Raw genomic sequence first — 127,756 nt, forward strand, 5'->3', positions numbered from 1 at the left:
GGATAAGTGGTCGAAGCACACTACCTTGGGGTACGCCTGGAATAACAGCAACAGCATGTGATTCCATTCCATTGACAATGAATGATTGGGTGCGGTTTGTCAGGAAAGTTTCAACAAAGTTAAATAATTTTCCTTCGATTCCAAGTTTTTCAAGTTTAAGACAATGGTAAAATTCACTTTGTCGAGGGCTTTTGCAAAGTCAAGGTATACAATGCCACAATGTTGTTTTCCATTAACAAAGTCAATTCTATTATCAAAGTGGTGTAAGAGTTGGCTTAGACATGACCGGCCAGAATTTCTGACAACTTTTTCAAGAATTTTAATAATATGAGATGACCAGGCTACTGGGCGGTAATTGGAGAGATCATATTTCTTTCCCCCTTTAAAAGGAGGGGTGATTAGTGAGTGCTTTAAAATTTGGGGAATTTAACCACAGTCCATACATTTTTGCCATAACAGAAGAAGTGGTAGAGATAGCGATGTTTTACACTTTTTCAGAAAAATAGCTGGGAAGCCATCTGGGCCTGGTGCAGAGTTGTCAGAGAGTTCATTAATTGCATTGATGATGTCTTTTTGAGAGAACTGAAGTTCTGGAATTTCTGATGTGTGTTGGGGTAGGTTGATTGTTATGTCTTCTACATGTTTTGGCTCACTGAATACTCTTTGATATTGACAGGAAAGGATTTCAGCCATGTCTCTGCTTTGATGTGTTAATTTGTTGCTTTGATCCATAAGCAGTTCAATTTTTGTTTTTATTTTTGAAAACTTTTTTGCTTATGAATAAAAGTACTTAGGATTTTTTTTGATAGCTTCTAAAGCTATTTTTTCTTTTTGTAGATTTCCATTTAAATAAGATTTTTGTAAGTTTTTTTCAATTTCAAAGAGTTCCTTGACTAGTTTTTCCTTTTTTGCAGGTGAAGTGATATTGCTCAATATTTTGTGGATTCGTTTTCTCCTTTTTGCAACATTTCCGCAGTATCTTAAATGTTTGTTTGATCTGATTAAGTTTGATTGTTTTTGCAGATTTGCTTGGGAATATTGCTGAAGATATATCATAACATATAGCATAAAAAATAGATAGTATTTCATTCACATCTTTTTGTCAAAATTTGTTATGCCAATCATATTTGTGAAGATTGTTGTTTAGGTTGTTGGGGTTGATTGATTTGGTTAGTAGTTTAGTGGTTGATTCCGCCTTCAGAAGGCGGATTGCATCTAAAAAATCTGATGATGTTTTATTTACACTGTCTATTTTAGTATTTTGATGGTGATTGCTTTGTGATTGATTGATCGGTGATTTAGTATTTTGATTGTGGTTTGTATTTTTAGGATGCCGTATTTACAGATAAAAAAGCTCTAACTAATTCTAGGTCCCTAAGTTTAAATAAGAATAAAGTAAAGTAAATAAGTAAATAAGAAGCTGAAAGTAAATAAGAAGCTGCTGAGTATGAAATCAAGATGTCTGGAGATAAATGTGGCAAATGTAATAAATCTGTAAAAAATAAAGGACTCTGTTGTCACTATTGTGGAACTTGGTACCACCTGAAATGTGAAGTTATAACTAATGAAATGTATGCCTTGCTGCAATCCGATCAAATACGTTGGTATTGTAAGTTCAATCAATGTTATGTTAAAGCACCCGAGGTTATGAAAGTTTTGAAGGAATATGATTGGGTTAAACATGAAATCGAATAAAAGGTGACACTACTAGAAAGTAAAGTAGAGGCTATACAAGAACCTTTAAGATCCTAAAACCATAAACTAACAGAGTATTTTACCAACAAAATATCAGATGTGAAAAAAAGAGAAGAAAAAGAATGCAATGTTATTATTACTAATTTGAATGTAGTTGACAATGCTAATGTAAATGAGGATGATCAAAACAGATTTGGAACTTGTCGAGCACTTTGTTCACAATATTCTTGAGCAACAGGGCATTCAAATAGTGTAGGCGGCAAGACTGAAACAAAAACTGAATGATGTAAACCCCCCAAAATTGGCTGTTAAACTTGCAAACAAGCACTAAAAACAGAAACTGTTGCGTATTGGAAACCAAATTAGAGATTTCACTGACTGGAAAAATGTATGCATAAATAAAGATATGACACAAAAGGAACAAAAGAATGATTTTACTCTCAGAAAGGAACTTAAAGCACGTTTGGCAAAAGGAGAGAAAAACTTAAAGATTCGAAGGGGGGTAAAAAAGCACAAATCCCCCATCACCCGACCAGCAAGATTAATATAAATAAACAGAATACAAATGAGACTGCAGTACATAGTAATCCTGACCCACTCACATGCTTGCTACTAAATGCACGTAGTATTATCAATAAATATGAAGAATTGAAAGCATATGTACATGAAAAAACCCAGAAATTATATTAATCACTGAAACGTGGGTGAATGATAAAATAACTGACGCTAAAGGGTCTCTTTGAGAGACAAGAGAGGAGTTGAACTTCCTCCACCATATACTTTAGTTTAAAAGGGCGATTGTGGAAGTCCCATGAAATGCTACATAGTGATGGTGTCACTTCAAAAAACACCCAGTCTGGTCTGTGAACGGTTGGTGCTGGGAAGGGTATCCAGCTGTAAAACAATGCCAAAACTCTTTATTAATGGCCGTAAGAACAGTTGATCAGACAAACTGTGTAAACGGGACAGATGTCAGGTGTGAGCATCGTCAGACCGTTACCCAGCTATTACATCACAAGGTAGATAACACTAGAAGCAATCGTGGAGATGATTTCTTAGTATTCAAATATTATTTCTATACAGCTTAAATAAGATATAGTGTTATGGAAAACAAACAATAGTTAATGTGAAACACACTTGCAAATATTCACATCGCACTTGTAAATTTTGCTTACGAGTGCGATTTTTCGCACACCATAGCACTCATAATTTTTTTAGCGAGTCCTTTTTGTAGCTCTGGCATAGTTTTATTTAAGAAATGGCCTGGTAATAGTTATTATGAACACCCTGATCACAAACGGCACATTTGATGGTAGAGACTTTGTCAAATCTTCTGGTAAAAGGTTTTAAATTCTACAAATGATAAAATAAATGAGGTCTGGCTTAGTTATATGGCTACAGTCTGAAATATTGAGAAATATAACAGTTTCCAATAAAATGGGTTTGTTCGACTTTGAACATTCTCTACTTAGTTGCTGAAGGGATTTTCTGTATTGATAATTCCTCAAACAAAATTCTACTTCTTGAGGATTTGTGCAGAGACAAAGTTTAGCCACCAAATCCCCTATTTCATCTTGAGTTCTATTGGTTTCTGGAGTGTTCCAATCAGTTTCTATGTTTGCATTTTCCAACATTGTCAATAAAGGAGAAACAGTTTGGTGATAACTGATTATATCAAACACGCAGAAATTCCATGTACATGTTCGGCTGCACATAAAAATTATTCAAATTAGTATGTGCAGCCGGTCCTTGGTATCCAACTGATACTTTTTCCCTGATCAGTTCCAACAGTTCATTGATTTTTCCCACTTGCTTGTCCAACTTGCTTGTGGTACTCACTGGATCACTTGCACTGCAGCTTTGACGATGTTGTACATTCCACTGAAAGATAGAAGGCAGAGCTCCAGTGCTTCTCTAAGGCCACTAATGGGGAAATACCCTCGTAGAACATTTACTGAGGGACTGAATAGTATAGTTTGAGTAATTTTTTATTTTATTTATGCCTGCGTGTGTGCATTGTTTTATACCAAAATCAAAACAATACGTCAAGCTGCAGCTTATCTATATACTGGCCTGTGATTGGCTTAAAACAGTATCATGTGAAAACAAGTACCTGATAACAACAGCTTAAACACTTTAGAACTGCCTTTGGGATTATGCTGAAAAGCATTGACAGGGTATATCCCTTTCAATTAGTGCAGCTAACTATATAAAATATGAATTACTACTCTCTTCTATTTGCCTCAGAGGTGGTGACTTGGACAATCGATTCAGCAGCAAGAGTACAACAACTTTTGTATATTTAAAGATAAGTTTGTACATGTACAGTACAGTCTGAATGTAAACTACCGCGGACGTGAAACTCGCATGAGTAGTTACACAGAACAATAACATTGCGATAGCTTTTTTTTTTAAGAAAATAATTGCCTTGCTGATAAACAATGACCCCACGCGATCGATAGTTTAATCACAATAGGTTGCAAGATCAATTTTAGCGATCTATTTTGCGCGAACTGTTTTGAAATTTTTAATTGCAGTAATTAAGCGTTTTTTAAGATCGCATTTTAAAAGTTTATAAACAAAAAACCGGGATAGAAATGTTTTTTTAGATCACATTTTAAAAGTTTATAACGAAAATCGGCGTAGAAATGTTTTTTTAGATTGCATTTTAAAAGTTTAAAATCGAAAAACGGCGATAGAAATGTTTTTTAAGATCACATTTTAAAGTTTATAAACAAAAAGCGGCATTTAATAGTTGTGGACAACAATGCTTCTCGTATGTTTCTTACATTAAACGCGGTGGAATCTTTTTAAGTAATTAAATCAACAATACATTCTTGCGAAATGTATTATAAAACTTCGTGAAAGTTTTTTATCATTTAATTATTTCACGCTAATACTTAAGGGAATAACTTATCAATACACTTACACAATGCATCTCGCTATTATAAGAAATATAATTGCTCCGATATTTCTTCGCGAGCGCATTGTTTTTTAACACGCAAATTTAAACTCGCAAAACCCTTAAGGGAATAAATTATAACAAAAGACAAACGACTGCCGTCCTCCACGCAAAGGTGTGATACAGCATATATTTATCTATCTATCTGTCTGTCTGTCTGTCTGTCTGTCTGTCTGTCTGTCTGTCTGTCTGTCTGTCTGTCTGTCTGTCTGTCTGTCTGTCTGTCTGTCTGTCTGTCTGATTGTCTGTCTATCTACTGCATACCTTAACAACTGTGGCGCCATAGATTAGTGGTTATAGCTCTCGTACTCTGTGCAGGAGGGGTCCGAGTTCTCCTGATGGCAATTCAACATGGGGAGGGAATGTTACCATAGCCCCGGGTTAACCCAAGCTATGTGAGGAAAACTGGGGAGATGGCACACTGTGTGGGCCGTTGGATGTTGGCGGGAGTTGTCTAGTAGAGCGCGGGCCCTAAATTGGCTCTGCGTAGCTCAAAAAATGAGCATTAAATAGTCTAGGACTCTCCATCTAAGCCATGGCTCCTCCTGGAAATAATAGACAGGGTATATCCCTCGATATTTGTGAGGCTAGCCATGTAAAATATGCACACATTTATGGCGCCGTAGATTAGTGGTTATAGCTCTCGTACTCTGTGCGGGAGACCGGGGTTTGATTCCTCTTGACGGCGATTCAACATGGGCGAGTGAATGTTACCATAGCCCCGGGTTAACCCAAGCCATGTGAGGGAAATTGGGAAGATGGTACACTGTGTGTGCCGTTGGATGTTGCCGGGAGTTGTCTGGTAGAGCGCGGGCTCTAATTGGGTCTGCGTAGCTCAAAATGAGCATTAAATACTCTAGGACTCTCCATCTACGCCATGGCCCCTCCTGGAAATAATAGACAGGGTATATCCCTCGATATTTGTGAGGCTAGCCATGTAAAATATGCACATCTATCTATCTACATCCCTCTCTACTTCCTTATCCCATAAACATATCAAAACTAAAAGGCATTATATAGCTAGCTAGCTAGCTAGCTATGAGGATACTGTAAAAACTTAGGACAAATGTTCACTGCATAGCTAGCTAGCGATTATGATATATTACCATATCGAACTTTCTATCAAGAGCATAAAACAACATAAAACATGATGGCAAGCATCGCTTCACTTTCGATTTTGCTCCCAAGCGAAATTCACGTGATCTACGACGGAAAAAAACTGGGTTATCGGAGCAGAATGACGCGTGTACCGGCCTATTTATTAAAAAAACTTCCCCTAGGGTTAAATTGGGAATGGGAAAACAAAAGAGACCATTATACAACAGAATTTAAGTTTGCATTTCACGAAGCAATATTTACATTTTTTTCATCCTCGAGGTTATCATGCTTACTGCGAAGTAATGATAACTTGCCACATTCTCGTCCCCAGTCAGAGAGCTCTTTGAGATTAAAACCTCATCTCAAAGAGCTCTGGGGTTGAGAATGAACTAGCTCGTCTCCAGGGTTTTTTGTTTTAAACCCTGGAGTAGTAGTAGGGAGTGATTATAATCAGGTTTTCGCTCCTTCCACACCTTTACCCCCAAAAACCCCGCTTTCACCATTTCCGCCACCACCTCCATCCCAAAACAAGTAAAAACTAAATCATATGCTGATATCAACAAAAATAATATATACTACTAATAACCAACACAAAATAATATTAAATGTAAGATACATGACGTCATCAAAGCATACGTGAAATCATAATAATACAGAATATAAGCTATAAATAAGGGAAATTCCCTAAATGCCAATAACCAGAGTTCTATCAAATAAATGACTGTATTGCAACGAATGCGGAATTGATCTTGGTCAATATGACAGATGCGATAAGTGTGGACGGAGGTTCCTCGTATGTGAAAAAATGTTATGTTGGCAACATTACATGATGTACATCACCTACAACGGTGGGTGGTGTATTTGTAAAAATTCTTAGTTGGGCCCTGGTTATTATAATAAAGGATGTTCAATTTCTATAACAACTCCGTAGAGACAAGGAATTTTTACAGCGAGGCAACAGTACTTTATATTAACGATGTTCAAATTGAGAACATAGTACTTAGTGATCCCATTAAAGCCAACAAAGGTAAGGATGAGCGATTTGTCATTGGTTATAAACATAACAACAAGATATCATCACTATTGATCATAACACCGAGAGGCGTATATAGCAATGGTGCATCCAGATACATTGATGGCTCGTCACTCACAATGTCATTTGATATGTATCATCATTCTGAGAGGATTGAAAAATATCAGAGTATTCTGGCTAGGATTGAGAAACTATATGGTAGCAAATGCACGACCTCAACTATTAAAAATGGTAGATATATTAGTACCAAGGTCAAGGAATGGGATAGCAAAGTAACCACTGATTTTTATGATGCTATAGTACCTGAAAAGCAGCCGTGTAAATGTACGGCTATCATCAAGCTATCCAGCATTTATCGACAGGGATCTAAAAATTATATGCAGGTCCTTTTGGAGGAGTGTAAATATAAGCCTGTTCAACAACCCTTAAGGACACGACATACGTTGTGGTGTAATAAACATGAACGATTTGAAAAGAGAGGCAAAGTCGTTGGGTATTAAGGTATTCAACCCTCAGAAGAGCTGATCTTCTTGCTGCGATTTATAAGGTAAAATATAAAGATATTGCAACACAAACCCTTGGGCCTCATTGCAAGCCATGTCTAGAAATCACAGCTATGAAAATACTCGATGAGTACATCAGAGGCTTGGAAACAAAACAGAAACGAACCATTATATATGAAGGTGACCTAATGATTAATGCCAGTACCGGTGAAGTTGTGGGTACCATCTAATGTATTGTTAATATACATTAGATTATGAATATTCTGGCGGTTTGTCTAGGTAGCGCTTGCATATTGCGCAGATTGCAAGTTTTTTAACAACTCAGCCCTCGCCTCGTCGCGACCTTTTGCTAGTAATTGCTGCCTTTCTTGTTCATTAATCGTCTCAACGATTTTCTTAGTGCGTTGTCGGATCTGTTCCTTTAATAGGAGATATTTTTGCTTCTCTTGCATTATTAGACTGAATTCATAATCACTTATCACTCCATTCTCAATCGCCCGTGATATCAAATCAACTATTGAATTCAGCTTAGTCTCTGCAAGGAGTCTTATTGAGTCGTGTTTTTTACGTTTATAGTTCAATTTCTTCCCACCTTGTTTTAAAGCTGTTTGTCCTAATACCATCTAATACCGGCTATGGAGATACCACCCATCGCTACCGCTAATGGGACTCCAATACCACTCAACATGCTTGCAATACCAACACTGCTAGTGATCACACTTATTGCGAGTAATCCATGATCCATGTAGTGTATCCAGGTTCCATGCATTCCAAATTTTTTAGCGAGTTTTTCACGTTGCTTAACTTCGCTTCGCAGAAACTGTTCTATTTCCTCTATTTTCTTTAATCGATACACATGCTCCTCATTTTCTTGATCCGGTGCACTTGGCGGTAAACTAAGATATAGTTCCATAACATCTGCCATTTATTCTATCAACAAGTGTATATTAATTCCAACGAACGAAACATTCTTATCGTGGTGATACTCGCCTGTCAACATGAGATCTAGGTGTTCCGTCTAGCCCTTCAAACGGAGGTATACGGGGTTATCAAAAGTCAAAGTTAATATGTCTCCCCATGTGTTCTCTTTGGTGGGAAGCATGGCCAATATCCTGGATTTTTTACCATCCAGCAAGCAATCATCCTCGTCTAGCTGAGGGCAAACAAGTCTCAGTCGCTGGTATACATCAGTTTTGTAGAATGAAGCGTAATCACCCTTCATATAATATTTTTTACTAGGATCGTAGGGTAGACCCAAGAGCTCTTGCAGTTGTCGATGAATCACCACCGTGTACCTGTCATTGACCCGGAGCCTGCATAGTCCATTTTTAAGCACAAAAAGCTGCACTTTGCCCTGTGCCTGGGTATTGACGATGGCCGCAATATCTTCAATCTTATACAGACCGTTCATGATTTCAATTCTAGTAACTGTCTGATTAGGTCCTACCTTACGGATAGTAAGCTCGTTATTGCTGTAGAGGTTCAACCATGTAGGTCGAGTGCTGATGGATTTCAGGGCTATCCTCGTAAAAAAAATCGTAGGCTTTTCGATATTAGTAATATACAGTTGTCGCATCTTTCTTTCTTTTAAAAATGGAAATGTGCAAGTTTTTAACAACAAGATCCTGATCAGTCAGGACCATTTCAAGATTGGTATCAATCCCAATATTAACGCTCTGCATGCTGTTGCCATACCAAGGAAGCAGGTACATGACATACCCCTCCCTCCACCATTCTCCGAGGAAGCTGTTGTTCACGAGGAAACTAAGGTTACCATTATCACTGTGGGGATATTGCTAATTATCACCTATATATGGATGAAACATTAAGATCTGGTAAGTTAGGTGGTTTACCAGAATAATCTACGATCTCTTCCCACTCCTTCTGTTACTTGCATACACAACAACAATACCTACAGCTCCCGCAATGGCCAAATACAGATGTCTCGTCATATATTCCACGACTTTAGCGGCTACCCGGAAGAAGAATGATACGATGGTGCCAATAATGCCCAGCAAAGCACCACCTGCCTTCCCTGCTAGATATTTAAGGAATTTTGGTTTTCAGTCTTTCCAATTGTTTTTGCACGAAACCTTTGGTACCACCACTTCCTCCTGCATCTGCTGCTTCCCCACTACCTCCCCTGAGTGCTAGGACCAAGGTGGATGTAAGTAGACCAACAGCTGATACGATACTAGCAATAGTGATCCCCTGCTCTTTAAAGAGAATGCTTAGCTTCTTACGTAGGGATATATCATCTCCAGCTATCTTCATAAGGGTCTCCTTAATCGCCTTCAGCTGACTATGGATCTTTCAGAGACCATATTCTTCTATTATCGCCTTTCGTTCATCCTTTAGCTTTTCATGATCTTCCTTGGCCTTATCGAGGTCCTTATCCCAATTTTTTTGTTGCTCCTCTGATACGTCGAACCCAGCCTTCTTCGCCCCAAGCCTCCTGATCTTGTCATTTGCATTGGAAAGCTCGCCATCGTAGTAGATCATCTTACTTTTCACATTATTTAAGTCGCCCTTGAGTCTTCTAACATAGAAATGAAGCCTCCGTCTTTCGCGTTCGTCTAATGATTCTGTAAAGGAAGTATCTTTCATAAGGCTCCTCGTGTCATCGAGCACGTTTTCGAGTAGCGGCAACATTTCGATGTCACCCGTGTTATTCGCGACGGTATCACTATTATCCATGAGATTTTGGGCTGCTGCTATACTGCCCTTGTTGGGTGTAACATAATTGGCAAAACCTAAGGCACGAATGCGATTCATCCCCAACCTTCTCCGTATCTGAACAATGCTCCTGAGCTCTCCTTTTTGTGAGCTCTACACCATCATATGTAAGCTGATTACCTTCTATTGTAAAGTCATCATAATGTCTCGCGAGTGGTTGACCGAGCTCCTCACTTAGGAGATCATAAAGATCGTCTATTTTCGATTTGACCAACTCTCCCCTTGCGTAAGCTGTGATATCTCCGCTAGACGATTGACCCTGCTCTTCTGGTGTTGGGGTGGACCCAGGAATATTCTCGGGTCGAAGGATCTCACTCTCGCTACGAAACTTCTCAGGTTCGTATGGAATGTCTTCCTCTAGCGTAAAGTCCCGGATTATTTGGCATTTTATTTCAACCCATGCATATTTCCAAAAACAGACATCTTTATTTATAGCGATAAATAAAGATGTCTGTTTTTGGAAATAAGCTAAATCCCAATAAGGAGGTAAAAACGATGTATGGCATGAAAGGAAAAAAACAAAGGGTGAAAGTATCGCATATAGCAAGCACCATAGGTCCAAATGAAGATCTCTATGTAGAGATACCCAACCTTGGTCAAAACGACGTGATTTACCCCGGCTCAATCAAGTTGCTGTTCGACCTAGAGCTGAATGGAACTAATGGCAAACGAACCATTGTCAGCAATATAGGCAAAGCTCTGGTACGGGGCTTACGGATTACGCTGAATGCTAACAAAATACAAAACATACAAAATTTTAACATACTGGCGACGTATAGGGATTTGTGGCTGCCAAAGTTTGAGCGCGACAACACACTGATCCTGGAGGGGATAAATCCTAAAGATGGGACTATCAGAGCTCTGCAAGTCAAAGCCACCGACCATGTAGGAAATGACGAAGAAAAAGCGATAGTAGCAGCGTATGGTAATACTTTCGCCATTCCCTTTGGGAGGCTTTTTGAATTGACGAGGAAGCTCCCCTTTTACCAGGCGGCATTTCATGATCGCCCACAGTTTGTCATCCATTTTGCACCGTACGGTGACGTGATAAAGGACTCTGGTACCCCGGCATCTGGAAGCACAGCGGCAAAGGCCGCGGATTCCTCCTACAAGATCAGCAATATCTGCTTAGAGTTTGATAAAGTGACAAACGAAGAATTGGCAGGTGCCATGATGTCCAGATACTCGATATACTTCAGTTTTTCACTGAAGGTACGCTTTGTTCATTGACTTTCGTAGCAGTCCTGATCACACTCTGCATGGAAGTGGGCGCCCCCTAGAAAGGCTCAGTGACAGCATAACCCTCCACATCACGAAAAAAGCCGACGGTACAGGTGATACTAGATACTATGTGCATCTCTTGATGGACGCGCAATTGAATATCCTCGACGGTCGTTTTCATTCAGTAGAATATTAAGAGCATTAAAAATTGTTTTTGTAGGCCTTGGGTCAAAATAAATAAATAAATGGCAAGCATTATGGTACTCGCTGGTGGAGCAATAATCAAAGCTCTCGCGTTCTCAGGAAGCAATTACCTATTTTTAAAATTAAGTAGCCACGGTGAAGCAAAAAGGAAGCGGCATGATTTAGCGGTGGAGAAATTACAAGCCGCTCAGGCGCAGTGGGTGCGGGATCGTCAAGCAAAAATGGACTGGTATAACCGACGTCGGGAGGAACAGCGGGAGGTAGGGCAAAGTCTCAAAGAGCTCGACGAAAATATGAGACAGTACTATATCGCAACGATCGAGAAAGCTCCAAAGCTCTCTGATTTTTACATACCCAGCAAACAGCAACAAGACGGTGAGTTGACGCTTATAATTAGCTCATTAGCCCTTTTGGGGTTCGTAGCATACAAATATATGTAATCGTTTTTGATATCTAATAAATGTCAAAGCATATCATTACTCCAGAAGAAACGGAAAAACTAAGCCATATATATTACCAACCAGAAAATCTATGGACTGGACGAAAAGCCATCAAATTGCTCGTTGAAAAATACCTCTTCGAAAAAGAAAATTATACATTGGCTTTGTCGTCAGTTGCTCTGGTTAAGGCATATCAAAGGGCCTAAGCGCATTGATTACCCGCATTTCACAGTTACAACACCTAATGAGATCCACAAGTTTGACTTGCTCTACATGCCACATGGTAAAGTATATGGCAACACCTATAAACATATACTCACGGGTATTGACGTAGCCTCACGATACAAGGTAGCGAGGCCCCTGAGAACGAAAAAGGTCCGCGAGGTAGCGGACATGCTCAAAGATATATACAAAGCCGGACCTTTGCGTTATCCGAGTATATTCCAATGTGACAACGGTAGTGAGTTTAAATCGGACGTGACAAAGTTGCTAGAATCCAAAGGTGTCGAGATCAAGCGGGCAGCCACGATGTATCACCATACGTTCACAGCGTTCGTGGAGTCGTATAATAAAGTGCTAGCGGAAAGGCTCTTGAAGCCTCAAACGCGCAAGAATTGGTCAGTGACGAAACCAGTAGTACATTAATAGGTTAAGCACCTATACAATATCGTGAAAAGACGGCTATGATAGATATAAAGCCCTCGAAAGCGATCAAGCTTAATGACGTACCCCTCGTTAAAAGCGAGGAATATCCCGATGAGAAATATCTGCCGGACGACGGGCTCTATTTGTACTTGCTGCAGCCTGGGGAAGAACATGGGGATGTAAGACGACGCGCAACGGATGCCATTTGGAGCAAAAAGATGTATAGAATCGATCATATAGTGAAAGGTACGAGGTTATTATACTACTTGGCAGATGGGCCTGATCGAAGCTTTGTGGCGGAAGAATTAATGCTAATACCAGAGGATGTAGAACTACCTCCCGAGCATGTGAGAATGGTAAATTTCTCGATTTTTGTGCCTCACAAGAGCTATAAAAACCATATTATGTCATGCTGATATCATTGGATGTCTCTCGATCATATTGGGATATATATCCCACAATGTACGGAGCTGATCGTTTAGAAATCTGCGCTGACAACGAATAATATAGTGGGGATGTAGGCCCTTTTTACCACATTCATTAGGATAGTTCTTGTCAATAATACATATCACATTACCGTATGGATAACCATTGGGAACGTACCGATCACGAAGCTCCGCATTTTCCAAGGTTCGGAGATCAAGCTGGTGTTCTCTCTCATGAAGATCCTCCTCAAGGTTTGCGATAGTTACGTCCCTATCCTTCAGGTCATCGCTGAGTATTTCCAGGGCAATATCTCTCTCTTCGACGGCTTGACGGTTTAGTTGCTCACAGATTGTTGGGAACATTGGATTGCAACAATATTTTCAGAAGCTTTTCGCTTTAGGCTGTTGGCTTCCAAATACCAACTCGTACATACCCTCCTCGTGGATGTAAATGTCGTCTTTTCTCGAGTTCGAGGGCCATTTTCTCAAGTCCCCCGTAGCGGGGGACTTGCTCAATTGATGTCCTCGATACTCGTTTTCAAGCAGGCCCAGAACTCTTTGAGTTTTACCGCACGAGGTAGGCCCTGTAAATATTGTTGTGCATGGATCTCTAACGATATCTAGCATTTATTCTTCATGTATACCTGGGGTATACATGAAACTTGTGGGGTGCTTACTTAGGTGGCATCATTGAACGCTTGTACCAGCCTTGCTTTATCGCATAGTCATCGAACAAGATCGCACCAGTCATATATCCAGCGAGCTTTAATCCATCCTCCATGTCCATTTTTGCACCTGGTCTAGAAACACCCAGCGCCTTTTTGGCACCTAATGCCAATACGATGGTATATGATACCAGTCTAACAGACTCCCATAAAGAATCTATAACCTTTTTCTGATATTCTTTACTCCTCATGCTTTATTATATGATTATCGCATATGAAAAACATCAAGGTCGGGCTTTGAAGGTTTTTGCTGAACCGCTGGTGGAAGCTGGGTACCTGCGGGTCTCTTACGGAAAAAATAGTAGGCACCTACCACGAAAATTATTATAGTGGCCAGGCTTCCACCAATGTATACTTTACTGCCCAGGGACTTGGAAGTACTTGTCTGAGGTTCCTGACCCTCCTGCAAAGTACCTTTACCCATGTTCTTTTTCAAGTCGGCCTTGTTCTTGCGATTCCATTCCGCAAGTCTCTTACCAGCAGCAACACGTCCTTCGTTTTTCTTGGTGATTACTTGGGTAGTTTTATCTTCACTCATTTATTATAGGCCGTAAGACCTGTAACAAATCACTTCTTTTTTACATTAAGAACGAGGGATAGACCCTGTTCCTCTAGGATCTCCATGGTCTCTATTATCCCCGTTAGTATGGCTTCAGGAGTGTTTAAATCTCTCTTAAAGTATCGCAGGAACTCTCTAAACGTCATGGATTCTTTCTTGGGTGGAGCTATTCCGAGCTTCCTCTCCCTCATCAGTGCAGCTAGTCTGTGACCTTGTGCAACCCTTCCCGGGTGCTTTTTGTGCACTTCAACAATTTTTTCGACGGTCTCTGTTTGTTGTTGGTTGATAATAATACTACACGCGCTGCTCATCTTTTTGTTGCTCCTCATCAATCTCTCTCTTCTCTTCAATGGACTTTGAGAGCTGGGTATGATTTATCGTGTGCGCTGCAACTGAAAAAGGCGCTAAAAATTTCCCGAATGCCGTATAGACGAGGATTCCAAGATCAGCCATGGATTCTTTTATAATAGGGTCCCCCTCTAGATCCTGGCGTATGGCCTCGGGATCATCTAAAGATACAATATTGCCGATGGCTTTAGTATACATACTTATTGCATGGGTACTGAGAGCTAAGGCAGTCTCCTGCCCTTTTTCCACCAACTTGCGTTCTGTACAGTCATTGTATATTTTCTCGATGACCTCGGGTGATGCTTTGTCCAGGAATGCCTCAGTATATTTTTTAAGCAGTAAATGTGGCTAGGTCTTTCGTATATCTTTCAATGTTTGACGTTTGTCTATTTTTTGTTCAACGGTCTCTGCTGGTGTATCTACAACATCAAAAATATCAGCTAATTCAGACATCTTTATTAATACTCGCCTATATTTCAAATAACCGAGGATGATAAAGACATAAGGTAGTAGCACTGCGATTAATAGCAATACCTCCATTTTTATTTCCAGCTTTGTGTAAAGGTAGTGTCTCACAACACCCTTAGATAAAGGTCGAACTAATTTTTAATGGCGCGGCAACCCTTCTGCGGCTGCATGTTCGTATAATGTAACCGCGCGAGTTGAGTCTCTATACTAGGTGGAACACCATTTTCTTGATATTTAACCGGCACCTTATGATCGAACTCCCATTAAACTCGGTTTCCCCAGCACATCCCATCTCTAAATTGAGCTTGGATATGCCCAATAAATGTGCAGATACCGCACCCTAGGTACTCTGTGGATTCTATCTCAGTGTCATTGTTTAGAGCAGCGCGAATCCTATTTAGAATAAGGTTATGCTGATACCCAGGAAAATCACATTCCTTGCAGTGTGATCTCTCTTTTTTATGCGGGCATTTGGTACGTTGCTTTGATGCATTATGACTATCGAAGCATTTGATACATTGTTTTGTCCGTTGTCCGTCCTCCTTAATCTTAAAATTATCAAAAGATTAAGGTTTTTTACAGTTTGAACAGCATTTAGTATCCTCCATTTTTTTTGTTGTATATACTATCAGTATATACAAACTTTGGGACAAGAGTCATCACTTATAATTCTAACGGCTTTGTATGAACACCATCCTCATGTACAACACTCTTATCATAGAACGCCGATAGACCCAGCTTATTTTGCTGATACGTCACCATCCCCTGATTATATACGCGGAAGCCCACATTTTTAGCGGTATCCAGCTCTCCCTTCAGTGCTCCCATATATCTCAACCATGTCACTTCATTCTGCCTTTTGGACATACCTTTACACGAAAACTTGGTGCCATCTTTACCTTCAACGAAATAACACTTGGCTGTTAGCGCTATCATCTTGGATCCGATGAATTCTTCTTTAAATAACCCTCCTGTTCTGCTTGAATGCTTGTCGGTAACGAGCCAATGAGCCACATCCTTATCGTACTGCTCGATTAATTCGGGATGAATAACATCACGTAGATTATCGCCAGAGATTGCAAAATAAGGACAATCGGTATCCATATACACATATTCAAAGTCTCGTCGATCTACGTATTTGTCGAGAAAATTATAGTAAAATTCTAGCATCCGCAGCTTGGCCAATTGATATACATATATACCGCATTGGTACGCCCTATTAATGGAAACGCCTTGTTTAAGCCGCCTTACTTCGTATGCCTCTCCAATCTCTTCAAGATCCTCCAAGTAAGGGCTTCTCATAGCGGCATCTACTACCTTTTCATCCTTTGTAAAAGTGGTATTGTTATGTCTCGCCAAATCCTATATCATCTTCCCGTAGAACGAGTTCCCTTTCAATTTTGCTGTATCGCCCGCAATACGTTTATCAGGGTTCTTATCAGCTTGACGACGCGCATCCGCGTTTTCTTCCGGGAACCACGCGAATGGTTTACCCCTTGAGTATTTAAGTATTGGATAGCAAGCCGTAATCTTCAACCCATGATTAAGATACCACTTGATTAGGTCTGTACACAGCAGGGTCTTCTCCGCTTTCATCACCCCTAGGAGCTTCCTAGTACCCGGAATACGTTTTCGCCTTGTCTTGTTTAAATACTCGTGCATATGCTGAGGGATTTGATTGTCAGGGATCTCCCTGACTACAAATAACGGGGACATCTCGCTGAATTTGTCGTACAGCTCGGTAGGTACTTCAATATCAACTTGGGCAAACCCGAATAGCGATCCATCAAGAATGTCTCCCACCAGATCATCTATTTTTTCAGCAGGGTCTGCCATTTTTATCAGCTTTTCTTTCCCACAAGGGAAGTCCTGCATCAAAGTACTTGGGTAGAGCATGTTCGCATCATAGCCCAGTATGGTTTTGCACTTGTTTAGCGCAGTATAAATATGTGAGCGAATACCCGTCACATCCCTCTCGTGGTACCTGCAAAATACGATCGCTGGACCACCTACCATCCCTGTTTGCAGGAGCTCATACGCCTCGTTCTTTGTACAATATTTACAATCTTTTTGAACCTCCTTGCATGCTTTGCATAAGGCTTTGGTACAACGAGCCTCACATTTATGCTTACAGGGATCACCCGGAGCATAAAGCTTTATATCCGGGTTCAACCGCAATGATTTGTTGAGTACATACCGCATCGAAACACCCGGGATGCTAACAGCATCTTTCAAAATGTCAATTTCATCCTCATAATAAGTGTTGCGGGTCTTGTCGACGGCCTCGATAAATGAGACAACGTCAGCCATATTGTATTCGGCTAACTAATCCAGCATCGTGACGCATTCTCTTTTAAAAAACTCATTTCTGAACGTCTGGTAATCTTCGGGTGATAGTGTATTTTTACCACTGAGTGTGCTATAAAACGCCTCATGATCGACTGGGCCAACATGGTTTAACTTTTCGTAGCAGGACAACCACTCGTACGGGAACACGAGCTTCTCGAGATTGCAATCCGGCGATTTGCACCATTTTTCATAACTCAAGCCTGGTGCGAGGAAATTCTTAATATCGATAAATTTGAATCTCGAGGTGGTTAGAAACATGTAATCGTTGTATTTTTTCGCCACTTTGATATTATCATCATCCGCAATTCGTTCGACAAAATACCGCTTTATCATGTTGATATCGTACTTGCCACTATTGAAACCTATCACCGTCACTTGATTTACCCATTCATGCCAAGCATTTTGAGTTTGTTCCGGGAGCATATCGAAATCATCCGGCTTGGGATATATTAGTTCGACTTCTTGGACAATCCTTATTTGTCTCTGCTCCAGTTTCTCAACAAATATTTGCACAAGCACCTTTGGATCTTCATTCATGATGAAGGTAGGATGTTCTTGTAGGCTATCGTGTATTGCTATGCTGACGGGTATATGCTTGGAGATATATGTTAAATCAGGCGTTTGCTGCTGGTTCAATGGTGCCAGGAGAGCCTCGAAATCAAAAAAGATGAAGTGGGGATATCCTCCAAATTCTTTTTTTTAATACCCTCTTAGCCTTGGGAGGGTTTTCTCACTCCCATGTAGTAACCAGGTTGTAGCCTAAATTCCGAATGTGGTCCTCTTTGAATTTGGTACGATTGAAATTATTTTTATCTGCGTTGGTTCGCTGTGGTTGACATGGGCTTCCATGCCATTTACAGCCGTGGTATTCATATACTGTTTTTGTGTGAGGATCATACCCATCTACCCTATAAACTTCCTTACTACCGTCGCGTATCACACGTTCTCCCCCATGTCCACAAAGCGCATGATGTATATGTCGGCCTGTTTGCTCTGACATGGCCTCAATCCATTGACAACCCGCGTAACTGAAACCTTTATCGCGGTAGAATACCCTCTCCGAGCTACTCTGCATCCGTTCAATCTTTTCACCTCTGTAAATAATCTTGGTCTTGATACCTTCACATTCATTCTGTTTATGTCGTGTGAGGTTCTTTGATCTGTTGAATCTTTGTGTACAAACCTCGCATTCCCAATGCTGAGTTAGTACCTCCATTTTCTTGATATAAAAACAATGACCTTCCAACATACCAATATTGATCGTGTCTAAGTATTTTTTGTGTTGGCCTTGTCCGTATACGAGTCGCCATGGGGCCTTATCGGTGTTTGTTTTTGGTTCAAAGACTTTGATATAAATTTTGAATTTTTTAGCGATGCCCTCCAAATCCACGAGCCTCGTGGCACGTACCTCTTCCCTCTTTAACTTGGGTTCCTCGTAGTATTCACGAGCCAATTTGAGAGCTGGCCTTGTGAGGAACTTTTCGCACTGCTTTCGCTCTTCCCGGTAATGAACAGCTAGGCATCTCCAAAAGCACAAGCTGTCTGTTCTCTCGTCCTTCGTGTTGGTTATTGGTATTTAATATTATTTTGTGTTGAAATCAGCAAATGATTTAGTTTTTACTTGTTTTGGGATGGAGGTGGTGGTGGAAATGGTGAAAGCGGGGTTTTTGGGGGTAAAGGTGTGAAAGGAGCGAAAACCTGATTATAATCACTCCCTACTACTTCTCCTGGAGACAAAGGGAGATAACTTGCCACAAACGACTGCGAAATAGTTAGTTTATTCGTTATCAACTTCTATACAAGTGATTTTATCGATGTAATATTTGATGATGTTTAGATGACCAAGGTCTATCGGAAAGGATTGATCTGTAAATCAAATTGTTGGAAAGAAGGAAAAAGAATTGGACCTTTCGAATGGGCATCGCTGCTTCTTGACTTTCTTAAATAAGGGCAGTTTCTTTAGTTTTGAAATTCCAGAAGCTATTTCCTGACAATATCCGAGAAACAGAAGCACGCACAATCTTTATAAACAAGGTCATTTGAATTCACCCTTGATTAAACTCCATACATTCAAAATATGATGTAATCCCCATTTTGTACGCTGAAATGGGGACCACCAAGCATCGATTCTTTGATTTAAATGCGAAACCCACAGACGTATCACCTGCAACGACACAAACATCTCATTACCACCGGCAAGATCTTTAAACATTTTTTTACGTATTTAAACATTTTTTACGGATTTAAACATTACTTTCATGCACTTCTCTCAGACACCGTTGAATACTGTTGTTGAGTTATTTCAGCGAGAAGAAGGAGGGCAGAGGTGTGCAGACCATTCTCACTATATTTAAGGCATTCCTATCACGGCTCACAATAAATTCATGTGATTTTTACATGAATACAGTCTAAAGAAAAACAAAACAAGATGGCGCGGAACAACGTGCTTGACAAAAAATTAATTGAACAATATATGAATGTTACTGGTACTGACGAAACCGTTGCCAAAAGTATGCTTGAGGCATTTGAAGGAAATTTAGAGTCAGCTATAAATATGTATCTAGAAGGTTCGCCTGCTATCAGCTCTAAAAGATATACTTCGAACCTTAAAAGCACTACTTCATCATCAGCATCAGCAGCAGTGAGCACAACATCTTCCTCCAGGACAAGCTCTTCTGCAAAAAGTGAAACTAACTTAAACGCAAGGTTAGATACTTATTTTTGTCTTTTAACAATAAAAAGCTAATTTACTATGAGGCGATCATCAAGAATATGGTTATATAACTTTTATGTTCACGTCCTTCAACTAACATGTTTTCCATAAAAGTTAATTCTTAGAAAGAAAGCAGACTTCCATTACGGAATATTCCACACTTTTGCAACAGGAAACCTTTTTTTCCAAATTCCGTGTTCACCAAGGCAGCTAAGTATAGAACAGCCAGGCAGTACAGGATCTTTCCCTGACCGAGTGACTGTCCTCCGATCGGTGTAAATCACCTGATCGAGTGAGTGCCCAACCGCCCGATCAGGAGAGACTTACCTGAATCGAGTGAGTATTTTTCTTGCTTAAAATTGTTTTTTAGAAGGGCAAGCTGCTGGCAAAAAGTGCAATATGATTTTTTTTTACATTAAGTCATTTTATCATATCTGACAGTTATGACTCACTCATTCGCGTGGTTGTGAAAAATTGTCGTCAGTGGCGACTCACTCAATCGAGTGGTTTACTCAATCGGGGGACACTTACCCGATCGGGAAGAGATCCCTTACTGTCAGAGAAACCCTCTTAATTAAGCTTTACAGCTTAGTTTAGACGTCTGCTTAATTAGGATGTATGTTATACTCTGTTAAGATGAACAAAACTTTGATCGTCGAAAACATGCATTTAACTAAATTTTAGCATCTAGCGATTTAGCTGAACAGATCCAATATTTATGTGCATATAAACATCTTCAGTATATACATTAGTTTCCTCGTAGCACCCCAGAGATCCTGACATCCTAACTAGGATGCAGTACAGCTTAAATAGACTATTGCTATGTTGAACCATACCCCATTTCGGATTGGGGCAGCCATATTTAATTTCCCTACAAGTGGAGCAATTTAGACTTTGACCTTGCTAAAATGAAGAGGCTCTTTTAAGAGATTTATAGTTTTTTGAGATAGTTTTCCTTATTTTTTACATATCAGCATTATATTTTAAGCCTCTTAAACCTTGTTTTGTAGCAAAATTATATAATGTTCCAAAACATTCAAAATCCCAGGTTTACTAAAAATTTGCGAATTACAACACGACACGAGGTCAGGGGTTTAGGATTTAATACTGGTCCCAAATGTAAACAAATACGTGCCAAGATAGGCAATAAATTCCTCAAAAAAGGCTCTTCTTTTTGACACTTCTTGTATGCTTTGTTACCGAGAACGCAGGGTTCAAAGTCCAACTTGCACCACTCCGCTAACTCCGAAAAGGCGTATTGTTTCCATATCTTTTGAACCCAGGGTGCTGGAAATATCATTCTTTTTGCAGCGGTGATTTTGCTACATGTTCTCTTCTTTGGTGATTGTGGCAGTTTTTTTCCTAAAGAAATTTTGAGTGCATAATTTTTTTTTGTCCCATGCTGAAGAGCATGACAAGTGCAACATGACAAGTGCACTAATTTATAGGTTTTTTAGTGTGAAGTGTTAAGCAAGATGCAATAGTTCTAATTTTAGAAATAAGGATTTTTCTATTGATGTTACTAATTATTACATTTTTTGATTAAATATTACCTGAAGATATTTAACTTTTTTTGCTCCTCTTCAAAAAAATACCCATGCAGTTGATTATTTTTTTCTTAACTTAAGGTCAATGAGCACAGTGCAAACAAATTCTTGTTGGTTGAGCTCAGTAGGAATAAAATCAGTTCAAAAAATCAGACTGCTTCAGTTTCTGTGGAAAAGAATTTCCAAAATCCGTCATGTCTGTCATTTAGGAATTTGTGCTCGGAAATAAAAAGAGTATTTTCTCATGCACTAACTTTTCAAAAAAATTCTTAGGAATTGTCACTTTCAAGAATAGGCGAGAACCTGTTAGTCTTTCAACATTTAGGGACCTAGTACATAAAAAATTGTTAAAAAGATTAAGTAAATATTTAAAACTGGTGATTAGCCAACATAAATGTTGATGTATTTTTAAATTAGTCTGCAATTATTTGTGGTATTTATGTGTTTAATATGCTATATAATTTATGCGGATGAGCAAAATCGGCATGCAGCCTAATTAATTAGTAAAATTTTATAACCTTGAAACGAAAAAAATGTTATCAATTTTGGTTAGAAATGTTAAAAATCTGTAATAATCCTCAAGTTGGTTGGTGCTAAGTATATTTTCATATCCTCCACCATAACATTAAAAATCATTTGTTATAGTGAGGATGATGTGAGAGCACCAATTCCACAACAACAAGCAATATTAGTTGATGACAAATATCATGGTATGTCTCTTTAGATTAAATAGTTATATTTATTATAATTTAATTACATATTTTTACCTGTTTTGGAAAAGCTTTTAGTCAAATTTGGAAAATTAACCCTCTGCTAAAAGAAACCACAGTCCTGTAGAAAGCCTACTAAAAGTACTACAGATAAATATTACTATGCTATATGAATCTTTATGTTTGCTGATATTTAGCCTTGCCATACAATCCACGTCAGCACCGTCAAGGAACAACAAACTCAATATTTGATAATTGTAGAGACTTTAAAAAAGAAACTGGTATTTATATGTTGTTATTCTTCCAAAAATGTTTTGCACCTTCTTAGTAACGTTATATTGTGATAAGGATATTATACATTGACATAGTTAAATTTTGGTGAGTAACAGGACTTATCTTATTCTACTAGGCCTTTTAGGGCTGTTCAAAATTAGGAAGGAGTGCGATACGGAGTCTTCCCCCCCCTCCTTTCCATCCCATTTTTTTGAAGTATAAGTACTAAAACTATAAATCTTTACAGGTAAGTAGTCAAATATGTCTGAAAATGGGTTATATTACTTATGACATTGTTAGAACTCCTTCTGGATGGTTAAATTTAATAATTTTATACCTATAAATGCAACAATTTGTTTTGATAATAATTTTAACGGTACAAAATCCCACAAACATGTAGTGACTTGTCCAAATAGTATACAAAAAAACTATCAAAAAATGAGGGCAGTGCCTAGTAGAAATAGTGTTTAAAAGTATTTAAAAAAAATATCGCTGTGCTGAAACCAAGCGTATTTGAAAATGAGGCTAAAAAAATAATTTTACCATGACTGCAGAAGCTTTATTTAAAGCAACCACTCTCCTTTAGGTAATGACTTAACAAAAATTGTTTTTTTTATTTAGAGGAATATTCTCAGATGCTTTCAAATAAATCATCACGTAACAGAAAAAAGAAAAGATTGCACGAACTATTTCGACCTCCAGTTGATATTTTACATGAAGGAGATTTTCAATCTGTGAGTAGCTTGAGTTTACCTCCGTGGATTAAAACAAGTTGATTTTATATGCAATCCTTTTGAAAGTTCTCTATGTATTTTAATGTATTTTATTCTTGCAATTCGTAAATCTTTATTGATGGTAAATTTGCTGCTATCAAGCATAATTATTATAACTAGTCGTTAACCCGTGGAAAAACCCACGGGTTCGCCCGTCCTTTTTATAACGCATTGCGTGCGTCTCGCTACTTGTGCAGCTAAGTTACCATTCTGCATGACAGACAGACAGACAGACAGACAGACAGACAGACAGACAGACAGACAGACAGACAGACAGACAGACAGACAGACAGACAGACAGACAGACAGACAGACAGACAGACAGACAGACAGACAGACAGACAGACAGACAGACAGACAGACAGACAGACAGACAGACAGACGTATACGGGTCTTCTAACATAGTAGATTAACTATTAGAATTTATTCAAAATGTTCAAAACGTAGCAAAAAGATTTGTTATAATGTTTTGCAAGACTGTTAATAGAACACCTCACTCCAAGCTAGTCCAAGGTGAAGACAATTTGATTAGTTCTAAGGGCAGCAAAATAATTCTTTTGGGTTGGTCAATCAACAAAATAAAAATAATTATAAAGACAATATAGGATCAGCGCACAGAAAAAAATACTAGCGTAAACATAGGGAAGACATAAAAGCCTCTTAACAAAAAAAAGATAAATAGAAGAAATGGAGAGCAATTCTCAATTCTATGTCTCATTTTTATTTCTTTGCACAATCTTTTTTTAATTTAAAAAAATAGAGTCAGTTCATCATCGTTATTCTAGGCCTAACGTCTGATGCTAGCATTGGTTAGATGGGGTATATTAATGACCATCTTACAATCTGATGATCTAGACTGTGTTAGTTTTAAACCTACCAAGTCTTTCTCAGTGTACCTCTGAACTTAAGTCCTGGTCTTTTGAGGTGCGCGATCGCGCCCCCGCACCTCCGCACGCTCCTTCAATAATGGAGCAGCGTTTTCAATCACGTGCCAAAAAGACTTTAGACACTTCAATAATACGAACCTGAAATGTGCAGAAAAAGTGCTCACGTTATTAATAATTAACTATTTTCTACTGCCACAGCAAAATATGAAAGAAAAACATGAAGGAAAAGGATGAAAGTAATAAAATGAGCTCTAGTTTGTTACTGGCTTTTTATGTTTCGAGATGAACTCATTAGGTTAGGGCATCATTAGGTTGTATATCGCAGAAGTTGCCAGTGGCATGCTTCGAAAATGCTTTTCACTGGTACAGCTTAACATGAAGCAAAACTGTACAGGAGACTCAATTGTTTGAGTCTTCGCAGAACATCTCTTCTCACAAAACCGAGGGCAGGGCTAAATTATTGCCTGCTGTGTCGTTTGGGAGACAAAACTTCTGGACTTCTTTTTAATACGATATACAATTTTTTCGATTATTATTACTAAACATATTTGATTTCTCTTTCCCCATTTAAAAAGATTTTTAAACTTTATTAAACGTGTTTTTTCTTTGGTACAGTATTACATCACGAGAACATTCGTCCGAAAGCTGTATTAAGGCAGATAGATATAGATGTGCATATTTTACATGGCTAGCCTCACAAATATCGAGGGATATAACCTGTCTATTATTTCCAGGAGGGGCCATGGCGTAGATGAAGAGTCCTAGAGTATTTAATGCTCATTTTAAGCTACGCAGACTTAATTAGTAGGGCTCGCGCTCTACTAGACAACTCCCGGCAACATCCAACGGCCCACACAGTGTGCCATCTTCCCAATTTCCCTCTCATGTCTTGGGTTAACCCGGGGCTATGGTAACACTCACTCGCCCATGTTGAATCGCTGTCAAGAGGAATCGAACCCCTGTAATAACTTACCAGGGTTCGATTGTTACCGGGGACAAAGCTGCTTTGTCCTCGGAGTTATCAAGTCTCTACACTCTCTTACCCAATTATTGGTTGGATCTAAAAAAATATTCACAACCAATTTAGATTTTTAAAAATACAACTCCTTAGACAACTTTCCAAACTCATTCATGTGAAATTAACCTGTTTTTCCTGGGAGATAAGCTTTAAGTAATTTAAAAAAGAATTTTTTTTTACATTTTACGTAGAAATCGGAGTTGGAAATGCTCTTCTGTCAAGGCTGTTTGTTGGAGGTGAAGGTGCATCAAAGTCTATTTATTTTTTCGTTTTTTTAGGCTCGTGATGCGAGTAAACACAAGAGTAAATGGTTGCTGGTGAACATTCAAAATTCAGTAGAATTTCCCTGCCAGATTCTTAATCGCGATGTGTGGTCTCATAAAATTGTGAGAGAGATTATCAACGAAAACTTCGTGCTGTGGCAAGTAGGAAACTTGTCTACTTTTTTTATTCTCACCCCAACATTGTTTCTTTAGAAGAAAAATCATGTATTCATGTTTACATTTGTTTAGCAAGCGTACGACAGTGATGCAGGTCTCCACTATTCCACTTTTTATCCTGTAAATAATCACCCACATATTTCTATAATCGATCCACGAACTGGTATGAAATGTTGTTTTTTATTTTGTAAAATAATTGCTGTTTTTTTAAGTAGAATTTTATTTTCAAAATGTCTTGTTGATTCCACGCCATAGGTTCACATTTGAATGTGAAAAATTACATAGAGTGAGGATAAATAGTTTGAAATGATATTTAAACTGTTGTGTCTAGGTGAAAGAATGGTAGTTTGGGAAAATCTTGGAATGAAACCTTCGGCAGATCAATTTGCTGAATTAGGTATGTTAGTGAAATCTTATTAATTTGTAATTAAGGCTGAAACAAGGAAGTTGAGTATTGTAGTAATGGTCTATCTTTAAATATTGTTGATTAAAAGTGATGATAAAAGTGGTAGTTGAAAATGACTTTTTATTAGGTCTTGTAATTAAGCCTTTTTGGAGCGTATTTTAAAAACAGCCACGAAATGGTATTGCAAGTGATCAGTTACTTTAAAAGAAGCTTTCGTGGATAAAAGATTTATTTATACGAAAAAACCACATGAAAACTTTCAGTCAAAATAGGATCTGAAAATTTATCATTAACTTTCAAGTTTTGTTGTTGAAGTCGCAAAACGCGGAAATTTACACCAGATATTCAGGCCACGACGTTTTGTCATTGAGGGAAACAGAACTTTGTTCACCGCTATTTTACTAAAGGTTAACGGTAAACGATTTTTTGTTGCCCCCATTTTGACATCACGGTAGCAAGGTATGAGTTGTAAATGTTGACAAAGTTCTCTATATGCGCACTCATCCTGATAGACAAAAAAAGAACACAGAATGGCTATTAGTATGAATTTATAGGTTATGAGAAAAAAATCTAGGAGGAATTCTATTTATTTCTTTAAAAAAATTACGTTCTAAAAATATATTCATGAAAAAATTTACCCCCGCGAGTTATACGAAACTCGAATCCCCGAAAATTTCTCAAAAAACTTTATCGCAAAAGTTAATTCTCCTGAAGTATATATTTATTTATTAATTAAATAAATAATTGAAAAATATTATATTTACTATATAAAAGTTCCCTAGGTGTTACCATCTCAATGACGCCATCTTTACAATAATCTATAGATGTACCAAGTTTAATGAAGTTAGCATCAATTTTCCTGAAAGAACGGGTCTATATTTTTCCCACTGGAATAAAACAGTGTTTTGTAGACTTCTAATATACGAAACCGATTTTTTGCATTCGGTCTTCAAATCTACATTGAATTGGGGCCATCATATCATTAGTAACACACAAAAAAATAAATTATATTTTAAAATTGGGAAAATGGCCTATTTTTGATATATGTGACGTTATTTATGATTCATGATGTCATCAAATTGTTATTTCACCTGGATTGAGTTTTGTATAAAGACATTTGTCAAGCTCCATAACTAAAGCATGAAGAGTTAGGGATTCATACCCCCGCCCCGCTGGTGCTACACCATCCCAACAAAGCCCGTTGTTAATAGGGTTACACGTTGCAATTAATTTTAACAAGCCGTTTTGTTTTTGCAGCTACCATGTTTTTATCTGAACATCCAAATTTAAATCAAAGCTTCGAACACGAGAGAAGAAAGCGTGAATCTAGTAATTCGGTAAGTAATAAAAAATATGATTTATCCTTTTCTTTTAAATCACTAAGGTCATTCCAGATACGTATTCTTATAACTTTTTTTAATCAATTTTAGTTGTTGATCAATATATGTGATATTTTTAATTGTTGTTAGGTTCCCAGGTTGTTATCCAGCGTTCTCAGTAGCTGTTCAACGGCTATTTCCCAACTGAGATTTATCCTGAATTTTCCAATGCACTACATCAGTTTTCCAAAATATCGGACTTAAACCCATTTCATAAAAATTAAGAAGAAATAAATTTTTTATCATTTTTCATAACATCTTAATGAAATTCCTATTTGGGATTTGCGGCCCCTATATTAAATTTCTGAGTCACATCATGAATTTAAATATGGTATTGAAAAAATTTTATGTCACGGTTTTTTTTCTCTATATTCATATTAGTTTACATTTGTGTATCTTTTTTTATATGTAGACATCTTGCATCATCGATTGCGACGAAGACGAACAACTTAACGCCGCCATAAAAGCCTCCCTACACGAGACGTCGACGTCCGAAAAAAATACCGTCTCAGCCGGCAGTGATGGCGATAGTGACGCGCTGTTCAGCGATGACGAAATTCCGCCCGATTCAAAAAAACGGAAAACGGAAAGCGAAGGTACGTAACGTCTTTAGGTGGAATTGAACTTCTGGTTTTCAGTGAATGTTGTTACCGCTTTGCTATTTTTTGTAGATTCGAAATGTACAAATGGCGAAATCACAGCTGAAGAAACTCCCTCCCTGGTATGTTAAGTAAAGTGTATTTTATTTAGCGGTTGGGCGGATGATGTATCACTAGAATTATTTCTTCATACGTAAATGTGAGGATGATGAAATGATGAATTACTACTATCCTCTAAGTGTTTCTTAAAGCGGTGTGTACGAGAAATCATTTCAATAAGGTATTCTGATTTCAAGGTATTAAAAAAACTAAAAACAACGAACAATCTGTTATCCTTTCCCGCAACCTCCGCACGCGGGTTAGGTTGTTTTCTTGGACAAAACGGTAAATCTCACAACTTGCTTTTTTTAAGAAACAGGGTTGCAAGACGTACCTTAAGTTTGTACGTGAGAAAACGAATTCAAAGGTATGTGTGCGGAGGCATTTGAAAATGCCTTGTATGTTAACATATACAAAGAGGTAACTGCCTATTATTTTGTCTCATATACGACGCTTTTGTAGAAGTTTTCCTTTTTGTTAGGAGTCTCGTCCGCCAGTTGACGAATATTTAAATGAAGACTCTAACTTGTCAGCGGTATCGTCTAAGAGTGATGCTGAAACCGCTGAAAAAGGTAACTTTAAATTATTCGGCTTGTGTTTTAGCAGCAACATTTTTTTTCTAACGTTTTCTTTTCTATGTTAGTTCGTATATTGTTACGGTTGCCGGATAATGGAAGAAAACAGATAACACTGAATTATGACAACACGTTGAAGGTAAATTTGTATTAGGTATTTGTAGGTTACTGAAGTTGCTTACAGCCTGCGTGACGCATAAGCAATTTGAGAACTCTTTTTCAGAAACTATTCCAATTTTAAAGTTTTTTCCGTACAATCGCTTATCTTCTTTTTTTTTTTAAATTATAGTCTTCAAAATGATTTTTTTGTCTTAATGAACTCGAGACATTCTGACAACACAATAGACTGAGCCACTGAATGCGCCACGTGACCTTTAAGTTGTAGTAAGCGAGGCATACTCAACACGGCCTGGTTTCTTAGTTTTACAGCTAACCTGTTTGCATTGTCTTTTTTCAGGAACTTTCGGAGGAAGTGACTCGACTTGGTTGGCCAAACAAAAAATACGAGTTAATAAAATCATTTCCACGTCAAAACATATCGGAGCTTGATTCGGAACTGACGTTGAAAAAGGCAGGCCTGCACAAACAAGAAACTCTTTTTATTCAAGATAGGTAGCAGTGGGAGACATATGACTTTGTTTTTCATTTTATATTTATTAACGGCGAAAGATATACCTTAAACGAAGATTATTGTGATATATAGTTTTGCGATTTGAAGGTGAAAAAAAATGATTTTGCGGCATAAATTATTGCGATTTTATCGACATTTTCAGACGTTTTTTTTCTAAATAAAGATGCTTTTCATTACTATCCCTTCATTTTATTGTATGAAATTTAACCAATTTAATAATGCGCGTTTCTTATTCCATTAAACTTAAAAGTGGTAAGATAAGATATAATATTGTCATATTTTTGGTTTCAAAAAGTCGTATTTTTTGTCAGATATATTTAATGATCTCTTTCAGAGATTTTTTAATAAAAGACAAAATCAATCTAATTTACAGGCTTCTCAAGGATTTTTTTGTGCATGGTTTCTCCACTAGGATTATGTTTTGGCTGACCATGTGTAGTTGATACTTAGGTATCTTAAAGACAAACATTCTAAAATAAAGTGTTCAAACTAATGCTTGCAGAATTTGGTCAGAAGTGTAACAACTTATTGGTTTAGTTTCTTTGGGAGCCGAATATTTTTACAGAAAACGTAGCTATTTGGATTTCCAAATTTGAGAAAAATTGCCGTTTTTGAGAAAGACTCTACTGGAGACGATTGAGAATTCTAAAAGAGGATTTCTTACAAGAGTTTATCAAAGCCGTTTTGAGGACACCTTTGTCCCCAAGGTTGTTTGTCTTTTTGATATGAGAGAAGGTGATCTCTCATATCAAGAAGGCAAGAACCCTGAGGATGAGGGTGGTTTTGTAGTAACAAAGGAATAATTTTGGAAATTGTTTTATCGATTGAAGACCACGATGGGACAGAAAGCCCCCCTAGGGTTATCTATTAACTACATACGCAGGTCTATGACAGGCCATCTAAAATGTGATCAGGTGTGATCATAGGAAAGGGAGGTATTACGCACCACGTAGATACGCGTTTTCCTCAACTTTTATCAGTCTAGAATAATACGCGAGAACGAGTATAAGAGTAAAAAATTGTCAGTTCTCAATAACTGGTGTAAGGACAAACGTTTTAGTTTTAAAAGTAAAAGGATTTAAAAGAATAAACAGGAGCGATTTATTGATTCAAACGATTTCGTCTGAATTCCCACAACGCTGGCTGAGATAGTGCGTGGTTTAGATGGGCTTTGAAAAAGTCGTTAATAAAAAAAGACGAGAAAAAATTTTTTAACTGACAGCATCTTCATGTAACACACACGAATTTATAATAAAATATACATCTTAAACTGGTTACTTAACTTACTAAAAATCATACATAGAAATCATTTGTTTTTATTCTCATCCAAAAATGTCTCCACATAAAATTTGGTTTCTTTTTCCGGTTTATCTTTCGGTTTGCGAATATCTTTTAGCTTTAAGCCAGCATATACTAAGAACGTATATACTTTACCGAATAACAAAATAAGAAGTTGTTGATGAACCATAGCAAACCATCGATAGTTAGGTCCATAAAAAGGATCAGAGATAGCTGGACATAGCATGTTATTTAAGTTGACCAAAGTAAGCTAAAAGAAAGCATCAAATCTAGGATAGTCATAAGAAAAAATCCACAGAAATTTGCTCGTTGTATATACTATCCGCATCCTTATTCGGCTGTTTACATGCAGGGTTTCAAAAGCTGCGATGCAACCATTTTGCGTAAAACAACGGCTATTACTACACATAAGGCTACCCATACCCATACCAAGCGAGATTACCCGCGGGGATAATTCATGAAATATGCCTTTACTGCTATGTAGGTTTGGTTTCACTTACCATGCCGATGGATTGCAGCACGTAATACATATAAAATCCAAATAAAGGGATAGTCAGTAAGACCCAGCTATAATCTTTTAACGGCTCACATCTATAGGCACCTAGGCGTAAAACAACAACAATAAATTAATTATTCTTTTCACTGGGTAAAAGCAATAAACAACTTTTTCAGGAAACAGAGTTTTCTACAAGTACGAAAAAAAATTCTAAATGCTAATTGATACTGGTATTTAATTTCGCAGATCGAAATTTAAAGGATTGATTTCGCAGGAGATTTTTTTGCAATCATCTGCGAAAATCACATCATTTGCATTATTTATCGCGACAGAGCAAATATAAAATTTTTCGCGAATGGCATATGTAAGTCTGTTTCGCGGATGCTGAATCTCACGAATTTCGCATAAAAACGTCAATTCTGCAAAAATAAGCGCCATCAGAGCAGAGTATGATACTCAACCAGAATCACAAAAGTTTAGAATGCACTCACCACCAGTGTGTATCAAGTAAGGTGGAACGACAAACGTGATTAAAAAATGTTGCAGCCAATATATCATTTGCTCGCCAGGTTTCTGTAATATAAGAAAGCAACGAGTGTAAACCAAGACGTTATAAAGGCCGCAGACGTGAATCAAAAGCTTCAAATATAGCGGGCGTAAATCAAACCGTACAAAGTAGAGCGGGCGTGAATCAAAAGCTTCAAATATAGCGGGCGAATCAAACCGTACAAAGTAGAGCGGGCGTGAATCAAAAGCTTCAAATATAGCGGGCGTAAATCAAACTGTACAAAGTAGAGCGGGCGTGAATCAAAAGCTTCAAATATAGCGGGCGTAAATCAAGCCGTACAAAATAGAGGGGGCGTGAATCACTCAAACACATGAATAATAAAATAATAAATAAAATAAAAGTCATGAAAACGAGGCTAGAACTCACCTCACGTGTATTAAGAATAGGAAAAACGAAAGCTAAGAAACATCCAAACAGCAGATGTATGTGGACTCTGAAAGAAAGAAGAACGATAACATATTTCACATATTTTACATGCTTTTCTATTTTCTAAACCAAACAAAGTCTTAGTAGAAACTGCTATATGATAGCGCACATTTTAACAGCTTTATTTTCAACATTAGCACGGACAATTAATAGAAGTATACAGATCAAGAAAACCAGAAAACATACACAAGTTTTCACGTGGTCACACTCACCTAAATATAGCAGTACATCTTCTACTAGGTTCAGCGCTAAGTAGATACAACTAAAAAAAAAAGTTTTGGTAAAATTATAACTAGGTGAACACATGCAAAAACGATCGTTTCGTCAAAAAAAAAGGTCTGTGCACGAGGTTGTTTACACGACGAAATACACTTACTTGAATAGCAGTGATCACGTGACAAGGATTCAACAAATATATCCAAGACTCTGAAGCTATTTTGTAACCAATTTCTATGCCCAAAATAACTGATAAAATTATTAGTAAAAATTTACGGAAGCCGACAATCCTTTGCGCTGTTTTCTTCTGGCACATACTCATGATTTCCCATTCTTTTGGTAATGATAAATTTCGTAAAACTCTCGGCGCGATAAACAGACCAGCGAGTAAAGTGAACACACAGGTATCCAAAAGTCTTTGTTTAAACGTCAAAAAATCGTAACAGTCCACACCACCGTTACCGGCCAGAGTGTGATCCACTCCGCGAATACTTGTCAATAAGAATTCCTGTATGGAGTGCCAGCCTGGTATGTTCATATTTGCGTTATCTTCCGTAAGAATCCTAAAGCAAAAAAAAATTATACGTTATTTTGCAATTTTTTTCCTAAATTAAGAAAACCAATATCTACATAAGTCTTTTTAAAAAATACAGTGCATATTTTTATGGCGAACAATCTTTAATTTTCAGTTTTCAAATGTCAATAAAAATTAGATTAATTGTGTATAACCAGCCATTTACTTGGAGTACTGGATAAAAACTGAGTTAGAAGTGTAATGCTATCTTTTTAATGTATAATGAACATTAAGTTAAAAAGTGGAATAATTTTTCTAAAAAAAAAGTTTCCTTCCAAAACATTACCACATCCAGCCTAGATGTTTTCTTACAAGAATTTGCATGGGATGCGGTTTTTTCCTTTTATGCAAAATACGGAAACAAACTGTAAGATTCTCTTAGAAAGTAAAAAAGCTCTTTAAGGAAAAACGCATGATAAATAGCCCGATAAAAAAAATTTCGACAGTTCGTTTTTTAAATGTTTTCTTCCGAGGTAAACATTGAGACAGGATAAACATTATTGAGCCTGTACATACAATGTCATTAATAATTATACACATAATGTATGTTATAATTGTCTCGCAACAAGAGTGAAACAAAAAAAATCGTATTGTCCTCCAAATTAGAAAACATAATCATTCCCGAAATTCTGTACGGGTAAGCAAGTAAAATTTGTTCCGCTTTGCAATTCAAAGTTCCTTTTGTATTGTAAATGGCTCCAATATTTATATAACTTTTCAAGAGAAAGAACATCGAGAATGCGAGTCACGCGAGAAATGTAAACAAAGTCAGAATCAAATCAAATGATCACAAGATAGTTTACTTTCACTGTAAATCAGTGCAGTATACATAGATATGTATATACATAGAAAAAGTAAGAAAGAAAAATAACAAGTAATATTGATAGAAACAAAGCGAAATAATCTGAAACGCACCTGCTCACAAGTTTAAAAGAAAAAAGAGAAAGAAAATATACTAACACAGCATTGATGTTATTTCCAACTTTGCTTCTTCATTTCATTCAAGAAATATTTATTTAAATTTTCCATAATAAGTAGTTTGTTTTTAGTTTTTATAAAAAACAGAATAACTTTGAAATTTCTGATGTTTTAATAAAACTATATAGCTATATATATATGAAACTATATAAATTTAAAAAACTCAAAAATTTGATCTTAAAAAAAATAATAGCTATTCCTTACCTTTTCACAATATTTTCTTCTATCATAAAGTCAGATATCTTTAAAAAAAATATGATTTTTTTTTGTTTACAAAAATAAACTTATAACAACTTTCTGCAGCACAGCTTATACTTTTTATTTTCGTGTTTAGATCAAAACAACTTTTTCGTTATAAAGCGTACACACTCCTCCGCAGATACTTTACACTTACACTTACACTTTACACTCCATAATAAAGCAATGGAGAGTAGTTTAAAAGAAAGTGTTTGATTTAATTATGATGAAAGAACCAGACTTACTAATGAGCCACAGCATATAGAAAAAGAAAAAGCAGATTCGAAAGCTATTCTCTCAATACACAAAGCTGTCGTAATTTCTCGCAATTTATTTAACGCGAGAATAACGATCGACTATTTAAATTTCAGCCAAGCGGAGTGGGGGTCAGGGTCAGTTTTTCATATGTTTTCTCTCCTTCAACATAAATGACAATCTGTTTACTTTATTTCACTGAACATTTATTCAGTTTATATCTAAAAAAAACCTCATTACATCATCAATTTAATCCTAAAGGCCGCTTTTAAGGCGTCTCGGCGCAGCTTCTAGAACTTTTTTCGTAAAATTTTAATTTATCTAAAATAGTCACTTTTTTGGTGTGTCATACATTGGGTCTTTCATTGGATAACCTTTTCCTCGTTCGTTAAACGATCTTTTTACAATCCGTAACACAAACAATTTTAATTGAAGTATTAGTCGACTTAAGAATCGTTTTAAGAATAAATTTAGCAAAAAATTATGATTCTTTCAAAAAAGTGTGAAGTCAGCAACTTTATTATTTCTTTCAAAATAGAGGGAATTTAAGTACATTTTTACATTCAATCTTGTTTATGTTCTAATAAACCAAACATGGAAAGAAATTTTGCATAGTCGGGGAGAATTCGACGAAGGGTCGCGCGTCCTACATATTTTCTGCATCGCTATTCCGTATATCGTTTCTCTTGCATGGCGTTAGCATGAAGTTATGAGATTTACTTAGACGGGATGACTGCTGATAAAGATGCGACTATAATGACGTTTTTAATGACAAAACCCCCGGTGGCTCACAGACGAGTATTATAACATAAACAAACTAACAAAAATACATCGTTTTTTGTTTAAAAATATTTAAATTTTAGCTGTGGACGGATGCGCTTTTTTTTAAACAAAATTCTTCTCAAAGATATTTTGATTTACAAAAGGCAAAATATACGGTTTACATATTTCGATGGTGATAATGAGTGAAATAGATGTTTTTAAAGATAACCTTTTCGAGAACATACATGTATCAATTAAAAACAGAATTTTTTTTGTAATTCAATAATCTATTCAATGATAATTCAGGAAAAGTGCGTTCTTTAACATATACTCAATTTTTGACAAAATTCATCCACAAAATTAGGTTCTTATAAAAAATAAATATTAAACGTCCTTACCGAAATCACCAAACGAAGTTGTTCACTTCAGAAAATACACGTATATCGCTTGTTGCAACTTTAACTAAACATACTTTTACATTCCATTGTTGGAGAACAGTTGTCGCTTAGCAACCCTGAAAAGAAACATTTCACAAACATGAAATCCAATAAAACCCTTCCTTAAAAACTGCCACAAGCCAATTAAAAGAAGCCTGTCGCTACCATATTGAATGCTTCACGCAATAATGGTATGAATTTCAGTTGTTGTCAATGAAAGTCTTCAGTCTCTAGTATCACTTGCGATTTTTGTGTGTCTTAAATATTTTTTTTGTAACACTAAAAAAAAATTCTTTCTTTTGCTTCTTATTCTTTAATCTTTAATTTTTTTATATTTTGAATCTATATGCAAAAAACTTTATACACGTCAGAAACAAAATTTCTGCAAATAAACTTTACCTTCAAGCCTCAAATACAAATTAGGCTTCCTAGCGCGTGTGACCACTTTCTTTCATTTCAATATTAAGTTGTATATAATATGCCTAAAGATAAACTTCCACTAAATATAATCTTGGAGTTAGCAAGGTTGACATTTAACCAGGCGGGGTATGTCGAGTAAAATAGTTGTAAGCATTTTGATTGGCTGGCAAAGCTTATTAGCAAGGTAAATTTTATCCACTTTGTACCAACCAATCAAAATTCGGCGTTGAAAATTTTGTCCAATAAAAGATCGGCTTTGCAGTTATATTTTTTGATTATTGTGATTGATGACGCAGAAAGTAATTGATGTTATTAAAAATGCATAAATTACAGAACAGCGACAAACCAAATTCTTAGAATGAACCAACATTTGCTGGAACAGAAATTTTCTTTGAAAAACGTCAAAATTGAACAGAAAATATTCTTCTGATGAATTTAAAAGAGATTTTAATAGACCTGGTTATGAATTCCAGTGCAACAGAACATATACATAAACTATCCCCAATAAGGAAAAAAACAAACAAACAAAAGATTAAAAAAAACACCTATCGATAAAGACAAGCAAATAGACACTTAGTTCCCAGTTCTTTAGTTTCAAGTCCCTCTAGTTTTCTGCCAAAGATTTAAATTTTAAGTTTTTTAACCATTCGCCATAAACTATTCATCTTCACTTCAAATTTTCATTTTAAAGCTCTTTAACCTCGAAATTGAATGATAATAAAAATAAAAATGCTCATGACCAGCGTGGTACAAGTTTATCTATATATTACAACCATATTTCAAACTCTTCTAAATGTTTCTCGTAAGTAAAAATATATTATTTCTTATAAAAAATAAATTAGCGTAAAAATACATTTTTAACTCCAGTGAACTAAACCTATACATAAAAGTATATACACATTAAAACTACATTTACACGAAATAAAAGTCTACACACACTACCCGACTTCTTTTCACGTTTGCATATTATGCACTGAGAAAAAAATTTTTTTTGCATGAATGGTTACAGCTTCAATAGCCAATGTTATTAAAAATGAATTTGAAATTTCGTTTACTTATTCATTGCGTAACTTTACTTAGCCGCAAAAACTGTGGTTTGTTTTTTATCGTCTAGACGAATATTACTGACTTACGTATTCGCTTTTATCGAAAAAACAAAACAAATAAAGGTGTTGATAAGGGCGAATCTCCACGGGACCATTTTTACGACGATCGTCATAAATACTCGAATTTGATTGGTCGCCATTTTTGTCATGATGAAAAGTTGAATTGGTTTTTACTTTTCGTCTCAAAAATCATCGCAAATATCGTCCAGTGGAGATTCGGCTTAAGGCAGGTCAGAGATATTTCCCATGAGAAATTAAAAATAATTTTTCACAAAAAAAATATTGGGTTAATTAACGATAATATTTGATTCTACATCCTTGGGGGATGCGTTGTCAATGGGTGGTAGAGACGACTTGCTGGTCGTTTTACCTAATATTCGTGTAGGACACATTCGATCGAAACGTGTCGATTTAGGTAAGCGCAACGCATTGTGAAGCTGTGTGAGTGTAGTGCTAAAATGAAAGATGAAGACACGTGCAAATGTTTATGCATTGTATACAACAAACGTTGAAAGTTTCAGTGCAAGTAAATAAAAAAAATTATTACAAATAAAGCAGTAACATTTTTCACTTTACATTACAGAAGCTATAAGCAGGTTACCGCACACTGATGTTTTAGAGGAGGGACTTCTACAGTTTAATAGGTGGTCTAAGAAATTATTGCATGAGCTCATTAACACCTAAATATAACGGGAGAGCCACACTATAATTGACAGTTTATAAATGTCTCAAAAGCTTTTCGAGTTGTAGAGTGAAACCACGTGTAAGGTAAATATACAAGTTAAGAAAAATTCAAAGAAAAAGTTAACTGCAAACCTGATAAGCTGTCTCTTACGATTTAAGTACAATTCAGATTCGTCTGCTTCAAATCGAGCATGTCCTTTAATCGTAAGTGCCTAATATATAGAACGATTCCTTTATACAATATTTGTGTCATAAGAACATTTCTGTTTCACGAGCCTTTGCCAGAAAATAAGAACAAAATAAGGGCAGCCTAACTAACTTCGTTGGTTTTAAAACTAAGAACAAACCTAGTTTAAATATTCTGATAAAATAAGAACAATTCAGGTTGTAAATTTTCTTAGAACTATCTCTAAGCTACCAAATGTTTTAGCTCGCGGCAGTTTTTTTTTCTCATTTATAATAATCGCAAAATGTTCGTAATGGCGGGAATGTTCATAATGGCGGGAATATTCATAATGGCGCGAATGTTCATAATGGCGCGAATGTTTATGAACGCAATGGTAGAGCTGCACCAGGAACAGAAACATCCATTATTCTGAAAATTTTGGAAAACTTTAAAAAACAAAAATTAAAAAAAGAACAACAAAGTGAGGCTGGTTTCTGAAGTTGTGTTCGTACTATTAAACAAAATAAGAACAACACAAAGTGAAAAAAGACTCGAAAAATAAGAACATTAGGTCCAATTTTAGTGCTTTTTATCAGAAAAGCGTGAATTTTGTTAGTCAAATCTAGCTAGGATGGAGCCCGGATGGAGTCTGGATGGAGCCTGGATGGAGCTCACAAGCAAGTGGTGCTGACACAAAAAGTACAACTCAAACCACTCACCGTCAAGTTAGCTCCAACGTTGAATCGAACAGTTCTTTTTGATGACGAGAAGATGAGAGCAATGTTTTGCTGAAAACAAAAATGACTAAATATTCCTACTATTCTTTAGTTAAAAAAATCCTTTTTCTCTTTTAATTCCGTCGGAGTGTTTTTTGTTCGGATAAAGCCTTGTTACTACCGTATAGGGTGGTTACTCAATTTACAAATTAAAATTTCAGGCTAATGAGACTTTTTTTAACCGCTGAAATGCAATGATTATGGTTTTCTTTAAAAAAATTCGGGTTGTAAATTCGATGAATAATAAATAATTAAATTATGTTATTTTCTGGTGTAGTACATTGCTTTTTTGTTTAAAGGTTCCAATCGTGATGATTAGGCAGGTTTTTATCAATTTTTCTTGATATTGGGAGAGGGTTAATAAATTTAAATAAGTAAAAAACTCAGAATCATGAGTTGTCCTTACACGGTCTATAATGGCGGGTAGAATACTAAATTACTTGTGTCATAAAAAGAGTATTACATGTCCTTATTTTGTAAATTTCGGTATGACGTTGGCAAAACATTTTAGGCTTTTTCAGGCTCCCTTTTTTGATTCTTGACTATTCCAGGTACCCAGGCTTACTGGCCTTATTTATAACACCACATACGTAACAGTTCATTGTCTCCTATATATTTTGAAAAACAATATAAAACAAAGAAAATATTAACCTGGTCGAGCACTCTTACTGAGAGATATTTATTCAGTGGAAAACACAAGGGTTGAAAAGGTGGTGCGTGGACATGACCTTTAACAAAATACCACTGCCACCTTTTTCTTTTGTTGCCTTTCTTGTCAAACTCTATACCACCATGTGCGTTCACAAATAACCTGGAAAAAACATATGGGCGGTTAAATGAATGAATATAAGCAGGTGAATGAATTAATGAATGAATGAATAAATGAATGAATGAATGAATGAATGAATGACTAACTAACGAACAAAAAAGTAAAGAATGAACAACTACAGGACTGAGTGCACAAAATGAAATGACTTTTGAAATCAAAATTATTTGGCATTAAAGAAACTGCAGTGAGTGCTATTTGAATAAAGGGCAATAAAGTTACGAAGCATACCTTAGTCGGTGATTTCTTTTATGATAACAAATGGCGTGTCCGTTTGGTTCAAATAAAGCAAGTATACCATCATCTTCCAAGTTGTCAAAATGCGTGTTCTAAATAAAAACGAAATTAGAACTGATAATGAACAAAAAAAACTTAAATTAGACAATTGCACAGCTAAACAGACCACAACTAGGCGGCCGTTAGCTTTTCACTTTGTGTGAAATTTTACAGCACTTTATAGGAGGTATAACAATTCTCTCGAAATTTGTGTGGGCGAAATGACACAAAATAAGAAAAAACTTACTGATTGGACAATATAAGTATACTTTCCTTTCTCTGTTGATGTGATCATAACTGCTACAGTACCATTTGGATAACTTTTGCCAAGTTAAGTGTAAAATATCAACAACAAAAATTTTTAGCATATAATAAGGATGTGTGATAGAATAGAGAATGCAGAGAATGATGTAGTAGTGCTGATTTTTAGATATAAAACAAGTAAATTCAGTTATCAAGAAAAGTACTGAGAACCAGAACACCATCAGTTTAGTGGAAATTTTGACAAAATCAAGAACAAACAAAGATTGAAGTCTGACCAACCAATCTCACAAAAAGCTGTCTAAGAAAAAGTTGTCTCGTGTTGGTGGCTTTTATTTCGCCCAAAAAAATATTTCTTACTGCATCTCTCTACTGCAAATGAAATGTGCATCTTGAAATACTACGTTTCAAAACTGAATTTCCCCTAAAACTAAACTACAACCAAGAATAAAAATCATCAAATATTACAATTTATAATTATTACATTTTTTTCTTATTTGAACTTTATAATTTCATTATGGTAAAAACTTCTTACTAGTTAACTGTTAAAACTTTTCACAGTTGGTTTAATAAGTTTATTTAGAGTTGCAGTGAAGGTGACATGACAGTTCTACAATGGAATGACAATTACATGGGTGGGTGTATCAATTCTAACAGGTGTGTGGAAACTTTAAGGCGGGTGACAGTAGCAAGGCGTGGTAGTGGTTTCTTTTCTTAGCAGCTTATTTATCTTTTCACCGCGTACCATAACCACAAGGAGATTCTGCATTTCAAAATGAAAGACTTAATGTAGCTATTGAATTGTTTAAAAAAAATAAAAAAGCAAGTCTATGCTTCTGATTCTAACAAGTTTGCTATTTCAAAAGAGTTGCATTGTTGTCTTATGTTACGCACTGCCAGTGGTGGATAATTAGTAGAATGAGTAGTGCTGATAAAATATAGCAGCTTTTTCTTTCCTTTATATAGTTCGTAATACAATATTTTTTAAAAAATAGATAATTAGATTTTAACAATATTAACATTACAATAATTGATGTGGAAAAAGAAACAGAGGGTAACAAAACTTAAACTAAACCTGAAAACCTGGAACAAGGAAGACATGTTCGGAGAGAAATTTTCTAAGTTTAGCAAATACACATAAGAAGTTAGGCACGACCTTAACCGTAACACTCAGAGTGTAAACAAAGAATTAACACCACAGGTAGCACCCATGAAAATAAATTGATGGTGGATTCCATTACTTTTCAAAACAAATTCCTTCATGTTTTTAGTTTCAATTTTTGAAAAAAAACTTACTAACTAAATAACCTTTACATGAATAAGAAACATAGCTGTAAGTAATAATTCAGAATGATTCTCAATTGTTTTTTTTTTCTTATTAAATTCGAAGCCCTCAGACTTTCTTGGTAATATTTCATATTTATTTTTTATATAAAGTTTAAATTATATATTTATGTTCATGAATAATTTCTCTTTATCTATTTTTTAGAATTAAACAAATTTTAACAAAAAAATTGCCACAAAAGAATCTTTCGTAGTACAAAAGCTACAGAAGCTACAAAAAAACTTTTTTAAGAAAGAAACGAAACCAAAAGTAGAATAGGAACGTAAAATTACATAACCTACAGTGAAGTGGTGTTAGAAGTATTCCTGACTGTTAAAAAAAATATTGAAAAGTAACTTTTATTAAGTAACTAGTTATGTTCACAGAACAGTGCATTTTCTTTGACATATAAAATATAGTTTATATAAAGGCTCAAATTATACCAATTTTTTCTTGTTTATTTAAGTTAAAGTTTGAAATTCAAAATTGTTATAAAAGACTTACTATACAAAAAGTAAAACAAAATTATAAATCAATCTTGTCAACTTAAAAAGAACTTTTTCACGAAACAATTTGAGTTTGTGGACTAACTTTTTTTGCACAAAACAGTTTAAAGAGAATGTTTGTAATTGCTTTTCTTAATTTTGTTCCTTGGTAGCAGTACGACAACGGATTAATCAATGCTTTAACGAAAATCAAAGTACATGATAATTGATGAAACATGTGTAACATATTGTCTTCTTGATATAACTTCAACGAAATGATACGAATCATATTAATAGTACCAAACGGTGCATAGCAAACTGTCAAAGACAACAACATAACGAATGTGAACTTGAAGAACTTTTTTTTCTTTTCAATATCAGTTTCATTTTGATGCATGGTACCTTTAGCAGAGGAAGATTGGGCAGTATTGTAAACTTTTAAAATCACGTGGTATATCTTATAGGTCAAATAATAACAGACGAATGTCATCATAGGAGAAACAATAGCAACGAACGTTGTTGTCAACTTTCTCACTGTCATTACAGTTGCAATGACATGTAAGACAATGTTAAGAAGCCACATGATTATGCATACTGTAACATAGTATCTTGGACTATCATGTATCTTTTCATGATAAAAATATGGTTCCAATAACACAAGATATAAATCAAACACAGTACAGCCTAAACTTAAAAATTGTATAATGCCAGTAAATGTCGAAACAAATCCTAAAGCAGTTGCTATATCACAAGAAATGTCTACTTCATACAAAGATGCTGTCATTACAAAGGACCATAATGGCGCCACAAGTAGTGACATTGCGATGTCACAGATAGTCGTGTTGCAGATGAACACATACTGCACTGTATGTAAACTACGTGTTTTATAAATTGCAACCAGTGTTAAGACGTTTAAAAATAGCGACAAAATAGCTGATGATACGGCGATAATGATATACACAGTTGTTATATAAATGCAAGAATGACATAACGGTACTCGTAAAAACAATGTACAATTTATCACTTGGGCTTTTTCCCCAGTCATTTTTTTAAATAACAGTTTTTTACAGTTTGTTGTGTTGTTATATTTTGTTTGTGTAAAAAAAAAACAGGAATAAACAAAGGTTCTTATTGAAATCAACATTTCACCTGTCCTTCCATTATTAAATAAATTAATTTATGAATGGATAATGTTGCAGCTGTATATTACAATTGCAAATATTGTATAAAGTTAAAAACCCTTATCTTTATATAGGTGTTATCTGTGGTTTTCATGGATAAAATCTTTTTAGTTTATTCTAACAATAATAGAAAAAAAAATAGCAAAAAGGATACTAGCAACACCCTGTGCCATCTGGAAAAATAGTAAGAAACCTTTTGCCATTTTCGTAGAATCTTTGGTTTAAAATTTCAGATTTCTAAAAACACGATAATTAACATTAAATCAGGAGTATAATACATATATTAAAGGCCCTATAAAAAGCAGACAAATATTGCTAAAGGCTATTGTGTCTTGTTTCAGGAGTGTGAGGGAGAAGGGGGGAGGGGGGTTGATAATCGTACTATGCCCATTCTGCTTGCTGCAAGATTGTTGTTTTTATTGTTCCTATTCTTATTATTAATATTATTATTATTAAAAAGAAGAAGAAAAAGATAGAAAATTAGGTGAATATAAATTGATATAATGAAAAAGTTTGAAAAAAGTGAATAATAATCAATAATAATTGCAGCAAGATTGAAAAAAGAAAAACGAAGTAAATAATAAATGAATAATGATGGTCTAATGTTGAAAGCATTTGGAACAACCCACCTGCAACAGGGTCGTATTGACTTCGATTTTAAAATTATCGTCTTCAATAACAGGCTTTTCTGGTATAGGTGAGACAGGTTTGATTGTCCAACCATCTTCCATACATTTCATAGAAGTCAGGGAAAATTGAATTGTTTTCATCTGTCGAGCAACTGAAATGTAAATGTTTGACAGTACATTACACAAAGATGTAACCAAGATTACACAGTAATTTTGAAAAGAAGAAAAAAATGTGATAAATATCCAAATTAATTGGAAATTGTATTTTATATTGCAGTTACGATACAGTTTCAAAGAAGGTTTCTATATTCGAATAAAAACATAATAGTTTAAAAAAAGAAATATTTTAATCTATTTACACAAATTTGCCAAAGTTGTTCAGATAAATACATTATTGACAGTTTACATTAAAAAATTTACATGTTTTCAAAAAAATATTCCCAGTTTAAACGAATCTGGGAAAACATTTTTCAGAAACTATTCCATTTTAATCTTTTATTATTTTTATGCAGAATCTGTATAAATTTCTATTTTTTATTAATTTAACTAGTGAATTTAAATCTAAAGTGTAAACATTATCTGTGCTTTAACTTTCAGGGTATTAGCTAGCGTAAATAGAGGCCGGTAAATTGAAATTTTTAGTTTCACGAAAATCATTGCATAACATATTTTTATTTAATTATTCTTTTTTCGTTAACGTTAGATTAGCATTTCACGTAAAGTTAAAAATGGTAGCATGCGAGTAAAAAATGCGAAGTCTTCAACCGATGTTTTAGAAGAAAATGCATTGGGAAAGGCATCTGAGAACATGGAATTTCAAAATTTTCTATACAGACGCTACCATGGACCGTCCTCTGGGATACCCTCATCAAAATTCCCAATTGAGGCCTAACTGCCTCAAGTAGGAATTTCTAGCTAACACACTGACTTTATACATTAAGGTTGAAATAAACGAAATTACCCTAAAGTAATCCTTTACTAGTTGTTTCATTCAGAAAAATAAAAAGAGGGATAAGGTTCTAATCAGGAATTTAAAAAGTATTGCTTATAGCTCAGGTAATCACACTAATTTGTCACTTAATAAATCCCAACATTTGAAAAAAATGTTGTTGTCTTTCGACACTCTGTATTTTACTGAGAATCTCTCTCAGTTAGTAAGGATTACTCCCCATCAGTTGTACACCACGGTAGCATACATTTACATTTTAAGTTTTTAGAAAAATGCTAAATTACTTATTACAAAAAAAGAGATGTATTGATACATTAAATTAAATTTGCAGTAAAAAATTACATGAGAGCAGGGAAAATAATTTTATTGTTTGGGTAAAACTGATAGTGTCAAGTGTTGTACAAATGTTGTACAAAAAAAGATCCGTCATTTGAGTTTTGATGATGTAGGTAATTACTGGTTGACACAAATTTTTTGATCTAATCTATCTTGTAGAGCTCTGGATGCTCATCAAGAAAATACATAGGATCATAAGCTTTTGATAAGTGGTTCAAGTGAAATTGGAATTTAAAGTTTTTATTTATGAAGTCATCAACCTATCTTTTTTAAAACAGATCTAGCTTTAGGTTCTGGGTGGTCCCTTGTTACCTGACAGTAAAAAATAACTCATTTCACCTTCTGTTTTCAAGTCGTCGCAATGGCCTGGCTAATTTTATTAAACACATTGGTGCCTTATGTCAAAAAATTACACATAAAAATATACATATTTTTTTGGCTGTAAGAAAATGAACATATCCACATATCCATATTTTTTACTAATTATTCTGCTACAGGCAATTTTTGTATATTCACTAATTAAAACATTATTATTAGCGTTATTTGGTTTTAGAATGAAAAAAGATCAGTAATAAAATAATAACTGCTTTATCTATTTCGAAATTTTGAAATTGTTTAATTACCGTACTACCGTATAATGTTATTCTATTCCTACTGAATTAAGACCAGTGTGAATACAGCTGAAATTAACTTTATTGCAAAAATTCTGTTTCAGTAAATAAAATCCAAAACTTTTTATAGAGTATAAGAAACAGACCTCTGTTTCTCTCGTTTTATTATTTTGGAAATTATTATTTCGAAAATTAACTTTAACTTACATTTTTACATATCTTTTTAAGCCTTAATACAAAAATATTAATAGCATATAAATGGCTGATTATTATACTATTTCTAGAACTTACAGGAATATAGGTTGGCTTGTTGTGCAGCTGCTTTCTGCCTTTCCAGTTCTCTTTCCCTTTGTCTAAGAATTATAAAACAACTGTCTATATAAATCACCTGGTCTGGGGTTTAAAACCACAGAACTTTGACTCAAAGATATCGAAGGCTGAGGAAAACTAAAGGAGACATAATCAAAATCTCCAGTCAACATCAACTTCTTATTTTCCTAACAATTTTTACTAGAACTTGCAATATTCTTATATTTTCAGCTCTTTTGAGTCAAACCATCAAATTATTTATTTTATTTTAATAATAGTGCTTTACATTTGTGATTCACAAGTTTATTATATATATGTTAATATTCCTTTCACAGGACATGACAATTTTTCTGGTGTAAACATGACATTATAATTTATGCAGACTAATTTTAAATATCTAAATATTTAAACAAAATATCTTGAGATATGAAAAAATATATATAAGACTCGTTATACTATAGCTCTACAACACAAGTTTAACATCATTTGTTGCACCAGGATCTCCTTTAAAAAAATTTTATCCAGAAAATCTGGCTAGTACTTTAAAAAATAAATATTATTATCAATTATAATAATAATTATAGCTTACCTTTCTGCCACTTTCTCTTTCACCTCTTTCTGATTAACTTCGGAACCAGACGCAACACGTGGAATGATATTGATAGTTTCATCTTCCGTGTCACTTTCAATATCTTTAGAAGTTAAATGCAGTGTGATGAAGTGTTTATATTCAGCGCAGCAGAAAAGCTAGATAGCAAGAAACAAAATAGAACAGAATTTTCATATTGCTTTATATCGCATATTCTTTGTTGCGTTTTTAAACGCTAAGAATCATTAAAAGTGGGAAATAAAAATTTTTAATATTCCTCAGAAACATTTTTTAGGAAACCAAACAAATGCTTTCACTTAGCAATTAAAACATTTTTAACTTCCATAATGTAACTTCTCTCACCAAATAGTAAGGGAGGGTCACTTGGCTTAAATTTGCCCTTAACAGAAGTGACAGAAATTTTAAAACTTATTGGGTGGAGTTGATACAGAAAAAAACACATTTTATACCTGGTCAGATGAATCAGCGTTTTGTATATCAGCAAGAGTAGGAACACTGTTAATTAATTCACCACAGCAGTGACATCGGCTACTATATAAGCCACACTCTGACTTCGGTAGCTCTCCAAGTAACTTTGAACTTCTAATTGTTTTCATTGGTTTCTCCCTGCGATATTTTAAAATCTCTGGCGGGCCCACAGCAGAACGTTCTTTTTCTTCTTCAAACCACTGTGTGCTGGTGTCACTTTCAACAGAATCACTGGAAAAGTTTAACTTTGACTTTGATTCTATCGAAGCTGTTGATGGTAGCCTGCGTTTGGTTTTCTTTTCAACTTCAACTTCATTAACAGACTTAACATGCTGAGGAACTTGCTGAGTTCCAATATTCTTTTTAACAGGTTCCTCCTGTTTTTCTTTAGCATTAGTAACTTTGACATGATCCAGAGCATCCCTAACCTTTTGTTTATTCTTTTCTAACATTTCCATATCTTCTAAGTAACTCCATTCAGTTTGCACTGCCTGTGAGATGTACTTGCATTCTCCAGGCGTAGGAGTAAACAATAAATGGTCCTGGCAACTGACATTCTTGCTTTCTTCTCCATTAGCAGAGGAAGGAAGGGATGCAATTGGTATTCCAGTCAAATTTTTTGCTTCTTCATTATTATTTGAGCTGGTCAGGCTAATGTCCTCAAGAGTGTTATCTTTCAATAATTTAGAAATAAAATTTATCTCACTTCTTGAACGATCTTTTCGTTTTTTTAACTTTCGTTTTCGCTTAACATCATTATAACTCTTTGTGCCAATGTATGCAATACTTGCTTCCACATCACTCTCTGGTGTACTACTTCGACTCTTTTGAAATATTGGACTATCCCATGGGATAGAGGTAGCTGAGGAGATTGACAATGGGCTTTTGGGAGATTCTTGTGGTTGTTGTTTTGATTTCACTTCATCTATTGGTGAATTTGACTTCTTAACAACAGGTCTCTTATTAGAATTTGAATTTTTCTTAGAACTTTTCAGCTTTTTTGATCTATTCGAATTGTCAGAATCTGCCATTGATTCTATAATTTACAACATTCATTGTTAGATTCACCAATATGGATAACCATATTCTTATTTTTGATGATAGCAGGACTACATGTTGTTATTCTAAGGTCGTTATATGAAAAATAATTAAAACTAAGGAGAAAAGAAATAAAGACTGTTATATAGTTGTTATTTAACCTAGATGGACATACTTTTGTTTTGGAAGAAAAGATTTTTTGCAGCTTTATGCATTCTCTGTGGATTAGTATAGTCTGAGTATAGTCCTTGTGTCATCATTCGTTTTTTGATTAATAGGGACCATCTACAAATTCTTGTGATATATACAAGCAAATTGGCACAAATTAAAACCAAACAAATTTAAATGATAGTTTTTATTTGTATCATTGTTTTGATACAAGAAAATTCTTTTAAATTTGTCTCAAGTAAAAAAAAAATTATATTATAATTGGCAAGACAAATTAAGATGAATCTAGCTGTGTAACTAAAAATAATTTCGAATGATCATGCTTAATCCAAACACAGTGATAATTTTGAGTTTTGTTAAACCTCATTTCAACAATTATGAACACAATATACAGTCTCGATCGCGAGTAACTATACACAAGTATACGAGTACGGGTACATTAAATGCCGGGTAAAGTGCAAGACGAGTACGAGTAATCGGCGAGTGTACTACTCCATACCCTCGAGTATAGCCTCTGGCACATGCGAGTACAGTAAGTGAATGATTTGTGAGTATGTGTGCAAGTATAAGATAAAAAACAGGAATTCGTTGTATTCTCGTCGTAAGAAATAACAGTTTATTTTACATAATTTTTTTTATGTTGCAACAAATTCTCTTTGGTTTACGTAAAAATGTATACGTTGCTGCAATGGCTCTTTATAACTTTGAATTTATATAGTTAATTTCTCACCGACGAGGAAACCCTTTGCTATTTACATCTGTTATCTAAATGCTTTTTTCTCCTAGCTAAATGTTTTGTTGCTGCACTCAAACATTATTCCTTTTTCTTCGCAAGCATGAATTAAACAATGAACTCTAGAGACTAAATTAAGCCAATTGCATTTAATTTCATTGTTTTGTAAGTAACCAAAAGTAAAAACAAGCCCAGCAGGGAAATCTTGGATCCAGGGAGAATGATGTGCACCCGAATTTTAAGGGAGTTCCCTAATTACTTCGAAATGGGTTCTCATAAATTATAAGTAGCTTTCAAGTCTATCGTGTAGGTATCAGCATTTTGCTATTTTGAAAGTTTAAAGGAGCATTTCAGCACTAAATTTTAGCACTAAATTTTGTTTCTATGAAGCTTTATGTTCTTATATGAAAAATATTATATTAAAAAATAACGTGTATCAAGGATATGCGTCTTAGAAAATGCATAAAAATAAACAAAATAATGAATTATTACAGATCGTCTGTAACAACGATGTACGGAAGACTCTTTCTCATGTTTTTATAATTTTATTATCTATTCCCATCTTACCAATCATAGTGTGCATAATAAAATAAGCGGCAGTAATGGGGAGGACAAAGTTTCACGTGTCTTATTAATTGTATTTTTAATTTTTTTCACATATTTTGTGGGCATTTGTTGTTTGAAAGTAGCGAATATAAAAAAGAAAAGAAAGAATGAATTTCATTCAAACTAAATTGTTACATTTTTTACTGCTTTTAACAGCATTTATCAATTTGGTCCTGGGCACTAGCTTGTGAAATACATCAATAACTTGTAAACATCATACCTGCTATATTGTTCTATTACCAGAAGCAAATCATTTCAATATTCTCAATGTGATTGCAAAGATATAAATAGATTAGAATAATATTCAACACAACAGAAAAATTTATCTCCAGATACGTGTTTTAGAGAGAGTGAGGAGATCTTTATAATGCAGACAACTGAATTTCATTCGGTATTTTTAGACTTAAAAATCATTTTTTAGAAGTGACGTTGGTTTGTTTGTTTGTTTGTTCAAAAGCAAAAGAGTTCTCTGAGCCCTCAATTGCCTTACGACTCTGTTGTAAGGCAATTGAGGTTCTCACTCGTTCTGGCTATCATAATATAGCTTGCGTTGGTGCGCACTTTCCCGCAGTTGAGTTGAATACAACGCGAATCAGTTTAGACTTGTCTGGCTCTTTGGAGTGTCAGGTCCCTGTGGCATGGTTCCAAATGGGACTGCTGATTCAATCGTAAATAAACAAAAGGCCAGGGCTTAAAGTGTTAGCATGTAATCTCACTGCCAGCTTCAACTCACTATTGAACATAGAAAACTAACGAACGAAGAAAATAACACTGTAAAAATAGTGTTTTTCAATAAATGCAACACCAACATAAAAGTATATTGGCCGCAAGTGCATTCTCCAGTTTCTCGTTTAACCATATCGTTTGCCTTGCGTGCACGCTAGTGAGCACTGTGTGAGTACAGTAGCAAACATGTGCAAGTATTTTTGACATACTCATACGCGCATTATACTTGTTGCGTACTTGTGGAATACCCACGGAAGAAATTACTCATGCCCGTAGTTTAATACTCGTGTATAGTTACTCGTGATCGGTACTGTAGACAGGCAATCAGAACAAACAAATAAAGATCAAGCTCAAAGAGCGCTTTGATTAAGATTACCGCAATGCTGGTCAAAATGGTGAAATGACAATCAATCACACTGACCAGCCACATTTGTCTGTCAGGATACAAAAGGGAATGGTCAAGTTGACCGGCAACTAATCTTTTATCCACTGCACTGAAATTCATGCAACAACAAAAAATACATTATTGCTTATCAACAGCCTAGCTATAGCTACCAGCAAAGCATAAATTGTATAACCACCAAGATTTTGAGAGAATAAACCATCCATATTTATATCAGTGAGTAAGTGAGTAAAGTAAGTAAGTAAATATGTATTTGTCAATAGTAGGGTAAAAAAGTTACAAAATTAATTAAATAGCCAGCCAAGCTCAGATTTTTTTTCCCAGCTACTGAACAGGAGACAACTGCAAAGCAAAATGCTTATAATGACGAAGGAGCCACCCAAAGTCACAAAACTACCATGATGAGTATACAACAACGCATTATAAAGAGCACAAGCATAGGCAAATACGATAGCGATAGGTCAATATTGTAGGTCTGTAAGACATTAGGAGGTAAATAGTGACGAGCTCTAGCAAGAACACCATTAGCATGTGTAATTTTATTGGCAGTACATGATAGAGAGAGATCAGAATTAGGTATTTGATGGAATCACTAGGATATCTTGTGCCATTAATGTGAATGTGAAAATCAATGTTAAGGGTTTTATGTTGGGGTTTGAAAAGGACATATTCTGTTTTGGTTTATTAGGAGAAATTTTATTAGAGTTTAGGTAATGACACAGAAGTTTAAGATCAATGCTCACTTGCTTCACAAGTTGTTTAGGACTTTCACTAAAATGTAACAGATTGGAGTCATCAGCAAATAAGTGGACAAAGGAAAAATTAATAGCTTTAACGTAAATCATAAATATACAAAAGAAAAAGAAAAAAAGCAAAGGACTAAGCACAGAACATGTTTTACATTGTGAAGGTCAGAGTTAACACTGGGGAGGCAGCCAAATTGATTTCTATCAGATACAGTACAGTCTGAATGCAATCTACCGCGTACACGCTAATATCACACCTTTGCGTGGAGGACGGCAGTCGTTTGTCTTTTGTTAAAATTAAATCCCTTGAGCGTTTTGCGAGTTTATATTTGCGTGTAAAAAACAATGCGCTCGCGAAGAAATATTGGAGCAATTATATTTTTTCTAATAGCGAGATGCATTGTGTAAATGTATTGATAAGCTATTCCCTTAAGTATTAGCGTGAAGTAATTAAATCATAAAAATCTTTCGCACACGAGAATGTATTGTTGATTTAATTACTTAAAAAAATTCCAGCGCGTTTAATCTAAGAAACATAAGAGAAGCATTGTTCACAACTATTAAATGCCGCTTTTCGATTTTAAACTTTTAAAATGAGATCTAAAAAAACATTTCGATCGCCGCTTTTCGTTTTTAAACTTTTAAAAGGTGATCTAAAAAAAACTTAATTACTGCAATTAAAATTTTCAAAAGAGTTCGCGCAAAATAGATTGTTAAAATTGATCTTGCAACCTATTGTGATTAAACAATTGATCGCGTGGGGTCATTGTTTATCAGCGAGGCAATTATTTTCTTAAAAAAATAAAAGCTATTGTTCTGTGTAACTATTCATGCGAGTTTCGCATCCGCGGTAGATTACATTCTGACTGTACTGTATGTAACATTTAAAGAGGTTCAGGGGTATGCCTTTAACGTCATAGTGAGAGAGTTTTTTAAATAAGATAAAGTGGTCAACAGTATCAAAAGCTTTTAGTATGTAATAAATTTCACATCTAAGTTTACCATTATCCAGAGCATCCATGATTTTTTGACTGATGTTGAGAAGAGCATAAGAAGCACTATATCTTTTCCTGAACCTGTACTGGTCACTATAAATAATTTTGTTGGCAGAAAGAAATGATAAGACACACTTATACATTAATTTTTCAAACACTTTGTCAACATTGGATAGAAGAGAAATTGGGTGATAATTAGTGACTTCATGTTTGGAGCCTTTTTTAAAAAGAGAAATTACCTCAGCTGTGTGGAAAGATGCCAGTAGAAAAAGAGAGATTTTTGAGAGAGAATTGGATAAGGAATGCTTTATGATAGGTAAAATTTGATGTGGTATGCTAGAAGGACCTGATGATTTGTTGAGATTAATGGAAGATAGGCAATCATGAACTTCTAAGGGATCAGTAGGAGAGAGAAATAGTGAGTTAGCAGATAGTTCTTTGAGAAAATATGAAAAATGATGGGAGTCTGGAGGAATAGTATTTCTAAAATCAACAGCAATAGATGCGTAATAATTATTAAAATGGGATGGGATAAGTTTGGGACTAGTTTCAATGGTGTCATTAATATTGATGAAGGCACCAATTAGAAAGAGTTGTTTATTTTCAGATGTGAAATTTTATTAAGTTCATATAAAAAATGCTTTTTTTCTAAATGGAGCTAAATGAATATTTAGCTCATGTTAATTGTTGTGACTTCAGTATGCCTTCTGGCTGTCCTATATAATGATAGATACCACTCTGGCTCTGATGGGGAAATTTGGGGATGTCGGGCTTCCTACGTCAGCCATATAACATTTGGACAGATGCGTGTGTGAGGCTTGTGTATCTTATTATTACTTGATATTATTATCACTTATTATCATTACAGTGAGGCACACCCTTTTATGAATCCTGATATTATTATTATGTGGTAACACACGCTGGCCAATACTGGACCAGCTTGTGCATTCCACCTATAGCTCATGATTATTGATAACACATGTTTATTGGGTGCAGAAGACACCATATGTGATTATCGGTTTATAGTGAAGTGCAGTGTACCTTCATGATTGAAGTGGAAGAGAAACAATATCCTTCATGCACAAGAATAAATTATTAAATAAGTATATAATTAATAACTAAATAATTAATCATTAATTACAAGTGATAAGTAAATGTATAATTAGTTGTGAAATGTACCTCGTGAATAAAGGATATGAGTATGTAATTCATGCATGAAGAGATCTGGGTCATGCCTTGGAAACCATTCACAATATTATGATCCATGAGGACATAAACTTGTGAGGGGCAACCAAAACGTGCATACTCTTAGGAAATTACCCTCTTTGCCTTGGGCAAGCATTTTGGTGTGATTACCTTGTTATGATTACTAGCAGCATGCGTTATCTGTCCTGCCTTACTTAATTATTTTCTTACCCGGCATCCTGATCCATTCCCCAAATTTACAAATTGTGTTCCATGCGTATGATGTTGTATACCAAAATGTGCCATAATACAATATTCTCGATTAATAAGTGTGTTTTTACTGAGTAACCAAGACAATTAATAATCTCATTTGAATTTAAACTATTACATTTAATATAGACTGAATGATGACATATATAAATCATAGAAAACAACCTTATGATTAGAATTAACAGATTTAGCACATATACTACGAGGATCAGTTATCATATTTTACCCTTATCCTTGAACAAAAAAATAAATCAAAACAGAAATTTGTGAAATTCAGGAAAGAAAAACACAAAAACAAAACATAAACAACAAAAACTGAAGAAATTATTATTCACTAACCAATCAATCTTACACTGGGTCACATAAAACATTTTCATATTACTTGTGGGTAAATTAAAATGTGAAAAAGTTGGCAATTTTTTATTTCATTAATACGCTCCTTTCTGTTCATTGCAGTTAATCTGCCATTACCCAAACAAATAATGTGCTGATCTCATGCAAACCTCTTCTGTGGTTCGCCACACTAACCACGAATACAGGACCTGTACCCTGATCCTGGACTTATGACCCCGCCCAAAAAAACCCCAGATTCATGATTTGGAATAACGGATATACGTTGTACGGTTTCGTGAGGGAGCATTGGGAACGTAAACGTTAAGAATAAAGTGAACTAAAAAATTTGGCAAGTAATGTGCTCCGAATGATCTGAAAAATACATCCAGTTTGGCCGGCTATCTAAAAAACGCTTAAAGCCTAGAAAAAACGCTATACTCTGAAATGATGACGTCATTATGGACGCCATTTTTAAGAATCAATATTTCTAAAAAAGATTATGCCAAAAGTTAAAAATTGAAGAGTGTAAAATGTGTAAATTATAGATCGTGAAAATATAATGAATTGCAGTTGCCCAGTCCTTTAAAACATTGCTCGTTCCCAGACTCTTTTGGACGTATTATAAAAGATAAGTTAAAATAAGATATATTTCGGTGTTAAAATAAGAATACAGGTAAAATGCTACTAAAAGTTACAAATACATTGGCCGGAGCAAGTAGAAGACGCAAATTTTCTTATGATCAAGCCCCGTTAATAATAGAACCATCACAGTCTTAATTATTTTGTTTAAACGTAAAAATGAAAAAATCACACTAAGACATAATGTTTCCGAAAAAATCGAGTAACGTCATTGTCATTTTCATGGAGGAGATTCTGTACAATTGTTTAAAACTGCCCTAAGTAATAATCATTTTAAATTTATGGTCTAAAAGTCTGTTCCACAACTGAGGTCCTCTAGTTTTTATGGAATGGCCGCTCAATTTTAGAGTTATTTTCGGTATAACGAAGTTACCCTTGGAGTACCTTGTGTCCTAAGACTTGCCGGATTTTTTTTATTCAAGGCTTGGATGGTGTGTATCTGTCCAACCTCGTCCCCAGGATCTTGTGGCCCCTGTGGCCAACAATACCTTGTCGTCGCTATCACCATCATCACAAGGCAAAATTCCCTGGGAACGAGTTTGATATCTGTCTCCACCGAACACTATTCCACAAGCATGTTTCTGTTTATTGTAGAGCTTATTCAGTTTAAACTGATTTGTGCTTGATCATACAATATTGCAGTATGTTCTTTAAAGATGTAAAATTCAAAAAGGTTTAGCTTTTAAAATTAATCCGATATTTTTAGAAATGTTGCTTTAAACCGTTTGTATATGTCACAAAAAAACCTAGGAAGATTGCCCACTAATACTTAGTCAAATTAGGACAGGAGAGGCATGTCATCGATTTTAGAAGCTTTATAAAATAGAGTATATCTTGTTTTGTCTACAACGAAAGTTTATTACTTTTGAACCATATTCGTCTAAACATTTTAATTCTCTGTTAACTATTATAAAGAGACTATGATTAATCCTACAAATTGCGGCGTGACGTAATGTTTTGATTATGCATCGAGAACAATGGATATGCGCACGCATATTCACAGGCAAAAATTGAAAACACTAGACCACAACGAGCAAAAGTATTAAGTAAGAAAAAAAACCGAAGATTAAATTGGAAAAAATGTCTGCTCCTAAATAGATAAGTCAAAATTTGAGAACAAACGAGTCCATGCATTTTCAATCCTATATTCTTTAAATCTTTAAATTAGCGTAAATAGCAAATTTGGCTTGTAAGGTCCTTCTTTTCTTACTTGTCAGGATACGCACATTGTAAACATTCCCAACTCATTTATATGTTTAAAAACTGCAAATCAGCAACAGCGCTATCATCATCGCTATCATCGTCAACATCGTCGTGATCAATCACGTCATCCAATTCGTTTTCTTTGTCATTTGACTCGTCTTCCGAATCGTATGTACTTTCTCCAATTTTGTTATCATTTGACTCATTTTTGCAGCTGCAACTGTTGCATAGATCCATACATTTCTAACCTTGCAAGAAACATTCGAAGATATCCGAAATGCAACTCTTTTCTTGCAAGAACCACATATCAATTCAATAATAAAATCAGGAGCTGGCTATCGTAGCATCCACACAACATTCGTCGTCCGACTCACATCATCCATCGGAGAAAAAGTAGAGAACAGTTTTTGACGTAGTAAACAGTTCTCTATAAAGACTCGCACAGTACAGAATTTATATTAACAATAGTATTTTAACCGTTATTAAAGTCCATTTTCCTCAATACAAACGCGCAGCTATATTAATAGTAAACTAACTCATTGGAGTGAGAAGCATTCACTGGAGTTATCAACAGCACAAAGTAAAGACAATACCACCGAACGAACATAACCAGGCAACACAATGGACCAGACTCGCTGATAGATCTAAGTTGTTGACGTTGCTGTTAATAACTTTGTAAGAACTTTGTTCGCTGTGGTATTCTGCATCAACTTCTACATTGTCAATGTAAACCTGCATCGTCAGCTGTATTTGCTGTTTAGTTGATATTCTGTTATTGCCATCATCTACTATTGGTTGTTGACGTTGCTGTTGAATGCAAAAGGTGTTTGTAAATGTCGTATACAGATCAAACGTTCCCGTCACTATACCAAGAAAGATGACAGAGAAGGGTAGACAGTACGCACTCTCCTGCAAGTTGATGTCTAAACGAAAATTCATTCTTGTTACTGATCGTCTTATCTGTGAAATAAAAATTGCCTAGGAAGAAATAAATTCGGTTTGTATTATAAACAACGTTGATCTGCTTGACATAAAGTTTGTTGAGTTCAAAGTCACCAACGAGGAATGTTACAAGCAGCAGTAATGTACCTGGAGAAGAGGGAGCTTGGTGAAGAATTAACAGTCTTCAAAAATAGAGTAGATTCTTCAAATCTCACTGCGTTAATTGGATAAGCCATAATGTACCTAATTTGGATGTGTAGATAACATTATCGCAGCGTGATGATGTGGAAATTCCGTCAAAACCACTGTTGGGTGTTGCTATTGGGGGCTATTCAATTTCCAATTCTACCAAAGCGTATCACGATGGACATACCCATCAAGAGTCAGCATACAGAAACCATCCTCTCATAAAAAGCATGGATGTACGCGCTTTCAAACGTCATCCTGGATCGTCAAAATTGTGTGGACATCACAAAGATCAAACTGGTCGACATCTGCGCGCAGTCGGACTGAAAATGCTAAAGGTGAAGGGAGAATCAAGTATGGAAAGGATCGAACTAAGAGAGGAGGTGGCTGTTGCTGAAACAAAACTTCAAGTTTATGAGCAAGAAGAAAATAGTTACGATTCCCTATCCACGAGATCTAACATCATAGAGGGAATGTAAACACATCCCAATACGAAATGCGAAACATGAATCAAAGGACACAGCAATGACAACCATCTCAGCGACGTCATACATCACTCGAAAGGTGATGTTTCTGTAACACATGTTAAAGTGGAGGATGACATCAAGGCAGACCTTGCACTTCGAAAGGAATTAAAAGTACAAGGTAATACCGGCAACCACAAAGTCAAAAATAACACCGACAAACAACATGGCTTTTCTTATTATACAAACAACAAATATGACAATTATCAACCGAAGAGTAGTAAAACCAAAAAACTGATATGTGAACTTTTAATGCAACAAAGTGCGCCTAATATCAAGCTGGAGATCTTCGATGGGAATGTACTCGAGTTTCAATACTTCATCACTACATTTGAAGCTGTCGTTGGAAGCAAGATCTCCGACCGTAAAGCCAGATTGACTGGATTGATCAACTATTTGTCTGAAGAACCGAAGGAATTGATAAAGAGTTGCATTTACAATACATTAGAATATTGCTACAAAACGGAGGACTAGACAACCACATCAAAAGTGAGCTGAATTCACCCGAGGTATTAAGACAATCACAGTCCAAGCTACCTCAAGCGCTACAGCATAAATGGAATCGAAAGGTTCTCAATGTAAGACGAAGAGACTTTCATGATGCAGAATTGAGCGATTTCGTCAAGTTTATGGAAGAAGAAACGACACTCGAGAATGATGCACTCTACTCAAGAGAAGCGGTGAAAGATCTGAAACACAAGGGATCCAGAAACAAAATTCAAGGCGAATCTAAAAGGTATATCCAAGGAAAGCTTGTGTTGCACAAACAAGCACAGTCTGGAAGACTGTCGAAATATAATAAAACTTGATATCGCAGATTGAAACAAGTTCGTCGCTCAAAAGCAACTCTGTTTTGGTTGTCTACAGCCAGCGACAAAAAGTCAAATGGCGAGGAATTATAGAGAAAGGTTGTCGTACAGAACTTGCAAAAAAAAACCATCCAGGAGCCAAAGAAGGAAGAAAATAACGGAGAAAAAGCAGCAGCCAAATTCTCTAACGCTTGAACTAGAGCTGAGAAGGCGATCTGCTGCAAAACAAAAAACAACATAGAAATCGTCAGCATGTCCGTATTACCTGTAGTGTTGACGCGTCCAAGACCGATGGAATATTTAGAAACCGTTTGACATGAAACAAAATAGCTGTGGTGGATACTGCTACAAACGAATTAACCCCACATTATTTCATGCAACAAAACGAATTGGTGATTTATGATTTATAATACTGATTTTTCGGAAATCACCGCCATGAATAATATGAAAAGCGATCATGTTTTAGTTTATGATTCCTATCAATGATGGAAAAGGAAATCAAATTTTGTCGATGGGCATTATGAACTTCCGCTGCTATTTAAAGCCAAATGTTAATTCCCGGATAACAAAAATCAACCTATGAAAAGATTAAAATGGATTAGACGCAAACTTGATTCGGACGAAAAGTTCAAGAGTGACTATGTCGACTTTTTGAACAACTTAACTACAAAGGGATTCTCAAGAAAAGTTCTAAACGATGAGGTGTTGGGGAAACAAAGTTGCGCACGGTATATACCACACCATGGTGTATACCATCCTAAAGTAACCGGAAAAAATACGAGTCGAATTTGACTGTACTGCTTCGTACAAAGGTGTATTTCTCAATAATCAACTAATGCAAGGTCCTGATTTGACAAACGTGCTGGTTGGTATTCTATGTAGAATCCGACTAGAACCCATTGGCAAGATGATGAAGATAGAATTTCCCGGTAAAATGGTAACCTTAGATAAGATGATATATATTTTACGTGTTGTCGTTGAAAATAGTTCCTTGTACTGTCAGCTCTCGTAAGGCATGGCATTAAAATACAAAATATGCGCATGCGCAAAATATATACAGAAGTGAAAACTAACACATAAAACGGCACACCCCGGGTAGATTATGAGTGTTATTGGACCGATAGCAGCGTTGTACTAGGATACATAAGCAACGAGTCGAAGCGGTTTCACATATTTGTGGCAAATCGGATACACCTCATTAAGGAACATACCGCACTGAGTCAATGGAAATACGTTTCATCAGATTCAACTCCAGCCGACGATACCTCGAGAGGAATCTTTGGGAGGATAAGAAAGCTTGACCGGCAGATCAATCATTCATGGCAGCAGAAAATGATCCTGAACTGAGAAGATATTCCAGGAAACAAGGAAAAAACACAACACGTGCTTAATGTTTTCTGGGAAAGATGGAGGACAGAATTCCTGAATGCCTCACAGAAAAGAAAAAAGTGGCAGAAGACAAGAAGGAATTTTTAAGAGGGCGATATCGTATTACTTAAAGATGATGAATGGAGGAGAGGAGTATGGCCCATGGCAAGGATGGCTAGTGTGGGGGAAGGAAAAGAGAAACGCGTACGAAGTTGTACGCTGAGGCTCGGTAATATAAAGATAGGATCAGCATTAGTCAGACCGATCACAAAACTGGTGCTAATATAAGAAAATAAATATCGAATCCCCGACGAGGAGCCTTCAAACTGAGACAAATGAGTTGTAAGTGGTGTTAGAGAAGCCTTCGAATCGAAGAGCCATGAACGTCAAGATATGCCAATACATCTTAAAGGGGGCCAGATGAAATGGCCCCATTGGGATTTCGTGTTTTTGTTGTATATATTTATATTAGATCGGAATGGATGGCGGTGTGCGTGTTGTGCATGCCAGTGTCGTAATGTATTGTCTCTCTGTTAATCGTGTGTAAATATGTATGTACATATATTTGGCTGTCCTCAATTTAATGGGCATTCTGTACTGTGCGAGTCTTTTTAAAGAACAGTTTACTACGTTGAAAACTGCACAAAATTTGAGAATAGTATTTCGACTGTCCTTAAGGTGTATTCTTTTCGATACAAACGCGCAGCTAATACTTGCAATCTCGTTCCTAAGACTGAAAGATCATTTTGGTTTGTTGGTAACGAAGAAAACGGCCGAAAACAAGATTGCGGGTTCTTACCCGTTCTGCATCCTGGGTCCTGTTGTTGTTGCTAGGTCCCGGGTCCTATTATTCGGGCATGTTGAGTGTGCATGCATGCGCAGCAGCGCAATGCTTTCGTTTTCAGTACCTGCTTTCCTGTTCGGTCTTGTATATTATTGTTGTTGTGTTGTGGGCAGGGCCTGGTCAATAGGCCTCCCAAGAGCGATTACTCAATTGATCACAGATTAGTTTTCTCTCATAGCATTAAGAAGTAAGTATATAGCTATATTCCAAATAGTTGATATGACTATAGTTAAGCTCAGTTAAATTTTTTTTTTGATGGGGGGATTTTTTCCCCACATCCCTTTGCAGCATTTTTTCTTCTTTTCGTTTTGCTTTATGTTTAGCTAGCACTATATGTCAATATCATTTTTTAAGGCTCTCAGATCTTGCACAATTAGATATTTGTGCATATTTTACATGGCTAGCCTAATACATATCGAAGGATATCCCCATTTTTTCCAGGACGGACCTTGGTCTTTAAATGAGGAGTACTAGAGTAATGCTCATTTTTTGAGGTACGCAGCCCAATTACCGTATATACCGCCCTATTTACGTGATTGTCTAAACAACCAGCTTTAGCGACGATCTGGCAACCCCGCTCACCACATAACGTCATGGTTTCGACTATAAGCCATCTTTAAATATAAACAACTTTGCAAAAATGCCGGTGAACAAGGCGGATGTTTGCGCAGGGGCAAGTGTGAAAGAAATCGTCAAAAACGTCCTTTTTCCGTGATTTGCGCCTTAATTCTGTGATGGGTTTTTTGCAATGTGAAATCCACTGGAATTATTTCTGAAGTCCATTTTATGATTAAAATGGTTGTAATACTTGGAGAGTTGTCTCAGATGGATGTTGTAGCTGCTTGAAACATCGTCATGTACCTTTTTCTGATGCTCAAAAAAACAGACGTGACAATAGGAAAACTTTGTGACGCGAATTACCAAATTGGATCTGTGGAGGAGGGCACACGTTGTTATAAAAAAATGTTCTTAAAAATATTCATCAGCCTGTCTAGATTCATAATGATATAGGTTTGTTTGGTATTTAATGAATGATTACAAAGATAACAATAGATTAAAATGTCACACCCCCACTGCACAAAATTTTCCCATGTGTGATCTACCTCAGCAATGTTTCGGTGAAAAAGGTAATATGGTACATCATGGACGCTAGGCCCAGGATATCATGTCATAGCCAGCCATTGTTGTCAGTAAAAAGAAAAAGTTACTAAGAAAGGTTAAATCACGGAATTAAGAAGTTCACAGAATTTGGTTGGTATATGCTAGGCTACTTGCACTGCCAGACAACGCCCTAAATCCATCAGCCCACACTGTTTGAAATTTTCCCCATTTTCGTTTCATAGCTCGGATTAACAAGAGGCTATGGTAACATTCACCTATATTAAATCATTGCTAAAAGAGATCCAACCCCTATGTTCTATGGCTTTGACAAGCCAGGGTTCCCATGATTCTGAGATTTTTTGGTTTGTCATATTTGTTTTTATGATCAATCACATTATTCCAGTTGGGACCATACTTGGCTTTCATAAACAGTTTAGTTCTCGTATTTGAAATGCATGGTCAGTATGTACCAATGTAATTGTTTATAACTCACAAAACAACACACCATGCATGTCATCATGTTTGTCATGCTAGAGTCAAAGAACTCACTTCTGAAAAGTAAAAAAATAACGTCCTGCTGGAATTCATCCATACAATAAGTAATAAGACTTTCATTATGGTGGTAGTTGATATAACATATATATTATATAATTGTGTTTCTTATGAGAACTATGTAACTAATTAAAAAACTTCCAGTATGTTGTTTTATCAATAAAACATATACACTTAACATATTTCGAAAACAACACGGCAAAAAATAGTTAAATAGTTTTTGCACCGACATTTTGCTCTCCAAAAAGGATAATTACATTAAAGGTCTCTAGATAATTGGGTAAGAAAATGTAGAGACTTGATAGTTCCTGGGGCAAAGCCCAGAGGCAGACCGAGAAAGACTTGGCAGGAGGTTATAAAGACAGACTTGATACAGAGGAAGTTGAGTTTAGATCTACACAGTCTAGATCAGATAGGAAGAGGGTTGTTAGTATACCCCGTCCAACCCATGCTAGCATGGAAAACGGACGTTAAGCCGAGAATGATGAATGATAATGATGATGATGTCTGTACCAATATAAAACAAAAGCCAGCTTAGTTCTTACATATTTTGTTGGTTTGGGATGTCACACATCATACATAGTTCAACTGGATTTGTAAGATGATGGATAAAGATTTATTACACATAATTGTTTAAGGTTACTGTAAAGGAAAAAACTCACTTGACAAGTAGTGTCAGAAAAACTCTTATAATATATCAATACTTTTATATTTTATCTTATTTTTTTTTGGTTCTGAATGCTTGATGAAAGACATATTTGATGGTGTTATTTTCGTGAGACGTTGATTTTCCAAAGAGAAAATATAATTAAATAAACACACACCACTTTTTTTTACTGTACGTTTTAAAATGGCTTCTTTTTCCGAATGCGTTGTCGCAGGCTTCTCGTTTTTGCACCATTACATTCAGCATAAATTAAATTCAAAAAGGTTCCCGGATTTTTTTTTCTAATAACGTCATTATGAAATTATTTGTAATAATTTATAATTATTCAAAAAACTGCATATTTTTTTCTTTCTGTCATCATAATTCGCTTATAGGTAATTTATACTTAAAAATCCGGGGACCTTTTGTGCATAATTTATTCAGCTTTTCATTACCAAAAATTTCAGTGAGCCAATAGGAAGCTTTCGGAAAAAGAGATCACAAACATAAAGGCATGTATGCGAAAATTTACTAACGAGATATTTGTTTTTAAAGATTTTCATAGGTGTTATGAAAATGTGTGAACTGAGTGTGCAGAAAGATGATAGAAGTGCGAACTTTCTCTTTATGCTGAATATGCGTGCGCCCCTTCAAAATTATTATTAGACAGAAGTCAGGGTACAAGACACAGCTTTATAAACATAGCGCAATTAAAAAATGCTCAAGACAAGAGTAGCACAAAAGAAAAAAATAATTGAGAAGAATATGAATACGGCTGCCTAAGAAGTTCTTAAAGAAATGGGTTTGTTGGGGTAAGTTGAAAATATAAAAATCATAAATTTCATGTTTTTTTTATTACACAATCACAATATTTTCAGTTCCTAGATTCGATGGTAATCTTTTCATTGGAAACCTGATGGAATCAGTAAAAGTATGCCAAAAACGTGGAAAAGTTAAACAAATCCGTTATGTGCACTATTGTATGTGGGCTCGTGAGTTGAAGGTTAGAATATCAATGTTGACTAAATTTCAAAAATATGTATCAACTTAGTTACCATGTCCTTTTACAAATTGTTCGGAAATTTGTATTTGTTCTCTTGTAGGTGAAGGAAATCAGGACTGAGGATGCCCATTACAAATATTCAGAGTCGATAGCATTTATTCGAGATATTGCACCTGGAGACATAATCGGCGAAACTCGAGAATCTGCGTATGAAGTAACATTGGAAACATTTTGTGATTGCTTAGGAATACCAAAACAACAATTATAAGAATATAAATATTTACAAAAATACGCTACAAATGAAAAACGTCACAAATTGTTTATTATTTGCGCTGCTCCTCGTCCTCTACGACCCCTTGATCAATGAAAATACTGGTAACTATATTGCTGCGAAACAAAGATACGACAAACAAAAACGTTGTGATAAATACCTGAGGGCTTCCATCATGATTAAAATAAAAACTAGGTTCGTGCTGTGTGTACCACTTTATATATCCCAACGTGTCTACTTCGCCTCTTTTTTTCTTCCCATCCATGACTTCGCACTGTCTACAAGAGCTGCTCTTGAAAACAATATCTACCACTTGCGCAGTATTTTCCGCTATTGCTGATACAATTCCCATCTTGGCTAACCATCCTCTGCTGCTCCACGATCCATCGAACGAAGTTGGTAAATCTGTGACAGTTGTTTCTGTGTCATTATTTATAATAGCTTTGGCCCTTTTTGCTGCTTCTCTCATATTTTTCTGCATCAAATCGAATGCTTTCTCTACTATATACTTTGTGTGTTCTGAAAATGCAGGTCTACTGACAGGTTGCGATAGCCCAAGTACACTGCAAAATTTTTTTAAACCTCTCTGTCCTTTTCCTATGATTCTGCTCGCAAGCACACTTTTTCTATTAATATCGAAAACCTTTTCCGATTTGTTGTGTAAAATCCGTCATTGTCGATGTGGGTGCGCAACTTTCATTTGAGCAGTTGAAGCTCAGCTTTGTTGCTAATCCCCCCCTAAAATTAGATTTCTTCTTAACCTCTACTTTTGAAAAGTATTGTCTACAAACAGCTTGTTCCTTCACATATCCTGATAACAGTTTTATGTTCACTATCCAAGAACTACTTTCCGTTACATCTTCGTTGTCATCGAAGTCATCCTCCATATCAGAAAATGAACTCTCATTACTGTAATCATTTTCTCCCTATTCAAATTTTTTTTTATGACTTGCTGATGATTTCATTGAAGGTGTATTTTCACCAACATTATCAAACGACGACCCTTTACTTATACTAGAAACCTTTTTTAGCAGGCGAAGCTAAACTATTAGTTCTATTTTTTTTACGTTTTCTCGAGGAACGGAAAAGATTACTTTATAACTATATTTCGACATGATTCCAATTTAATATTAAGGTTTCCGAAAGCATGGCACATAGTCGTATAAATGCACAGATTTTCACGTCGACTTGTTAGATAATTTTGTTTGTTATTTTTTAAAAAGATGATTACATGTTATTGTTAGGACAATTATCTACACCAGCTGACTTCAACTTTTTTACTATCTCAGATCTCATATGCACACTCCTTAACTTTAAATTTTAATGATTTTTTTTTACAACAACATTTACATATATTTATAAGTCGATGGTGAAAATAAACTATCTAAATAATATTATTATGCATATTTGGAGTTCCATATCATGCATAATGTTTACAAAAAATATGCCCAACTTATTTTGCACATATTTTGTCGTAGGTGTGAAGAATATAACACCTCTGAAAGGCTTTTTCCAGAAAAAAGGGATGTTCCAAATGTTTTTATGGAATATAAAATATGTCATTCGAAAGAGAATTTTTTTTCTATATGTCATAATTTTTTTTGCAAAAAACCTAAAAAAAAAATTGTTTCCTTTACAGTAACCTTAAACTTTTTTTTTGAAACTAGCAAAGTAATTTAAATATTTATTGTCTTTCAAGATAACACAATTTCATAATAAAATTGAATACACTTAATATATACTTATTTTTTTCAAGTGATAACTCATGTCCAAAACTATATTTATAGCAGTGAAAGATATTTATTTCAAAACATAATAAATAAATACAGATCATCACAGGAGACACAGTTTTTTATTTAGCATTCCCTTGCTTTGTTCATTAAGAATGTGTTTGTTTACATCCTCACAAAATTACGTCACACGAGTTAGTGGTTTGCTGAAAAAATGCCCCATTGACACTGTCATGGTGGAACCATAGTACTACTTTAACCTTAACCATCTCGAGAACCAATGCTCACAAATATAAAAATTTATTTCAAAAGATGATGAATAAGATTACTTACAGACCATCACAGGAGACAGTCTCTAACCAACATTCAATGATGCATGCTGTGAATTTAACGATGTCAACATGTATTTCACAAACAATAAAAACATACAATTTTTTAGTTGAATTTTTCGAGTTGTCTGTTTTCGTTTTTTTAGTGAAGAAAAGAAATAGCGATTTTTTGTGTACCTGTGTAGTTGAAAATCTATAATGTATTAACAAATATCTTATTATATTATATAATTGTTTATATAACGTTTATTTTTTTTAAGATGTATTGTTTTAAGCACATTTTTTTACATGTTATATATATACATGTCTTTCTTATTAAAAATTTATTGTTGATCTGTAAGAATTTTTTTGTGTTCAATGATCAGATTAGTTTTGTTTTATTTCCAAATTTATGTGTAAAATGAAAAAAAATGCTCTTCTCTGCTTGGAAATACTCTAAGCAGAATGATTTTTAGCATTATAATTGGCTGGCTAATCTACAATATGCTGCAAATATATAAAAAATAAGAAAAATATTATTCACAAATTAGGTGTTTCTTTTTAAAAACAATGTGAAAAGAGTTAATAAATACAACAAGTACTGACCCCTACATGTTAGAACGGGTTTTAAAAACAAACACGAATACAATGCATACCCTAACCCATCAACAATAGAAAAAAAAATTAGAAAATTATTGAATCCTGCCTCTTTTGTTGTGTTAAACAAAGCATTTCCTGCAAACCTTCAGAACAAGAACATTTTAAGTTTAGGAAAGCAAGCTTAATTTTACTGTGCATTTACCTAGATTCTTCTTAGGATGAGTGTTTTTTGAATCAGCAAAAACTTGCACCTAAACAGTCAGAGATTGTTGTGCACTTATGTGATTGTTCATTTGGGTTAGAAATGTGTATTGTATTAAAACCTTCATTTTATTTATTCTATCCTTATTGTAGTTTAAAACATGGACAAGGTATTTGTCAGTTTAACGACGAATGATGAGTATGCAATCGGTGCACTACTATTGGGCAAGTCATTGAAAAACACAGGAACTACAAAAAAACTAGTGTTAATGGTAACAGCTGGTGTCTCTGCAAGTAAAAGGTATGATGTGCTGATTTCATATGGTCTTTCAGGAGCATAGCATGCAAATGGCGGTGATCCTTCATCTGTTTTTAAATAATCTTTTTAAGAAATCTTCATCAAGGAACTTTAAATAAACTGCAAAGTTTAATGGGTAATCAAGAATTCTTTTTTTCACTTATGCATTGATGTTCACTTTAAATTATACAGACATTCGGACCCAAAATATAGATTCCTCTAAAATTCTAAGATTGTGTATGCTGACATCAATTTTTTTTCCTACCTGGCACAAGAATCTATAAATTAACTTGTGTCTGTCTGTCGGTCTCTTCGTTACCAGCTTTTTTTAGAACTGAATCATTAGCTTTTGCTAATTCTTTGCACAATCACAGAGAACAATAGACCCTTAGATGTGATGAAGCCAAATTTTTTAGAAAAAAATCTTATCAGCTCGAAAAGGGTGGATTTATACACAAAATAGCAAAAATATGGTTTTTAGGATAGTTCTTAGGACTGAATCATTAGTTTATTCTGATTTTTTACACAAAGACAGAGAATGTTTGGCCCTCAAATGTGACAAAATCAGTTTTTTAGGATTTTTTTTGCCCAATAATTTGTTAGCAAAATGAGTCAAAATTAAAAATTCGGATTTTCAAATTTTTCTGAGAATTGGATTATTAGTTTTTTCTGATGTTTTAAATCCATGTGGGTGCATTGAAGTTACGCTGTTACTAGTTTTACACAACAAAAAGTTGAGCGTAATGTTTATCTTGCAACAGGATCAATTATATTTACATTGTCACTAATATTTGAAAATGAAATTTAATTTGATTTTAATTGGGTTATTTTCCTCAATTAGAAAATGCCAGAATCTCCAACTATATGGAAAGGTTTCATGTGTTAATTGTTTGTCACATGTTTATGATTTTAAAATGCGAGGTATGCTGCGTGGATTTAGAAATATTTTGTTCTTCTCTCAAGGCCTCACCTTTGAAGTCTTATTAAATATCCTCAATTTCAGTGCAAAAATCTGAAAAGTCCTTAATTGTCCTCAATTTGTTTTTAAGAAAATATTATAATTTTCTCATAAGCTTGAAAATTCTCATCAAAAGTCCTCAAATCTTCTCAACTTCGTCTCTATAACCCTGTGTTGTTTTTTATAACATATTTCTTTTTTAGAGAAAAGTTACAAACAGTTTGGGATGAGATTGTGGACATTACCTTGCTTGACAGTCAAGATAAAGAAAACCTTGCTTTGCTTGCTAGACCAGAACTTGGCTGCACATTCTCAAAGTTGCGTGCATGGACTTTGACACAGTTTACGAAATGCGTCTTTTTAGATGCAGATACTTTAGTTTTGCAAAATGTGGATGATCTGTTCGAGAGGGACGAGCTGTCTGCTGTAGCAGATGTTGGTTGGCCTGATTGCTTCAATTCTGGTGTTTTTGTGTTTAAGCCAAATATGAAAACTTATGATGAGCTTTTAAATCATGCAAAGACGGTTGGAAGTTTTGATGGTAAGTTTAAATATATATTGCAATCTTCTTTTTTCTGTGAACAATAAGTTAAATGATAAAATAAATTTAATATGGTCGAATAATAGAAACCTTGTGTTCCAGGAACTTTCAGGACTGTGGACACCTTACTTTGGAAAGAGTACCATAATTTTACAAAAACCTTTGGAAAGAATTAATAAAAACATGCCATAATCAGCCATTTTGTCCTGGAACTGTCCTATAATTTCAAACAAATTTCTCCTGGAATAGTAAGAAAATAATGTCCTGGAATGTAGATTTTAATATTCAAAACATATGCTGTACTTACCTCTTAATGTGACATCCTCTGTGTACCTACTCGTATCCTCTGTGTACATACATTTGCTTTTTATATATGGAACATACTGTTTGGGTTTAATGATATTTAGCATAGAGCACTGCCAATTTAACAATTTTCAAGTTTTTTTTTAATATTTTCCGAGTTAGCAGATGAAAGTGCTATAATCTCAGCTTTGTGTTAAAAAACATTTCTTTTTAAAAAAGACATTTTAAAAAATTTTTAGGTGGAGACCAAGGGTTACTAAATGATTTCTTCAGTGACTGGAGTACTGCAGATATATCCCGTCATTTGCCATTTACTTATAACATGGTATCAAATATCTGTTACAGCTACGCACCAGCATTTAAAAGGTGCGTCACGTGATCTTTTTATATTATACCTGGTGCACACTTCATGTTAACCCACTATAAGAAAAAAATGATAACTTTCGTGAATAATATGCGGGCCATATTAGACTAGTCTGTGGGCCTTGGAAAAATTCCTGGGTTCGTCCGTCCTTTTTATACTGCATTATTTTGTGTCTCGCTACTTGCGTTACCATATTGCGCAGAGATACAGTATAACACAGCTATTATTTTAAAGACTAGCCGTTAACCCGTGGAAAAATCCACGGTTTTCGCGGACAGACAGACAAAATACGGCTATTATTAAAGAGACTAGTCGTTAACCCGTGGAAAAATCCACGGGTTCGCCCGTCCTTTAAATTCACCTGTCACAACAAAGTGGACAAAAGTATATCGCATTTGGCATTGGTGCGCATTATAAAAATTTCGTGATTCCGTTACGGGACGCGGCTCTCGCGGACACACAGACAAAATACGGCTATTATTAAAGAGATGATTTATCTGTTGTTCTTTGTGTATTGGTTGTGGACTATTCTGGTGTGTTATACTCAACTCAGAGGATCAATTAATGCTGGATAATTTTTTGCTGGTAGTTTTTTTATTTTAACGCAATTTACAGAATTTGTTTTATGATATTTGCAATCGTATGTTTTTGTAAGTGAAAAGTTTCTAAAAGAAATTTCTTTGCTTTTACTTTAAGGGATTTATTTTTGCAAATTGGGAAATGTTTTTGTTGGGTTTGATGTACAAATATCGGCCAAACTCGCAAAAAAGTCTCAGCAAAAATTTATCCTGCAAGATTTAACCCAATATTTATCAGAATGGTCCACGACGAATAAACAAAAAAACACAGCTACTTTATAATTCATCTTATATAACACGCATATTTTTAGGGAAAGTTGACGCTTTTTTCTTACAGTAAAATGTTCATTTTTTTTAGTTAAACCATTTTTAATGCCTGTGTTTTCTACTTTTTCTAGGTTCGGTAGGGATGTTAAAATAGTTCATTTTCTTGGATTAGTCAAACCTTGGCATCACCATTTTGACCATGAGACAGGTCAAGTTGTCTTGTTGAAGACGAATGCTTCTTCGTTATCTGATACGTTGTTTATTAAGATGTGGTGGGATCTGTTCAACGTATGTAACATTTCTTTTGTTTTTTAGTGTTTCTTTACATTTAAACTGCAATTACGAAAACACGGCGCATCAGTAAGGACACAATTTATTATTTTTTGGCAACACAATTTGCATCGTGAATAAGAAAGTATTCTAAACAAGACGCTAACTTTACAAGTTTTATGTAAGATGGACGCTTAGAATGACAAATGTTTTAACCGGAATTTCATGTCGTCAGATTTTGGTGTTTTCCGTGTTTACTACGGACAGCTGATTTTATCAAATCAGTAATTAAGATTTTAGGTAATTGAATATTCTCTTTTTTGGTTATTTTTCCTTCAACCAAATAAACATATGTTGTAACTTTTCGGTCAGGTAACGTCAAAATTTTAACTTTCGCAGGGGTAACATAAAATTTTCGGTCAGGTAACGTCAAATTTTCAACTTTCGCAGGGGGAACATCAAATTTGCGGTCAGGTAACGTCAAAATTTCAACTTTCGCAGGGGGAACATCAAATTTGCGGTCAGGTAACGTCAAAATTTCAAATTTCGCAGGGGGAACATCAAATTTGCGGTCACGTAATGTCAAATTTTCAACTTTCGCAGGGGGAACATCAAATTTGCGGTCAGGTAACGTCAAAATTTCAAACTTCGCAGGGGGAACATCAAATTTGCGGTCAGGTAACGTCAAAATTTCAAATTTCGCAGGGGGAACATCAAATTTTCGGTCAGGTAACGTCAAAATTTCAAATTTCGCAGGGGTAACATCAAATTTTCGGTCAGGTAACGTCAAAATTTCAAATTTCGCAGGGGGAACATCAAATTTTCGGCCAGGTAACGTCAAAATTTCAAATTTCGCAGGGGGAACATCAAATTTGCGGTCAGGTAACGTCAAGAGTTTTAAATTTCGCAGGGGGAACATCCAATTTGCGGTCAGGTAACGTCAAAATTTCAACTTTTGCAGGGAACATCAAATTTTCGGTCAGGTAACGTCAAAATTTCAAATTTCGCAGGGGTAACATCAAATTTTAATGCAGTTGCAACCATATTCGCCTGTTACACTGTTATCAGAAATTGTCGCAAAAAGAAAAAAAAATGGGATCCTGGCTGGGATCCAGGGGGCGCTGTAAGCCCCTGGTGCTGACCCTAGAAGACAACGCATTTTTAGAGTCCTAAAACACGTAAAACGGCAATATTTAGTGAGATAGCCTGCAAGTTCTCTGGTTGGATAACATCAATTTTCATGCAGTGACAGAGACAATTTTAGCAGAAAATAAAAAAATTATTACTTGGCAAAAAAGCCTCCCTAGCCCCCCTGAAGAAGCGTCCATTCAAGTCATTTAAAGTCGTTGATTTAAAAAAAAACTAAATCACTTCACTTCATACCTGTAGTAGAGAATTTTGAATCCAGTAAAATGCACATTTATCATAATTCGCCTTTAGTGTATTGAAAATGCCTTGGCGACTGCTGCTGACGATAGGATGAACCAATAGGTCGCACTACTTCGTATATGTGATTGATGAAATAAAAAATTTCTAACTCTCACATTATACTAAGTTAATTTTTGATCTTCGAAAATTCCCGCGAAAACCGTTAAACTTAGTCAACCGCGAAAATTATTCGCGCTTTTTTTCGCCAATCCTTAAATTCTTTAATTGCAAAAAATAAATTAGGAACATAATATTCTCGAGATTTTAAGCATTCGCGAAATCGCAAAATTTTTGACCTGAAGAATTGATGTCAGAGTAAAAAGAGATTGCTTGTTTTCATGAAAACATTTTCGTATAGTAATCAAAATGCGGATATGAGTGATGGTTGTATCATTCTTGGCATCTGATTTTATGTGTAAGCATGTAAAAATTCAACAACACTCGGGTATGTTGACTCGAAAATATTTTTACTGCATGCTTATTTTAAAACATTTTCCAATTGTGTTTTTATAACAAAATCATTTTTAAAGATGTTAATAAAGTTGAAAACATGTCTTAAAAATCCTCTTTTGTTAATCCCTCCTGGATTATAATAACTTTGGATCCTATTTACCACAAAAGGTTTTGACCACCTTGTGAGCTCACCTAATTCCGAGGCGTTTCGGTCCCAGTTTTCTTAAATTACCTCAATTTGAGACTCTTATTTAGTCCCATATTTTTAAGCTTAAAAGTTCGTAACGTGCCATTATATGACAATTTAAAAAATGATAAGGCTTACCTAAAATTGGGTCAGAACCCCTCCCCCCCCCCCCTTCCCCTGCCCCTTTCAAAGACCATGCTAGGACCATAATTTGACACCATAGTCTAATTTTACCATTTGCATTTTTCTATTGGAAACAAAAATTATTTTTTGGTTATTTTAGAAGAAAATTTAGATGTATACTATTTTATTAAATTTAAATGGTTATTGGGTTGAACGAAATTTTTACCTTCTGAACCACGTACGTGAAAGAAAAGCGGTATATTTTTTTTAAGAAATTTAATTCTTGCAAAATAGCTAAATTTGCGAAAATTAATTTTGTCAGGTATAATCTCCGGAAAGTTGTTCAGGCATAATCATTGTTAATGCCGCCATGTATTTGTTTGTGAGTGATTCTCTATGATCACTGTTTTTCATTACTATAGTCCATGGAAGATTCTGTGACAGCTCCTATAGCTGCCCAATCAGATTTACCGCCATCTTGGCAGAAATGGCAAGACACACGAACCCCCTCCGAACGTTTGGTTGATCGCAAAGCAACATGGGAGGCCGGCCGACCTGACTACACAGGCGAAGATCAATTCGATAATATCTTGAAGCATTTAAGCACCATGATGCTACGTAAACCCACTACGACAATTTCAACTGCTGTGACGTCAAGTGGAACGTCGACGACAGGTACGACGACAAAATCGGATGCAGCGAGTAGGTCACGTGATGCGACTAAAACCAGTAAGAAGTAGTCGGTTAAGAAATCAAAAAAATATAAATAATTTTTTTAATCAGCGTTTATGTTCATTTTTACTAAATATTTATAAAAAAAATCTTTAAATTAAAATGTTTTGAATGTTTTGATACGCTGGTGAATGTTGTGCTGTGAATGTTGTGTCCATGTGTTGTCGAAACGTTTTCCGCTAATCGAAAACTTCACTGTGTTACGTGTGATTTTTGTATCGATGATTTTCCCGAGTTATTTTTTAGTTAATGTGGAATCCCTTTCAAATAAATGAGTTCCCCATTGTATTTTGCTTCTTGCGAAATATAATGTCAGATATATATATATACTCTTAATCTAAACATGTCAGATTAATACATTTATGTTTTTGTTACATTCGTTTGAAACTTTCCCTGCGTGTCCATGTTCTTTTCAGCTGAAGTGTAAACTCGTCAATCAATCAGGTGATCAATCACAGATTTTCTTGACGTAAATGGCTATAAATTTAAGAAAGTCACTTTATGCACCGACATTTATTTTCTATACGTAATTTTTTTTAATTCAAAGCTTGTTTTTCACTGCCGGTTTTGTTCACTGGATTGGGTCGGTTGTTTTCAAAGCAGGAAAAAGTAATTTGTTACCTGGAATATAACTGGGCCGCAATTTTTTTGCAATAAAAATTATCGTTGAGAGAAAAATGTAAGTCACAATTGGGACACCTCCATTACACTTTTCAAAACGGTCCTTCTCTACCTGAGACTACATGCGCTTAGTTGTGAACATCGATGTGTGCACGATCCAAAAGTAGTATGGCGCATGCGCAAGTATGTTTTAGTAGAGAAGAGTAATTTCCTACTCAAAAAGTGATGTCTGACGTTTCATACACAAATCAATGTCTCAGTGAATGAAACATCTGTAAGAAACCTTAACATGAGAAACACCGTTTGAGAGTTAAGATAATATTGGTATGACTTGATACCACAAACCACGCAAGGTTGATTTTGCTTCTTTATTAGAACTATTAGAAAATACTCCTCATTTTAATGAAGCTTTTTTAATGAAAGATTGCAAATCATGACAAATCTCCCGGATGCGGAATTAAATACTAATCTATTGTTAACTTGTGCTGCATTATGAGTAATATACAATTAAAATATATATAAACTAGTCGTTAGCCCGTAGAAAACTCCACGGGTTCGCCCGTTGCAGCAAAGCTACCATTTTGCGTGACAGACAGACGGACGGACGGACAGACGTATACGGGCATTATAATATAGATGTCAGTAATTAGAAAAATAAGCATGGAAATAAATAATGTTAAATAATAGGTTAAAGCCAATAAATAATAACATTGTTAAAAGGACAAAATCTTGACATATTTTATAGTAGAAGCATTGCACACATGCATTTTTTGAATTAAATGCAAAGTTTTTAAAGATGGTGAAAATGATGTTTTGAATTGTTTTGAGCTGGACTTATGTTATAAGATTAAGCAAATGTTAATAAAATAAAAATTATAAAAAATTTAATTTTTGTATCAGTTTTGCCAGTATCGCCAATAATCTAGCCGATTTGACAAAATTAGATATGAACTATTTCCGACTATTTCGCCATTTTTATTCATTGAAAGATTTTGTGCATTTTTAAAATTTTTATGAATGTAAAATTCAAAATTCTTCATCATTTAGTTATAAAAAACATATTTACATAGTTAAGTTAAAAACCTTTTGAATCGATACGATAGCCATTTTATCCTTAAACCTAATTGTAAATGCCACCTCGTGCATAACAATATTGAGAAAAAGATATTTTAAAAACAAAAAGGGTTACATATGGCAAAATTTGTCTTTATATTAAGAAAAGAATCTAAAAAATGAACAAAAATTACTCTTATATTTTTAGAATTTCTTTAAAAAAATTCTGGTTACACAAGAAATGTAAAATTTCGTTAAAAAAATTTGATATCATTTTCATCACCTTGAAATATTTGTTCCAAAAATTGAAATTAGACAAAAATTTTCATTAAAAAATTTTAATTGAATATCATTTTCACCATCTTTAAAAACTTTGCATTTAATTCAAAAAATGCATGTGTGCAATGCTGCTATTTCAAATTCATAGATACTAGTGTGCCACCCATTGTTACGCTGTTGCGGGTTAGTCATTGTTCTTTCAAAAAACGTCACGTGGTTATATTTATCAACAAGAATGATTGTATTAGTCCTAAAGAAATAAACAATAAAAATTAAAAACAAATTTATAGATCTAACCAACTGAGAAAAACAAAAAAACAAAAAGGAATCGTGACTCCATACCGAGTTCCACATATGCCAAATTCAGGTATAAACGTTTCAGGCATAAACACAGAGCTTAGGTATTCATTTTCTTGATTACATTCTTTGATGGAAGCTTCTGGAATATGTCTAGAACAGATAAAAGTGGTGTGCTATTACATTTCTACATTTCTAGAACAAAAAAAGACGAAATAAAGTACATATTTGTATATGTTCTAAAATGTGGAAGAACATGAAATGACCTCCAAAAATGATACCAGTCATATACACAAAACCATCTTAAAAGTCTGCAATGTTAATAGAACGTTTACATTTTAACTAAAGGTACAAACGGGTAATCAGCCAACATTATTTTCGTGAATTTAAACACTATTTTTCCCTGTTATTTTTATTTTTTGTTCACAAACTTACTATATATATGTTTGTAGTAAAGTATTGGAATTTTGTTTTGCAGCAAAACTTCTTTCTTGAAAAGAATACTTTAAAATGTATTTGCAAGCTGAAGCAGACTTTGTTTTTTTATCCTTATGTGACTAAATTCCAAATTTTACTAATATAAACTCCACCGTCTGTTCTAAGACGAATTGTTTGCTCCACTTTGACAGTTTTAACTATTTTAATTCTAGTTGAGTCCTACCTTATGGTAACATTCCTTATGACAAAATATTATAATGAATACTTTCAAAACACAAAACACACCTTGGGCTATCATCCAAACATGCAAGCAAATTTTCCATCAGCGTTTCTTTAGATGTCGACTTTTTGATAGCGGTTTCAAAGTTTTGTTTTCCTTTCGTTTCTTTTAAGTTTTGGTAACCCATAACTGAATTACCAATGCAATTGTAACCTATTAAAATCAGAAGCTCAAATCAAGCTTAAAGTTTTCTGTACAATTCTTTTTATTTCACTATCCAGTACTCCACTTACTTTCCTATGCCACCCTACGAATATTGTCAAAGCAAGTAATGTTACATAGTAATATAACAATACGCAACAAAACAAAATAAAAATCAGATTTATGAACATTAAAAAAAACTGCAAATGACAATTAGCTAGGAGTTCAAAACAGAATTTTAGGTCCCATTTTCTACAAAAGGCTTGACCCTCTAAATACGTTGGTAGTATCACAGACAATAAAAATTACAAAAACATCGAACTTTTACCTGGCTTTAAAACAACAGGTGCTTGCTGATTGACATTGTTTAAGTACATCATATCTCCAAGAATGTTTCCAAGAATTAAATTAAACGGCTTATATTTAAATTTGACATCTTGGATGGAGTTTACGTATGTATTGGTGTCAACTTTACTTTTCAAATAAGTAGACACAAGCATTCCTCTAGCATATCCTTTAGCAGTTGTTATGGTATTGTTATTATGAATGTTAGTGAGACATCCAAATTTACCAGTTTTTGTCATACCAAGCCAAGTCCCTCCTTCATATCCAACTAATTGGTCCAGTCCTAAAATAAGAAGGTGTATGAATTTATTTATTGCTGTTCATCAGCACCATATCGACACAACAAGTTTTACTGTCTATGCAGCTTTAAATTGAACATTAATATTCTCTGCTGACAAGTTAAATTAACATAGCTGGTCAGTTACATACATTGGACATTTAAACCAGTGAAAGCAATTCTTGTGAATACAATAGTCAGTTAGGGTCTTAATAAAACATTACCTAGACTTGACAAACAGACAACGAGTATTATAATGTAGACTAGCCGAGGGGGTTAAGCCACAACTAACTGTGTTCGGCATTAAACGCCGGTAGAGCGATTAATATGACCCGTAAACTGCGCCACCTATTCTGACAGACCGATTTAGTATATACAGGTACGCAATATGTCGTACATCATTCAAAATGGCGTAATAAAATAATAATACATTCATTTTAATCACATAATTTATTTATTTTAATCTTCTATATAATAATACGAAAGTGTGTCCATACCAGTCAAAGTGAATTTTATTTTTTTGCAATTTTCTTTAAAAGCGTCTATAATCCTGAGAGATACCAGCAAGACAAGAAATAACACGTGTGTCTCGTAAAATAGTTAAATACAAAGAGCTATATACACTTCACTCTGTGCCTTATATATACAAATATAGAACAGTCTGTATATACGCAGTCTCCGACACTACAAATCCCATATAAAAATGTTCTGTATTTTATAAACGTTTTGTTTACCAATTTAATTGGCTAGCATGTGATTTCATTGGTTGGGAAGTTTATTGCAAGCTGGTTTAAATTTAACGTAACTTCGTTTTTTCTACCTTCTTAATGAAATTGTCAAGAAACCTTTCTTGTGTTAAGAAGCCAACCTCCCCAGGTTTTTTGTCTTTTGTGTCATCGAGGCGAGCGGCGAAATTAATCTTGTTTAGCCGTCAAGTAAGCGCTAGCGGCATTGACATAGGCAACAAAGCCTGGGGACGAGAATGATAAGTACAATGCAAATGCATCACCGGTAATGAGTCTGGATTTTGAGGAGTATTTCGATTGGGTTGCAAAATATCGTCAAATATGGTCTAAAGTAGAAGAGTTAATCTTTAAAAAACAAACGACAGAGCCTGTAAAAAAGGACCGTTGTATTAATGCCAAGCTCTAATATTACAAGGACGTAATTACCACCAAATTCTATGGTATGCCTGTACCCTATGATGAGCCCTTCCAAGCCAACGCTTTTCTGGCCTTTTCGTCTGTATACATACAAGGCAAAAACCACAACCCCCAGGTGCATATTACGGAATGTCGGTACAAGGACTTTAGGAAGGAATGGTTGCTAAGCGAGGACTAGAAATTTTATAGGTTCAAATGCCTATAAAATATCATGCCGTTTTTTAATACCTTTCGAGGTATCTGAGCAACTGTACCTGGGCGGGCACAGATGTTATACCCTCTAGGTCTCCTAAAATTAAGGCCTATATTCAGGTGGGGACTCCACATAGTGCTTGCATATTGCACAGATTGAAGTTTTTTTAAAATTTCATCCTTACCCTCCTCCCTACCCTTTGCAACTACCTGGGCTCTCTCCTGTTCGTTGATAGCATTTACAATCCTGTTAAACCTCTGGCGCATTTGTTCCTTCAACAGCACATACCTTTCTTTTTCACGACTGATCAGGCTATACTTATGGTCACTGATAACTCCATTTTCCATTGCCTTACTGATCAGATCCACAATCTTGTTTCATTTGGCCTCCGCGAGTAGCCTTATACCCTCATGTTTTTTGGATTAAACACGTAGGCGTTTTGAAGCGTTCCGAAGACCGGTTTGCCCTATGCCGGCGACAATCGCGATTCCCCACATGGTACAAGCCTAGGGTACCCCCATACCCGAGGCCATGGCTCCTATCCCCATCCCTGACGTAATAACACTTACGCCAAGCAGACCATGGTCGCACATCCTGACCCACGTGTTGTGCATTTTAAATTTTTTCGCCAATCTATTCCGCTCTTTTATTTCATCCCCTAGGTAATGTTCGATTTCTTTGATCTTCTAGAGCCTAAAAATCTGTCCGTCATCCTGATCAGAGCCCTGTGCGGGTGCACTCGGCAAACTCGGATAAAGTTTGCTGATATCACTCATTTATTATTCTATCAGAATGCACATAGTTATATTGAAAAACGTGACGTTCTTCTCATGGTGGTAGACGTCCGTTAAAAGGAACTCCAGACGGTCCGTGGACCCCTTTAGTAGAAGGTATACAAGACTGTCAAAGGTCCAGGTTAACATATCTTCCCAGGCATAGATTTTTTGCCATCCAAAAGACAGTCGTCTTTATCTAACTGTGGGCAAACGAGCCTAACCCTATGGTATGTATCGGTCTTGTATAAGGCATCATGGTCACCCTTCATATAATACTTATTACTAGGGTCGAAGGGTAGTCCCAAAAGCTCCTGCAATGGTCGATGAATCGCCACTGTATACCCATCGCCGACATGGAGCTTGCAGTAGCCATTTTTTAAAACAAATAGTGATATCTTTCCCTCTGCCTGGCTGTTTACAATAGCCGCGATATCCTCGATCTTAAACAGGTCATTCATAATCTCAATTCGAGTTACCCTCTGGTCAGGTCCTATTTTATGTATAGTGATATCATTGTTCCTATAGAAATTCAGCCACCCAGGTCTAATAGATATAGGTTTTAGAGCTATTCGAGTGTCCTGTTCCAGGTAGTCTTCGAATATGGTAGGTTTACCGATATCAGTGATGTACAGTTGTTTCATCTTTGTTTTAAGAAAGGATGAATATATACCAATACAACCCCAAGGAAAAGTATAAAAGTATGAGGGGTGAATGGCCACTTGGCGTAACCAATTAGGAGCACCAGGACCTGTACGTGAGTACACACTCCCATATCTCTGTGGTATTCCCTGAATTCACGAAGTACGCCATAAAAGTTCCTACAACCTACCTTGATGACCCTGTTAATGTGATTTGGAAGGGCAAGCGTTGGATTACTGGAATATTCAGGTTAATTTTGCTATCCATTGCGCAACTACCGCATTAGGTATATGTACCAAACACATGTCGGGATCGGTACCGTTCATCAACAGTATTTTTAAATTCCATGTCTGTTACCACATGCGTCGTATTCTGGCAAGGATAAAGGTCATCATGCCTTACGATGATGGCTTCTCACGGTACAAAAACCCATACTCGAGCTTCGGGTATGCACAGGTATGCCGCTAGTACTGTGCAGATCCCAATGCCTTGTGAAAATTCAAGGCTGTCATGTCGTCATTGACAAATGGTACATGGTGGCCCCAAGTTGATGAAGACTGGGCCAAATTCATCATGCTGACAAGCCAAGGTCTAGCATCGGAGGGCCTGACCAAGCTAAGCAAGAGTATCAGGGTTTACGTGGTCTTGTTACTGGGATCACAAGCACGGGCCAGATCATTTCTTATAGTACCCAAAATTATACAGCAAGGCAAATTTTAGTACAGAATTTTTAAGCTATGGTAGAACGTCAGGAGAACGTAAGTCGGGATATTACAGAGTTCCAGTAAGTACTGCAATATGCCAGGACTCCAGTGAATTTCGCCGTAATGTACCACGTCTACATGTTGCCCTCCGATATTAATCTGCGTATGGGGAGGATTGGCGGGTATAACAAAAATATTCTGATCGCACCGGCCAATGCAATGATCGGTATCAAGCTTGACGTAAATAACAAGCCTCTTCTGACGCATGTGTCTGTCACACCCCTCAGGCATACCCTACCCACAAAGCATACTACGTCCTCATACATACTATACCTCCAAAGCATCCTATGCCTCCTATACATACTCCCGATCATACCATACAGGTTATACCATCCATACCCCCCGGCCCCGCAACATCGTCCTCATCCATACCCGAACAACCAAATCAACACGAGGATACCAAGGCCTCAATAATCAGCATATGGGGTAGGTATAATCCTAGCATATATTTGACTGCAAAAAAAAGCTTATTTAACATATAGCACGACAAACCCAACAGCGGCAGCGGCTGCCATATAAAGATGTTTAGCTGCATATGTAACAATAGTTGACGCTACCCTCAGAAGGAAGAAGACTACCGTACCGATAGTTCTGGGCAAGGCAGCGCCTGCCTTGCCTGCCAGATATTTAAGAAAATTTCCTATCCTCTCCAGCTGCTTTTGTACAAACCCTTTTTCACCACCCCCTGTGGTTCCCCCTGCAGCCCCTGCTGCTGCACCACTTCCTCCTGTAACGGCAAGGACAATGGTGGAAACCAGTAGACCCACAGCAGAGACGATGCTGGCCAGTGTAAGACCCTGTACACGGAAGAGTGTTTTAAGCTTCTCCAGCAAAGGCATGGCATCCCCAGCGATTTTCATCAACTCGGCCCTAATATTTCTCATATGTTTATAAACCTCCTCCGATAACAGGCGATGCTTGCTAAGTACATCCTTCCTTTGCCTTTTCAACTTTTCAATATCTTTCCTCAACCTGTTACCGTCCTTATTCCTGTTCAACCCAGCCTTCTGCTTCTTAAGCTCTTTTTATTCACCCTCCTTTGTATTTATTTTACTATCATAGAAAATAATATCGCTCTCCAAATTCTTGATATTCTTCTGTAAGTTTTCAATTTCAGCTTTTAATGATCTCATATCAATTTCGGGGGCATCATTGTCAATGCCTGCAAATGAGGTATCTATATAGCCTTCAACGTCTTGGGCAAAATTTTGAATACTATCAATCGTCTCCATCTCCATCACATCCGTCCTTATCAAAGGAGTCCCCTCATCTTCATCCCTATTCATAAGGACATTAACATCATGGATAAGATTCTGGGCCTCTGTCCTGCTACCTTTGTTGGGTGTTTCATATTTATTAAAGCTTATTGCCTTCAGACGCGCAGTACCCAGCCTAATCTTTAGCTGTTTTATAGTTGGAAAAACACCGTCCTTCAACGTCAGTGATACTTCCGGTAAGGATCTTTTTCCTGTTACAATCTTTCTTATAATCAGTTCACCACCCTCCTCCATTCAGAACCTACCGTAATGCATCGCATTTGGTTCTTTATCCAGCCCATCCCTAAGATTCGTTGGGTATCCTCTTTTTCATCTTTATCATCGTGCTTGCCAATATCCTCCTCGGGTGTAAATACTGGATTATTCATCTTTATTTACAACATTTTTCCTTTTATAATAAATATGAATGCATTTGGAACCATTTTAGATCCGTATACTGAGGCTAAGCAACTACTAGATATAAAAGGTAGGAGACAGAGGGTTCATATCACACATACCCCATCAACCATTAATCAGAACGAGGACTTATACATTGACATACCCAACATGCCCCAGAATGTTGTCATCTTTCTGGGTAGTCTCAAACTCTTATTTGACCTGACTCTGACGGGGACCAATACAACAAGAACCATCAAACATAGGGAAAGGTTTGGTGAAAAGCCTACGTATTACTCTAAACGGTAAAGAGGTCCAAAACATTAGCGATTACAACATTCTAGCCGTTTATCGGGTTAGTAAAGTTTGATATCAATCCAAACGACGGAACCATTAGGGCCTTACAGGTAAGTGCTAGTGGCTATGTGGGGACCGATGAAGAAAATGCAATCGTTGCAGCCTATGGGAACACCTTTTACATACCTTTTGGCCAAATGTTTGAACTGACCCGTGATCTGCCGTTCTATCCGGCAGGACTCTATGACCGCCTCCAATTCATCGTAAATTTCGCAACTTACGCTGACGTCATCAAGGATGGAGTGACAGCAGTCTCGGGGCCTACAGCAGCCAAGCCTACTGATGCTACGTATAAAATTACCAATATTAGGTTAGAATTTGACAAGATTACCCATAGGGCTTGGCAGGTGCTATGATGTCAAGATATTCAAGACTCGCTTTGCCCTATGAAAGAGTACTTAGAATGAAGGTTGTGACCATGAAAAAAGCAGATACCAACTACAATTTACAGATCGATGCTCCTGCTAAGTCCTTCAAAGGTGTCCTGCTAATGTTTATAGACCCTGGAAAAGTGAATCGCTACGCGGGCGTAAACGAAACGTTTCATAACCCTAAAATCGAAAAGATATCAGTGACGGTTGAGGGCGAACCCAACGAATTGTATAGCCATGCCCTGCATCCCAAAGATCATTTGGAACAAGTCGTGAATCTCTTTGGCAGCCACGACTCTAATGTGATCATTAGCCAGTTTTTCAATAAAAGGTATGCCCTATTTGTGGATTTTCGGGCATCTCCCGACAATATTGTGAATGGTAGCGGAAGACCCCTACAACGCTTGAGTGATGGCATTACCCTGCACATTACCAAGAAAGCAGATGGAATCGGCGAGTTCAAACGTTATGTATACCTCCTGCAAGACGCGCAAATGAATACTTTGGATGTCAGATTGGACCGTGTTGAATATTGAAATAAAGAATAGCCACAATAGCTGTGATCGTGGCTGAGGCGGCCATACACGCCCTTGCATTCAGCGGGACTAACTTCCTGTTTTCTAAACTCTCGGGGCACGGCGAAGTCGAACGCAAGCGGCACGACGAGGCTGTTGAAAAGCTCAATACGGATCAGGCCTAATGGATCAGGGATAGACAGAAAAAATTGGGCTGGTTTTCGATAGAAAGGGAGAAACAAATAAAAGCTGGCAAGAGCCTTCGTGAATTGGACAACGACATGTACCATTATGTGGCCTCCGATAGAAAAGCCCCGCAATTGAAGGATTTCTACACCCCTTTAAAAACCCAAGCCGATGGGGAACTCACATTCGTACTTGGCTCCTTATCCGTGCTAGGCTTTATAGTCTACAAATACTTATAGGTGCGTTTTGACATATATATAATAAATATGTCAAAAACGCACGCTGTTACCGAAGAAGAGATGGAAAAGCTTGGTAATATCTACTATATCCCGGAACATTTGTGGATCGGCCGCAAGGCTATCAAATTACTCGCAAAGGAGAGTGGTATCTCCAAAAAGAAGGTAATTCATTGGCTATCCAGGCAACTCTTGTGGTTGTGAAACATCAAGGGTCCAAAACGTATAGACTACCCCTATTTTACCATTACAACGCCCATCGAGATGCACCAATTCGATCTATTGTACATGCCTCACGATCGTTTGTACGGTAATACATATAAATACATCCTGACAGGCATTGACGTAGCGTTAAAATACAAAGTAGCGAGGCCCCTAAGAACGAAGAAAGCTAGCAAGGTCGCGGATATGTTGAAGGATATCTACAAGGCAGGACCCTTACACTACCCTAAAACCTTCTAGTGTGATAATGGTAGTGATTTCAAATCCGACGTAACGAAATTACTGGAGGATAAGGGTGTTGAGATCAAGAGAGCAACTACTAAATATTACCATACATTTACGGCCTTCGTCGAATGGTACAACAAGATCCTTGGCGAGAGACTCTTCAAGCCCCAGGATGCCTAAGAGTTGGTCTCTAACGAGACTAGTACAATTTGGGTCAAGCATCTGTATACCATCGTGAAAGGTCTTAACAATACCAAGACTACGATGATCGAGATGAAACCTCGCAAGGCCATCAAGCGCGAAGATGTCCCACTTGCAAAAAGCGAAGAATATCCTGAAGAGAAGCCTGTACCCGAGGATGGTCTCTACCTCTATCTTCTACATCCCGGAGAAGAGCATAGTGACTCTAAAAGACGCGAAACCGACGCCTTTTGTAGCAAACATACTTACAGGCTGGATCGTATTGTGATGGGTAGTCGTCTTTTATACTACCTAAAGGATGGTCCCGAAAGAAGCTTCGTTTCGGAAGAGTTGATGCTTACTCCTGAGGATGTTCAGGTACCGCCATAGGTTATCAAAGAATGGTAATATGCTTTCACGAGTTCTTCTAGTTCATCCAAATCTATTTTGTCATCATCTTCACCCAAATCTATTTCGTCATCCAAAGCATCGTCTTTATTCGGATCCCTTACATGATCCAAAGGATGTTGAGTATAAAATGGGTATCCATAGACGATGCTTTTGATGACATTATGCTCATTTTCCAAATCATTATCGACTAGACATCTATCGGGTATCGGAAAGTCGAGTATATTGCTTATTGTTTCTATATCAGCCAAATCCGATAGCTTCAAGTCCTATCCTTGACGATCTGGTAGCAGAGCGCCCCATAGTTGTTCTCCTTGACCGCAACAATATAGAGCCCCAGGCGTTCAATATCATCCTCGAGATCATCATCAATCTCACCCCTTGCAAATGTTGCCCATGTTTTTTCGCCTGATGCTACCCTGTGCAAAAGATCTTCGTCCGTGGGGTATTCAAAACCTTCATAGTATGCTCCACCTGGATACCTGAAATTTTCCAGGCAGGTATGACAATAACCGGTTATCGATCCTGCTTTTATGCAGCAATGTAGCACAGGTACCTGAATATCGTAGTTGATTGTAAATTGATTTTATTTTATGTATGCTTCCATCTCTTTGATAATTCAGTACCTTTTAACATACAGCTGAAGGGGTCAAAAAGGTATTTGCATATAATTTTTATTCCTCGCTGGAGTAGTGAAAATTGTGCCTGCTTACGACATATAAATATCGAACATACCTTCGAATAGCTCCCGCGTATCATCTTCGGGCAATGTGAAATGGTCGAGGCAACAATTATCGGTACCAAAGCAATCGTCTCTGAATCGACACCAAGCATGTACGGGATTGGGATCATAGCATTTCGGTTTTCTCACAGCCATCTCGGAATACATTATTTTTAATATATTTACCCTTGTGCTGAGCTGTCTGCGTTGGCATCGTATCATATAATGCTCATGTTTACCCTTCTTTCCATGCTCGTTGGGGTCGTTTTTATCAACCACGCATAGTACTCTATCATATTGATGTCGACGTGGGACATGTCCCTGCCGTAGCTCCGAGTTGTCTTGCTTAACGACATCAAGATCATCCTCGAGCATAGTGATGGAAATATCCCTTTCTTCGATTGCTGCGGCAAGCTCTTCCTGTAATCTCTCCACACCCCTCCCAGCCAACCATTTTGTCAAAGCTAGAGCCCTAAACCTTCTTGACGTTAATTTCGATGGCCCCTCCCAGCGTAACGATGATGTCATGTGGATTTGTCCCTCCTTCAACCCCACAATTTTCCGCCTTGTTTTCGTTTCCTCGGTCAAATATTGAAAATTAGACTTGATATTAGCAATACCAAGAAAACGTTCAAGATCTGCCCTTTTGAAGAGGGGTTGATCTTGCTTGTCAAACAGGGTTTCAATGGCTCCTGCAGGTATTGCGTTGGATAGGGTGAGTTGGACATCTTTCTCATATAAGCAACGTAGGCCGGAGGATTTCATCTTGCTCAATCCAAAATACTACAAGCCCTAGAGTGCTTAAGCCTTGCGAATAGATATGTATACTCGGATTTTTTCAATATTTTATGTGAATCTTAATTGTTAATTTAATATGATCCCAGTCCGTAATCATATTAGTTACCTCATCTATCATTTTCATATCTGATCGTTCGTTCGGCAAATAACTGTTTCTTCTGCCTTCTCAGATTTTTTGCTAATGCCGTATATGACTGCGTGAGTAGCCAAAGGTTGTGATTACGATGCTTTCCCGAAATAGCCCATTCAAGTAGTGATTGTCGACGTTTATCGATGTTGTCATCAGCGATGACGTCATCAATCACAAACAACGTATCCTCGCCTGCCATCAACAACGACAGTTTCCGAATCCATTCAAACAGCTCATTTCCAGGGTCTGTCAGGAACACGTAATCATCCTTCCAAAGCAAGGCACTTTCGAGGTAGGTACTGTTCCACCGTATAGTTGGACACAAAATGACTATATTGTGGAAGTGTCCCTTGTATTCATTTTCGGGGAGGTTCAAAACACGCTGTGTCTTGCCACAAGGCGTCGGACCGGTGAAGATTGCTGCATGGGGGAGTTTTACGACATCCAACATTTTATTTTAATAATTCGACCACTTTTTGTCGTGAACTTTGGGGTATACTCCAAAGCATGACCCATATACCCATGTACCCTCGTGGTTATTCACCAAGGACCCTTGACAGGCAGGGCAGAGTTTAGTCCCTCTAGCCTTGCATTCGAGTGGTGGTGGGGTATATATTAATTTGCCTTGCAGGCACCGCAATGCGTTGCGGTATCTCTCAACGAGCCTTGCATGAATGAGATAATTTTCATTCTGTTGAACACCTCGAATTTCCGCATCAATAACAAGGGGTCTATTTCCACATCCCGCGCAATATCCCCATTCTTAGGAGTCGCCTGACTTTTTTTAGCTTTATCAAGGCAGTCTATGCAACTTTTTGTTCGACTATATTTTAACAATATATTTTAACATCTGATCTCCATTTGTTAAAGCATACTGTGCCCGTCATAATGCATTGGTGACCTCGGCAAGTGTTGGGCGATTAAAAGTTTCATCGTACCTGAATCGTATTTACATGTCTCTCATAATTTTCCCAGGTATACCCTTCATTAAACTAGGCTTGGATGTGATCCTGTAGAAGAAGTATTAGCTCATATAGGGGTTGCATGTAAATGCGGCGTTTAGCATTGCCTTTTGATGCCCTATCGAGATCAAAGCAGGATATGCGGGTTTTTGTCAGCTGCCCTTTACCCTTTGCCTTGAATTGGTTCAGGGGGAGGCTTTTTAAACATTTATAAACCTGCTTGGCCTCCTCTTCCATTATTTTTATTTGTCTCTATGACAAATAAAACATTTAACCGGGCGGTCTATTTTGGAGGTATCAGTGTTTTTTTGTACCACCCCTGCTTAATTGCATATTCATCGAACAGGATCGCTGCCGTCATATAACCGGCTAGTTTAAGACCATCACCAGGTCCATCTTGGCCCCGGGTCTAGAAACCCCCAAAGCCTTCTTTGCTCCCATAGCGGTCAGGATAGTGTACGAGACGAGCCTGACAGACTCCCATAAAGAATCAATAACCAGCGTTTCCTTCGACCCATATGGCTGTCATCATGCTTACTTGTCATTTATTAAGTATTATTTTTTTAGCAAAAATTCATTGCATGCTAGGGATAGGCTGAGTTTTACCATGCTGAGGCTCCGGATTAGCCACCGGCTTGTTGGGTTCATTCCCACCCCTTCTAAACATATACCAGACACCTAAACCCAAAGCAATCACGGCTGTCGCTCCAACTTCACAGATGTAAACATCCGACGACTTGCTAGAACTGGTCTCAGAAGAGGCTTTGACTGCAGGCTCTACAGTACCCTCTTTTGCTTTATTTCTTCCTTCCTCTTCTTCATAAGTGCTGCCAAATTGTGTTCCTGTGCAACTCCTCCAGGATGCTTTGCGTGCATTGTAATGACCCTCTCCTCTTGTTTTTGTTCCTTTTCCACTCATTTTATTATTATACCGACGTCTTCTCCCCCGTATCTGCATCTTTCTCCGCATCCTTCTTTTTGCTCATATGTCTTGCCGTATGCCCCACAATAGGTGCCAGAAACTTACCAAATGTACAGTAGACCAGTATGCCCAGGTTCGCGAATGAGTCTTTAATGATAGGGTCATTCTCAATATCTCTCCTTAGCTCCTCAACACTGTCTATATCCACAAAATTCCCTATCATGCTGGCATATAGACTTATAACATGGGTTGACAGTGCTTTTGCAGTCTTTTCACCCTTCTCCTGAAGTTCCCTCTGTGCATCGGTATGTACTTTATCGATAGTCTCCTCCGGAGCCTTGTCGACAAACCCTTCTGTGCACTTTTTGGGCAGGAGATCCCCTTGCCCTTGCGTAGGGCCTCCCTCAAGCCTGGCGTTTATCGATGTGCTTCTCAATATTGTCATATTCTTCAGAGGAATTGTCAAAGACTTGTGCAATATTAGATGACATCTTTATTATACGTTGATATCTAAATAATATGTAGGCAATCAGGGCATAGGGTAGGAGTAAGACTTTATACAGACATGCCTCCATTTAGTTATTTTGAAGAACCCTCCGGTTTTTTTATTGTTGTTGTTGTTGTTTGAAACTCGTTTTTTTTGAGTTTGGGGATCGTTGGAAGCTTGGATTCTATCGGCAGACTTCCGGACCGATATGGGACATTTTTCACCTCCGATGATTCAATCCAACTCCCCCTGTGAAAAGAATCGCTCGCAATCTTTTTCCCAAGACATTCTTTTATTTTATCAATCTTGATGGTTAATAGCATGGGTCGGTTGGCACTAGGCGGTAATGACCTCTGGCCAGCGTCGTAATTTGATCCGATTGTATGATACGTTTGTCATCTGCCCTGTTAAGGGCTAACTTCGATACGTCTTGGGTATATATTTGGTGGTTCTTGTTTTGAATTAAGAATTGGGTTTTGTATATGTCGACACCCTCTTCCAGGCATAGCTGATAGTCGTTGAAGGTAATGGATTTCTTCTTAACACATCTCTTGACGCCTTTCACTTTTCGATCACCGCCTTCTTTTGTTAGGCTCTTGTATGCATAGAGTTTTTCCCTGAGGGTGACGAACTCGGTCATGATTTTACTACCTAATTCGTCTTTCATGAGTCCTACAACCTTCTTGTTTTTCCCCACAGGAAGAAGCCTGTTATCATCCGGATTATACGCACTTGTATCGAACCGATATCGGTGTAGAAGTCCTTCGTTCGTATATGGTATACAAAGGTGTCCGTGTCCAAGTAGCAGAGTTGCAATTTGCTACCATAATTAGGTTGCATGAAATCGTAGTGAAACTCGTACATCACCATTTTTGACATATCCAATATGGCCTGACCTGTATACACCTGCTTGTTCATCTTGATCTCGGTCTTGCCCATTTCAACTGCTAATAGATTTTTGCTGAACCTGCTTCCACCTTTGAAATTTGGTTTCATCACAAGCTTAATGTACTTCTCTTCATTGTTGATCAGTTGGATGTTGCGGTGGCTCCTGATATTCTCCATCGTCTTACCGAATACGCTTAAATTCATTAGTTTATAGAAATCCTTTTCGAACTCATTTTCGGCAGCCGTTCTCAGCCTCGTGTTGTGATCGATATATCCCATCAACCATGCCTTTTGATTGAATCGGATGACCCTGCGCACTTTCTTGAGCTCAAGCCCATGTTGTATAGCTTCATGAAGGGCTCTTATATGGACCACGTATTTCTGCTTGTTTTCCAAATTTGGCACCAATTTCTCGACCTTGTGTACCGTCCTGCGTTCGGGTAGGAACGGCAGCTCGTTATGTTTGTCGTGTAGTCTCTCCGGGTAGTCAATATCTACCTCTAGGATGTACCCATGCTTATTATCCTCAACTAGCTTCCCGATCCGCCTTTCCGTGAATGCCTCGACGTTTGATACCTATTTGAAGCCGTCCGTTTGCAAGTCCTGGCGCATCGCCCAGCCATATAGGTTGTTGGCATCGGGATACTGCAGGTAGGAGGATTCAACCTCCGAACCGTACTGGTCCCCCATGTACTTATTATCAGCCTTGGCATATCGGTGTAGGACCTGGGTTATACCTCCTCTTATACCCTTCTCAAACATCAATAGCATGTTAGGATCTGTAAGGAGCTCTAACCTTATACCCGTAAATTTCAGTGCTGCATTCCGAGCCAAGCCGGGTGCGCTATAGAAGTGTGCAGGGTCAAGGCTGTAGTTGTCCAAGCAGGCGCCTCGAAACGTCTCGAAGACGTCGGCTAATAGCAGTACGTCTATGATCAGGTAGATGTCATGGTAATTCCCCATAGTGACGTTATCACCCCCCGTGCTAATGACATCCCATACCTCTTTTGCATATGCATAGTCATTGTCGCTTATCCCCTTCATATTAAGTTTACTGTGGAAGGCCTTCTTGGGGGTAGATCCAACTCCTCGAATCGCTGCCATCCATCCATGTATTCATAGGAGTACACGCCCTTTCTCAGCATCAGCCTGAAGATATCATCCTTGTCGATAAATTTGGCCATGGATGGCACATTCGTCTTCACCTGATCCCGGTTAAGTTGCTTGGTGGTATTCGAATCGCAATGTTTACACCAAAAGCTTGACATGTATTCGGCGTCTATGTTCTGGAATTCAAGGCAGGTATCTGCACACTGCTTACATTTCATATTGTACCAATGAGATTGCTTGCCAATTTGTCCAGTGATAATGCCATAAATCGACAACTATCGATAAACCTAATCTCAATCTTTTTGTACTTCTCACCATCACCATATCCCATACCCCCAAGGGGTACCTTAATTTTCACGTTGAAAGAGATGTACTTCTCGGTGTTTTTGGCTATGCAACCGATGTCCTGCATGTTGTACTTCGAATATGGCTGGGTATCTTATACTATGCGGCACCCCTGTACAGTCCTGTATAGTGACAATGGTCCTGAACTTTGCGGTTATTCTCACAGTCATCGAAGGGCTTTAAACAGTTATGGAATTTCGATGCCTCGTCATGTTCTCTTTTTAGGACATCTGTTAGAGGCAGTATATCCTGCTGAGGGTAGGTATAGTATAGTCTAGATGGTTGACGAAACGGGTGACGCAATCCTTCCCGCGGTACACCGTTAGGGGATTTAATATATCCCCATAGGCAAAGGCACTATACGTGCACCATCCAGATGATACGTGCTTGCTCAACTTTTTAGTCTTGGGATCCTTGTATTGATTTTGTGGGGGTTGTTCGGGTATGAGAGACGATGTAGCGTGTTTTAGGGGTATGGATGGCATGGCATGTATAGTTTGATCAGAAGTATGTATGAGAGGTGTTGTCTGGTCAGGCCTACGTATGGTTTTATCTGGGAAATTCTATTTGGGTTCTTTACTATCTCCTCATGATAGAGTGATGCTATAATGGCCCATTTGAAACACTCCTCATCCTCATTTTTACTGTTAAAGATGGCCTTTTTGGAGACTATCCATTTAAGTGCCTTTATATATGATGAACGTCTTGTTAGTTTCAATTTATGAAAACCTACATCAAGGTGTAGTATTCGACCTATCGAAAAGCCACTTTTTGGGAATGCTGGATTTTCCACATGTGTTTTAACCCGGCAAACATCGTATCCAGTATGTCATCTACGCTGCTACCCTGTAATACTGGTGTCATATTACTATGAAACGCTTTATTCGCCTCCTCATACTCTTTTGTCCCCTCTATTGGCTTAATCCAATATATCCATAGTGACAGCTGTATTTTGGCCGATCCCATATCTTTTACCTGGCCCTCAACTAGGGTCCGCACATGGGGGTCGTACCATCCCGATATACCCGTCAACATCGGCACCTTCTATGCCGGGAATTCGGAAACTCCGGAAAGTTCTATGAAGAGCATGTTTATGCACCTAGGGCGTGAAATCTAGCCCTGGCTGTTCATGTAGATAGTCCTCGTTGGCCTCCTGTTCAACTTCATCATGCAGTATAGGTCTTGTATTTGCTACCCTGTAATAAAGCTCCATTACCCCGCGTTTGAATTTTGCATAATTACTCATGACCTCTTCTTTTATGGGCTTTGTGATGGCATCAAGTAGCCAGTTATACCATTCCTGCATCTTGAATTTCACGATCATTCGATTTTTCGACCTCCTGCCTTTCAAATATATCCATGGCCTTGGGCGTTGGTAGTAGGGTTACTAATTAATTAGTTACTAATTAATTCAGCTTTACGTAGCTTGTAATACCCTGTTAAACCACGACTTTTTGCAATATCACGTAATTGTTTGACAGTTTTTAATTCCATTCTCTCTTGATATAGAATTTTTTACATTTTCAGAGGATTTTGTTGAAATAATTTAAAGTACTTTTTCAATGTATTTTTTTTTCGTGCACTGTCCTGTACATCTTGGATTTTATTTACAAAACTATAAAAGCTCTATATGGATGTGATAACTTTCATGCACAAGCTTATAAGTTCATCTAGAGTTTTTTTTCTTTTATGACTAGTTCAATTATGCTAAAGATATTACATCATTAAATCAAATTTTGAAGGAAAAAAAAACTTAAAATAAATAACGTAACCCCAAATCGAGGTTGTTATAGAAAAAACACACAAAAAACATTGTTACACACGTGTATCACGATTTTAAATCACGTGGAATTAGGGGAACAACGTAGTTTTGTAAAGAAGGTCGTTTTAGCGGAATGTGTATGCGTTTTTCAAATTCTTTTTTATCTTCTTCAATAAAAAAAATCAAAATAAGTTTTAGATTATTGGAAAGAATATTTAATACACTTTCTAATGATAGGAAAATTAAAAAATGTTGACTTGAATTTCTTTAAAAAAGCGGATTTAACAATCATGCTCGTTTCCTTTACATACATACTACGGCTATTTTAAAACAAATATCAAGCCTAAAACGGAAGTGGTTTTCACTAGAAATAACATGAAACGCAACGCAGTTATTCCAAGACAAGTCATGACACAAGTCATAGTTTTTATGATGAATTAGTTTGATACCTCCGATTACATTTGGTTCTTCCGTCCAGAAATGAGCCGGTTTAGTAGGTCTGTAAAGCCATTCGTCGCGATTAGCTGCCAATATAAACTTGTAATTACACAATAACTCTCTGTTATCTTCTTGTCTCCACAAAAAAATTATACACATCTTCTTAAAAAATGCTTCCCTTATCTTTTTGTGGCTTCAATTTGTTGTTCGTTGGAGACGTGTAATGATAGCGAAAGAAATCAGTATTCATTACTTTAACAATGACAGAGTAATTAAAATTTTTGAAAGTCACAATTGTGACTTTCAAAAATTTAAATTACTGATGTCTAAAATAAATCTTTTGAAATGCATTTTTAAAAAGACCTCATTTAGAGGTCTTTTTGAGGCCAGCTACAATATACCATATTTATACCTGCTAAAACAGAACGTTTAAAAATATACGCAGGTGCAACAACAATAAAATAAAAAAATAAAAAAATGACTAAAAAAAAGGTGGAGCCGTTCTAATTCATAATTTCATTGTGTTCAGCTTGAAACACTGATCACAATAAAGCGTGAAAAAAAAAACAATTCCGCGAGACTCTTGCAAAATTTAATGAATATAAGCACATACTCCAGGATGTAAAAATCAGGTGTGAGAAAGTTGCTGTAATTTCATACAATCGTGCAAAAGGTGTTTTGAATATTTTTATACGAAACAAGGATAAAAGTAAACTCCGCATGTAATGTAGTCACATGTTAGATCATCACAGGTCAGATCATTGTCTTTTTACCAGATCATTAAAACAACGCTAACGTACTGTGAGTGATTACAATGCAGCGTTTTTAAGAGTCGATTATATTTCAAACGATCGTAACATAACAGATGTATGCATTGATTTAAGTTTGTTTACATTTTGTTATGTTTATAATAACGACAACAACACTGAAACACCACACCCTGTAGTGTTAAAAACAGCAACAACGAAAGATTTATATTAATTCTTCTCTAGGAGATACGCGCTGTTTTATATAGGAATACGACAACTCATCTTTTTCTTGGATATCAACAAAATTAGATTGCAAATTCTTTTTGTTGAAAGTGCGGAAGAAAAAACTGTTAAGTGTTACTTCTGGGTAGAAATTGCAAAAGTAGAGATTGCAAAATTTTAGCCAAATTCGTAAATCTTTTCTTCTGCAATTCAATGTCAAAAAAGCAAAAACCCCTGGGGATGAGGTTGTGAAAGGGTCCATTTTTTCATGTCAAAATATAGCTGTCAGTACCTCCAGTACCCACAAAAAAATACTATTTTTCAAACGGTACTGGGGCAGGCAGATTATAAGGTATAAAAAAGTGGGCCCTAAATCAACATTGTTTCACTCAGATATTAAAAAAAGGTGATTTTGGTGCGTATCAAATTCTGTAAATCTTAGAAAATATTCAGCGTAATTTCAGATTATTATGTTTAGAATTTGTTAAAATACCTTAAAAAATAAGTGTGATGAAATTCTCATTATATAAAAATATTATGCTTAAAATAATGTTAATTTTTATGTTGATCTTTATTTTCAATATAAAGGATATAATCCAGCTCTAATCCAATATAATTTCTATTATTACTACTCTCATTTTATTAGAATACTTTTTATGAATAAAAGAATTACTTTATTTATGATTTTTTTTACAAAAATGGAACAAGTAAAGAGGTCAAATAGTTTTTCTAATCGGCTTTTATTATAAGTCAATATAATGAAATTCCAACATGGAAAATCATTTTAAGATAGTATATATTGCATTATCACTTATCTGTTCAGTCATTGTCATTAAATAATATAGATATTATGATGTCATGAACAAGCGAGTTTATTCTACGCTACGTTTCGACAGTTGTCATTGATGGGCAATGATCGTAATCATCTTTGGCTATTTATTTGTTAAGGAGCAGGCCCTGCGGATCAATGTTGAAAGTGGAGGGCTAAATTATTCAGTGTTAAAGGAGGGCGACCAACTAAGAAATTTTTTCTTTCGTCCCCCTAGATTGGCTTAAAACATACTTCAAATTATGAAATATTGCGCTCGAAAGCCTTCACAAAATTCAGGAGATTTTATATAGAAATATAGAAACGCCATATTTTATGTAAGATATATTTTCACAATGAGCAATAGTAACATCGAAGCAAAATAAAGATAGTGCAGAGAAGGGGTATAGTATATGACAACTACCAGTCCTCCTTTGTACATTTTCCAAATACTCGCTTTCTGTTGTCGTAGGATTGAACAAATGCGATGGCAACTTTGATCAGGTCTAGTTTCTTAGTCCTACTTGTTTGGAAATTTAGAATCGAGATGGAGTTGAAACGAGCTGGAAGCATTGTTGATCTCATAGAGAGCATATGTATGTATCAGTTAGGTTTGTTTTGAACCATTTTGCACATTTTCTAAATATTTAAATTATAGATAGATAGATAGATAGATAGATAGATAGATAGATAGATAGATAGATAGATAGATAGATAGATAGATAGATAGATAGATAGATAGATAGATAGATAGATAGATAGATAGATAGATAGATAGATAGATAGATAGATAGATAGATAGATAGATAGATAGATAGATAGATAGATAGATAGATAGATAGATAGATAGATAGATAGATAGATAGATAGATAGATAGATAGATAGATAGATAGATAGATAGATAGATAGATAGATAGATAGATAGATAGATAGATAGATAGATAGATAGATAGATAGATAGATAGATAGATAGATAGATAGATAGATAGATAGATAGATAGATAGATAGATAGATAGATAGATAGATAGAGAGATAGAGAGATAGAGAGATAGATAGATAGATAGATAGATAGATAGATAGATAGATAGATAGATATGGAAGAAATGTATTTCCAGGTTTGACAATTTTTTACTTGCCGTGGATATAAAAGAAGAAGAAAGAAAGCGTGCTATGTTGTTACATTTCGGAGGCTTCGACATACAAGATATATTTGACTCGTTTTCGGTACGACATATCAAGCATTAAAAGATGCCTTTAGTAGATACTTCGAACCATAAACAAACGAAAGCTTCGAAATTTTTCAACTTTCAAAAAATTGTGCAAATGACGGTTGAAACTTTGCAATCCTATTATTTACGTTTACGCGAGAAAGCTTGTTGTTGTAATTACACTGACGTGCCAACTTTGTTACCAAGCCCTCACACAGAAAATAGTTCCTTATCCAAAGCCGGGAATAACATATCTGGATTTTAAAAATTGAATAACATGGGCGGCACCACTAGGGGAGCTGAAGGGCGGCTTCAGCTCCCCCAATTTTTTGCTAAGTAAATTTTTTTTTATTTTCTGCCAATAAGTGTTATCACTGCATGAAAATTATTGTTATCCAAACAGACAACCTGCAGGTTATCTCACTAAATAATGCGATTTTTTATCCAGTGACGCATACCAACGAAATCAGTACGTAACAAGCTATTCTGAAGTCCAAGGTACAGCCGTTTAACGTGTTTTTGGACTCTAAAAATGCGTTGGCTTCCAGAGGCTCCACCCCTGCATCCCACCAGGGGGCTCACAGCGCCCCCTGGAACCCAGCTGTTTCAACAACTCGCATCGCTCGTTGATTGTCACTAAAATAACAAAATCTCCCACTATGACTAAGCCCCCCCCCCCCCCCAACTTTGGAATTTTTAGCGCCGCCCCTGAATAAATTCAAAGCCAATATATATATTGAAGGCCAAAGAGTTCTTTGTTTAATTGATACGGGATGCAGTACAAACATTTTAGACATAGCAACTTATAGTTATTAACACAAACATAAAAAGATTATATTAAACGTTCTAAAGCATCCTTAATAATCTCTTTAATAATAGCCGTCGTCTGTCTGCCTGTGTGTCCGCGAAAGCCGCGTCCCGTAACGGAAACACGAAATTTTTATAATGCGCACCAATACTAAATGCGATATATTTTTGTCCACTTTGTTGCAACGGTTTAATTTAAAGGACGGGCGACCCCGTGGGTTTTTTTCCACGGGCTCACGACTAGTATCTCTATAATAATAGCGGTCGTCTGTCTGTTTCTGCGCGGACCCCCCGCCAAGTTAGAAAATGATGTTACGGAAACACGAATATCAAATGCAATATATTTTTATCCAATTTGTTGCGACGGTTAAATATAATGGACAGGCGAACCCGTGGATCTATGTTGTAATACCCGTTTACGTCTGTCTGTCTGTCTGTCACGCAAAATGGTAGCTTAGCTGCGCAAGTAGCGAGACGCACGTGATGCGGTATAAAAAGGACGGGCAAACCCGTGGATTTCTTAGAGGAATCCCACAAAAATATTACAGATGACATCATTTTATATGGACGAAATAAAGAAAGAGTTAGATCTTGCACTAACTAAAGTTTCTCTCAATACAATTTCACATTGAACCTACAAAAATGTAAATTTTACAAAAAGCAGGTAGTATTAGATTTTGTATTCTCTAGTCTTGAATGTATTAGCCCTAACATAGCCAAGATACAAGCAATTCAAAATCTGGAATCGCCTGGAAATATTACTAAGGTACGCTCCTTTTTGGCATGACTAACTTTCTGAGTCGTTTTATACCAAGTTATGTTCATCTTGCCAGCTCTTCAAGAGAACTCAGAAAAAGGGATTACCCTTGGCATTGGGGTACACAACAGCCAAGTAGTTTTAACAGGTTAAAAGACATCTTTAAATACTATAATGACGTTTTACAATCCAATATAGTGTGCGTTGCAGCGCACGATATCCAACCAAACAAAATACACCACCACCTATGCAACCTTCCACGTTACCATCAGACGTTTGGCATACGCTAAATATTGACTTCCTAGGGCCGTTACCCAATGAGAAGTATTTACTAGTAGTCGTAGATCAATTCTCAAGATATCCAGAAGCAGAAATTACGAATAGTACTGCTGCACAACAGACTATTGAAATACTAACTAAAATATTTTCAACACATGGAATACCTTTTAAAGTTATAACCGATAATGACCCACCATTTCCCAGTCAAAAATTCAAAGACTTCATGACAGTAAATGGCATAAAACATCAATGAACATAGGTTAATTCTAGTCCACGGTAAAAGCCTCGCGGGATAACCTGGAGCCAAGACTGGCTGACTTCAGACTTTCTGACTAAAAATAGGTCAGGCCGACATAGGTTAATTCTAGCCGACGGTAAAAGCCTCACGAAATAACCTAGAGCCAGGACTGGCTAACACAGGTCAGGTCAACATAGGTTGATCCAATTTGCGTTATGAGAAAACAAGGCGGAATATTTCGATCTTCACATTCCGGGTAAATTCGACAGAATTCGATTTCGATCCTCGGCATTTTTTTACTAGTTTGCGTGACAGGGTTGGCCTAGTTTAAAACCACACCTGTTAGAATCACGCCTCTTCACCCAAAAGCGAATGCAGGTGTCGAAAGTTTTATGTGCAACTTAAATAAAAGACTGCGAACAGCACAAATAGAACAACCTCCCGGAGGATAGCATTATACAGATTTCTGCAACAATACACCTCATATGGCAACCAAGAAAAGCCCAGCTGAAGTTTTATTACAACGTAAACCACGCCTGAAATTTTCAAGTTCACATCAGCCTATACAAAATAAACTAATAGAGAACTTAAAAAGTAATTATTTGATAGCAAAGCAGAAAAGTAAGCATTACACATAACATAATATTTCGGTGGGTGATTATATCATAGTAAAACAACCAAAACTTAATAAACTATCTGTTTATTACAACCATCGTCCTAATCAAGTAACTTCTATTAAAGAAACCATGATCACTGCGTCTCGTCCCAATCATTCTATCATCAGAAATATTCAGCATTTCAACTTTATATCCAAAGAAAATCCAACTACATGTAACAATGGAGATGACGATACCAGTGACGATGATGACACAATAGACAATGATACGAATCAAAACAATCAAAACGAAAATATGATTCCCAACAACAATCAAAACCAAGGAAAAAGGAACCCAAGACGAATACAGTAGACGTCCGTTAATTCAAACACGCTAGGGACTAAATTATTTGTTTCGAATTAACGAATGTTCGGATTATCGGAATTTCAGAAAAAACAAGAATTTTAATAAAAGTTTAGGTTTTATGCTAATATTACAACTTTACTTCAACTTTTTATAAAGGTCTTTTAACGTTGTTTGCTTGGAGATGGGCAAGGCCTCCAAATTCCTTGTAAACTTCATTTTATTAGACATGTCAATTTAATAGTTAAATTGAAAGAAATTTTGCCACCATTGAAGCAATAAAAATAAATAAAAATAAAAACCTTGTTTTTTTCCCCTTAAGATTTAATTTATCGATACACGAAAGGTCGAATTAACGAGCATAATGTAGCCTTGGGACTAAAAAATTGTTTGAAATATATTACCAAAATGTTCGAATTAGCGGAGTTCAAATTAAGCAGCTCAAAGTATAAGACTTTATTAAACCAAACTTATGTGACTTAGCAATTTGTTCGAAATAACGGAAAGTTCGAATTAAGCGGCATTCGAATTAACGGACATCTACTGCACGCAATAGACCAATATATTACCATGACCCAGTATTTGAATACGCCCAGCACTTATTAAGCGCCCCCTCGAATAAGCGCCCACCTGATAAAGGGGGGTTCAATTTTGACTCTTTATTATGGCTCTTTATTTAGCTAAATAATCAAAATAGTTTTGAAACGTATAATATAAAAAAAGCTCCCCAAAATATGAATTCTTTTATATTAAATGTTATGACAAAATTTTAGGACGCTTCGTAGTATTCACGGTCTGCAGTTAAAACAGGAGCTTAACTTTTTTGAATGCCTTAGACCTTTATTTCTAAATGAAAACAATAGCTACTCCCTTTAATTGGTAACCACAAAGTCAAAAATTCTAATTAACAACGTCAATTAATACGTAACGTATGTTACGTTTTTTGTAAACATCTTTTGGACTTTTAAGTTGGGTTTTTTTTTGCCAAATATAAGATATGATATATTGTTTGATAGGACAGACATGAGGACTACAGCGATTTGAGGAGGTGTCTGCTACGAAGGTTAGGTAAAATTACCCACGATATAAGAGGTATAGATAATCTATGTAAAATAAATATACTACTTGAAGACAGAAAATGAATAAACCTAAAAATATATGAAATACTTTAAAAACAAAACTTTTACGACAGAAGTATAGAAAAGACTAACTTTAATGCTTTGAATTCCATTCAGAAAAACGTTGCTGGATAACTTCAACAATAAGTTCATCAAATTTTATTCCACGTTTGGTAATAATAGGCTCAGGGAGATTGTAAAGAATATTTCCATAATCTATCCAAACTTCATCTTTATGTTTTTGGACACGAAACACGGTCAGCGTAATCATACCATTGTGTTCGTAAAAACTTATATGGACATCCGAGTCACCCACGTCAATAACTTTTCCGACATACACAGCTCGGTCATAAACAGCGGCAACATGCTCATTGATCTCAGAAAATATTTCAAAATCTGGGGCTGGTACATTTGTATTTGATATCGATTTTAAGTTAGTCATACGCCAACCAGGTCAGGCTGTTTCTGAATGAACTTATCAATAAAACAGTTTTCGCAAAAACATGACATTTCTCTGACCCAAATACGGTTAAATTCATGTGGAATCACTGCATGTATTTTCTTAGTCCCGGAAACAATTTCAATGTCGGTACATACGACTTTGAGAAAGTAAACAGCGTTTTCATATTCTTTTGATGATAGGAAATTGAATTTGATCTTGCTTGTATTTTCAGTTGTTTTTGCCCATTGATAAAAATCTTGTGCGTCTTGAATGGTAGCTTTTGCGTGTTTCACTGCATAATCTGCTTTTCGTTTAGCTGTTCCTCCGATCGGGTTGCATGGGTCTTTTTCATAACCCGCTTCCATATAATTCTATGTGGAAGAAACGTTAAAATACTCGTGATGACATGAAATTATTTAAAGATTGTTTTGTTTTTATATTGTGAAGTAGGAGAATCTGTCCAGTAATGTATGAACTTGAGATTTGGAATCAACTCAAGTAACTGTGGTACAAGAGACCGAAGTAATGCAAAAACAAACCTTGCATCATGCCTTGGTTCATCAGAAATATAACAATGGACTGATGAAGCACCTTGCTTTCTTTTTTGAATTAAGCGACTACTGGGTGAATGGCCACCTGGGTGTGACTCCAATATGCAGATTGGATTTCTTCTTGCGAGCGGCATTTGTGGTCTTCTGCGAAGTTCATGTGGATATAGATGTGATTTTCATGTATGTTTTCTTTAAAGACTTTTTAACAATGTATTGATTCTTGATATACGCTTGGCTTGTTCACGAAACAACTGCATCTCTTTTGAAAATACTGGTCAAAATCAGCTTTGCTCTTCGACTTCCTTGATACTTTCATTTTTTTTTGTTTTATCCTCCCCAGACTTTATTTTAACTTGAACATCGACTTTTTGCCATTCTTCGTATTCATAATCTTTAACTTCACACTTCTGCAAGATTTTCTTGACATTATCATCGGTTGTCTGTTTACTAAAGGTCAGGGTTAGTTTGAACAGTTTTATCAAACGTCTTCAACATTTTCGATTTAAGAGCCAAATTCTGGTGTCTGGTACAAAGACAAGATCTTCTGTTGACAAAATTTGCGAGAACGCAATGTGTTGGTCTCATTTTTTTTTTTGCAAAACTTTTAATCCTGGCTGTTCGGCTTTCAGTTTATTATATAGATTCGATAAATAATAAATTAAAGATCTTTTTGTATTCGCGATTTTTTAGCCTTTTTACAATCTCTCTTTCCTGGCAATGCAGTAGAGTTATCATCCCAAGCATAGTATTGTAAAACCGCTTTGGGAACGTCGGAATCGAATCCTCGTTTTGGAAGATGCAGCATTAAGGATGTGTACGACTCATTTTTCTCCGATGATTTCCTGTTTTATCGGTGGCAAACTTAAGCAGTTTATACTTCTTCAATATTTTTCCACTCACTAATCTTCTTATTCCAGCTCTCTTGTTTTTTCGCTCAAGGACAGATGCTTGGATCTCTTCCGATATAGCATGGGCAAAAGCAAATTCTTCTTTATTTCTGCTGAAGTTTTGGCTGGACTGAGGCCTCCTTCTTTCAACAAGTTAGAGACCAACTTTTGTTGAGTAAGAGTTTGATCGGTGTTTTTTCTTTTTGTCTTCTTCATGCGACAAACTTTTTGCCGAAGCGAAGCATTGATTTTCTTGTGTCCTCTGACGTAGATTATTTCCTTGTATTGCACTAGCAAAAGCTAAAATTTGTATATCACCAGCCCACGTTAGCGCAAAAAGTAAGCACTCTGCAGTCCTCTGGCGGTTGAGTAGTGATCATTTGAACCTTTTGGCCAAAAAGATTAAACAAATTGCTTTTGTTTCATTAATTTAGCCACGATTGTCGGGCTACAAGTTTTCCACATACAGTTTTACCTCGAGTCTTTAGTGCAAAATTACTTAAACAGCAGGTGAGCAAACACTGTTTCCTGTTTCTTGCAACAGCACTATTTTTCTTCATCAACAGACATTCATGTTTATTCATATCCTGACAAATGACTCGTTATCATTTTTTTCGCCACATGAATATGGCTAATATTTCCGGGAACTAATTTTTGCGAAATTGACAAAAACTGGAGTAATCTGCGCAAATTAATTCGCTCAAAGTAGAAACCTTGTAAAGTAAAACGCTTTTAAGAATATGATTTTTTGCTGCGTGACAATTTTTTTGGTGTGTTATTTGAGCTTCTCTAACTGCATCATGTATTATTGAAAAACATCATTTGTGTCATGTGACACGCTCATCCCCAGGGTCTTTTGCTTGGAGCCGTAAAGACGAACGAGGTTGGATATAAGAATATAAATAAAACGAATTGAAAACACCAGAAATGCAAATATAGTCAATCCATGTCACCTCTAAGAACCTTAACAAGATATTTTTGAAGAATAAATAAATGAAATAGCAAAGCTTAACCTAAAATACGCTTTAGAGGGCGTATAGCGTTAGCTGGTGTGGGTTCAGGTGCATCAAATGATCGTGCATGACAAAGACGTACAAAATGAACAAAACAAAAATTAATAAAATTTAACAAAACATAAGAAATATGAACATTTTCAAAAAACTTAACAGTTATAAAATAACGTATTTTTATAAACAACCCATTCGTAAAGGTCTAGGCTTAAACTTGGGATAAAAACAAAGCAACTTGTTTACATCCATTCTTTGAACACCTTTTCATCACTAAGAAACCTTCTCTTTGTTGACCGTGGAAAACGTTTTCCTGTGTCAATATAACAGCACTAAGGCGTGTTTCGGAGAAAATTTTGTTTATGTTGACTTACTTTATTCGTACTAATTTTTCGCGCATTTCTGTTTTTGCGCGAAAATTAGTGCAGAATTTAGGTTTAAAAGGGTGGTGCGCGAAAATTAATACGCGCAGAAGTTAATTCTTTTCTCCAAAAAATAAAAAAAAGAATTTATGATTCTTTTTCCCCAAGTAAAATCGTTAAAGAAGAATTTAAATGCATAATTCAGACAGATCATATTTACAAACACGGCATAGTGTTTGCTCTAACACCATTGACTTAATTCAAAACCACGATTCTGTCGTCTTCATTCTCTTGCGTTGTTCTTGTACGCTTACTTGTGGCATTTTAAAACATTGATCTTATATTATGACATAACTTTTATAGTTTTCGCCAGCAAAATAATTCCAAAAAGTCAATATTTAGTCACTCATACGAAATTAATAATATGTAATCGATCTTTTCAAAGTGGTCAATGCAAATTTTAAATTCAAGAAAATTTCGCATGCGCAAAAATACGCGCGAAAAAACTTTTCAACTATTGCGCGAAAATTATTACGCGCGAAAAAAAATCCGTCCGGCTTCGCGAATATTTAATACGCGCGAAAATTAGTACAAATAAGGTATATACGAAGAGTTCCATTCCTAAAGGTATAATAGTCATAAAAAAAAGTCTCAATGCCGCTAAGAAAATTGGGTTCTTAGCAACCAGCTAAGCTACTTGAGGGCCAAAAAGCCTGACCACAAAAATGGCGTTGTCCATAAAAAAAACGTGTATCGTTTAAATTAATAATATAAAAGTTAATTCTCATAAATATTAAAAAAATTTAACAGTGCAAATATTTAGTTATCATGTCATACGGGAAAAGTTTTTACTACATCATCATTATCAAATTTCGGAGATAGCCATGGTATAAACCATTTATAATACGATCCTAAAAAAAAAAAGAAATGTCGATTAACTTTAATTCTGCAAACGACAGTATCAAACAAGGTAACCTGTCACCTTAAATGGGGGGAAGTTAAATTTTGCGAGTTCTACGGATCTCCGCCACGTCAAACATAGGAATTACGACAGTTTGAAATTTGCGTTCTAAGTATTCGCCGTTTTGAAATAGAACTATAACATCTTCGTAAACCTTTCTTTTTGTTATTATTGATTGGATTGAAAATGTTAGGGAATAAGTTCAATGGGTTTTATTAACCAGGTTGGGAAATGAAGAAATGATTGTAGTGTATAGATGACTTGGTGTTTACAAAAGTTTACGGAGTTTTGTACATGCGCGCACATTCTTGTAGAACTGCTATTATTGAAACTCATTTAGATTTTTTGAAAGAACAAGATCCAAAATGTGTTTCGAAGAGATAGAAATTCGCGAATTAGTCAGGTAGACATATTTTGCGAATAAGCCTTTCTTTGCGATGGTTAATTTTAACTTTCTAGGCCTGTTTTTTGAGTTAAGATAGCCGAGGTAGCCTTCAAAGGGGCTACTAAAGGCTTTAATCAGCTCAATCCCCACAATTTTCAAAGAATTGCGTGTAATAAAGGGACCATTATACACACATAGAACTACATTGACGTCTGGACAACCTGTTTATAAATAATTATTTGTTACTTTTTTATTTTTTCTAAAAAAAACCAATTTTCCTTCAGTACTCTTTTTGGCGGTATAATAAGCTATGGTCTGTAAGATATATTAAATATCAGTAAATGGAAAGTTCGTTTTGACGAGGGAACAAAGACAACACGAGGAGCTGTATTTGTTTAAAAATGATATGTTACTAGCTTTAAGAAGCCAAATAATACCTCTATAACGATTTTAGAGTCAATGTTGTTGCTTAGACTGGCTTCATCTACAATAAACTAACATGTTTCTATGCAAATTCTTAAAGGATATACCTAGTTAGGTAGCTAGTTCATAAAGTTTTGAAGTTTATTTTATTAGAAGGTTTGAGTTAAGCAAGATACATACTTATATCGAATAAATCATAGATATCCAATATATATAAGGAGATTTTTCTGTCATTTTGAGATATATTTGATGCCCAATATGATATTTAAGATGGCTTAAGTTGTTGCTTTTGTTTCCTCCACCGCCATTAGCTCGACTTTCGTGTACGTACTAAAGTCGAAAACCAACAGCCGTTTCGTAGCTCCTTTAATTGAACTTTTATAAAAGAAAACAGTAGCTTTCCTAAAGTTTTCGCACTCAGAAACAATTCATTGAAATTAACCGACTTCATTTTTTAAATGGATTTATTTGGCTTCTGCGGACTGTGGGTATATATTTTCTATCTACAGAACTGAGTAGACATGTCAATTGTTCCCAACGCAAAAACAAAAACATCACGTGACACGGAAGTCGTCTAATAATCAAATAACTAGCAGAAAAAACTCGGAAGTTTCAAAAAAATTCTGAGGGACTACACGGTTTATTTAAAAGCATAAGTGATGTCATGTCACATGTTTTGTTTATAAGCACGACATTTATAAGCATTATGTTAAACCTAAGAAAATGTAAAGTTTTTATGTTTCGTGAGCAGTTTTTTTTCATTCCTTATCTCAATTAAGAAGTATGTAGTGAGATTTAAGTGTTTACTGATGTTAAAAATTCAAATGCAATATTTTTTTTCAAATAACCATATTTTGAGCCTGATCATTTGTTTTTCCAATAATTTTTTTACCTTTAAACATAACCTGAACATGTTTTGGATCTGAAAAAGTACTTCAAGTCTACGTTAAACTTATCTCGACCACAACAGTTCACAAGTGCGAACTCAGCAAACACATCTTTGACACATATGTCTCCTGCTAAGTGACGCCCCGCGTGACGCCCGATAATTACTGATCTGTTAAAACCTCCAAAAAAGGTTGGACTGTAATGTTTTGATAAGATATAATTAATATATATATAAAAATATAACAAAGCTTTATTTGATTATTATTGACATCATCTACTTTAGTCAATATTTGCATAACATTATATTTTATATACCTCTATTTCTATTAAGGAAGTCATAAAATATATGATGACGAGCGACATGTCACATGAGAAAAGACAGTCAGCGCTGACAAGTTTTTTTTTATTTTGTAAAATAAAAAAATCGGTTTTAACATTTGCTGCATAGGCGTGAAACAATGGCTTTTAATTCGTTTTAAATAGGTGACAAATAGATGAAAAAAGAGTCGATTATTTAGATTATAAAACTGCAGACCGGAATAAGTTTAATTAGCTCATTTAGAAAATCGTTGGTATAATGAATTTCGTTGTTGTCATGGTAACAGCTGATAAACGTAATGTCGGTCGGATACGTCAGTCTATACAAGACTTTTAATCTTATATCAAATTACAAATCTTTTTAAGTTTGTTTATCTTGAAAGGAATGATCTTGCACTATAATTAACATAACAGTTCTTAACAACAGCATAAGAAAAAAATACTTGTCCGTCGTAGAGTAAAGCAGTTGAAAACGAGAGAAAGGTTCACAAGAAATATGAGTTATCATCATTCAAAGTTGGTCATTAGAATCACCGTGTTGGGCGACAAAGGCGTTGGCAAAACCAGTAAGAAATATTAAGAATTTTTTTGTTTAGTTAAATTTGTGTTAGTTATGATTATTATGAGATCGGTGTTTATAAGGCGTGTTGGATTCCTGTTTCAAAAATAAGTTTGGAGTGAAAACAACATTAACGTTATCTGAAGAGATAAAGTTCCACAAACCGAAAGTTCCAAAACCGAAAGTTCAAAAAAAAATATACGTTAATTTATAACTTTAATATCGCTAGAACTGAAACATATACTTCTTTTACTTCCAACTTGAACCGTTTGAACACTTCCAAACAATAACAAACAATGCAAAAAACATAATAATTTTAATAAAGTTAAGCTTTATTTCTTCTTGCCATTTTGAATGAGATGTGATCCAACATTCGTGATGACGAGAGATATGCTCTACAAGGGACCAAGTAGCTAATTGGTTTGACATAAAGAGAAAATGTAAAAACTGAAGGACAGAAGACAACGGCTTTAAGAGAACGAAAATACTTTAGTTTAAAGATAGATTCTTAAGAAACCGAGAAAAATACTCGAATGCAGCAAAAACGGTTTTTTATGCTGAATTACAAATGATGTGGTTTGCAACAAACCAGACACTGTGGAATGAAGTGGTGTATGAATCAGCAAATCACTTTATCTAATTAATGTACTTTTACGATTGTTGCCGGGTAACTAATTCGCAACTACAGATAACAAATGTATGAAAATAAAAATATTTATCCTACTATGCTGCGCTTTTTAGGTCCCAAATACCTTTAGCACCTTTTGAGGAGTACTTTAAACGGAAAGCCTTTTTTAATTGTTAAGCAAGAAACGATGAATTGCTTTTTTGTTGTTGTTACACGGAAGACAAAAAATTCAGCGAATTTTCGCTGTCAACAACGCACGATACGTACCACGTAAATGTCATCGTTAAACCTCGCCTACGACACAAAACATACGCTGAGATGGCCACAATTAAAAATTTAACATCATACGAAACAACATTGTTCAATTGATTGCAATTTTTACGGCGGCCGAGAAAGAAAAACAATTAGGTGGAAACCCCTGGCTCTCTCAACATTCCAGACTTGGCAAAGATTTATACCGCTGAACAACTTCTGAAATTATTAGGCAAAAGTTTAAACACAGCGCAGAAGACCTATTATCTCTACCGTATATTGATTTTTTACACACTTAATTTTTAGGTTTAGTGAAAAGTTACCTCGGCAAAACTTGTGGCGAAGATTATGCGTTAATCGACACAGCATACACTTGTGACGCCGTCATCGAAGGCGCAAATGTCACGCAACAAATATTAGATTCAGATGGAAAGGTAAGAAATGATTTGTGTTGGTACATAATGAAATGCGTTTCAACTCACATTATGTCCTATCCATAATAATAGCCGTGTTTTGATCAAAATGGTAGCCAAATCGATAATTTGTGCAAGGATGCACTTAATAGCGATATCCGGATTACCTTCTAGAAAAATAAGGACTTAATATTGAATGGACACACTGAAGGCTCAGAATTTGTTGACAATTTTATACGCCACTATCCTATGACCTGTTGTTCGCCCGTCGTACATTCAGTGTCCATTCACTATTACATCCTTATTTTCTTAAAAATTGTTTGACTAAAATTTTTTGACACTTCCCTGATTTGTCCAGCTTTTACACTTATTGATTGAGGAACCGTTCTAAAAATTGATCCACACCAATATAATTGAAAACTAAAAATTCTTGACAATACTTGATATATCAAAGAAATTGTTGACATTTCTAACTGTTTCCGGACAATTTAAACAATTTTTTACAAATTTCCTGACATTTCTGACAGGGTGGACAATGTTGCATACAATTGTTCAATTGATTGAGTTTGCGGACGTTTACGTTTCAGAATTCTGCCGTGACAGCTTGGGCGCATGGAGTTATTATCGTGTACGCAGCCAACAAACGAGAGAGCTTCGAGAAAGCTCGGGAACTTATCGAAACAACTAAATCGATAACGATGAAGAACGCCACCATAATGTTAGTTGCAAACAAAGTAGACTTACCCGAAAGAAAAGTATCACTTGAAGAAGGGCAAAAACTAGCTACTCACAGCAACTGCAACTATATCGAACTATCTACTTTACAAAATGACGGAGCAATGAAAAGTGTTTTTTACTCTCTCTCGCACGAGATCATTGAAAAACGCGGTTTACGGTATAAACACCACAGTGGAACACCTCAGAGGGTGCGACGAGTATTTCAAGCACTCACGCATTATCGTGATAAGAGACGCAGCTACACAAGCTACATATAATCAATATGTTTACTTTGAGAGTCAAAAAAAAAATGTGAGAAGAAAAACGTGCCGATTAAAAAACGTTGGGAACTTATTAGTGCGAGTTTGGGGTGAAAATAATTCCGCGCAAACGCCAAAAAAATTGGTAGTTTGGCACTAACAAAAAATTCAGATCTGCAGTAATAAATCTCGCTTTATCTTGTAATAAGAATTCAGTTGAGTTTTTAGCAGCATGCAATAACAAAAAGGAAATTTAAAATTTTTCAGAAGCGTTACTTGTATTCAAGCCTCGTTTGTGTATTTACTTTAGTTTCATAACAAAAACGTCAATTAAAGCTATTCGCGCCAAATAATTCCTTATTCAAGCAACGTTGCCAATTTTCGCTATTTAATTCCACAAAAAACTAAAAACTTTAAAGCCCAAAATCCACTAATAAGTTTTATACTTTTTAAATCTCTTGTTTTTCTACACTCAAGGATCATACCAAGACAGTCAACAGTGCTGGTAGCTGGGCGGACTGCAGTTTGGACTTGTATATACACCTGTACATAAATATTATATCAAACATGAAGAGGTCTATATTCAAATGTTTTTACTTGATATTGTGTTCAATTTAAGAAAATGATAGAAATTCATTCCAGTTAATATTCCCGAGGACTTGAAACGATGCTCAAAAAACTTTCCAATTACATCATTTTATCACACCTATAAGTTGAGTAAATCTGGATTTAACTTGATATCCTGTTTTTATCAGATTTTATGACTAAAAGAAGGTTTTGGTAGCATCATTCGTAACATCGTAAGACCTGGCAGAAATTCTCACTACTTTTCAAGTATATTTCGAAGTTATGTTGATGTGAAAAACCAAACATAAGTTAGCAGAAATTCAGTTAAAACTTTTTTTGTGCCTAAAGGATAATATAAATCTAGTCGCACTTAAATCTATATTATAATACCCGTATACGTCTGTCCATCCGTCTGTCTGTCACGCAAAATGGTAGCTTAGCTGCGCAGGTAGCGGGACGCACGCAATGCGGTATAAAAAGGACGGGCGAACGCGTTGATTTTTCCACGGGCTAACGACTAATATTCTAGAATACGCGTACCCTACTATCAATAAATATATACCTCTAAGCACAAAATATAGTTTCAGCCATGTTAAAAGCGTTGTCAACCAACGAGCATACAGAAAAGATGAAAAATTACCTCTCCCGCAAACATCTGTTAATAAAGCTAATTTTGATTTTGGTGGACGTGCCATTTTCTTCTGTACCTGTTCAATAGTCGTGACGTCTTTGAAGATACCAGATAACTAAACAACGAAAATACAGGACCTCAATGTTATTCGACTGGACGCAAAAATTCTCCACATACCGTTTTTCTGCACAATTTCTTCATACACACGTCTGTATTGGTATTTTTTGTACTAGTTGAGAGAGGTCTTTTTTGAAGGCGATATTGATACTTTTATGCCAACATTTTGTATTGTAAATAATTTTTAAGGAAAGACATTTTTGCGAATCTGATGTTTACAAATTTTTCGCGAGAATAATTTTTGCGAATAAGAAAAACGAAAAACGACTAATTGAAGAATACTGTCTATATTTCCTAAACTGTGAAGTAAAATCTTTTCTGAAAGCCAATTAATTTCCTTTTAAATAGCGTGATTTTTGTTATAAATAATAAACTGGGAAGATGTAAAAAAATTATCAAACACATTTTTCGAGTTGCTGACTCTTACTTTTTTAAAAAAAAAACAGAAACTGTTTGAGACCCTAGTCTATGCCCAGAAACATTAATATTATAGTTTTGTCTCCTTTATTCATAAATTTTTGAACCTTTTAGCCTAAAATGTAAAAGGTGTATCAAGAAAAACTTGTTTTTAGAGGTATTGAGATATAAACTTTGTAAACAAATTAAATTTTATTGAAAAGAACTGATTAAAAAAAACGTTATTTTTCCTTTTTTCATATTTCTCCTGTTAAAAGTTAATATTTTTTATTTAAAATAATTATTCTATGGGTTATAAGCTTTCCAATGATCAAAAAATCCAAAAATTGACAAAAAGTGTAAGAACCATGTTGTGAGCCTGACAGTGTTTCCTTTTAACTTATGTGGAATATTTAAGTACATGGACACACATTCTATGTTTGCGAACTTCAGAGTTGTTTGTGCTTTTCTTTTATTATGACAGTTCACTGACATAAAAACACGTGAACAAATATTGAAGCCTCTTTAATGAACGTTTGGGAAACACCAGGGAGAACGAACGAAGAAAAAAGCGATATTTGTGTGTCAGCTAAAACGTACCTTTACAAGAACATCCAAATTTAAGATTAAAATAATGTGTTTTAATACTTGTGTTTAATAATTTTCCATTTAGTTTGTTACATTACAACTAAGATTACAAGAAAATAAAGAGAAATAAAAAAATAAAATGCACTCGTTCTCTCTGAAGTCCTCTCTTAAGTTATTCTTGTGTAGATTTTCTGCCATATTTAATTTTTATAACTATACACATAATCTTACAGGATTGCCATGGAAGAACTGTCCCTTTAAATTTGGCATACATTATATCCCTTTATTATTTGGATTCCACCCAATGTCCCTCTTCACTTTGTGGTAAGAAGCATGGTGAGAGGAGGGTTTTTAGCTAAAATTTAACGCAATAAAGATCTGATTGAAAGAAACACATCCATGTTTAACAGTAAATAATCTTGCTGTTTACGAAGTTGTATAAATATTGGGGTTAGCCTGGAACTATTGACATACTGGGTCAACAAGGCTAAGTAGTGTAATTTAACAATCAGAGAAACGGCAAAAATTTACGTATTCTATACTGTAGATGTTTGAAACCATTGAAGCTGAAGGCCATAAATATTGAAGACCAAAAAACTAAGGTATACAATAAATAGCACTTTTGCATTTTGTGTGCAATCTTAAGCAAAAACTGTAATACTTATGTCGCCATAAGTCATAATCACTTTTTCCACAATAATTTAAGACCTCTACAAACAAACAGCTTAATTTTCTTTTATAAAATCAAACAATTGAAATAAGTGACAAATTTAAATGAACAATAGACAACGTAAAACTTACCTGGTCGAAGAGTATACACAGAACAAAAATGCAATAAAAACCACATAATAATATTAAAACAATTGAATGAATTCTAAAAAGAAATATATATATAGAATTACTGACTGTTACAGTTTGATGGTTACCCCGAGGCAAAAAAGATTAAACATTTAGGTCATTTTCAGTATCAACTGACTTGAAAGAAGATAACAAATGAATACGTTAGTTTTTAAATTTTAAATTTTGTAGATATCGTTTATCTGTTGTTACTTCCTTAAAGAGTTTGTGTTTAAAGATTTACCAAGTTACAGGCTTTTTGACATAAAAAACGCATATCACTACTTGCATTGTTCTAAATTTACACATCAAAGAAAAAACAATGACATTTTAAGCAGGTAAGAAAATTATCTTCTGTCCCTACCTTCTATTTTGACGTTGGTTACGAGTGCACTCAATACATGCATGCGACCATCGACAAACTGTTAAGACGATACTATATAAACATGATATACCTAAAAAATAAAAAAACATTACTACACTTATTGGTGATAAAAAATACTTTAAGGGGAGTAAATTTTGTGGAAAGAACTTGTGGAAAGAATTTTCTACAAATTCCAATTTTTTGGCAATTTCATTCAAAGCATTTTGAACCACCACCTCTTTATGTCCTTTATAGAACTTATTGTACAATACTGGATATTTTCTAATAAACAAAATTTCTTTTTAGAAAATGTTGAACATTTTTGAATTCCTTTTCCTTTCACACATGGAAACACAATTTAAACCCTTTTTTATGTTTACAGTATGGTATCCTTTGAACGTTTTACAGAATATTTTTTTGTTCAAAGTGTCTCGCAAAAACAGCACGTCTACGAGGGTTTAATCACATTTAGTAGCGTCTATTAGTAAGACTCAGTGGATGTTAAGTCAGCCCCACACTATTCTAGACGCAACTAGACGCATAGTGAGTACCAAGCTTTAACCATACTGAGATTATTACCGTAAGTGGAGGGGGCATACAACTGGCCCTTCCTCAAAAAGTAGGAGGTAAAAGAAAACCTTCCAGTGTTATTAAATCAGTGCTGAATGAATTTTTATATTATTTTTTCAACTTAAATCAGTTTTGTCAAATTTTAAACCAATAAGTTTTGTGTTAGGCAAAGTATCATGCAGAGAAACATTTATCATTGAACTCGTAGGCACCGATGGCCAATTCTTGCCTAACCAGTCGAAGTGTTTTCAATGACATAAAGAAAGATTTATTTGGGGTCAAAATATCACCTTTTCAACTTTTGGTTCTTTTGTTTGGTATATTTTCTTGTTGACTCAACATAATACCATCTGAGACTGATAGAATTGTATTGATAAAAAAATCTGATCAATTTTTCTATTTACTCGATGAATTTGTTTTTAAACTATAATTAAAACAATCTTTTTAGGTACAATTCCACTCAATGTCTTCCCTAGGAATTTCTTGCTGATTTTGCCTCTTTCATGCCTACTCCCACTATATATGTTATATTTTTGTTACCAGACACAATTTTACTAAGAAAATACTGTTTTACCCAGATAAATAAACTCAAGTTAGTTGCACTTCTTCATTTTATTAGATATACCCCTTTTTGACAACATCTCTATTTTTAGTCTCTCTTTAATTAATCAAATACACACAACAAATTCATGACTATACCCTGAGTGTGTATAAGTGAGTACTCTGAGTGACTATATATGCTCTGACATTGTTAACTCAGCAACATGCAAATGTACACTGGTAATTTCAGTTTTTGGGAAACTCCCAATACTTTGTATAAAAATATATATCTTACCTGTGTAAAAACAAAAAAGCAAGAAAAATTTCTGGTTTTCTTCACCAACACAGTTATTTATCCTACAAAAAAGACAAAAATATCAACAGATGATTTATAGTTTACTTACAAGTTAAAAGGGACAGGAAAAACATACCATGGACAATGATGGTCCATTCTTTTGATACAACGTTGACACACTCTCAAAAAAATAAATAAATGATGTTTAAATAAAACTAAAACTAAATGAAACAGAGTATAAAATAAGACATTACACATAATCGAAAAAAGAAGGGGGAAATATGCTGACAAACTGATCAAAATATCCTCTCTTAACTTAACTCAAAATTTTGTAAGATTCTGAAGCAAAAAAAAAAATTATTTCCGTCTTCACTACTTACGATGAATGCAGAATCACATAAAAATCTCTGTAATAATAGCCATTTTGTCTGTTTGAAAGGGTTTGGTTGTGTTATTACTTTAATTAAAACCCCACTCCGCACAGAGTAATTTATTTTTTAGCAGAAGGATGCATGAAATAGATGCGGTAATAATGCATGACAGGTGACTTTCCATGGTTTTGTTTACAGGATATGACGAATCACACAAGATTAAAGCAAGCGGAAATAGTTAATGATATTAAAGGTATACCTGCAATGATGAGATCGAGGTGGACGATACATTTCACAAAACTTGCACATTGTCCAATCATCGTTTGTCTAAAAATGTATATATACAGCCTTCACAATTTTGTTCTGCATTGTGCATACCAATATTTATTACAGTAAGATAGCATGCAACTTCCACGTTAAGAAGTGGAATCAACTGCTTAAACTCAGTTTAATAAAGTCAGTTGTAGTTCAGGAAAAAGCCTTGTGACAACTAAGACGTGGCTAGAAAGTCAACAACCCACAATCAATCGCAACTCATACTTATATACATTGGATTCAATAAAAGTATAAACATTATATATATTTTGAATGATAGAAACAATTTTAAACTGACCACATCCTTTCGTTTTCTGCTAGACCTTCTTGCTTCAGAAAAATCCACTGCTACTTCTGGAAAGGGTACACATCCTAAAAATATTTAGTTTAAAAGTTATAACAACATATAATTATAACAAATAAATAAATAAACAAAGTAAGATAACTCACCAGGGTCACCTAGTGAAGCCTTCAAATGCGAATAAATGATCAAAAATAATAGAAAATTGAATATAAGTACATGTAAACTTCCCCATAACCTAATAAATAAAGGTATAACACTTACCAAAATTTAGGTGTTGACAAATTAGTTTTTTCTATGACTTCCCTGTACATTATGTCTTATTCGTTACGAATGGCAATGTATAGGCACACATTGAACTTTAATACCCCTTGCCTGCTTCACGTTTGCAAATTGTGTTTCACGTCAGTAATTAATACTTTGTACAACAATTAAATTATGCAGAGAAATAATAATAAATATAGCTTCTACTTGTTTATTCTAATTTTGCCTTATGGGTTACATAGACAAAGACAGAGTAATGTTATTAGGAAATATCGTACTTACGTATCAGACAGTGTTGGCAAAATGACATGTGTAACAATGCAATAGTCAGCATATAAAAGTGTGATGTATGTTACAAGGATACACAATATTCCGCATGGATCACGTCGAAAAACCAAAGCCATTTAAGTAACAATGTTATCTTTTCCACATAATTTACTGTAATCTATATATATATATATCATACTTTTAATAACTTTCAAAGATTGTAAAAAATTTGCCTGCATAATTTTTATAAAGCTTTTAGATTAATCCTATTGAAGGGATTTTATTATTTATATACAGTACAAGTGAGCAAGGTCGTGGACAAATCCACTTGTACCCATTACCTTCATCATATAGGTCTTGAAACATTGATCCAGAAAATGTATAGGGTCATGTAGACAAATGGTTGCAGAGAATCTTTAGTGAAATCTTCAACCTGTTTATTCCAAAATAAAATTGGGGACCCAGCCTTGGAAAATTACCCAAATTGGTCACAGGTTGTCCTGTTACCCACACAGTGAAAAACGACCACCCTGTTTTCAAGTTATTTGGCTTCAAAGTTTTAAATGCATTGTAATGGCTTCATTAATCTAAATTAAGATATTGGCGTTATATACATTACTGTTACTAATATCATGCCGTAATGTCAGAAGATTTAACATTTAAAACATAACTTTTTGGGTGACTTTAAAGGAAAAAACAAATGTTGAAATAGCGCCTCACAGACATACTGACTCATCATATTATTATAAGAGATTATATATATATATAATATATAAAGAGTCAAAAAAGTGCTTTAAAATCAAATGCGTGAAAGTGTGTTTGTTTGTCAATACACCGTTTCAAAGTGTTAATTATCCATGCACAAGAGTGGTAAACATTTAGCATGGTGGGTAAACAATGATTTACTGTGAATGAATAAATGTGAAAACAACAAAAACACTTTGATATCAACTTTTTTACAGTGTCTGTTTCGTTTGTTGACAGTTAACAGCTATTATGTATACCAAGTTTTTGTTAAAAAAGTTTGAGAAAATGTTATCTTAAATTCTGTGGCAAAAATCATGATAAGAACTGGTCATTATCACATAATGAAATACTTTGGTTCGTGAAAACTTTAGCTACCTTGAGATTTAGTCACATTGACATTTTTCATGAAGTAAACTTTAGCCACAATATTGCGTACCTAACAAGAGCTGCGTACTTACTATAACAGGAAACGAGCAGAAACGAGCAGAAACGAGTAGTAAACGAGCAGAAACCATCAAAAAGCCCAAAATACAACCAAAATAAAAGAGCAAGTGGCTATATGACAGGCAAAAAGATCACCAAAATGCTTGATTGTGCGCCCAAGTTTCATTCATTTTTTTGTATTTTTCTGGGAAGCCATTGCAGATGTCTCACTTAACCGAAGTTATCCAGGGTCTTTTCTCTTTAGCGAAGTATTTTTACTTGGCTTTAGTCAAGAGATTTAATGGAGCGAGAAATTTGGTTCAAAATTAGTGAAAGTTCCACCTATCCAGGGTACAACTTAACACGAGTATTAGAATATTTCACGCACGATGGGGGTGCTATTTGAAGAGGGGGCACTAAATCTAAACACACAATTTAAAATTGAATGTGTTTTTTATAAGCAAACACAACTGAACAATTGAAATAACTTTATTGTACACCGTTACTTCTTCATATACAATGTCCTCTGTAGACTTCCACAGACAAACCTGGGTGAAGGGTCTCCTTAAGAGACAAGAGAGGAGTTGAATGTCCTCCACCATACCTTAGTTTAAAGGGGCGATTGTGGAAGTCCCATGAAATGCCACATAGTGATGGTGTCACTTTAAAAAACACCCAGTCCGGTCTGTGAACGGTTGGCGCTAGGAAGGGCATCCAGCTGTAAAACAATGCCAAAACTCTTTATTAATGGCCGTAAGAATAGTTAATCAGACAAACTGCGTAAACGGGGCTGGAACTCTAAGGAGTGAAGGTGTCGCGCATGGTAGGACAGATGTCAGATGTGAGCATCGTCAGACCGTTACCCAGCTATCACATCACAGTGTAGATAACACTAGGTTGAGGATGGCTAGTGTAAATGTTGGTACTCTGAGAGGTAGAGCAGGTGAAGTAGTTGAAATGTTAGAACGTAGATCTGTTGATATGTGTTGTGTTCAGGAAGTTAGGTGGAAAGGAGCTTCAGTGAGATTTGTGAAAGGTAGGAGGGCAAGGTATAAGCTTTTTTGGATTGGTAATAGTGATGGATATGGAGGAGTTGGCATATTCGTTGCAGAGAAGTGGGTAGAAAAAGTAATAGATGTTATGCGTGTTAATAGTTGTATTATAGTGATAAAGTTTTTGATAGGTAATAGGATTGTCACTTTTCTGTCAGTTTATGCTCCACAGTGTGGACTCAGTGAGGAAGATAAAGATAAGTTTTATGATGAGTTAATAGCAGTCACATCAAAGTTTGGAGACACTGAACTTGTCATGGTGGGCGGCGACTTTAATGGTCATGTTGGGAAGTCATCTGAAGGTTATAGAGGTGTGCATGGAGGCTATGGATTTGGGAGCAGAAATAAGGAAGGGGAGAGATTGCTTGAGTTTGGAATGGCAACGGACATGGTGGTTTGCAACACATCATTCAGTAAGAGACAGAGTAGGCTGATAACATATGAGTCAGGTGGTTGTAAGACACAGATAGATTACTTTTTGATTAGAAAGTCAGACAAGAAATTGGTGAAGGACGTGAAAGTTATATCGGGGGAAGAGTGTGTTTCCCAGCATAGGTTGCTGGTTTGTGATATTATCTTGAAGAGTGTCAGAGAAGCCAAGGGAAAGTACAGGCCCCGTCGAAAAGTCTGGAAGCTGAAGGAAGAGATTGTAGCAAGACAATTTAGTGCAAAAGTTCAGCAGTTAGCCTACAATAGTCAATGTGATAGTGACAATGTTGAAAGTACTTGGACTACTTTGAAGAATTGTCTTCTAGAAGCTTCTGATGATACCTGTGGGTGGACGAAAGGACCAGCTAGACATAGACAGACCTGGTGGTGGAATAATGAGGTTGACCAGTGTATAAAGGAAAAGAGGAAACTTTTGAAAGAGTGGAAGTCAGGTGGTAGTAAAAATATTTACTTAGAAGCTAAGCGTCGGGCTCGTACAGCAGTGTATAAGGCAAAATCAGAAGCAGAGAGAAACAGATTTGCAGATGTGTTAAGAAGGGAAGACCAGCGCAATGAGGTATTCAAGATAGCAAAGCAAATGAAGAAGACTAATCAAGATATTGTAGGTGAGAAGTGTATACGTAGAAGGTGTTTTGGCTAGCACAGAGGAGGAGAAAAGGGTAGCTTGGAAGAATCATTATCAGAGGTTGCTTAACACTGAGTTTGATTGGGACGAGGATAATTTGTCTGATGATGATGTCGTAGAAGGGCCAGCCATGCAGATCAAGACAGAATGGGTAGTGGAGGCTATTAGGAAAATGAAGATTGGCAAGGCTGCAGGAGTATCAGGTATTGTTGCAGAGATGGTAAAAGCATCTGGATATATTGGGGTTGAGCTTATTACAAGTCTTGCTAACCAGATTATAAAGGATGGTGCTATTCCGAGTGAGTGGCAGTCGAGTGTAATAGTGAATTGTTTCAAGGGCAAGGGTGATGCATTAGAAAGGGGTAACTATAGAGGTTTGAAGTTGGTTGATCAAGTAATGAAAGTTATTGAAAGAGTGATTGATAAGTTTAGAGAAAGAATTGATATAGATAAGATGCAATTTGGTTTTGTTCCAGGGCGTGGCACTACAGATGCAATATTTTTACTCAGACAGCTTCAGGAAAAGTATTTAGGAAAGAGAAAGAATCTCTATTTTGCCTTTGTAGATTTAGAGAAAGCTTTTGATAGAGTGCCACGTAAAGTTATTTGGTGGGCTATGAGAAAATTAGGTGTGGATGAGTGGCTAGTTACGATGGTTCAGTCTATGTACAGCAATGCTAGAAGTCGTGTCAGGATTAACGATTCACTTAGTGATGAATTTAGTGTAAATGTTGGTGTACATCAGGGTTCTGTACTTAGTCCTTTGTTGTTTATTCTAGTCTTAGAAGCGCTGTCGATGAAGTTCAGAACAGGTTGCCCATTGGAGTTATTGTATGCAGATGATTTGGTTCTCATAGCAGAGTCGATGGAAGAATTAGTTGAAAAGTTTGAAAGTGGAAGAAAGGACTAGAAGAGAAAGGGCTGAAGGTAAACACAGCAAAGTCTACAGTCATGATAAGTAGCATTGCAGCCAAGTGTGACCTTGTAGTTGGAAAGTGGCCTTGTGGAGTTTGCAGGAAAGGGGTTGGTAGTAACTCAATTTTTTGTCAGACTTGCAAGTATTGGGTACATAAGAAGTGCAGTAGTATTAATGGAAGGTTAAGAGCTGGCATACAGTTTGTATGCAAGCGTTGCAAAGGTGAGATTATAGAGAATGAAGTATTTCCAGCTTTAATGATGTACAACAGTGGCTCGTTAGAGATAGTTAAGAACTTCTGTTACTTAGGTGATATGTTGGGCAGTGAAGGGGGTGTTGGAAGAAGTGTTACTTGCAGGATAGGTTCTGCTTGGAAAAAGTTTAGAGAGTTACTTCCTTTATTGACTAGCAGAGTCCTGTCAATTGAGGTAAAAGGTAGGTTGTATGAGGCCTGTGTAAGAAGTGTTATGTTGTACGGTAGTGAGACATGGGCAGTGAAGCAGGAAGATCTTGACCGTTTAGAAAGGAATGATATGAGAATGGTTAGGTGGATGTGTAATGCCAGTCTGAGAGACAAAAAGAGTTCAGATGAGCTAAGAAGCAGGCTAAGTCTCTGTAGAATTAAAGATGTTATCCAGATAAGAAGATTGAATTGGCTGGGGCACTTGGAAAGAATGGAGGAGGATAATTGGGTAAGAAAGTGTAGAGACTTGATAGTTCCTGGGGCAAAGCCCAGAGGCAGACCGAGAAAGACTTGGCAGGAGGTTATAAGGACAGACTTGATAGAGAGGAAGTTGAGTTTAGATCTAACACAGTCTAGATCAGATTGGAAGAGGGTCATTAATATACCCCGTCCAACCCATGCTAGCATGGAAAACGGACGTTAAGCCGAGAATGATGATGATGATGATGATGATGATGATGATGATGAAACCCTGTTTCACGGTCATTAAACAAAATAAAAATTGTAACATCGTGTGTGAGCAACTATCAATAGTTAACTTTGCTCTGAATAGCTTTTTAGAATGAAAACGTAAAAAAGTCAAACCGAGTAAAAAATCCCTGCATAAAATCCAATGAAAAAGTTAAAACGTTTGTTTACAAGTCTTTAAATACGCAACTGATGGCCGAGAGTTTAGTAATTTGTTCATCGGACAGCAACTCTTTTGTCTTATTCGGTACCGAAATAACGTTAAACTTGAACTTCTGGTTGTGTCCTTTCAAGCAGGTGTGGAGGTAATGTATAAGTACACATTGCCACTACTTTTCTTCAATTTTTCTCCCTTGTTTGTGTACTGTCTGATTGCAGTTGTGTTGTGCCACTGATCCAGGCGTACATACTAAAAAGGGTAATACCCTAGAACAAGCTAGAACAACCTGGAACGATCTAGAACAACCTAGAACAACCTGAGAACAAGCTAGAACAACCTGAGAACAACCAAGAACAACCTAGAACAATCAAAGAAATAAAACAACAAAATACTATCTCTGTATCGATTCTGTAAATAAATCTAAACATGGCGGAAATATTCTTGTTAGAAACTAACAAGAATATTTTTATGGGGGATTCCTTAGTTTAGTACAACAGCAGCATTAACCGTCTCAGTATTTTTAGCCCTAAAGTCCAATCTCAGCATTTAGCTAGAACAATGGCTAGTTATTGCATTTCCTTATTATATTGATTTTACCATTTTATGTGAAACCCCAGTCTTACGACGATACAGTTCGTTGCATCAAGAAAATTGACTTTTTTCTGTCTTGAAATGAATGGAAACAAAGAAAAATATTATATTTTTTTCTTTATTCAAATCAGTTTTCAGAACACAGACCGTTTACGCTATTCCGCACAGTTTTTAAACAAGATAGGGAGCAAAAGGCCTACAAAATGTTTTTAAAAAAGAAGGATTTTTTTCACGGTTTTTATTTTTCCAAAAATGCTAAAAAATCGCGAAAACTTTTGCCTTTAGAGTATATTTAGTATTTAAGTCTTATATTTTTTTCAAAGTCTGCTGTTACTGTATTAATTTTTCAGGCATTACCTAAAAATCTTCAGTCATTGTCTTTTACATCTGGTCCCACATAGCCTCACCTGCCTTAGAATAGTTCTTCGAAAAATCGCATTTTTGTAGCATCAAACAAACGGGGTGGGTGGAGATGTGTCTATGCACACTACATCAATACGGTAGGTGCAATCGTTGGCACATATCATCAACCAAAAGCGATTATTACGACTATTCCTCGTCATTAGTGACCCTGACATTCCAGGCTATTAATCGCTGCCTTCTAGCTCTTCGAAACTTAGGAGATCGTTTAAATTTTTTGTCGAAGAGCTACAGTACAGTCTGAATGTAATCTACCGTGTACACGCTAATATCACACCTTTGCGTGGAGGACGGTAGTCGTTTGTTTTTTGTTATAATTTAATCCCTTGAGCGTTTTGCGAGTTTATATTTGCGTGTTAAAAAACAATGCGTTCGCGAAGAAATATCGGAGCAATTATATTTTTTCCAATAGCAAGATGCATTGTGTAAATGTATTGATAAGCTATTCCCTTAAGTATTAGCGTGAAGTAATTAAATAATAAAAATCTTTCGCGAAGTTTTATAATACATTGCGCAAGAATGTATTGTTGATTTAATTACTTAAAAAAATTCCAGTGCGTTTAATCTAAGAAACATATGAGAAGCATTGTTCACAACTATTAAATGCCGCTTTTCGTTTTTAAACATTTAAAATGTGATTAAAAAAACATTTCTATCGCCGCTATTAGTTTTTAAACTTTTAAAAATCGATCTAAAAAAACATATCTATCGCCGCTTTTCGATTTTAAAGTTTTAAATTACAATCTAAAAAAACATTTCTATCACCGCTGTTCGTTTTTAAACTTTTAAAAAGCGATCTAAAAAAACATATCTATCGACGCTTTTCGATTTTAAAGTTTTCAAATGCGATCTAAAAAACATTTCTATCGCCGCTTTTTGTTTTTAAACTTTTAAAATGCGTTTTTAAAAAAACATTTCTATCGCCGCTGTTTGTTTTTAAACTTTTAAAAAGAGATCTAAAAAAAACATTTTTATCGCCGCTTTTTGTTTTTACACTTTTAAAATGCAATCTAAAGAAACATTTCTATTGCCACTTTTCGTTTATAAATTTTTAAAATGTGATTTAAAAAAAACATTCCTATCGCTGCTTTTCGTTTTTAAACTTTTAAAATGTGATTTAAAAAAACATTTCTTACACCGCTTTTCGTTTATAAACTTTTAAAATGCGATCTAAAAAATACGCTCAATTACTACAATTAAAATTTTCAAAAGAGTTCGCGCAAAATAAATTGCTAAAATTGATCTTGCAACCTATTGTGATTAAACAATTGATCGTGTGGGGTCATTGTTTATCAGCGAGGCAATTATTTTCTTAAAAAAACAAAAGCTATTGTTCTGTGTAACTATTCATGCGAGTTTCGCGTCCGCGGTAGATTACATTCAGACGGTACTGTATGTACAGGAGCCAAACTTCAAAGGTAGATAATTAACTTTGTTGCCTACCTTGACGGTCCAACTGACGTATCTTTTCGTTACTCATTCAGCATATTTTACAATTATGGCGCTTCTTAGGCTTGAATTTTTTTGTACACGCTTATAACCTCAATCACTCACAAAACACGCAAATGGGATTACCCGAATTTAACTCTATGAGCATGATCTTTTAGCATGTTTTCTGACAGGTCTCGCTTGTCCTTAGTTTATCCCAGGTTGTTCCATGGTTATTCTAGCTTGTTCTAAGTTGTTCTTAGGTTGTTCCAGATTGTTCCAGGTTGTTCTAGCTTGTTCTAGGATGTTACACTTTTTAGTATGTACGCTAATCCAGGCCCAAAAACAAAATATATATATATTATTATCATCAATAAAATAAAATAAATGTAAAGTACATAGTAAGAGTTCACTTAGCAGTAGAAATTTCTTAACATAATGAATGTTAAAAAATGTACCTGCAAATGTTGGATGTTTGCCACTGTTTCAACTATTTCATAGATATTGAACAAAAACTAAACAAATTTAGAAGTTTCTTCATGAATGATTTTTAATTGTCTAGACATGTTTTTTCTTTCTTTTTTCTTCGACTCGAAAATTTTTTTCGCAAAGTCACAAGAAAATTGTGCAGTTAGTTACATGAAAACGAAGCTTTCGGCCAAATTTAAAACGAGTTGGGGTTTTGAAAATATTTTCTGTGAAATAAATATTATATACAGAGTAAAGCGCTAATCTACTCTGGTGAGCCATTTGTGGGTCACAGAGAGAGCGAGAGAGAGCGAGAGAGAGAGAGAGAGCACAGGTTTTACTGTTTGCTAACTGTTGGTTTCTGGTCGTTTCTGTGGCGCCGTAGATTAGTGGCGTGGCGCCGTAGATTAGTGGTTATAGCTCTCGTACTCTGTGCGGGAGACCGGGGTTCGATTCCTTTTGACGGCGATTCAACATGGGCGAGTGAATGTTACCATAGCCCCGGGTTAACCCAAGCCATGTGAGGGAAATTGGGAAGATGGCACACTGTGTGGGCCGTTGGATGTTGCCGGGAAGTGTCTAGTAGAGCGCAGGCTCTAATTGGGTCTGCGTAGCTCAAAATGAGCATTAAATACTCTAGGACTCTCCATCTACGGCATGGCCCCTCCTGGAAATAATAGACAGGGTATATCCCTATATATTTGTGAGGCTAGCCATGTAAAATATGCACATCTATCTATCTCTGTTTGTTTCCTGCTCGTTTCTGCTCGTTTCCTTGTGGTTTTTTATGGTTTCTGCTCGTTTTTGGTCGTTTCCTGTTTTAGTAAGTACGCAAGAGCTGGCTGCGTTCCCCCAAAATTGGAATAATGTGAAATGAAATAACTGAAGTATTAGCTAGCTAAATAAACTTCTTAATGTGTTTTCTCTTCTTCAAGGAGAGCAAAAAATAAATTTTATGTGAAATAAAATAAAAACTACACACATTTCTAAAAACTTAAGATCGTTGTAGGTCATGGTAGGTGGTTCCTGTTTAGTAAGTACATTTGTAAATAATGTTCTCCTAAAGATGCATTTTCAGTACAACAACAGCTTTTCTTATACAGTTGCATATGTTTTCTGTTATGTTATCTCTATATGTAGCTAGCTAGCTAGCTAGCGTAGCTTATATAGCTATATATATTTATTCAAGACAGAAACATACATCTGTTGAAAGCTGTGCAGTTTAATTAGACGCGACAGGAAGTAAAAGAAAAGTGGATGGTAGGTACCGTTGAAATAACAAGGTAGCTATGCTGCAATAAGCACAGCTGTTGGGTTTTCAAATCCACCATCCAGTGTTGTAGCTATAACTTAACTAGCTGCCTGGATGGTTTAACTACAAATTTTTAAACCTATACTCGTCCTCATTAACAGTATATATCTTTTAAAAAAAGTGTTGATAATGATAAAAAAAAGGAGCACAAAATATCTGGGAATCAAATGGATTGTATCTCAGATTTTTTACATAGCAAAGCGAAGCAAAACAGTCATAGCAAACTAGGCGAAGGAAGTCTATTTGCACTGATCCGTGAAATAACGCCCCTGCCGGTAAGCGCCCTCTTTACATTATGTGTCAACGAAAACTGCTAAATCAACCTGTCTACAACAAAAAACACAAAAGTACAAAAACGTTATACGTGGAATAATAACAAAGATCATGTCATCCAAACTAGACTATGTTAAATATCTACTATGTTAAATATCTGCTACATGAAACAAAACTTGATGCATTCTTCATCTGTGAAACCAAAATTGATGACACCGTCACTAACAATTACCGTTAAATTGATGGCTATGTTTGTTATAGTAAAAATCGTAATAGACGAGGTGGGGGTGTTTTGATTTTTGTTAATGAAAACTTGAATAGCCACCTTCTAAAACACCTATACTTCGAAAATGTTGAACCACTATGGGTGAAAGTGTGCCTGAAGAAAACTAAACCTATTTACGTGTGGGGTTTACAGGCCACCTGGAGGTAGTGATTTGCAGAGTACCGGAAACCTATGTACTCATTTTAAACAGTACTTTAATAAACTCCTAAAAGAAAAAGAAGTTTTTATCTTGGGAGATTAACATGCTTTTAAAATATGGTCTTTTCTCCAAAATAAAGGAATTATGCTCCACTCTTTTCCTAAAACAACATATTACGGAGCCAACTCGTGTTACTGAAAATAGTAGCACTCTTATAGACTTGATACTTTCTAACAGTTCTTGTATTTCTAAAACTGGTGTCATGGATTTAGGCATCAGTGATCACAATTTAGTTTATGTGATCAGAAAATTCAAAAGGCCAAAACTTGAACCTAGCTACAAGAACTTCAGGATTTTCTAAAGGACATCAGGAATTTAGACAATAATTATGATGACCTTGATGAAGCATGAGAGAAACTGAATAAAAATGTTAAAACAGTGGCTGACAAACATGCCCCTTTCAAAACACATAGATTTTCTGACCGTGTCTAGGCATGGGTCACTGATGAATTAATAATAGCCATCAAAGAAAGAGACTTCTTAAAAAGGAAAGCATCAAAAACAAAATCCATCATAGACTGGGAAGCTTTCAAATAGAAAGGAAACCAGGTTATAGGTCTCAAAAATCGACTCCAAAACGAGTACTATATTGACGTTTTGCAGGAATTTCAAAAACGACCAAAACAACTTTGGAAAACCGTATAAAAAACTGGTTTCTGATAAATCAGGCAATACTACCTTGATAAAACGAGTGGTCCAAAACGATGGTACAGAAACTCACCCAAAAGAAATTTCCAACACATCTAATTCGTTTTTTGCCAGTGTTGGTGCCAACCTAGCCTCATAATTTACTTCTGACACTATTAATATTAATCCACCTGTTAGCGGACACTATTTTCGGTGTGCTCGTATTGAGACCAAAAGTGTCGAAAAAATAATTAGTTCACTAAAACTTAATAAAGCTACAAGCTTG

The 127,756-nt window shown here is 35.8% G+C and overlaps 9 protein-coding genes across 14 annotated transcripts; 4 read left to right on the top strand and 5 right to left on the bottom strand.

Moving 5' to 3' along the window:
* The first annotated feature begins 19,802 nt into the window (after nt 1-19,802).
* LOC130635665 (UBX domain-containing protein 7-like) lies at nt 19,803-29,637 on the top strand. Its single transcript, XM_057445077.1, has 13 exons — nt 19,803-20,117; nt 22,317-22,381; nt 22,579-22,662; nt 23,276-23,388; nt 25,611-25,757; nt 25,845-25,935; nt 26,104-26,169; nt 27,436-27,515; nt 27,970-28,153; nt 28,229-28,278; nt 28,737-28,827; nt 28,899-28,969; nt 29,288-29,637. The coding sequence occupies exons 1-13, from the start codon at nt 19,840-19,842 to the stop codon at nt 29,444-29,446; spliced, it is 1,479 nt and encodes a 492-aa protein (XP_057301060.1). The 5' UTR covers nt 19,803-19,839; the 3' UTR covers nt 29,447-29,637.
* Nucleotides 29,638-30,644: 1,007 nt separating this feature from the next.
* Nucleotides 30,645-36,233, bottom strand: LOC130635668 (transmembrane protein 164-like). 3 transcript variants are annotated; one of them, XM_057445080.1, is made up of 9 exons: nt 36,109-36,233; nt 35,671-35,786; nt 34,223-34,260; nt 32,627-33,029; nt 32,463-32,512; nt 32,191-32,257; nt 31,748-31,829; nt 31,261-31,361; nt 30,645-31,010 (listed from the first exon to the last, which is right to left on the bottom strand). In XM_057445080.1, exons 3-9 carry the CDS (start codon nt 34,246-34,248, stop codon nt 30,768-30,770), a joined length of 972 nt encoding a protein of 323 aa, XP_057301063.1. In that variant the 5' UTR covers nt 34,249-34,260; nt 35,671-35,786; nt 36,109-36,233; the 3' UTR covers nt 30,645-30,767. The 3 variants fall into 3 exon arrangements, with proteins under 3 accessions (XP_057301063.1, XP_057301064.1, XP_057301065.1); XM_057445081.1 differs by lacking the exon at nt 36,109-36,233 and adding an exon at nt 35,875-36,013; XM_057445082.1 differs by lacking the exon at nt 34,223-34,260 and having other exon boundaries at nt 30,646-31,010.
* A 146-nt stretch (nt 36,234-36,379) lies between these two features.
* Nucleotides 36,380-66,640, bottom strand: LOC130635664 (glutamate-rich protein 6-like). 4 transcript variants are annotated; one of them, XM_057445076.1, is made up of 12 exons: nt 66,481-66,640; nt 47,108-48,162; nt 46,638-46,795; nt 46,031-46,092; nt 43,844-43,995; nt 43,369-43,451; nt 40,211-40,283; nt 39,919-40,016; nt 39,513-39,672; nt 38,805-38,873; nt 38,052-38,131; nt 36,380-37,688 (listed from the first exon to the last, which is right to left on the bottom strand). In XM_057445076.1, exons 2-12 carry the CDS (start codon nt 48,155-48,157, stop codon nt 37,523-37,525), a joined length of 2,151 nt encoding a protein of 716 aa, XP_057301059.1. In that variant the 5' UTR covers nt 48,158-48,162; nt 66,481-66,640; the 3' UTR covers nt 36,380-37,522. The 4 variants fall into 4 exon arrangements, with proteins under 4 accessions (XP_057301059.1, XP_057301057.1, XP_057301058.1 ...); XM_057445074.1 differs by having other exon boundaries at nt 47,108-48,250; XM_057445075.1 differs by lacking the exon at nt 66,481-66,640 and adding an exon at nt 54,336-54,600.
* LOC130635667 (melanocyte-stimulating hormone receptor-like) lies at nt 40,295-43,362 on the bottom strand. Its single transcript, XM_057445079.1, has one exon. The coding sequence runs from the start codon at nt 43,175-43,177 to the stop codon at nt 42,110-42,112; it is 1,068 nt and encodes a 355-aa protein (XP_057301062.1). The 5' UTR covers nt 43,178-43,362; the 3' UTR covers nt 40,295-42,109.
* Nucleotides 60,874-74,132, top strand: LOC130635666 (glycogenin-1-like). Its single transcript, XM_057445078.1, has 6 exons — nt 60,874-61,031; nt 67,410-67,557; nt 68,716-69,053; nt 69,596-69,722; nt 70,697-70,853; nt 73,449-74,132. The coding sequence occupies exons 2-6, from the start codon at nt 67,418-67,420 to the stop codon at nt 73,764-73,766; spliced, it is 1,080 nt and encodes a 359-aa protein (XP_057301061.1). The 5' UTR covers nt 60,874-61,031; nt 67,410-67,417; the 3' UTR covers nt 73,767-74,132.
* A 690-nt stretch (nt 74,133-74,822) lies between these two features.
* Nucleotides 74,823-94,113, bottom strand: LOC130635669 (transport and Golgi organization 2 homolog). The gene is made up of 5 exons (XM_057445083.1): nt 93,951-94,113; nt 77,196-77,495; nt 76,732-76,879; nt 76,054-76,161; nt 74,823-75,961 (listed from the first exon to the last, which is right to left on the bottom strand). The coding sequence occupies exons 1-5, from the start codon at nt 94,096-94,098 to the stop codon at nt 75,817-75,819; spliced, it is 849 nt and encodes a 282-aa protein (XP_057301066.1). The 5' UTR covers nt 94,099-94,113; the 3' UTR covers nt 74,823-75,816.
* Nucleotides 94,114-98,111: 3,998 nt separating this feature from the next.
* LOC130636825 (uncharacterized protein K02A2.6-like) lies at nt 98,112-99,024 on the top strand. The gene is made up of 4 exons (XM_057446674.1): nt 98,112-98,140; nt 98,426-98,501; nt 98,569-98,627; nt 98,691-99,024. Exons 1-4 carry the CDS (start codon nt 98,112-98,114, stop codon nt 99,022-99,024), a joined length of 498 nt encoding a protein of 165 aa, XP_057302657.1.
* A 4,870-nt stretch (nt 99,025-103,894) lies between these two features.
* LOC130635670 (palmitoyltransferase ZDHHC3-like) lies at nt 103,895-116,764 on the bottom strand. Its single transcript, XM_057445084.1, has 10 exons — nt 116,578-116,764; nt 116,181-116,269; nt 116,029-116,102; nt 115,675-115,742; nt 115,181-115,225; nt 115,045-115,106; nt 113,640-113,730; nt 113,240-113,312; nt 111,347-111,452; nt 103,895-105,246 (listed from the first exon to the last, which is right to left on the bottom strand). Exons 1-10 carry the CDS (start codon nt 116,697-116,699, stop codon nt 105,167-105,169), a joined length of 810 nt encoding a protein of 269 aa, XP_057301067.1. The 5' UTR covers nt 116,700-116,764; the 3' UTR covers nt 103,895-105,166.
* LOC130635672 (ras-related and estrogen-regulated growth inhibitor-like) lies at nt 107,555-110,721 on the top strand. Its single transcript, XM_057445085.1, has 3 exons — nt 107,555-107,876; nt 109,056-109,183; nt 109,750-110,721. The coding sequence occupies exons 1-3, from the start codon at nt 107,807-107,809 to the stop codon at nt 110,155-110,157; spliced, it is 606 nt and encodes a 201-aa protein (XP_057301068.1). The 5' UTR covers nt 107,555-107,806; the 3' UTR covers nt 110,158-110,721.
* Nucleotides 116,765-127,756: the final 10,992 nt, after the last annotated feature.

The sequence above is a fragment of the Hydractinia symbiolongicarpus genome, chromosome 3, assembly GCF_029227915.1.
Source record: "Hydractinia symbiolongicarpus strain clone_291-10 chromosome 3, HSymV2.1, whole genome shotgun sequence".
NCBI lineage: Eukaryota > Metazoa > Cnidaria > Hydrozoa > Anthoathecata > Hydractiniidae > Hydractinia > Hydractinia symbiolongicarpus.

What these genes read in the sequence shown, in the direction of transcription:
- LOC130635672 (XM_057445085.1), top strand. Translation starts at nt 107,807, where the DNA reads ATGAGTTATCATCATTCAAAGTTGGTCATTAGAATCACCGTGTTGGGC. An exon ending in CAAAGGCGTTGGCAAAACCA is followed by an intron (nt 107,877 to 109,055) that starts GTAAGAAATATT and finishes CTTAATTTTTAG; the next exon opens with GTTTAGTGAAAAGTTACCTC. An exon ending in TATTAGATTCAGATGGAAAG is followed by an intron (nt 109,184 to 109,749) that starts GTAAGAAATGAT and finishes TTTACGTTTCAG; the next exon opens with AATTCTGCCGTGACAGCTTG.
- LOC130635667 (XM_057445079.1), bottom strand. Translation starts at nt 43,177, where the DNA reads ATGTTGATTTCAATAAGAACCTTTGTTTATTCCTGTTTTTTTTTTACA.
- LOC130635669 (XM_057445083.1), bottom strand. Translation starts at nt 94,098, where the DNA reads ATGTGTATAATTTTTTTGTGGAGACAAGAAGATAACAGAGAGTTATTG. An exon ending in TGTTTGGATGATAGCCCAAG is followed by an intron (nt 76,162 to 76,731) that starts GTGTGTTTTGTG and finishes TATCTGTTCTAG; the next exon opens with ACATATTCCAGAAGCTTCCA. An exon ending in TTTGGCATATGTGGAACTCG is followed by an intron (nt 75,962 to 76,053) that starts GTATGGAGTCAC and finishes TTATTTCTTTAG; the next exon opens with GACTAATACAATCATTCTTG.
- LOC130635665 (XM_057445077.1), top strand. Translation starts at nt 19,840, where the DNA reads ATGGCGCGGAACAACGTGCTTGACAAAAAATTAATTGAACAATATATG. An exon ending in GAAACTAACTTAAACGCAAG is followed by an intron (nt 20,118 to 22,316) that starts GTTAGATACTTA and finishes CATTTGTTATAG; the next exon opens with TGAGGATGATGTGAGAGCAC. An exon ending in AGCGTGAATCTAGTAATTCG is followed by an intron (nt 27,516 to 27,969) that starts GTAAGTAATAAA and finishes TTTTATATGTAG; the next exon opens with ACATCTTGCATCATCGATTG.
- LOC130635664 (XM_057445076.1), bottom strand. Translation starts at nt 48,157, where the DNA reads ATGGCAGATTCTGACAATTCGAATAGATCAAAAAAGCTGAAAAGTTCT. An exon ending in ACGCTGATTCATCTGACCAG is followed by an intron (nt 46,796 to 47,107) that starts GTATAAAATGTG and finishes CTTGCTATCTAG; the next exon opens with CTTTTCTGCTGCGCTGAATA. An exon ending in TCAATACGACCCTGTTGCAG is followed by an intron (nt 43,452 to 43,843) that starts GTGGGTTGTTCC and finishes TCGTGTTTTTAG; the next exon opens with AAATCTGAAATTTTAAACCA.
- LOC130635668 (XM_057445080.1), bottom strand. Translation starts at nt 34,248, where the DNA reads ATGATAGAAGAAAATATTGTGAAAAG. An exon ending in ACGTGATCACTGCTATTCAA is followed by an intron (nt 32,513 to 32,626) that starts GTAAGTGTATTT and finishes TTTTTTTTTTAG; the next exon opens with TTGTATCTACTTAGCGCTGA. An exon ending in TGCTGCAATCCATCGGCATG is followed by an intron (nt 31,011 to 31,260) that starts GTAAGTGAAACC and finishes GCTTTCTTTTAG; the next exon opens with CTTACTTTGGTCAACTTAAA.
- LOC130635666 (XM_057445078.1), top strand. Translation starts at nt 67,418, where the DNA reads ATGGACAAGGTATTTGTCAGTTTAACGACGAATGATGAGTATGCAATC. An exon ending in GGTGTCTCTGCAAGTAAAAG is followed by an intron (nt 67,558 to 68,715) that starts GTATGATGTGCT and finishes TTTCTTTTTTAG; the next exon opens with AGAAAAGTTACAAACAGTTT. An exon ending in TGTGGTGGGATCTGTTCAAC is followed by an intron (nt 70,854 to 73,448) that starts GTATGTAACATT and finishes TCATTACTATAG; the next exon opens with TCCATGGAAGATTCTGTGAC.
- LOC130635670 (XM_057445084.1), bottom strand. Translation starts at nt 116,699, where the DNA reads ATGGCTTTGGTTTTTCGACGTGATCCATGCGGAATATTGTGTATCCTT. An exon ending in CCTCGATCTCATCATTGCAG is followed by an intron (nt 115,226 to 115,674) that starts GTATACCTTTAA and finishes TATTTTTTTGAG; the next exon opens with AGTGTGTCAACGTTGTATCA. An exon ending in GCTTTTTTGTTTTTACACAG is followed by an intron (nt 113,731 to 115,044) that starts GTAAGATATATA and finishes TTTATTTTTTAG; the next exon opens with GTATATCATGTTTATATAGT.
- LOC130636825 (XM_057446674.1), top strand. Translation starts at nt 98,112, where the DNA reads ATGGACAGGCGAACCCGTGGATCTATGTT. An exon ending in CGAACCCGTGGATCTATGTT is followed by an intron (nt 98,141 to 98,425) that starts GTAATACCCGTT and finishes TGTATTCTCTAG; the next exon opens with TCTTGAATGTATTAGCCCTA. An exon ending in TTGGGGTACACAACAGCCAA is followed by an intron (nt 98,628 to 98,690) that starts GTAGTTTTAACA and finishes AATCCAATATAG; the next exon opens with TGTGCGTTGCAGCGCACGAT.